The sequence below is a fragment of the Ranitomeya imitator genome, chromosome 5 (genome assembly GCF_032444005.1).
Source record: "Ranitomeya imitator isolate aRanImi1 chromosome 5, aRanImi1.pri, whole genome shotgun sequence".
In the NCBI taxonomy this organism is placed as follows: domain Eukaryota; kingdom Metazoa; phylum Chordata; class Amphibia; order Anura; family Dendrobatidae; genus Ranitomeya; species Ranitomeya imitator.
The window spans coordinates 601,208,226-601,352,404 of record NC_091286.1 but is presented as its reverse complement, the minus strand read 5'-3'; positions in this window follow the sequence as shown (position 1 = coordinate 601,352,404).

The following is a 144,179-nucleotide window of genomic DNA, read 5'->3' as shown; positions in this document are numbered from 1 at the left end:
GCTTGCTGTCTCATCTGCTGCAATATATTCTAATGGTACAAATTCCCTCTGCTTGCTGTATTATCTGCTGCAATGTATTCTAATGGTACAAATTCCCTCTGATTGCTGTCTCATCTGCTGCAATATATGCTAATGGTACAAATTCCCTCTACTTGCTGTCTCATCTGCTGCAATATATTCTAATGGTACAAATTCCCTCTGCTTGCTGTCTCATCTGCTGCAATATATTCTAATGGTACAAATTCCCTCTGCTTGCTGTCTCATCTGCTGCAATATATTCTAATGGTACAAATTCCCTCTGCTTGCTGTATTATCTGCTGCAATGTATTCTAATGGTACAAATTCCCTCTGATTGCTGTCTCATCTGCTGCAATATATGCTAATGGTACAAATTCCCTCTACTTGCTGTCTCATCTGCTGCAATATATTCTAATGGTACAAATTCCCTCTGCTTGCTGTCTCATCTGCTGCAATATATTCTAATGGTACAAATTCCCTCTGCTTGCTGTCTCATCTGCTGCAATATATTCTAATGGTACAAATTCCCTCTGCTTGCTGTATTATCTGCTGCAATGTATTCTAATGGTACAAATTCCCTCTGATTGCTGTCTGCTGTCTGTCATCTGTCTCTTTATCATCTAGAAACATATTTTAATGTGCCTGCTTAATCATTGGTATAATTATTATTATTATCTATTATTATTATTATTTATTTATATAGCACCATTAATTCCATGGTGCTGTACATGAGAAGGGGTTACATCAAAATACAAATATCACTTACAGTAAACAAAACTAACAATGACAGACAATGGTACAGAGGGAAAAGGACCCTGCCATTGCGGGCTTACATTATACAGGATTATGGGGAAGGAGACAGTAGGTCGAGGGTTGCAGTAGCTCCGATGGTGTTGAGGTGGCCGTGTGGTCATTACAGGCTGTAAGCTTCTTCGAAGAGGTGGGTTTTCAGGTTTCTTTTGAAGGATCCAAATGTGGTGGATAACCGAACGTGTTGGGGCACAGAATTCCAGAGGATGGGGATATTCGGGAGAAGTCTTGGAGGCGACTGGGTGAAGAGCGAATAAGCATGGAGGAAAGAAGGAGGTCTTGAGAGGACCGGAGATTACGTGAGGGAAGATATTGAGAGACTAGTTGAGATATTGAGAGACTAGTTCGGAAACATATGGAAGAGAAAGGTTATGGATGGCTTTGTAGGTCAGCACTAGTAGTTTAAACTGGATACACTGGAAAATTGGGAGCAAGTGAAGGGATTTGCAAAGAGAGGAAGCATGAGTATAGTGAGGAGAGAGATTAATTAGTCGGGCAGCAGAGTTAAGGATGGACTGGAGGGGTGCAAGAGTGTTAGAAGGTAGGCCACAGAGGAGGATGATGCAGTAGTCGAGGTGGGAGATGATTAGGGCATGCACAAGCATTTTGGTAGAGTGAGGGTTGAGGAAAGGATGGATTCTGGAAATATTTTTGAGCTGGAGGCGACAGGAGGTGGCGAGAGCTTGGATGTGTGGTTTGAAAGAAAGGGCAGAGTCAAGGGTTACTCTGAGGCAGCGGATTTTGGGGACAGGGGAAAGTGTGATTTCATTTATTTTGATAGATAGATCAGGTAGGGAAGATGTGCCAGATAGAGGAAAGATAATTAGTTCAGATTTGCCCACTTCGAGCTTGAGGAAGTGAGAGGAGAAGGATGATATGCCTGATAGACACTCTGGGATTCTGGACAGCAGAGAGGTGACATCTGGCCAGAGAGGTAGATCTGAGTGTCATCAACATATAGATGGTACTGGAAGCCATAGGACCTTATGAGTTGTCCCAGGTCAAGTGTATAGATTGAGAAGAGTAAGGGCCCAAGAACAGAGCCTTGAGGGACACCAACAAAGAAGGGGAGAGATGAAGAGGTAGTATGGGAGTAGGAAACGTTAAATGTGCGGTTGGTAAGGTATGAGGAGATCCAAGATAGGGCAAGGTCTTTGACACCAAAGGAAGAGTGGATTTGTAGTGGGAGGCAGAGGTCAACTGTGTCGAAGGCAGAGGGCAGGTCTAGAAGTAGGAGTATAGAGAATTGTCTGTTAACTTTGGCTGTAAGTCATTAGTAATTTTGGTCCGGGCAGTCTCAGTGGAATGGTGGTAATGGAAGCCAGATTGTAGGTTGTCGAAGAGAGAGTTAGATGCAAAGTGAGAGGAAAGTTCAGCATGGACGTGCTGCTCAAGGAGTTTGGAAGCAAAGGAGAGCAAAGATATGGGGTGATAGCTGGACATAGCGCTTGGGTCAAGGGATGGCTTTTTGAGGATAGGTGTGATTGTGGCATGTTTGAAAGCAGTGGGGAAGGTACCAAAAGTTAGTGATAGGTTGAAGAGATGGGTTAAGGATGGGATTTGTGTGGTGGTGAGGTTGGGGAGGAGGTGGGATGGGGTCAAGCACACAAGTGGTGAGGTGTGATTTGGAGAGAAGATGCGCAAGCTCCCCTTCAGTGATTTTGGAGAGGGAAGTTATGGGGTTTGGGCATTGGTCTGGCATACAAAGGGGTTGTGGTGGTTTGACAACAAAGACTTGCCTTGTTTGGTCTATCTTATTTTTGAAGTGCATGGCAAAGTCCTCGGGAATGATTAGGGAACTCGGAGGGGGCAGTGGTGGGCAGAGGAGGGAGTTAAAAGTGTTGAACAACTGTTTGGGGTTGTGCGATAAGGAAGATACGAGGGTTGTGAAGTAGGCCTGTTTAGCAGAGGTGAGAGCTGATTTGAATGAGTGTTGCTTGTATGAGTGCAGTGAAATCATCTTGCGAATGCGTTTTCTTCCAACGCTGTTCCGCAATTCTGGATACTTGCCGAAGCTTTTTAGTGGTGTTATTGTGCGAGGGTTGTTTATTGGTTTGTCGCACTCTGCTATGCATGACAGGGGCAACCGTGTCAATAGCTGATGCAAGAGTGGCATTGTAGAAAACAGTGGCAGTGTCTGTGTCGTGGAATGAGGATATGGATGCTTGTGGTAGGATAGAGTCAGAGAGTGTGTGGGTGTCTAGGTGTGTGAGTTTCCTGCGTGGGTTCGCATGTTGCTGGCCATGGATGACAGATGAGGAGGGCAGGGATGAGAAAATGAGTAGATGGTGGTCAGATAGAGGGAGAGGGAAGGTTGTGAAGTTAGATAGGGAGCAGAGACAAGTGAAGACCAGGTCTAATGTATGTCCATCTGTGTGGGTCGCTGAGGAGGACCACTGAGTAAGTCCAAAGGATGAAGCAAGGGACAGGAGTTTGGAGGCTGCTGACTGGTGGGTCTCAATGGGGATGTTGAAGTCCCCCATGATGATGGTGGGAATGTCAGCAGACAGAAAGTGAAGAAGCTAGGTGGAGAATTGGTCAATAAAGGCAGTGGATAGGTCTGGAGGCTGGTATATGACAGCCATTTGGAGGTTGTAGGTGGAGTAGATGCGGGCAGAGTGGACTTCAAAAGAGGGGAGGATAAGGGAGGGTAGAGGTGGGATTGGGTTAAAGGTACAGTTGGAAGAAAGGAGAAGGCCCACTCCTCCACCATGTTTGTTGCCAGGGCGAGGAGTGTGGGTGAAGTGGAGGCCACCGTAACATAGTGCAGCAGGGGAGGCTGTGTCAGAGGATGTCAGCCATGTTTTGGTGATGGCCAGAAAGAAAAGATTATGAGAGGTAAAGAGGTCATGAATCACGTTGAGTTTATTGCAGATGGAGCGGGCATTCCATAGTGATCCAGAGAGAGGGTGCAGGGGGGTGGGCGTCATGGGCACGGATTTGAGGTGGGCAAGATTTCGGGTGTTTATATTGGTTGGGAGCGATAGGAGGGGGTTATAATGGGAGGTATGAGCTGTGGGGGTCCAGGATTGGGAGATATGTCGCCAGCAGTGAGGGGTAGCTGAGAGAGAGAGAGCAGGTAGGAGAAGGAGAGTGGTCGGCTTGTTTTGTGTTTTATTAGGAGAGATCTGAAGTTGAGGAGCTGGTCAGCGGAAGAAGTCAGGTGGGGAGGCAGGAGGGAAGGAGAGATTATTACTTGGTTAGAGGGTGCTGGGGTTTGGGGATAGCGAAGGAGAGTGAGGAGTAATGGAGCCAAAACTGTTAGAGCGTATGTCAGCATGATGAGAGTAAGTGTGGTGGAAAGGGAAAGAAATTTAGTACATTTATTAACAGTGGTTAGTCTTACCTTCTGTTCACTTCTGGCTCATTTGCTGCATTGTACTTAATACTCACTGTTGCATATCCATGACTGGGATCAGTCTAGATGTTATCTGGTGGAAGATTCTATAGCAAATAGATGTAGCCAGGCCCAATGTCTTTGATCATCTAACCACCCCCTGGTGTGCTGGCCCCAGCTGCCAAATTATCCCAAACTAGCTTCCCACAATCCATCTCTCCTGAGCCTGTATTGTGGTCTATAAATTTAGAAACATCGTAAGGGGTGCACGCAGTGTGGGGTGCATGCAGGCATCCCCTCAGCAAAGCATCCCAGAAGATAAGCATCAAGATAAAGCAGTTATTCCATGGCAGTTAGTTAGGGCAGGAGTCAGATATCCCACACTTTGCTCTCCCTTCTATCCATGTGCTTTATTCCTATCCTCCTATGTTCCCTTGCCATCCACATTCATAGCCCCATCCCCCTTCATCACGACTCATATACATCAGCTCCTCTCTCCTTCCCTGTCCCATGTACAGCTCCCATGCACTTCTCACCTTTCTGAAAAACCTCAGCCCATCTTGCCCAAACACACTGCACAAAAAAACTTCGTACAATTCCAAAAACTACTTGCTCTTTATCTACTCCTACTGATTTCAGGGGACATCTCCCCCAACCTCAACCCCTACCCTACCTCACATTGAAACCTTGCTAACCTTATTAATATTAGTTGCATTCCTTCATCCTTCATTTCCTTCCTTTAATTGTGCTCTTTGGAATCCACGGTCTGTATGTAACAAGCTTCCTTTCCTACGCAATTGCTTTCCGAACAACTCTCTTAATCTGTTGGCCCTCACGGAAACCTGGATTCAGGATTCTGACACTGTTTCTCCTGCTGCCATTTCCCATGGTGACTTACAATTCTCACATTCCCTGAGACCCACAAACAGGCATAGTGGTGGAGTCGGCATACTCCTGTCCCCACAATGCACTTTCCAGGTCATCCCCCAGTTCCATCACTCTCATTCCCATCTTTTAAGGTCCACAACATCAGGCTCTTCTGTCCCCTCTCCCTCAGAGTAGCGGTTATATACCGTCCCCTCAGGCTCACCCACCCATTTCCTGGACCATTTCTCTGCCTGGCTGCCTCTGACCACAACATTCTCTCCTTCACACTCACAATTCCTCGCCTACCCCAGCACACTCCTACCTACCACACATTCAGAAATCTACATGCTATTAACCCTCATACACTTTCAGACTCCCTACACTCATCATTGTCCCCAATCTTCACTTTTTCCTGTCCTGGTCTGGTTGTACATCACTACAACGACACTCTTAGAAGCTCCCTTGACCAAGCAACTCCCCTCACCCTCAGAACCTCCAAACACAGAGTAAAACAGCCCTGGCTCATATCGCAAACCCGATTTCTCCAGCAATGCTCTAGCTGAATGCTAAGCTGAATGCTTATGGAGGAAAACTCGCACACCAGAAGACTGCATAAACTTCAAATTTATGTTAAGAACCTATAATTCTGCCTTTCACCTCGCCAAACAGACCTACTTCACCACCCTGATCTCCTCACTATCCAACAACCCCAATAAACCTTTTGACACATTTCACTCCCTCCTCAGGCCAAAAGCACAAGCCCCTATCACAGACATTTGTGCTGATGACCTGGCCACTCATTTTATAGAGAAAATAGATAATATCCATCAGGAAATCCGCTCCCAGCCCCAAAGTGCAGTGACACCCTGCATTTTCCCTTGCTCACTCTCCACATTCGATCCCATCACAGAAGGAGAAGTCTCCAAGCTCCTCTCTTCTTCTCATCTGACTACATGCACTACTGACCCCATTCCCTCTCACCTCCTCCAGTCTCTCTCTCCACTTGTCACAACTCACCTAACTACAATTTTGGCATATTTGGCATATTCCTCTCCTCCTTCAAACACTCTATCATTATTCCATTACTAAAGAAACCCGCCCTTGACCCATCCTGAATAGTCGACTACAGACTAGTCTCTAATCTCCACTTCATCTCTAAACTCTTGGAGCGCTTGATCTACTCCTGCCTTACCCGTTACCTCTCCACGCATTCCCTCCTAGACCCTTCACAGTCCGGTTTCAGCCCCCTGCATTCAACAGAAACTGCACTCAACAAGGTGACCAACGACCTTCTGACAGCAAAATGTAACGGTGACCACTCTCTGCTTGTTCTTCTCGACCTTTCTGCAGCTTTCAACACTGTTGACCATCCTCTCCTACTCTCTAGGCTCCAGTCACTTGGCATTATGGACACTGCTCTCTCCTGGTTCTCTTCCTATCTTTCTGACCGCTCCTTCTGTGTTCTGCTCTCTGGCTCCACTTCATTTCCTCTTCCTCTCATTGTTGGGGTATCTCAGGGCTCAATCCTTGGCCCCCTTCTCTTCTCCCTCTACACGTCCCCAATTGGACAGACCATCATCAGATTTGGCTTTCAGTACCATCTTTATGCTGATGACACAACTATACATGTCATCCCCTGACCTCACTCCCACAGTACTACAGAACACCAGTGACTGTCTGCCCGCAGTCTCCGACATCATGTCCGCTCTCTATCTGAAACTCAACCTCTCCAAAACTGAACTTCTTCTGCTCCTGCCATCTATTAACCTCCCTAAATCTGACATCTCCCTCTCTGTGGGTGGCACCATAATAATACCCCAGCAGCAGGCGCGCTGTCTGGGTGTTATGTTTGACTCCGATCTCTCCTTCACCTCCCATATACAATCTCTTGCCCACTCGTGCTGCTTACACCTAAAGAACATCTCTAGAATCCGCCCTTTTCTCACAATGGAAACAACAAAAACCCTCACTGTTGCTTTGATCCACTCCCGCCTGGGCAACTACAATGCACTATTAATTGGCCTCCACCATTACTTTCCCAGTCCGTCCTTAATGCAGCAGCCAGGGTTGTCCATCTAGCTAATCGGTATTCAGACGTGTCTGTCCTTCGCCAGTCGTTACACTGGTTGCCCATTCATTATAGAATCCAATTCAAAGTACTTGTTCTCACCCACAAAGCTCTCCACAGTGCGGCACCCCCTTACATCTCCTCCCTCATTTCTGTCTATCTGCTTAACCGACCACTGCGCTCTGCAAATGACTTTCGATTAACCTCTGCACTATTCTGTACCTCCCACTCCCGACTCCAAGACTTCTCCCGTGCTGCGCCAATACTCTAGAATGCTCTACCCCAAGATATTAGGACCATCCACAATTTGCATAGTTTTAGGCGCTCCCTCAAAACACATTTGTTCAGAGCGGCCTATCACGTTGACTATTCAAAGTCATTTTATGTTTGTGTGTGTGTGTAGCCCATTCTCTACTTCCATCTATCCCCCACACCCTGTAGATCGCTGGACCATCAAATACACACCTGTACTTTGTATTTCCCCCACCTCATTGTAGATTGTAAGCTCTCACGAGCAGGGTCGTCTTATTTTGCTTTAATTATTGTATTGTTAAAGTTGTTACTTATGACTGTTGTGTTTGAAACTGTTAATAATAATAATTTTTATTTATATAGCGCCAACATATTCCGCAGCGCTTTTCAATTATAGAGGGGATTTGTACAAACAATAGACATTACAGCATAACAGAAATCACAGTTCAAAATAGATACCAGGAGGAATGAGGGCCCTGCTCGCAAGCTTACAAACTATGAGGAAAAGGGGAGACACGAGAGGTGGATGGTAACAATTGCTTTAGTTATTCGGACCAGCCATAGTGTAAGGCTCAGGTGTTCATGTAAAGCTGCATGAACCAACTGTTCACCAAACTGTTAAACGCTGTAAAGCGCTGCGGAATATGTTGGCGCTATATAAATGAAGATTATTATTATTAATATTATTATTATCAGTAGCAAACTTCCAGACTTATTACAAATATGTATAAAACAATGTACTATATGCCTCAATATATCTCCTGTTGATTCTTATGCCTTTTTACTGTTCTATTCTTGCCTAGACCTTGTCTATTTTTATCTAATAAGATTATTTTTCTACTATCATCACAATTCTGGGCTTATTGCCATTGTTTTGTCTTTGTTTCCACTATGAATATGATGTGCCTCCATAGCTGTAAACATGGTTACCTAAGTTAGAAGCCCATTCAAATGTGTTTTGTTCTCCTTGGGCTGAACCTCTATGACTCGGCTATAATGTGCATAGAGTGGTGTCTAGTTTAGACAGTCTGGACTCCACACTGTTACATTATAATAAACAGAGAGGTATATGTAGCTGCCCTTGGTGTGATGATGATGCGGTTCTGTTAGCTCACATATTATTTCCTAGACCAGAGATCCACAACATTTTTGGTCCAAGGGCCACATTGCCATACTGAAACTAACCCACAAATTAAATTTTTTTAAAGGAATTGTTACATGAATATACCACCAGAACCATCATCAGTACATTAAAGAAGTTGTCCACTATTTTTTCATTGATGACCTATCCTTAGGATCATATGCGGAGCTGTTCTGTCTTCTGATAGTGGCCACTAAAGGGTGCTACATATCCTCCTATTCAAATCAAAAGGTGTCAAATGTGCAGTACCAAACTGCCGCCCTATCAGAAGATAAAGCAGCTTCCCAATTTAGTAACTCCAGCCGGCGGCTGCCACTGATATCTAGAGCAGCAGATCGGCGGGGGTGCCGGTGTCAAACCCTGACCGATAAGACATTGATGACCTAACTTAAGAAAAGGTCATCAATGAAAAAGTAGTGGACAACCTCTTTAATGCATCACAGGATCCACATTTTGAGTATTTGAGAAGGATTTGGAGAGATTCTGCTCAGTTTCTGCTATCCAAAAATCAGTGTGAACACACGCTAATTTAAAATGAGTTTTTTTGGAGCAGAAACTCGCCAAATCCTTCTCAATCTTAAATATCTAAGTTATGACACTTTTTCAGTTTTAAAATAACCATGAAACACATTATGGATTGCTACATGTGTACAAAATCAGAACCACTGTCAACACTTGAGTGCTACACCAGAACCACCATCATGACATGAATGCAGCCCTAGAACCACTATCAGTATGTAAATGTAGCACCAAAACTACCATCATTATATAAATACAGTGCCAGAACCACATTCAGTAAATGAATGCAGTGCCAGAACCAACGTGATTACATGAATATAACTCCAGAACCATCATCAGTACATGAAAGTAGCATTAGAACAACCAACATTACATGAATGCAGCACTAGAACCACCATCAGTACATGAATTCAGGCCAAAACCACAGTCATTACATGAATCCAGTGTCATAACCAGCGTCAATACATGAAAGCAGAACCAGAACCACGGTCAGCACATGAATGCAGTACCAGAACCACTGTCAGCACACAACATGAATACAGAGCTAAAACAACCATTCATACATAGCTACATAGTTACATAGTTATTAAGGTTGAAGGAAGACTTTAAGTCCATTTAGTTCAACCCATAGCCTAACCTAACATGCCCTAACATGTTGACCAGAGGAAGGCAAAAAAAAACCATGTGGCAATCAGACTAGTTCCCTGGATCAACGCCCTATCAAGGAATCTAGTATATATACCCTGTAACATTATACTTTTCCAGAAAGGTATCCAGTCCCCTCTTAAATTTAATTAACGAATCACTCATTACAACATCATACGGCAGAGAGTTCCATAGTCTCACTGCTCTTACAGTAAAGAATCCGCGTCTATTATTATGCTTAAACCTTCTTTCCTCCAGACGTAGAGGATGCCCCCTTGTCCCTGTCTCAGGTCTATGATTAAAAAGTTCATCAGAAAGGTCTTTGTACTGTCCCCTCATATATTTATACATTAAAATAAGATCACCCCTTAGTCTTCGTTTTTCCAAACTAAATAGCCCCAAGTGTAATAACCTATCTTGGTATTGCAGACCCCCCAGTCCTCTAATAACCTTGGCCACTCTTTGCACCCGCTCGAGTTCAGCTATGTCTTTCTTATACACCGGAGACCAGAACTGTGCACAGTATTCTAAGTGTGGTCGAACAAATGACTTGTATAGAGGTAAAATTATGTTCTCCTCATGAGCATCTATGCCTCTTTTATTGCATCCCATTATTTTATTTGCCTTAGTAGCAGCTGCCTGACACTGGCCACTGAATATGAGTTTGTCATCCACCCATACACCCAGGTTTTTTTCATTGACGGTTTTGCCCAGAGTTTTAGAATTAAGCACATAGTTATACATCTTATTACTTCTATCCAAGTGCATGACCTTACATTTATTCCCATTAAAGCTCATTTGCCATTTATCAGCCCAAGCTTCTAGTTTACATAAATCATCCTGTAATATAAACTTGTCCTCCCCTGTATTGATTACCCTGCAGAGTTTAGTGTCATCTGCAAATATTGAAATTCTACTCTGAATGCCCCCTACAAGGTCATTAATAAATATGTTAAAAAGAAGAGGGCCCAATACTGACCCCTTTGGTACCCCACTGCTAACCGCGACCCAGTCCGAGTGTGTTCCATTAATAACCACCCTTTGTTTCCTATCTCTGAGCCAGCTCTCAACCCACTTACACATATTGTCCCATATCCCCATTATTCTCATTTTATGTATCAACCTTTTGTGTGGCACCGTATCAAAAGCTTTTGAAAAGTCCATATACACTACATCCACTGGGTTCCCTTGGTCCAGTCCAGAACTTACCTCTTCATAGAAGCTGATCAAATTAGTCTGACATGAACGGTCTTTAGTAAACCCATGCTGATACTGGGTCATGAGGTTATTCCTCTTCAGATACTCCAGTATAGCATCCCTTAGAATGCCCTCCAGGATTTTACCCACAGTAGAGGTTAAGCTTACTGGCCTATAATTATCGAGTTCAGTTTTTGTCCCCTTTTTGAATATTGGCACCACATTTGCTATACGCCAGTCCTGTGGCACAGATCCTGTTATTATGGAGTCTTTAAAGATTAAAAATAATGGTCTATCAATGACTGTACTTAATTCCTGCAGTACTCGGGGGTGTATCCCATCCGGGCCCGGAGATTTGTCAATTTTAGTGATTTTTAGACGTTGCCGTACTTCCTGCTGGGTTAAGCAGGTGACACTTAATGTGGAATTTTTGTTATCACTGATCATATTGTCTGCCATGGGATTTTCTTTTGTAAATACTGATGAAAAAAAGTCATTTAGCATATTGGCTTTTTCCTCATCCTCATCCACTATTTCACCCAGACTATTTTTAAGGGGGCCAACACTATCATTTTTTAGTTTCTTACTAAAAATCCCTAGTTAGACCGCACATGGAGTACTGTGTCAAGTTTTGGGCACCGGTGCTCAGGAAGGATATAATGGAACTAGAGAGAGTACAAAGGAGGGCAACAAAATTAACAAAGAGGATGGGAGAACTACAATACCCAGATAGATTACCGAAATTAGGATTATTTAGTCTAGAAAAAAGACGACTGAGGGGAGATCTAATAACCATGTATAAGTATATAAGGGGACAATACAAATATCTCGCTGAGGATCTGTTTATACCAAGGAAGGTGATGGGCACAAGGGGGCATTCTTTGCGTCTGGAGGATAGAAGGTTTTTCCACCAACATAGAAGAGGATTCTTTACTGTTAGGGCGGTGAGAATCTGGAATTGCTTGCCTGAGGAGGTGGTGATGGTGAACTCAGTCAAGGGGTTCAAGAGAGGCCTGGATGTCTTCCTGGAGCAGAACAATATTGTATCATACAATTATTAGGTTCTGTAGAAGGACATAGATCTGGGGATTTATTATGATGGAATATAGGCTGAACTGGATGGACAAATGTCTTTTTTCCGCCTTACTAACTATGTTACTATGTTACTATGTTACTATTTACGTAGTTAAATAATATTTTGGGATTATTTTAACTCTCTCTGGCAATGAGTCTCTCTGTCTCAATCATTGCTGCCTTGATTTGCGTTTTACAAACTTTATTTAATTTTCTGTATTTATTTAATGCCTCATCACTGCCTACTTCCTTTAATTCTCTAAATGCTTTTTTTGTCACTTATTGCGCACCGTACAGATCTATTTAGCCATATTGGTTTCCTCCTATTTCTGGTATGTTTATTCCCATACAGTATATACTGTGCACAGGTCCTATCCAGGATGCTAATAAACGTCTCCCATTTTCTTTATGTATTTTTATGTCTCAGGATATCGTCCAAGTTAATTGCACCAAGATCATCTCTCATCCGTTGGAAATTTGCCCTCCTGAAGTTTAGTGTCCGTGTAACCCCTCTACTACACATCTTATTAAAGGATACATGAAAACTTATTATTTTGTGATCACTATTCCCCAAGTGACCCCCAACCCTTATATTTGATATGCGGTCTGGCCTGTTGGTTAATATTAGGTCTAGCAGTGCCTCCCTTCTTGTTGGGTCCTGAACCAGTTGTAAAAGGTAATTGTCTCTCATAGTTGTCAAAAACCGATTACCTTTGCTGGAACTGCAGGTTTCTGTTCCCCCATAGTAATGACTTCTCCTTGAGTCGCAGCTTCATCTATTTGCTTTACGAGGATATTCTCCATTGCTTCCATTATTTTTGGAGATTTATAACAAACCCCTATCAGTAATTTATTATTTTTTTCCCCTCCCCTTATCTCCACCCACAGGGACTCTACATTTTCATTAAATTCACCTATATTATCACGCCGGATGGGTTTTAAGGACGATTTTACATACAGACACACCCCTCCCCTTCGCTTATCCATTCGGTCATTTCTGAACAAACTATAACCCTGTAAGTTAACAGCCCAGTCATGGCTCTCATCCAGCCACGTTTCAAATATCCCCACCATGTCATAATTATGCTCCAACAACATTAATTCTAATTCTTCCATTTTGTTGGCGAGGCTTCTGGCTTCTGGCATTAGTATACATACATTTTATGTATCTCTCTGCACCTCTATTCTTTCTTAAATTATTAACTGTTCTAACCCCACCCCCCATGCCACCGCCACCCCCATCTTCCTTATTTGTGCCCAGTTCTCTATCTGCACTATCTTCCCCTCCTATGTACATGAGTGTAGCATCAGAACCACAGTCAGCACGATTGCAGTGCCAGAAATAGCATCCGTACATGAATGCAGCGCCAGAAACACTTTGAGCACATGAATACACTGAAAGAAACACCATCAGTGCAAGTATACCGCACCAAGCTCAGCACAACAATCAATTGTAATGTCAGGTCAGGCCCACATACATTTGTATTGCATTAACCTACAATTCCCAGTATGTCCTTAGAAATAGTAATGAGATGCTTGGAGTTGTTCTTGCCAGGCATCATCAGACTATACAAAAACCACAGCACTGACTATGTACAAGAACCACATACATTTGTTTTGCATTAACCTACAATTCCCAGTATGTCCTTAGAAATAGTAATGAGATGCTTGGAGTTGTTCTTGCAAGTCATCATCAGACTATACAAGAACCACAGCACTGATGAGACACAAGCAGGATCACAAGTAAACATTTGCATCCAGGTACCTTCTAAATTACATCTTTACTGATTAGAGTTGTTCTCATCTTTTATGTCTCAATGTAGCACAGACACCATGATGAGATTTCATGCCCAGAGCTAATTTCTCCAGATATCCCTATATTGCCCCATAAATAAAAATATCTCCTACGTTATGCCCATGAATAAAATGGCTGTCCAGCCCTGGGTCGGACTGGCCCACCGGAGAACCGGAGGTTTCTCCGGTGTGCTCAGGCACTGACACCTGCTGGGGCAGCTGCCTAGGGTCCCCGCTGCTCCAAGGGCCCCCAGCCAGTGGCGTTTCACTAATAACGGCACACCATGCAGCTGCAATGGGGCCCATGAGTCAGGGGGGCCGCCCAGTGCCAGCAGAAGAGCAGCAGAAGACAGAAGCCTATCCCCACTGCTAAAGAGAATGCAGCGGGGATAGGGGTGAATATTAATTTCACTATAATAGCTGGCAGTGTTAGCCGCAGGCTGCACCGGAGGTGGAGGGGCCCAGCAGGTGGTTAACACTGAAGGCAATCTGGCCTGTTTATCCAGCCCTGAGGCTCTGGGGCTCCTGGCTAGATTGCCCTCATTATTATTATTATTTATTTATTTATTTATATAACACCATTGAATCCATGGTGCTCTACATGAGAAGGGGTTATATACAAATTACAGATATCACTTACAGTAAACAAACTAACAATGACAGACTGATACAGAGGGGCGAGGACCCTGCCCTTGCTGGCTTACAAATTCTACAGGATTAAGGGGAAGGAGACAATAGGTTGAGGGTTGCAGGAGCTCCGGTGTTGGTGAGGCAGTATCTCCGGTATTGATGAGGAGGCAGCGGGGTCAGTGCAGTCTGTAGGCTTTCCTGAAGAGGGGAGTTTTCAGGTTCCGTCTGAAGGATCCGAATGTGGTTGATAGTCGGACGTGTTGGGGCAAAGAATTCTAGAGGATGGGGGATATTATGGAGAAGTCTTGGAGGCGGTTGGATGAGGAGCGAATAAGTGTGGAGGTTAGAAGGAGGTTTTGGGGGGACCAGAGATTACATGAGGGAAGATATCGGGAGATTAGTTCAGAGATATATGGAGGAGACAGGATATGGATGGCTTAAGGGTTATGGATCATGTGTGGTGGACAGGGATCGATGCCTGCAGCTCCGCTGCCTACATCAGAAAATGGCAGCGGAGCTGCAGGGATCCGTCCTGCGCTTCTCCGGTACAGCTGCCAGTGATGAAGATGCTGCTGAGGAATGGACAGAGAGATGAGTGGTGCTGTGTGTATGTCTGTGGGGGAACATGCAGAGAGGTTTGTGTCTGCATGTGTCTGCGTGGGAACGTGCAGAAAGGTGTGTGTAAGTGGTGGAGAGGGCAATGATGGGGGTGGTGGGGGAGGAGGCAATGATGGAGGTGGTGGAAAGGGCAATGATGGGGTAGTGGGGGAGAATGCAATGATGGAGGAGATGGAGAGGGCAATGATGGGAGTGGTGGGGGAGAAGGCAATGATGGAGGTGGTGGAATGGGGAATGATGTGGGTAGTAGGGGAGAAAACAATCATAGAGGTGGTGGAAAGGGCAATGATGGGGTGGTAGGGGAGAAGACAATGATGGAGGTGGTGAAAAAGGCAATGATGGGGTACTGGGAGAGAATGCAGTGATGGAGGAGATGGAGAGGGCAATGATGGGAGTGGTGGGGCAGAAAGCAACGATAGATGTGGTGGAAAGGGCAATGATGGGGATGTGGGGGAAAAGGCAATGATGGAGGTGGTGGAAAGGGCAATGATGGTGTAGTGGGGGAGAATGCAATGATGGAGGAGATGGAGAGGGCAATGATGGGAGTGGTGGGGGAGAAGGCAATGATGGAGGTGGTGGAATGGGGAATGATGTGGGTAGTGGGGGAGAAAACAATCATAGAGGTGGTGGAAAGGGCAATGATGGGGTGGTAGGGGAGAAGACAATGATGGAGGTGGTGAAAAGGGCAATGATGGGGTACTGGGAGAGAATGCAGTGATGGAGGAGATGGAGAGGGCAATGATGGGAGTGGTGGGGCAGAAAGCAATGATAGATGTGGTGGAAAGGGCAATGATGGGGATGTGGGGGAAAAGGCAATGATGGAGGTGGTGGAAAGGGCAATGATGGTGTAGTGGGGGAGAAGGCAATGATGGAGGTGGTAGAAATGGCAATGATGTGGGTGGTGGGGGAGAAGGCAATGATGGAGGTGGTGGAAATGGCAATGATGTGGGTGGTGGGGGAGAAAGCAATTATGGAGGTGGTGAAAAGGACAATGATGGGGTGGTGGGTGAGAAGGCAATGATGGAGGTGGTTGAATGGGCAACGATGTGGGTAGTGGAGGAGAAAACATTCATAGATGTGGTGGAAAGGGCCATGATGGGGTAGTGGGGGAGAAGGCAATGATGGAGGAGATGGAGAGGGCAATGATGGGAGTGGTGGGGTAGAAAGCAATGATAGATGTGGTGGAAAGGGCAATGATGGGTATGGTGGGGAAAAGGCAATGATGTAGGTGGTGGAAAGGGCAATCATAGGGGTAGTGGGGGAGAAGGCAATGATGGAGGTGATGGAAAGGGCAATGATGGGGTGGTGGATGAGAAGGCAATGATGGAGGTGGAGGAAAGGGCAATGATGGGATGGTGGGGGAGAAGGCAATGATGAAGGTGGTGGAAAGGACAATGATGGGGTGGTGGGTGAGAAGGCAATGATTGAGGTGGTGATGAGGACAATGATGGGGTGGAGGGGTGAACAATAATGGAGGTGGTGGAGAGGGTTGTGAGGGGGGCTATACTATATTCTATGAGGGGGCTGCATTATATTCTATGAGGGAGGTACTTTATATTCTATGAGGGGACTACCCCAACCCCTGCTACATGATTAAGACATGTACTACCTTATAATATACCCTGATATTAGCATGTTTTACTGCACAAATGGTGGTCTTGTATTTATTTCTATGTAGCTACATAGTGGGCCCCGAGAATGATTTTCTCTGGTGGGCCCAAGGTGTTCCACTCCGAGCTGGTCCAGCCTCTGTTTGAAGACTTCCATTGAAGGAGAACTAACCACTTCTCATGGTAAACTGTTACACTCATTAATCACCCTCACTGTCAAAAAGTTTTTTTCTAATATATAATCTGTACCTTCTCCCTTTCAGTTTCATTCCATTGTTTCTTGTGTTTCCATGTGCAAATGAGAATAAGGATGATCCCTCTACACTGTGACATCTCTTCAGATGTTTGTAGACAGCTATTAAGTCTCTTAGCCTTTTTTTGCAAGCTAAACATTCCCAGATCCTTTAATCGTTCCTCATAGATCATAGTTTGCTGTCCGCTCACTAACCTGGTGGCTCTTCTCTGCACTTACTCCAGTTTTTCAATGTCTTTTTTAAAATATGATGCTTAGAACTGGAGATAGTATTCCAGATGAGGCCTGACCAAGGAGGAGTAGAGGGGGATAATTACTTCACGAAATCTAGACTCTATGCTTCTCTTAATACATCCTAGAACATTGCCTTTTTTGCTGCTGCATCACACTGTTGACTGATGTGCAGTCTTTGACCTATTAGTATACCCAAGTCTTTTCCACACGTGCTGTTGCTTAGTTCTATTCCTCCCATTCTGTAAATGTAATTTTCTTTTTTCTTGCCCAGATGTAGAATCTTGCATTTCTCCATGCTAAACACCATTCTACCTGCCCATTGTTCAAGCTTATTTAGATCCTTCTGAATCCTTTGTCTTCTCTTGTGTTAAGGCCCCTTCACATTAAGCGACGCTGCAGCGATACCGACAACGATCCGGATCGCTGCAGCGTCGCTGTTTGGTCGCTGGAGAGCTGTCACACAGACCGCTCTCCAGCGACCAACGATGCCGGTAACCAGGGTAAACATCGGGTTACTAAGCGCAGGGCCGCGCTTAGTAACCCGATGTTTACCCTGGTTACCATCCTAAAAGTAAAAAAAACAAACAGTACATACTTACCTAACGCTGTCTGTCCTCCAGCACTGTGCTCTGCACTCCTCCTGTACTGGCTGTGAGCACAGCGGCCGGAAAGCAGAGCGGTGACGTCACCGCTCTGCTTTCCGGCTGACCGACGCTCACAGCCAGTGCAGGAGGAGTGCAGAGCTGAGCGCTGGAGGACAGACAGCGTTAGGTAAGTATGTACTGTTTGTTTTTTTTTACTTTTAGGATGGTAACCAGGGTAAACATTGGGTTACTAAGCGCGGCCCTGCGCTTAGTTACCCGATGTTTACCCTGGTTACCAGTGAAGACATCGCTGGATCGGTGTCACACACGCCGATCCAGCGGTGTCAGCAGGGAGTCCAGCGACGAAATAAAGTTCTGGACTTTCTTCAGCGACCAACGATCTCCCAGCAGGGGCCTGATCGTTGGTCGCTGTCACACATAACGATTTTATTAACGATATCGTTGCTACGTCACAAAAAGCAACGATATCGTTAACAATATCGTTATGTGTGAAGGTACCTTTAGCTACTCTCCTAGCTTTGCATCATCTGCAAATTTGATTAGTTTATCTTTAGTTCCCTCATCTAGATCATTTATAAAAATGCTGAACAACACTGGGGCCAGGACAGAGGCTTGTGGTACCCCACTTGAAACACTCTTCCAATTGGATGTGCAACCACTTATTACCACTCTTTGAGCATGATCACTGAGCCAGTTAATAATCCACCTAACCATAGCCTTGTTAATCACAATTTTTTCACAGTGTAGAGGGATCATCATTTCACATGGAAAGAGGAGAAGCTATAGAATGAAACTGAAAGGGAGAAGATATTATAAAAATTAGATTAGATATTAGAAAAAACTTTTTGACAGTGCAGGTGATCAATGAGTGGAGCAGGCTGCCATGACAGCTGGTAAGTTCTCCTTCAATGGAAGTCTTCAAACAAAGGCTGGACAGTCATCTGTCTGAGATGATTTAGTGAATCCTGTTTTCAGCAGGGAGTTGGACACAATGACCCTTGAGGTAATTTACAACTCTAACATTCTATCATTCTATGATTGTAATGCAAATTTGTTGGAAATCTTGTAAGGGTAATTTTTGTATATTAGCAACTCATGAAGGCAATTTTTACCAAACCTAAGTGTGAAGACACAACATTGTATCTTAATTAACCAGATGTCTATTTTTAGCAATTCAGAAAGAATAGGCTGTAATCTAAATGTTGACTTTTGAATTTAAGCATTTATTTCTGGCTGGTCAAGAAAACAGACTTTTGTTTGTGTAAGCCTGTAATATTGACTTGTAAGCTGATATTTCATATAACATTTTGTGCTCTTTTCCTTGATGACTAGTGACACTAATATGCTAATTATGCATTGTGTAGGCCAGGAAAAAACTATGCAAATGCTTTAAATAATCAAGTAATGCTACATGATCTCATCTCCATTCTTACTGAATAAAGAACACTTGTTAAGTAGAAAAATAGGTTACATGCCTATATATGGAGAGACAGAGAGAGAGAGAGAGAGACAGCCAGAGATTCTGCCAAGATATCCAAACATCCAGGGAACCCTGCAGGAATGCTGCCAATACATCATGACTCCATCACAAGGGACACAGATCAATCATTCTGCAGGAAATAACCTATGGAACCTTATCCCTGGTTGGAAGAATACAGATCTGCTTCATTGACCATTGCTGAACCATGGATATGTTTGGAGAAAGCCAGGATTGGGGCCCATCAGTCACCTGGCTCCATGTTTGGAGAAGCCAGGTTGTGACTCAGGGTTCAACTGGCCTTGTACCTGAATGGACTGTCATCTTCCTATGGTTGTCAGTACATGCTCTCTGTGTGCATGCCACAGGTGGGGTAGTCAACCCTGAGATCTCTGAACTAACAACTGCCATTATCCCGGTGAGTCAGCGGAAGGTAGAGACTCTGTAATGTGCACCATCTTGAGGTATTCTGCTGGTACTGTTCTTTGTGTTATCTGACGCTTTTGTGGTTCAATAAAGCATTGCAACACTGTTTTACCCTCACCCTGTGTTGTCTGAGTAGCATTATGCCCATGTTAAAGGGAGAGCGAGCATTTGGTAGGATGATCCCTGGTCCTTGTGGTTCTGGCTAGCGGACCTGGGTGCCCACCAACCCCCTGTGTCTCATTATGGTGGCAGCGGTGGAATACTACTCAGCCTGGCGGAACTGGGGAAGCTGCAACTGGTGTTCTCAGACACCGTCCAGGGCTCAACAACCAGGGAGGTGTACAGAAAGACCTAGCAGACCACTGATGAGGCATGCACAGTAGGTTTTGGACACTGCTATGTCCAACCCCACCAACTCGGCTTTGGGAAGAAGACCAAAGTGGATGTATAACCTCAACAAGAAACAGAAACTACAAGAGTTGTGCCATCTTCAATGGATTGAATTGGATTTAATTTAGGAACTACAGAATGCGGAGGAAGTCATGTGTGGACCCAATGGATACTAGTTGTTTCTCCTCAATTACGTGTGGAGTTTATTTTTGCAAGGTCACCTGGCCTTGTACCTGAATGGACTGTCATCTTTCTAAGCTTGTCTTTACCTCCTCTCTGTGTGTGTGCCACAGATGGGGTAGCCGGCCCTGGAAGCTCTGAAGTCACAGCTGCTCTTATCCTGGCTCCCGGCGAGTCAGTGGAAAGGTGAGACTCTGTAATTTTACACCATCTTAGGTATTGTGATGGGACTGTTCTATATGTTATTTGTGTGTTTTGGGGTTCAATTAAGTATTGCCACACTGTTTTACCCTCACCCTGTGTTGTCTGAGTAGCATTACACCCATGTTGAAAGGAGAGCGGGCGTTAGGTGAGATGATCCCTGGTCCATTTGGTTTCGGCTAGTGGAACAGGGCACCTGCTGACCCCCTTGTGTCTCCACAATCCACAATACATTTACTACACATATTAGTACCTATAAGATTCAATGGAGTTTCACGTTTTATATTACTCACACCATATAATACAATATAGTAAAACCATATTCTAACATGTCTTTAGGGGAGAGGCGTATGACAGCTTCTGTCACTCCCTTACACAGTTATACTTTCTCTGCAAGGAAACAAAAGTATTAGCTTCAAAATCTTGCCACTATAGGTTTTTGCAGATACAATATGAAAATGCAGTCTAATAATTAGCCAAAAAAACTGTAGATTACAACAGTGCAAAGAGGAAATATTACTGACTTGTTCAATTTCTGTTGTCACAATTGTGCTGTAAACAGACATACCGAAAAATTACCATTGACGATTTGCCCATCGTACACCATGGGAGAAAAATCCCAGTACACAGTGATGCTCCTGATTCCCCTATGTGTAGAGGCCAAATTCAGACAATCTCCCGCTCGATGTGCAATTAATGCTGTTGGATGCCAGATATGCAGCAAGTACATTACAGTTGGTGTTGCACAAAAGACACTATGAAGTGGGAAATGGCTGTGTAAGAGTTCTACAAGTGTTGTCATTTAAAGCATTTAACCCTTTAACTATCTCCAATACACATTAAAATGGAGGCCTTTAAGGGGCCTTACTCCCACATTGCCGTTTTTTAACGGCAATCAGGAATGAGGCTGTAGCGCCCCCAGAGTCGGGAAATATCATGTTAGAAGAGAGAGAAATTATTTTAACAGAGGGCACAATTTTGATCGATGTTATTCACTGAATAATGGTGATCATATGATCGGGGACCAGAAAATCCATCCCTGATCATGTTCTCCAGGGATTCAGCTACCAGTAGCTGAGTCTCTGGAGAACATGATCAGGGATGGATTTTCTGGTCCTCGATCAAGTGATCACCATTATTCAGTGAATAACATCGATCAAAATTGTGCCCTCTGCTAAAATAATTTCTCTCTCTTCTAACATGATATACATGTCAGAGGAGAAAGAAATGATGAGCCACGAGACCCCCTGATACCTCCGCCATCTCCGAGACCTCCTGATCCATCCCCCGGCCTGGCGTCATCTTCCTGGAGAAAAAAATGGCAGGCACATACGCAGTGCACCCACCGAGATCTGCCAGCAACAATAAAGAATTTTTCCTATTGGTTCCTTTTGATCACTGTGATAGACCCTATAACAATGATCAAAAGAAAAGAAAAAAGTAAATCAAATCCCCCTTTGTCACCCCCTTAGATAAAAATTATAAAATATATTGTTTAAATGTTTTCCATTCTTTGCAGTTGGGGTTAGGGCTGGGGTTAGGTGTTGGATTTAGGGTTGTATTAGGGTTGGGATTAGAGTTAGGGTTGTGTTAGGGTTGGGTTAGCATTGTGTTAGGGTTAAGGATGTGGTAGGGTTACAATTAGAATTGGTGCTTTTTTAAAAATAATAAAAATAACGATGACGATATGATGGCTAGTGTTGAGCGCAAGTGCATTGAGTGCTTGGGTATGCACAGAGTATCATGGATCCCCGCATTTTTTTTGGGTTTCTAACATCTCTAAAACATGCAGGGCGGGGACTTGAGCATGTCACTTGAGAACCCGCAATATTTGGTGCATATCAGAGCACCCAATGCAAACTAGAGTAGTGAGCACTTGCGCTCAACACTAATGATGACATTTCCAATATAGCAGCCTAACATGATCAAATTCTGTGTCACATCTGTTGGTTCAAAATCCTCACTATACTCCTGGATAAAATCTTTGAGGAGTGTGGTTTCCAAAATGGTGTCACTTGTGGGGGGTTTTCACTGTTTAGGCACATCAATGGATTTCCAAATGTGAAATGGCGTCTGAAATTATTTCAGCAAATTTTACATTCAAAAAGTCAAATGATGCTCCCTCCCTTCCGAGCCCTGCCATGCACCTAAACAGTAGATTTCCCCCACAAATGGGGTATCGGCGTACTCAGGTGAAATTGAACAACACATTTTGAGGTCCATTTTCTCCTGTTACTCTTGTGAAAACAAAAAAGTAAAGTTTTTGTGAAGAAAATAAAATTTTCATTTTTTCCTTTCACATTGTTTCAGTTCCTGCGAAGCAGCAGAAGAGTTAATAAACATCTTCAATGTGGTTTTGAGCACCTTGAGGGGTGCAGTTTTTAGAATGTGTCCCTTTTGGGTACGTTCTGTCATATAGACCCCTCAAAGTCAATTCAAATGTGTTGTGCTTCCTAAAAAAAAATTGGTTTTGGAAATTTTATTGGAAAAATTAGAAATCACTGGTCAACTTTTAACCCTTCTAAGTTCCTATAAAAAAAAATATGTTTCCAAAATTGTGCTGATGTAAAGTAGACATGTGGGAAATGCTATTTATTAACTATTTTGTGTGACATAACTCTCTGATTTAATGGCATAAAAAATAAAAATTGCAACATTTTCAAAATTATTGCCAATTTTTTTTTCCACAATTCAATGCAAGTCATATCGAAGACATTTTACCACTATCATGAAGTACAATATTTAGCTAAAAATAATCCCAGAATCAGTGTTCCAGACTTGTTTCCTTACAGTCAGAATTGTAAAATTTGTCTTGGTCTTTAAGGTCAAAGTTGACTCGGTAACTAAGGAGACCGGGGTACCCAGCACCGGACCAATGGGGTCTGTCTCTTGAGGGAGATGTCACGGGTGGCTTGACCCGGTGCTGTGGCCTCAGGCAATGCACAGTGTAAGGGGTATCATGAGGGAACAGGCACTTACTTGATCAGCAGCAGGTTCTCTCAGCGGTGATGATCCTGATCCTGGATAGATAGCTATTGTCCAAATGAAAGTCTGAGGCACTGAAACGTTTAACCAGTTTACTTCAACATAAAGGGATTTACAACCAGCCCTGTCACTGGAGTCTGTATGGGAACTCTGAGTTACTTTGACCCTGCCGGGGTCTTCGCCTCTTATTGTACGCAGTTTCTGTGTGGCCCTGCTGCTGTATGTGAACTGGCTGCCGGCCCAATCTGTCCCCTCCGGGTCCTGGTTCGACGGGCAACCCGAGTCCTTTTATCGGCTTACCCCCTCCAGGAGTACCGCTGAACTCTGTGTCTGTTGCTGCGTCTGGCCCTAGTGAAGCTGATATCACCTCACGTTTTTCCGGTTGCTGTATTATATATAATGAATACAGCCACGGATCCGGTATCCGTCTTTGCGCCTGTTCTGGGTAGTGATTAATGCTACCCGGTTCTCACAATGTCCTTTTTCTCTGTCCCTCTTCTCCTCAGGCCGGTGATTTGGGCCTGGAAACTGTCATAGGGCTGTTAGAGATTCAATTGTATGACCTCTCACTTTCAGCTCCTTAGCCCAACTGCCATTTCTTCTCTCAGACCAGAATGGATCAAGGGGAGTCTCTGGAGCTCCCCCTTCTGGCCGGAGGTGGTAGTGCAGTCTTGCTATTTTACTATTTGTATTTATTGTCAGTAACTATTTTTGTGGCAAATACCCCTAGGGGTGCCACACTTGTCTTGAGATGAACATGTATTTCTGTGCATTTCAAGGAGTGATAAAAATTGTTTTAATGGTTATGCCTCTATAAAAAATAAAGTTAACATGAATAGTGTGGTTTGAAACCCTCACAGTACCTGCAGGCCAGCCCCCTGCCACACCCCCTCATTTTCAGGGGGGCTGGCTGATATTAGAAGCTGGGAGCAGGCCATGCCCCCACCGCATCCAGTCATTATCAGGGGGTGGCTGCTATTAGTAGTCATGAGCAGGACATATCCCCTCATTATCAGGGGCCGGCTGATACTACAAGTCGTGAGCAGGCCATGCCCCTGCCATGCTCCCTTATTATCAGGGGGCTGGCTGATATTAGAAGCCAGGAGCAGGTCATGCCCCAACCACGTCCCGTCATTATCAGGGGGTGGCTGCTATTAGTAGTCATGAGCAGGACATATCCCCTCATTATCAGGGGCTGACTGATACTAGAAGTCGTGAGCAGGCCATGCCTCTGCCATGCTCCCTTATTATCAGGGGGCTGGCTGATATTAGAAGCCGGGAGCAGGCCATGCCCCCACCACATCCCATCATTATCAGGGGGTGGCTGCTATTAGTAGTCATGAGCAGGACATATCCCCTCATTATCAGGGGCCGACTGATACTAGAAGTCGTGAGCAGGTCATGCCTCTGCCACGCTCCCTCATTATCAGGGGGGCTGGCTGATATTAGAAGCCGGGAACAGGCCATGCCCCCACCACATCCTGTCATTATCAGGGGGTGGCTGCTATTAGTAGTCATGAGCAGGACATATCCCCTCATTATCAGGGGCCGACTGATACTAGAAGTCGTGAGCAGGCCATGCCCCTGCCATGCTCCCTTATTATCAGGGGGCTGGCTGATATTAGTAGTCATGAGCAGGACATATCCCCTCATTATCAGGGGCTGACTGATACTAGAAGTCGTGAGCAGGCCATGCCCCTGCCATGCTCCCTTATTATCAGGGGGCTGGCTGATATTAGAAGCCGGGAGCAGGACATATCCCCTCATTATCAGGGGCCGGCTGATACTAGAAGTCGTGAGCAGGCCATGCCCCTGCCATGCTCCCTCATTATCAGGGGGCTGGCTGATATTAGAAGCCGGGAGCAGGCCATGCCCCCACCACATCCCGTCATTATCAGGGGGTGGCTGCTATTAGTAGTCATGAGCAGGACATATCCCCTCATTATCAGGGGCCGACTGATACTAGAAGTCGTGAGCAGGCCATGCCCCTGCCATGCTCCCTCATTATCAGAGGGCTAGCCACTACTAAACGCCAGGAACAGTCCACGCCCCTGTCCCGCCCCCTCTTAATCAGAGGGCTGGCTACTACTAGAAGCCTGGAGCCGTCCATGCACCCTGATATGTGATGTAAAGTCCCAGAAGGGAAGGAAAGCAGTGAGGAGCAGGTATCTCGAAGATGACAATTACAAACAGCACGATTCATGTTAACTTTATTGTTTAAGAAAGCATGGCCATTAGAATAATTTTTTTTATCTCCCCAGTATATCCCTTTAAATGCTTCCTTATTCCGTTCGCTGTCTCTGATCAGGGATAGAAAACGGACTATGAGGCGTGTGCACATTGTTAATGTATTGTAGTTACGTTTACATTTTCAGTGTGATGGAGGTGAAAGACTCATGTGGTTGTTTAGTATTAGGAATACGAAAAACCTCCTTCTCGTGTTGCTTTATGGAATAAGTTAGAAACCACAACATTTAGGAAGTTGCCAATAATGAACCTACACGTCATTCTTTGCTACGAAAATGCTTTTTAAACATGGGTTGCATTTGCACTTTTGTCCACCTGGTGACAGTAGAACTACATTAGTATCAATAGAGGCTGCTGGTATCTTGTATCATTAGGCGGTTTCACAATAATTGGTAATAGTCCGCTGCTGCAATATTTCTACATTTGGCTATGCACTGTAGTGAAATACACGGAGGTAGTGGTCTCACAGCTACGATCCTAATACGGTTGTTCTGCTACCTATACGTGTCTTAATATATTAGGTAGCATTTCAACGTAATGATTGTCACAGTTTTGATCCTTTATAGATGAAGATGTTGTAGCCTTTCAAGTTAAGGTGATATTCTGATGGTCATCGGACATCTTATAGGGCCTTGCTGCATGACCTAGGATAAGAAGCCAAACAAGATGAGAAGGCCTTTTAACGGGTTGATATTTAATTTGAGGATTGCAAATCCCAATAAGTGGCGCTAGAGTTCCTGTCCTCTCAAAAGGCTATTTGCTATTTAAATTACTATAAGAACATTGCATGACATATACAGTAAAAGGGCTAAAGATAAAGATTACATATTTCCTTTGTAATTTAGGGAAAAAAAGGTGAAATGTTCCCCGTGCCATTGGCTGCAACACACCCTCAAAGCATGATTGATCCACCCCCATGCTTAATGGTTGGCGAGACGTTCTTTTCCTGAAATTCTGTGACATTATTTCTCTACACACACCCTGGATCATTATGGCCAAAGAGTTCTATTTTATCCTCATCGGTCCACAGGACTTGTTTCCAAAATGCATCAGGCTTGTTTAGATGTTCTTTTGCTTTCTCCTGACCCTGAATTTTATGGTGAGGATGCAGCGGAGGTTTTCTTCTGATGAATCTTCTAAGAAGGCCATATTTGTACAGGTGTCTCTAAACAGTAGAACAATGTTTCACAACTCCAGAGTCTACAAAATCTTTCTGAAGGTCTTTTGCAGACAAGCGGAGTGTTAGGGCTAGCGGAACGCACCAAATAATAAGACTGATAGTGTACGGTGCGTTCGTAGCCCGGGGTCCACCGTGCAGAGATGGAACCTGCTGCTGAGTAATGACGGACTATATGGCGGTACTCATAAGTATACTCGCGTGGGTTAAACTTCACCCAACGTGAAGGAAGCGATCCTGTTGCGTCACAGGATCGCGGTACCGCACATAGAAGGCGAGCAAGCAGTCAGCGAACTTAACCCCAACTAGGATTGAAGTCCGATTAGACCACTTGCTGACACAACACCGCAACAGGGTGTGTTAGGCAACTCTTATAATTAGAGCACCGAAGTGCGAACTGTGCCGTGCTGGCAGGCACCACTAAGCACCCAGACGTGGGTCAGGAAGCGCACTACTGGCGCGTGGCGCCGCACTGGCGGTCACAGCAATGGACGCTGATACGTGTGTGACACGTTGAGTGATTTGTCGGGCGCTAGATAGCAGCCATACTCCATACGCGAACAGTCATACAATAGGGTAGGGGTATTTAATGAACGACTTGCACTCACAACAAACACACGTATTCAATTGTACACTAGCGCATGGCCGTGCGGTCATGCGCAGTTTATATAATTGCAGGACAGGAAGTGGCCACAGAAACTTTGCCCTTCCAGGGCCTGCCAAGAGGACCAATGGAATTCACTGCAGAGCCAGAGCACATGACCCTCGATCTCCAACGGGAGATCTTGCTCTGGGCATGCTCAGTGTGCGCAAACAAGGACTTAGTCCCAGGGAAGTCCGCTCGCCGCTGACCAGCACTGACTTTAATGGCAGGAGCTGAAGAAGCAGCAGTAATTCAATGTACAGAGTGAGAGCGAGCAAGACACTGGGAGCGACGTCCCCGCTGAGCAGACTCCACTGCGGCTGGAGGAGAATGGAAGACCGCAGCGGAGACGGATCGAGATTCCCCCTGTGCAGCAGAGGAAACTCGACTCCTAACACGGTGGTTCTGATTTGCCTTTAAAGCAATCCTACGAGCAGGTGTCACTGAAAGTTTGCTTGGTCTTCCAGACCTTATCTTGACCTCCACTGCATTTTCTTAATTACTTTTCGAACTGAGGAATGGGCAACTTGAAAACACTTTGCTATTTTCTAACAGCCTTCACCTGCTTTGTGGGCCTCCACCATTTTCATTTTTGGGGTGCTAGGCAGCTGCTTAAAAGAACCCATGGCTGCTGTTTTTTGGCACAAGGTTAGAGGATGCTGGGTTTTTCTAAAGCTGGGAAATTTGCGTCACTTGGCCTTTCCTAACAATGATTGTGAACAAGCCACCACCCTATCAGGCTAATTAAGGTCTAAAACCTTGGTCAATGTTATCTGAACACCAAGGGTGCCCAAACTTTTGCATTGACCCATTTTCCTTTTTGCAATAATAAAAAAAAGGAAATGTGTCATCTTCAACTTTAGCCCGTTTAGAGATAATTTCATCTTCAACCTGCTTAACTGATCACAAAAAGTCATTTTGACCAGGGGTGCCCAAACTTTTACACGCTTCAGTAAATTGGATGAGACTTGCCCAATAAAGTCTATGGGTGGGTAAAAAAAATTCAGTAGGTAACTGTGAGGGTATGTGCACACATCTGGATTTTTAGCATTTTTTTTGCGGAATTTCGCCGTAAAAATGCTATAAATCCGCTAAAAAAATGCTAACATTATGCATCCTATCATTTAGATTGCATTCCGCATTTTTTGTGCAGATGTTAGCGTTTTTTTCCGCAAAAAAAACCCGCATACCGCAAAAAATCCGGACATGATCTATCTTTTTGCGGATTTTTTGCGGATTTCCTATCAAAAAGGACATTCCGGAAAATTAAAAAAAAAAAACGCAAAAAATTCGCAAAAAATCAGCGCAAAAAACGCGCAAATTCTGCGAGAAATCCGCGCGAAAAAAGCACGCGGATTTCTGGCAGAATTCTCAGGATTATGTCAGGAAAAAATCCTGACGTGTGCACATAGCCTAAATGCTCTTGTAAAGGACTGCATATGAACGACAAGTGAGAAAAAAAAATCGTCCCACTTTTCTGGATGAAACTTTGACTGATTTTTTTATAAGCTTGCGTGAATCTATCCTTAGAGGAACAAACTGTAATAGTGAAGTAACCGAGGGCAAGGTCGCCCATGTATATCCATGATCTGGCCCAGCAAAACTTCCACACTCAGATTCTATTTTAACAACCGTATCTTTACTGTTATACATTTTCCTTAACACGGCGGAACACAATAATAGACAGTACAAAATATGCCTATTCACGGAAATAACGTGTAATAACAAACTGTCCCTCACTTTCCCTATCCACACGTAACCAGTTCCTTTGCTCCAGGAGGTTATCTTCCCACGTCGCAGGCCTGTCTGTCACTGCAGGGGGACGCTCCAGCCGAGGAGAAAACAGGGATCAAACAAAACTCCGTCTCTCAGGTCCAGACTGTAGTCCTTGGGATTCAACAGGTAAGGGTGGAATGTTCGGCCTCTCAACAGAGGACCCGCTTACAGTTCATGGGCTCCAGGGTCTGTAAAGATGTCACCGTTGGGTACTCCGCAGTGTGGGAGCTGGGAACAATCTGGATGTCCGCTTCCAAGAGATAGCGGTCATCCAGGCAATCTTCTATATCGCCTCTACAGGAGGACGCCAGCACACACCGACCTCTCTCTGCACACACCAGTTTCCCGGGCTTTCTCTTTCCCTCCCCTTCCTGTTCACATGACATCACAGGGGGAAGTTCTGCCAATACAGTTTGTTTCTCCATAATCACATTCGGCATAGGTATAACTTCTGGCCACACGGGGGCAGTGTCTGTCACAGATTCTATGTCAATGATAATATAACAGTCACAGCTGGCCAGCTCACTACACTAGCAAGAAAGAAGACACTGAAGAAAGTGACAGAACTGGTTGAGAAAAGATTTAGGGAAGTTAAAGACAAAGAGAGAGACCACTGGTATTCCCCAAGGAAAGAGACACAGAGTAGGGGACGGTTCTGATGAGAGAAGTGAAGTCCAGAAGCCACTGTAGCTTGGAAAGAGGCCCGGTATGCTAGTGTACAATTGTAAGTTGTGACAATGGGGAATTTTTTCCATTCATTGGATCCACATTTCACTCGAATGCCCCTACATGCGCCTTCCCAGTTGGCAGCATATTATGGTATTGCACACTAATGACACCACGGTCACAGCAATTTTTAGAAATAATAATAATAATAATTTGTATTTATATAGCGCCAACAAATTCCGCAGCACTTTACAATTAAGCGGGGTCATGTACAAACAATAAATTCGGTACGAGTTAAGACAATTTAAACAGTGACATTAGGGGTGAGGGTCCCTGCAGGTAAGCTTACAAACTACAAGGAAATGGGGGGACACAATAGGTGAAAAGTGCTTGTTATTTCAGGTCTGGCAATTATAATAAATAGGGATTTTCATATAAAGCTGCATGATCCGGTCATCAGCCTGTGTGTTTAAGTGCAATAGTCAAGTATCAAGTACAGTTATCGTGTGCATGGAGGGTGTGGAGACAGATGAATAGTAGGGTGCAGATTCACATGCAGATAATATTTGGAAGGAGGGAACAGGACAAAGAAAGCAAACTAGTAACAGAACATTTTGTGCAATAATCTATGACTTTTTGTACATACAGTAAAGGTGTTGTTCACTACTCAAGCAGCCCTTTCTCAATTCCTGTTTCCCCCCAGTATAACAGTAGCACTTATACTCACCCCCGGTGTCAGAGCCATGCCAGTAACGTCAGCACTGGCTCAACCAGGGCTGCGGCCAATCAGTGCTGGTTTCCCTCTCCGCTCCTATGGACGAATCACATAAATCTGGAGGAACTGAGATCAGCAGCAGTTCTCCATTCCTCCGGATTCATGTGATTTGTCTGAAGACGGGAAAGGGGGAAACCAGCACTGACCAGCAGAAGGGATTGGGTAACATGACAATCTCACATGATCCCTGGGAGAAGTGTCGGCCCTGGAGGTGAGACTAGGTGTTATTATTTGAATTATAAAACTAGTATAACTTTGCGCTATGGTATCAATTCTATGTATCAAAATTACAAAACTGACCTAGAGATATGTGGCAAAAACGATCTTGCTCCACTCTGAAGATGAGATGTATTTCTAGGCAGTAAAGTCCTTGAATTCAATAGTGGTAGGTGATGATCACTAGAGATGTCCAGGAGCGCATGTTCAGCTCACCTTTCTGCATATAATGCCCCCAGCAAGGGAGGTTTAATGAGTTGCTCTAGTTCTTATCCCACTAAGTCAGAGATGCAAATTCATAAAATTCTGCTTCAGTCTATACAAGGAGCAATCCCATTTGAGAAAGCGTGTTGAAAATGAAAAATTAGAATCATAGTCGTAGTTTACACCACCAAATATCTGCAGAAGGAGGAGAATGTCCTTTGAATCATATACGATTGCAGACAAGTAGGGTTTTATTTTATTATTTTTGAAAAGCACACAGCTGGTAACGTCACTACAGCATAGGGCAGTGGATAGCCTGGATCAGTCAGACCGGCCGCCACGGTGTATTGGCACCACGATCTCGGAGCCTTTAAGCACGCTCTCTATCTCATCTTCAAACTGGAGCAGGATCGTTTTTGCCACATGTCTCCAGGTCAGTTTTGTAATTTTGACACCTAGATTCATATCAGTACCATAGCCCAAGGCTTTACAAGTTTTTGCATTCTTATAGTTTCTCAAGCAAAAGGGACAGATTGTGCCTTTAGCCGCAGCAGCATTGTTTTACCAATTAGATCCTTTTTTTGTAGGGGATGCACTGGGGTTTTTATTTTATTTATCAGATGTTAATATTTTACAGTCTGGAAACACAGGGATTGAGAAGAGGCTGTCTGATCAGTTAACAACCCCTTTTAAGACAAGACTTGACATGGCATATATTTTTAAAAACATCGACATGTACTGTAAATTGATGTGGAGCTACTATGAAATTTTCTAATCCAACAAATCTATAGAGTTCCATAGTTTCATCAATCATTGCCTATAGCAATAAGTCATACTGTTTTGCTCTGGCAAAAATTAAGAGACCTCTGCACAGTTTTATAAAAATCAGCTTCTCTACATGTCTCACAGCCATTCCTTTCCAGTAGGGTTGAGCGAAACGGGTCGAACATTTTCAAAAGTCGCCGACTTTTGGCTAAGTCGGGGTTTCATGAAACCCGATCCGACCCCTGTGCGGGGTCGGCCATGCGGTACGCGACTTTCGCGCCAAAGTCGCGTTTCAATGACGCGAAAAGCGCCATTTCTCAGCCAATGAAGGTAAACGCAGAGTGTGGGCAGCGTGATGACATAGGTCCTGGTCCCCACCATCTTAGAGAAGGGCATTGCAGTGATTGGCTTGCTGTCTGCGACGTCACAGGGGCTATAAAGAGGCGTTCCCGCTGACCGCCATCTTACTGCTGCTGATCTGAGCTTAGGGAGAGGTTGCTGCCGCTTTGTCAGAAGCAGGGATAGCGTTAGGCAGGGTCCATTAACCACAAAACCGCTTGTGCTGCAGCGATTTGCACTGTCCAACACCACCCTCGGTGTGCAGGGACAGTGGAAGTTTTTTTTTTTTTTTTTTTCCCCTCAGCGCTGTAGCTCATTGGGCTGCCCTAGAAGGCTCCCTGATAGCTGCATTGCTGTGTGTACGCCGCTGTGCAAACCAACTGCTTTTTTCAAAGCACAAATCCTCTTGTTCCTTCCTTTCTGCACAGCTATCTTTTTTGTTTGTCCACACTTTTTATTTCATTTGTGCATCAGTCCACTCCTTATTGCTGCCTGCCATACCTGGCTGAGATTACTGCAGGCAGGGAGATAGTAGCTGCCTGCCATACCTGGCTGAGATTACTGCAGGCAGGGAGATAGTAATTGTAGGACATTCCCTGTTTTTTTTTTTTGTTTTTTTTTTGGTGGGAGATTAAGATTGGCAATTTGGCATTTCTGCTAGAGTGCCATCCCTGTGTGTGCCATCTCTCTCACATAGTGGGCCATAGAAAGCCTTTTCATTTTTCTGTATTTTTTTTTGTGGGGTGTATAAATTCTCCCTGATAAAAATACAGTGGGAGATTAATATTGGCCTTTGGGCTTGTGTGCCAGTCCTGAGTGTGCCATCTCTCTCACAAATAGTGGGCCATAGAAAGCCTATTTTATTTTTTTTGGGGTTTTATAAATTCTCCCTGAAAAAAAGGGAGATTAATATTGGCCTCTGGGCTTGTGTGCCAGTCCTGAGCGTGCCATCTGTGCCAGCCCTGAGCGTGCCATCTCTCTCACAAATAGTGGGCCATAGAAAGCCTATTTATTTTTTTTTTTGGTTTTATAAATTCTCCCTGAAAAAAAGGGAGATTAATATTGGCCTCTGGGCTTGTGTGCCAGTCCTGAGCGTGCCATCTGTGCCAGCCCTGAGCGTGCCATCTCTCTCACAAATAGTGGGCCATAGAAAGCCTATTTAATTTTTTTTTTTGTTTTATAAATTTTCCCTGAAAAAAGGGAGATTAATATTGGCCTCTGGGCTTGTGTGCCAGTTGTGAGCGTGCCATCTGTGCCAGTCCTGAGCGTGCCATCTCTCTCACAAATAGTGGGCCATAGAAAGCCTATTTAATTTTTTTTTTGGTTTTATAAATTTTCCCTGAAAAAAAGGAGATTAATATTGGCCTCTGGGCTTGTGTGCCAGTTGTGAGCGTGCCATCTGTGCCAGTCCTGAGCGTGCCATCTCTCTCACAAATAGTGGGCCATAGAAAGCCTATTTAAATATTTTTTTGGTTTTATAAATTCTCCCAGAAAAAAAGGGAGATTAATATTGGCCTCTGGGCTTCTGTGCCAGTCCTGAGCGTGCCATCTGTGCCAGTCCTGAGCGTCCCATCTCTCTCACAAATAGTGGGCCATAGAAAGCCTATTTTTTTTTTTTTTTGGGTTTTAGAAATTCTCCCTGGAAAAAAAAAGGGAGATTAATATTGCCCTTTGGGCTTGTGTGCCAGTACTAAGCGTTCCATCTCTCTCTCTCTCTCAGTCAGTGGGCCATAGAACGCCTATTTTTGGTTTTATTTGTTTTCTAAATTCTCCCTGAAAAAATCATTTTATTTTATTTGGTTTCTAAATTCTTCCTGATAAAATCATATTTTTTTTATTATTTTTTTTTCTAAAGTCTCCCTGAAAAAAAAAAAAAAAAAACAGTGGGAGATTAATATTGGCCTTTCTGCTTGTGTGCCAGTCTTGACTCCTGGGTGCGTCATCTCTCAGTCAGTGGGCCATAGAACGCCTATTTTTGGTTTTATTTGTTTTCTAAATTCTCCCTGAAAAAATCATTTTATTTTATTTGGTTTCTAAATTCTTCCTGATAAAATCATATTTTTTTTATTATTTTTTTTTCTAAAGTCTCCCTGAAAAAAAAAAAAAAAAAACAACCAAAAAAAACAGTGGGAGATTAATATTGGCCTTTCTGCTTGTGTGCCAGTCTTGACTCCTGGGTGTGCCATCTCTCTCTCTCTCTCTCTCTCTCTCTCTCTCTCTCTCTCTCTCTCTCTCCAATTGTGGTCCATAGAAAGCCTATATTTTTTTTCCTTGATTTGGGTTCTAAAATCTACCAGAGAAAATAACTACATCAATCATTGGTAGAAAAATATTGGCCTCTGGGTTTGTGTGCCACTCCTGACTCCTGTGTGCGTCATCTCTCAGTCAGTGGGCCATAGAACGCCTATTTTTGTTTTTATTTGTTTTATAAATTCTCCCTGAAAAAATCATTTTATTTTATTTGGTTTCTAAATTCTTCCTGATAAAATCATATTTTTTTTATTATTTTTTTTTCTAAAGTCTCCCTGAAAAAAAAAAAAAAAAAACAAACAAAAAAAACAGTGGGAGATTAATATTGGCCTTTCTGCTTGTGTGCCAGTCTTGACTCCTGGGTGTGCCATCTCTCTCTCTCTCTCTCTCTCTCTCCAATTGTGGTCCATAGAAAGCCTATATTTTTTTTCCTTGATTTGGGTTCCAAAATCTACCAGAGAAAATAACTACATCAATCATTGGTAGAAAAATATTGGCCTCTGGGCTTGTGTGCCACTCCTGACTCCTGTGTGCGTCATCTCTCAGTCAGTGGGCCATAGAACGCCTATTTTTGTTTTTATTTGTTTTATAAATTCTCCCTGAAAAAATCATTTTATTTTATTTGGTTTCTAAATTCTTCCTGATAAAATCATATTTTTTTTATTATTTTTTTTTCTAAAGTCTCCCTGAAAAAAAAAAAAAACAAAAAAAAAAAACAAAACCCCCCAAAAAATGGGAGATTAATATTGGCCTTTCTGCTTGTGTGCCAGTCTTGACTCCTGGGTGTGCCATCTCTCTCTCTCTCTCTCTCTCTCTCCAATTGTGGTCCATAGAAAGCCTACATTTTTTTTCCTTGATTTGGGTTCCAAAATCTACCAGAGAAAATAACTCCATCAATCATTGGTAGAAAAATATTGGCCTCTGGGCTTGTGTGCCACTCCTGATTCCTGTGTGCGTCATCTCTCACTCAGTGGCCCATAGAAAGCATATAGTTTGTTACATTTGTTTTCTAAATTCTCCCTGCAAAAATCTATTTTTTTTTTTTGGGGGGGTTTCTAAAGTGTTCCTGAAAAAAAAAAAAAAAAAAAAAAAAATAATAGTGTGACATTAATATTAACATTTGTGCTTCAGTGACAGTCCTGCGTGTGGGGCATCTCTCTAATTTGCAGCCACCAAAAAAAGAGTGTGTAACATTGGGCCTGATTTTCGCTGTGGTCTCACCAACCTGTAAAGGGGTAGCTAAATCATACTGAAGTTATAGCTCACCGTGTAAGTTGTGTGACTGCAACAAATAACGTTAGTTTGGTTACGTTTTTAAAACAATGAGGAAGTCTAGTGGAAGAGGTCGTGGCCGGGGGCGTTCATTGTCAGCTGGTAATGAGGGTAGTGTTAGTGGTGGAGCATCAGGTGGTCGTGGGGAAAAAAATATTGCACCTAAGTCTGGAGCTGTGGAGCCAGGTTCGTCGTCCGGCTACACAAGGCCTCGAACGCTCCCTTTTCTGGGATTAGGAAAACCGCTTTTAAAGCCGGAGCAGCAAGAGCAAGTTTTGGCTTATCTTGCTGACTCAGCCTCTAGCTCTTTTGCCTCATCTCGTGAAACTGGTAAAAGTAAAAGCAGCGCGTCGTTAGTGGATGTTCACGGTCAGGGACAAGTCACTTCCTTGTCCTCTTCAGCAAAAACAACAACAGAGAAGAATGCAGCAGGCGACACAACGGGTTACTCCATGGAGCTCTTTACACATACCGTCCCTGGCTTAGAAAGTGAAGCAGTTAACAGTCCATGCCCATTACAAATTGAATCTGACATGGAGTGCACTGACGCACAGCCACAGCCAGACTACTATGCTGGTCCTTTGACTCAGACCACAACATTGCCCTCGCAGGGTGCTGATCAAGAATCAGACCCTGATGAGACTATGTTGCCCCATCACGAACGCTATACCACCGAACGACACGGTGACACAGACGAAGTTGCGCAGGAGGTACAAGAAGAGTTATTAGATGACCCAGTTCTTGACCCCGATTGGCAGCCATTGGGGGAACAGGGTGCAGGCGGCAGCAGTTCTGAAGCAGAGGAGGAGGAGGGGCCGCAGCAGGCATCAACATCGCCACAGGTTCCATCTGCCGGGCCCGTATCTTGCCCAAAACGCGTGGCAAAGCCAAAACCTGGTGGAGGACAGCGTGGCCATCCGGTTAAAGCTCAGTCTGCAATGCCTGAAAAGGTATCCGATGCTAGAAAGAGTGCAGTCTGGCATTTTTTTAAACAACATCCAATTGATCAGCGCAAAGTCATCTGTCAAAAATGTTCTACTTCCTTAAGCAGAGGTCAGAATCTGAAAAGTCTCAATACTAGTTGCATGCATAGACATTTAACCACCATGCATTTGAAAGCTTGGACTAACTACCAAACGTCCCTTAAGGTTGTTGCACCCTCGGCCAATGAAGCTAGTCATCAACGCAACATCCCTTCCGGCAGTGTAGGACCACCATTTAGCGCACCACCTGCTGTATCTGTGCAGGTATCTTTGCCAGGCCAAAGCAGTCAGGGTCAGGGAATCACCAGTTTCGTAGTAGGAAACACTGCATCTAGGGCACCGGCGGCAACAATACCATCTCCCACCGTCTCTCAGTCTGCCATGTCCACCGGCACCCCCGCTAGTTCCACGATCTCCAGCTCTCCAGTCCAGCTCACCCTACATGAGACTATGGTTAGAAAAAGGAAATACTTAGCCTCGCATCCGCGTACACAGGGTTTGAACGCCCACATAGCTAGACTAATCTCGTTAGAGATGATGCCCTACCGGTTAGTTGAAAGCGAAGCTTTCAAAGACCTGATGGACTACGCTGTACCACGCTACGAGCTACCCAGTCGACACTTTTTTTCCAGAAAAGCCATCCCAGCCCTCCACCAGCATGTTAAAGAGCGCATCGTCCATGCACTCAGGCAATCTGTGAGCACAAAGGTGCACCTGACAACAGATGCATGGACCAGTAGGCATGGCCAGGGACGTTACGTGTCCATCACGGCACACTGGGTAAATGTGGTGGATTCAGGGTCCACAGGGGACAGCAAGTTTGGGACAGTTCTGCCTAGCCCACGGTCTAGTAAACAGTTGTCTGTAGCCGTTCGCACCCCCTCCTCCTCCTCCTCCTCCTCCTCGTCCTCCTGCAGAAGCAAGAGCTCGTCCACAGACCGCAGTCGCACAAACACTCCATCCGCACCTGCCACTGTTGCACACCAGGTCTCCCATTATGGGGCAGCTACTGGCATACGTCAGCAGGCTGTATTGGCTATGAAGTGTTTGGGCGACAATAGACACACCGCGGAAGTTCTGTCCGAGTTCTTGCAGCAAGAAACGCAGTCGTGGCTGGGCACTGTAGATCTTGAGGCAGGCAAGGAAGTGAGTGATAACGGAAGGAATTTCATGGCTGCCATCTCCCTTTCCCAACTGAAACACATTCCTTGCCTGGCTCACACCTTAAACCTGGTGGTGCAGTGCTTCCTGAAAAGTTATCCGGGGTTATCCGACCTGCTCCTCAAAGTGCGTGGACTTTGCGCACATATCCGCCGTTCGCCTGTACACTCCAGCCGTATGCAGACCTATCAGCGTTCTTTGAACCTTCCCCAGCATCGCCTAATCATAGACGTTGCAACAAGGTGGAACTCAACACTGCACATGCTTCAGAGACTGTGCGAACAGAGGCGGGCTGTTATGTTTTTGTGGGAGGATACACATACACGGGCAGGCAGTAGGATGGCAGACATGGAGTTGTCAGGTGTGCAGTGGTCGAAGATTCAAGACATGTGTCAAGTCCTTCAGTGTTTTGAGGAATGCACACGGCTGGTTAGTGCAGACAACGCCATAATAAGCATGAGCATCCCCCTAATGCGTCTGCTGATGCAAAGTTTGACGCACATAAAGGATCAGGCGTCTGCACCAGAGGAAGAGGAAAGCCTTGATGACAGTCAGCGATTGTCTGGTCAGGGCAGTGTACATGACGAGGTACCGGGCGAAGAGGAGGTGGAGGATGAGGAGGATGATGGGGATGAGTATATTTTTAATGAGGAAGCTTTCCCGGGGGCACGGGAAATTGGTGGCGTGGCAAGGCCGGGTTCTGGTTTTTTGAGGGACACAAGTGACGTAGATTTGCCTGCAACTGCCCCTCAACCAAGCACAACCGCAGATTTGACAACGGGAACTTTGGCCCACATGGCGGATTATGCCTTGCGTATCCTCAAAAGGGACACACGCATTACAAAAATGATGAACGATGACGATTACTGGTTGGCCTGCCTCCTTGATCCTCGCTATAAAGGCAAATTGCAAAATATTATGCCACATGAGAACTTGGAACTAATATTAGCAACAAAACAATCAACTCTTGTTGACCGTTTGCTTCTGGCATTCCCTGCACACAGCGCCCGTGATCGTTCTCACACGAGCTCCAGGGGCCAGCAGACCAGAGGTGTTAGAGGGGCAGAAATCAGAAGTGGCGTTGGCCAGAGGGGTTTTCTGACCAGGTTGTGGAGTGATTTTTCTATGACCGCAGACAGGACAGGTACTGCAGCATCAATTCAAAGTGACAGGAGACAACATTTGTCCAGTATGGTTACAAACTATTTTTCATCCCTTATCGACGTTCTCCCTCAACCGTCATTCCCATTTGATTACTGGGCATCCAAATTAGACACCTGGCCAGAATTGGCAGAATATGCATTGCAGGAGCTTGCTTGCCCGGCAGCTAGTGTCCTATCAGAAAGAGTATTCAGTGCTGCAGGTTCAATACTAACAGAAAAAAGGACTCGTCTGGCTACCCAAAATGTAGATGATCTAACCTTCATTAAAATGAACCACAACTGGATTTCAAAATCTTTTGCCCCACCCTGCCCGGCTGACACCTAGCTTTCCTATGAAAAGGTCTTGCCTGTGGACTATTCTGAATGACTTTTCCAATCTCGTAATTTTCTTCACCTGATTGTCCAGCATACGACATGTTTCCACCTCACGAAATGGCCAAACTCCCCACACGGGGCCGTGCTATCGCCACTTTGCGCTTGGACCCTTGAGAGTGCTGTTTGTCTGAAGAGGTGGGTGTGGCTGCTTTTGGTCGACGGCACTGCCACTGGGTCCCTCATAGTACAATAAAGTGTCTCTGGCGGTGGTGGTGCGCACCCAACGTCAGACACACCGTTGTAATATGAGGGGCCCTGTGCCTGTACCGCCGGCCACAAGACAGTTCCCCCCCCCAGCTCAAACAGTGCTCTACCACTAGCAAAATTATCTCTCACAGCTTCACCAATGTGTAGTCTAGGCGCTGACATCCTTCAATGCCTGGCACTGACAATACCATTGTTTTGACATTTTTGTTATGTTAGGCCTTCGAAGCCTGTCTGCGGTCCCTTCTTTCTACAACTACTACACTGACCAGGCCACTGCTGGCCGTGTTACCCTGGAACCAATTTAAAAGTGCCTACAGTCAGCCCAATTTTGTTATGTTAGGCCTTCGAAGCCTGTCTGCGGTCACTCCTTCCACTAGACTTCCACTGACCAGACCACTGCTGCCCGTGTACCCCTGCAACCAATTTAAAAGTGCCTACAGCCAGCCCAAGTTTGTTATGTTAGGCCTTGGAAGCCTGTCTGCGGTCAGTCCTTCCACTAGACTTCCACTGACCAGACCACTGCTGCCCGTGTACCCCTGGAACCAATTTAAAAGTGCCTACAGCCAGCCCAAGTTTGTTATGTTAGGCCTTGGAAGCCTGTCTGCGGTCACTCCTTCCACTAGACTTCCACTGACCAGACCACTGCTGCCCGTGTACCCCTGGAACCAATTTAAAAGTGCCTACAGCCAGCCCAAGTTTGTTATGTTAGGCCTTGGAAGCCTGTCTGCGGTCACTCCTTCCACTAGACTTCCACTGACCAGACCACTGCTGCCCGTGTACCCCTGGAACCAATTTAAAAGTGCCTACAGCCAGCCCAAGTTTGTTATGTTAGGCCTTGGAAGCCTGTCTGCGGTCACTCCTTCCACTAGACTTCCACTGACCATACACTGCTGCCCATGTACCCCTGGAACAAATTTAAAAGTGCCTACAGCCAGCCCAAGTTTGTTATGTTAGGCCTTCGAAGCCTGTCTGCGTCCCGTTCTTTCAACTACAACTACACTGACCAGGCCACTGATGGCCGTGTTCCCCTGGAACCAATTTTAACTTGCCTACAGCCAGCCCAATGTTAGGCCTTTGATGCCTGTCTGCCGTCACTCCTTCCACTAGGCCTCCACTGACCTGTCTATTGCTGCCCGTGTACCCCTTGAACCAACATCATTAAATATAAAAAAAATTAATTTGATTATAAAAAATAAGATCGTGTTGAGATCTCAAATGCAGACATTTTAACAATCAAAACAAACACACAACAAATATCTGGAACTGTACTACAAAGGTCCAACAGCTACAATTTCTTTCTCCTGCAAGAAGTTAACTGAAAGTTTTTTGGAGTTGTTAACACAGATATGGCATCCACCGAGTGTTGTCCTGTCGCGTCTCCTTTAAATTATTTCCAATAAGATGTTAAACTATTAATTTAATAAAATCAATAATTAAAAAAATAATTGAGTAAGTCAAAAGCACATTGCAAATAAACATTAATTACAAATCAAGAAGCATGGCGCGTCCGAGGGTGAGTAGATACCGAATAAGAATATAATCACCCTCGGACGCGCAATGCTTATTTACAACAGCCTTCCTTCCTAAGAATCAGCCCTTCCGTGGTGTAGAGAGAGGTTGTGTTACACTCCAAGGTGTTCCCCAGGTTGCCTTTCCTGAGCTTCGATCTTCCGGCTCTCGTTTAGTAGCTGTTGGAAACTACGCTGCATTAGGCCTACTAATTGTGTATGGGTGAAACAGTGGCGCATCTGCGGTCCCTCCTTCCACTAGGCCTCCACTGACCTGTCTACTGCGGCCCGTGTACCCCTTGAACCAACATCATTAAATATAAAAAAAATTAATTTGATTATAAAAAATAAGATCGTGTTGAGATCTCAAATGCAGACATTTTAACAATCAAAACAAACACACAACAAATATCTGGAACTGTACTACAAAGGTCCAACAGCTACAATTTCTTTCTCCTGCAAGAAGTTAACTGAAAGTTTTTTGGAGTTGTTAACACAGATATGGCATCCACCGAGTGTTGTCCTGTCGCGTCTCCTTTAAATTATTTCCAATAAGATGTTAAACTATTAATTTAATAAAATCAATAATTAAAAAAATAATTGAGTAAGTCAAAAGCACATTGCAAATAAACATTAATTACAAATCAAGAAGCATGGCGCGTCCGAGGGTGAGTAGATACCGAATAAGAATATAATCACCCTCGGACGCGCAATGCTTATTTACAACAGCCTTCCTTCCTAAGAATCAGCCCTTTCGTGGTGTAGAGAGAGGTTGTGTTACACTCCAAGGTGTTCCCCGGGTTGCCTTTCATGAGCTTCGATTTCCCGGCTCTCGTTTAGTAGTTGGTGGAAAAGTACACAGCATTAGGCCTACAAAATGGGTATGGGGTGGAGAGAGATGGTGTGTTACACTCCAAGGTGTTCCCCAGGTTGCCTTTCCTGAGCTTCGATCTTCATGCTCTCGTTTAGTAGGTGTCGGAAAGTAGGCTGCATTAGGCCTACAAATTGGGTATGGGGTGGAGAGAGATGGTGTGTTACACTCCAAGGTGTTCCCCAGGTTTCCTTGCCATTGCTTCGGTCTTCCGACTCTCGTTTAGTAGTTGTAGAAAAGTACACAGCATTAGGCCTACAAAATGGGTATGGGGTGGAGAGAGATGGTGTGTTACACTCCAAGGTGTTCCCCAGGTTGCCTTTCCTGAGCTTCGATCTTCATGCTCTCGTTTAGTAGGTGTCGGAAAGTAGGCTGCATTAGGCCTAAAAAATGGGGAATGGGGTGGAGAGAGATGGTGTGTTACACTCCAAGGTGTTCCCCAGGTTTCCTTGCCATTGCTTCGGTCTTCCGACTCTCGTTTAGTAGTTGTAGAAAAGTACACTGCATTAGGCCTAAAAAATGGGTATGGGGTGGAGAGAGATGGTGTGTTACACTCCAAGGTGTTCCCCAGGTTGCCTTTCCTGAGCTTCGATCTTCATGCTCTCGTTTAGTAGGTGTCGGAAAGTAGGCTGCATTAGGCCTACAAATTGGGTATGGGGTGGAGAGAGATGGTGTGTTACACTCCAAGGTGTTCCCCAGGTTTCCTTGCCATTGCTTCGGTCTTCCGACTCTCGTTTAGTAGTTGTAGAAAAGTACACAGCATTAGGCCTACAAAATGGGTATGGGGTGGAGAGAGATGGTGTGTTACACTCCAAGGTGTTCCCCAGGTTGCCTTTCCTGAGCTTCTATCTTCAGGCTCTCATTAAATTGTGGTTAAATGGAACAACTGCATTTGGCGTACTAGTTGGTTTGGGGCCTACTATCGGTGTCTGCCACTCCTTGCTGTTCTCCTGGTTTCCTGTCCTGAAATACCATTTTCAGCCTCTCGTTAAGTAGTTGTTAATGTTAGACTGCATTTGGCCTACTAGTTGGGTTGGGGCCTACTATCGGTGTCTGCCACTCCTTGCTGTTCTCCTCCACTGAACAAAGCTGTGCCGCCTGTTTACTACGGTTGCCAATTTTGAACTGCATTTCGACTACTTACTGATTTGGCCCTACTCTCTGTGTCAGCCTCTCATTCCAGTTGTCCTCCACTGCAATGCCCCCTGGTTATTCCTGTGTTACCAATTTTGAACTGCATTTAGCCCACTTTCTTCTTTGGGCCTATATCTGTGTTTCCACTTCATCGTGCCCATTGCCCAGCCAGTGATAGATGAGTCTGCTGGTACATTGACCCATAACGCAACATTCCCCGTGCACGCTACACAACAACATTGTGACCCTGCTGAAAGTCAGGTTGCTCTTCCCGCATACCATACCACCTTACACGGGGACAAAGAGGAAGGTGCAGATGAAAGTGCAGGTTCCTTCATCAGGTGGGGGGAGGAATACTAGTTGGCGACGTCACTGGCACAGGGCCTCTCATAGTACGCAAAAGTGTTGCTGCCGGTGGGAGGCGCCCCCGCCGTGCAAACACACCGCTGTACTTTGAGGGGCCCTGTGCCAGTGCCAATGCCAACGAGTGGGCCCCCCCTGCTTGCTCAGGTTCACAGCACTTGCAAAGTTGAAATACTTACCTCTCCCTGCTCCACTGCCGTGACGTGGTCCAGATTTCCTGGGCCCACTAATTACTTGAACCAGCCCTACCCCCCACAACTTTAGCCAAATGACCCCCAATTTCAAATGCCTTCCAATTATTATAAGGTAAATTACGCTTGACAAGCTTCATTAAGAAGAATGGATGGTTTTGACATTAAAATGGGCACTCTAGGTGTTTTCCTGGCCCCCACTCACTGCCGACTATGCTGCCCCATTGACTTGCATTGGGTTTCGTGTTTCGGTCGATCCCGACTTTACGTCATAATCGGCCGATTTCACTCGACCCGACTTTGGACATAGTCGGGTTTCGCAAAACCCGGCTCGACTCTAAAAAGGTCAAGGTCGCTCAACTCTACTTTCCAGTGTCAGTTGAATTCCAACCAGAGTACACCTCATTCTACTTAATGTGCTTCTGAACCAAATCTTATTTAATGAAGGAAAGTATAAAAAAACTCTGCTGTGGTGTTCGCATCCCTCTTGCAATAGGACAAGCTGGATGGCAAAACAAATGCTAGTAATATCCCAAAAGTAATAGGAGTGAAAAAATAACTTTTAACCATGCCAAAGGAGTTGAAAAGAAAAGTCTTGAGTGAGGAAAAGAAGGGCTCAATTCTGGCTTTACTAGCAGAGGGACACAGTGACCGTCATGTTGCCTCCATCCTTAAAATTTCTAATACGGCAGTCCATTACAACACGGTCAAGCATCAGACATTGGGGACAACAAAGCTACAGACCGGCAGAGGGCGACAACGACTCTCCACTCACCAGGATGACCATCACCTTATTCAACTATCACTCAGCAACCGCAGGATGATATAAGGGACCTACAAAAGGAATGGCAAATGGCAGCTGGGGTGAAATGCACGGCAAGAACAGTTCGCAACAGGCTCCTAGAGGCAGGGCTCAAGTAATGTAAAGCTAGAAAAAAGTCTCTCATCAATGAGAAGCAAAGGAGAGCCAGGATGAAGTTTGCCAAAGACCATAAGGATTGGACCATAGAGGACTGGAGTAAGGTGATCTTCTCTGATGAGTCTAATTTTCAGCTTTGCCCAACACCTGGTCGTCTAATGGTTAGACGGAGACCTGGAGAGGCGTACAAGCCACAATGTTATGCACTCACTGTGAAATTTGGTGGCAGATCAGTGATGATCTGGGGATGCTTCATCAAGGCTGGAATTGGGCAGGTTAATCTTTGCGAAGGACAATCAAGCCGCATACAAGGTTATCCTGGAAAAAGAGTTGATTTCTTCTGCTCAGGCAATTTTCCCCAACTCTGAGGACTGTTTTTTCCAGCAGAACAATGCACCATGCCACTCAGCTAGGTCAATCAATGTGTGGATGAATGACCAACACATCAAATCCCTGTCATTGGCAGCCCAATCTCCAGACCTGAACCCCATTGAAAACTTTTGGAATGTAGTCAAGAGGAAGATGCATAGTCACAAGCCATCAAACAAAGAAGAGCTGCTTAAAGTTTTGTACCAGGAGTGACATTAGGTCACCCAAAAGCAGTGTGAAAGACTGGTGGAAAGCATGCCAAGACGCATTAAAACTGTGATTAAAAATCATGGTTATTTCACAAAATATTGATTTCTGAGCTCTTCCTGAGTTAAAACATTAGTATTGTTGTTTCTAAAAGATTATGAACTTGTTTTCTTAGCATTATTTGAGGTCTGCAAGAACTGCTTTTTTGTTATTTTGACCATTTCTCATTTTTTGAAAATAAATACAAAATGTATTGCTTGGAAAATCGAAGACATGTTGTCAGTAGTTTATAGAATAAAAGAACAATTTACATTTTACTCAATATATACCTATAAAGAGAAAACTCAGACAAACTGAACATTTAGCAGTGGTCTCTTAATTTTTTGCCAGAGCTGTATAGTAAGGGACACACTCTGCAATAACCATCCCTCTCTGACCTTGGTGAAAACCAGAGATAATTCATAACACAGTGTCGTGGAAACCCCTTTTTCCTTGAAGAGATAATTTGGAGTGATCTCCAGTTCTGCCATTGTTGATGTAATTAAAAACTATGCATCCGAGGCAACAACACACATAGCCAGTGTCTGACAGTGTACAATTCTTGTCTGCCCTAAGATCCCAACAACAAGTATTTTATTATACCCACAGAAGAAAGTGGAATGGGTAAGCACACTACCTAATGAAAAAGATATGTAAGTTGGGAAAAACAAAGTTGTAAATGATGGATTCTGCTGAATTCCTTTAAAATGGTTTTATTCAGTTTCTTATGTCTTCTGTAACAAAGATAACACAAAGACACCTCAATATCAAAGACAATGTCCTGTGTTTTTATGAATAACACTAAAAAAGCTAATGCAAACACACAAGAATGTCAAAGATGTATAGATATAGATATACAAATTGCCTAAATGATAATTAAAGCAAAATATAAAATATTCACCATAATGCCAGCAACTTGAATTATTTGCAATTCATATGCAGGCAATAGGATGTCAAAGTTTGCATTTATCAAAAGGAACCCTGCCTTACATGCTTTATATAGAGGTGGAGATGCAGCAATAAAATAGTTAAACAGAAGGCTATCAGTTGCAGGCGCTCATCTGAGGAGCAGCGCTGGGTATAAGGAGACATACAGAAATCTATATTTCATTTCAGATTAAAGTAGAATAGTGTGACCGTTGTTCTGTGTCTTATCATTACGTGTTGTTTTTTTTCATCTGCTCTAAGGTAATCACACTTTTTTTCTCATGCTGAAATAAAAAATAACATTGGCGAGGTGTCAGGGGAGTGATATATTTTCGCTTGCGTTCAAAGCTTGTTTAAGCTCTGTCTCATTAGCCGATATTGACAGAGGACCTGATATATTTCTTATTTCTTTACAAACTTTATAAAACTCTCTAATCCGAAGATGGCAGGAAATCACCTCAAGGTCAACAATGAGATTTCAAGGTTGTTACTTCTTGTGATTTGCCTCAAGCCTTATTGTCATTTCTCTCTGCTGTGCTATGGATTTGTCCATCTGATGTTCTCTTAAGTACACACTCCTTGCTATTTACCATCCATCTTTTCCTCCATTCTGTGGGTTTACTGGGTAAACAATAGATAATGTTGCCCGCTTTTTTTCAGTAAATATAGTTAAGCTGCTTGGGGGCATTGTAGAAAAAAAATACTAAGGTTACAATGATATCCTAATCATTTTATTAGATTAGATAGCAACTTATGCTCAGAGGGTGAAAATTAATCAAGATCCAGCCTCTTGGGGAAAAAACAAGTAGAGACCCAATACAAGAGCAAATATTAGGCTACGTTCACATTAGCATTGCGCGCCGGTGCGTTGGCGACGCAACGGCGACGCAACACGCGACGCACCAAAAACGCGCGCAAAAACGCTGCGTTTTGCGACGCGTGCGTCGTTTTTTGATGAAAATCGGACGCACGAAAAATGCAACTTGTTGCATTTTCGTGCGTCCGACGCTAGCGTCGAAAACGACGCACATGTCGAAAAACGCTAACAAAAAACGCACGCGTCCCCTATGTTAAACATAGGGGCGCGTCGCCGCTGTGTCGCCGCTGCGTCGCCGACGCAACAGCGACGCACATTAGCGTAACGCTAATGTGAACGTAGCCTACAGAGATATCTGAGAAATTTGTGGAAAAATTGTAATTTTTATATTTTATAGGTGATTTTCTTATGAGAACACGATAAATACATTGAACACTAGATGGACAATGTGGAATTTTGTACTATCAATCTTCTGTTTCTGTAAATTTTAAAAAACCTACTACTGGTTGTGTACATGACTGAAAAAATTAGACAAGTGCAATCTGTCGTTTTGACGGATAGCACTTCTCCTCATGTTATTCTATCGGGCTGTGTATGTGTCTGATTTTTTTCCTTGGACTGAGTTGTTCCGAGGAAAAAATTGCTGTATTCACGAGTTGCTGCCGATAATCAGATGGCACTCGCCCATTATAGAATCATAGAATCAAAGAATGTTAAGAGTTGGAAAAGACCCCCAGGGTCATCATGTCCAACACATTGCTCAGTGCAGGATTCACTAAACCACCTAAGACAGATGTCTGTCTAGCCTATGTTTGAAGACTTCTGTTGAAAAAGAACTCACCACCTCTTCGTGGCAGCCTGTTCCACTCTTTGATTACCCTCACAGTGTTTCCATGTGCAAATGAGAATAAAGATGATCCCTTCAGATATTTGTAGACAGCTATTAAGTCTCCTGTTAGCTTTCTTTTTTGCAAGCTAAATATTCCCAGATTTCTTAACCGTTCCTTGTAGGACATACTTTGCAGTCCGCTCACCATCCTGGTAGCTTTTCTATGAAATTGCTCCAGTCTTTCAATCTCTTTTTTAAAATGTGGTGCACAGAACTGGACACAGTATTCCAGATGAGATCTGACCAAGGAGGAGTAGAGGGGGATAATTACTTTGTGATATCTAGACTCAATGCTTATCTTAATACATCCTAGAACTGTGTTTGCCTTTTTTGCTGCTGCATCACACTGTTGACTCATGTGCAGCCTATCTTCTATTAGTACATCCAAGTGTTTTTCACATGTGCTGTTGCTTAGTTCTATTCCTCACTTTATATAGACTTAATTTTCTTTTTTTCTTGCCCAGATGTAGAATCTTGCATTTCTCCTTGTTAAATACCATTCTGTTAGTCGCTGCCCATTGTTGAAGATTATCTTGATGCAATATTCTGCAATATTGCTATAGGAAAATTTTCAGTAAAAAGAAAGTGTATATGAGCCCAACTGCAGCGTCAATGTGCACCTTATAGTTAGGTCCCTGTCTTAGTAACATAGTAACATAGTTAGTAAGGCCGAAAAAAGACATTTGTCCATCCAGTTCAGCCTATATTCCATCATAATAAATCCCCAGATCTACGTCCTTCTACAGAACCTAATTGTATGATACAATATTGTTCTGCTCCAGGAAGACATCCAGGCCTCTCTTGATAGTAACATAGTTAGTAAGGCCGAAAAAAGATATCTTCCCTCTTCCCTCTCCTAGTGTATCCTCACCCACCCCCTGCAGACTGTGAGCCCTCGCGGGCAGGGTCCTCCCTCCTTATGTACTCGTGTGCCTTGTTATCTGCTCATGTTTAATGTATTTGTCTATATTTGCCCCGTATTCACATGTAAAGCGCCATGGAATAAATGGCGCTATAAAAATGTAAAATAATAATATCTCTCTTGGACTAAAAAGCCCACAATTTATGGGGCAGGAAGGAACCAGTTAGTGCACTCTGGATTGTTTGGAATGGTAAATATAGAAAATTGTGACTGCCTTATTGCCATAGAAAATAGGTAAGTGCAATATTATGTACATTCCTATGAAATATATATATGAAGTTCAAACTGAAGAGGAAGAAGGAGCACCTACCCAAATAGTCCACCGTAGCATGTTGCATCCTTGCCTGTCACGGGATCCCGAAGAAGAGGAGAGCCAGATGCCACCGAAACACTCACTCCCATGGCACCTGAGTGTGATGAGGAAGAACCACTTGCCCCACTGTCAGACTTGGACAGTTCACCGCCCTCCAGTCAAAGGGAAGTGCGTAGGCCTGAAACTCCAGATATGGTTGATTCAGTAGACCCGGAACGTGCCCCAGTCTTCTACCCCTCAACCTAACTCTACCACTCAACCTGAACCACGCTGTACTGAGCGGACGACAGCTGCAAAATCTCCCACTCGTTATGAACAAGATCAGTTTATTTGGCAGGGAATTGTTCGAGAAATGGAAGAGTGTGTGTGATGAAGGAACTCTCGCCCGTGGAATGGCAAGTTAAAGGAGAGGGTGAATGTATGGATAAAGACCGGGTTGTGGGTACCTGCATTGATCATTGGTCCGGAACTGTGAAGGCTGCATCCCATGTTGCCTGGGGGAAGGAATAGGGGACTGGACAGGTCCCATGACCCGGGAAGAGGGGGTGTGTTTAAGCAGCAGGAAGGGGAGCTGAAAGCGTGCAAAGTGGCAGAGAGTTTCCCATCATCAGGGAGAGTGCAGCAGGGTGAGCGGCACACTCCGCATCAAGCGCAGTGGAACCGAGACGTGCCGCGACCAGGCTTACCCGCACGTTCCAGGGGGATTGTCACTGAGGAGAGCACCGTGTCCCAGATAAACATTGGGCAGCGCGCATCAGCGCGCATCAGCCCACGCTTGTTACAGAGATTCCTGTAGCTTCCCTCACTTTGTTTGCTCAGTCTTATGGACTAGCGGCTCAGCAGGAAAAACCGAGACCACTCATTGCTGCCAGAAGTTGGACCGTTGACAGAGGACCCTGTCTGAGGACACTACGCTGGCCGTTGCTGGTACTACAACCCTTATTGGACTATATATCAGAGAGGACCAGCGGGAGTCACAATAAGTGTTGTTTAAGTCTCAGACTGTCGCATCAATTCTTACTATTCCTTTAATTCTTGTTAACTGTTTATTAACTCCCTGCGAAGAGATTACTTTCATCTTTACTGTTAAATTAAATAATATTGTTACATGGCATTGCTCTGCAATCCCTGCGTACTGCATTTCAGCACCTACATCTTCTTTTTATTTATTCTGTGCCTGATGAAGAGACCTGCATAATCTCAAAAGGTTGCAATTCGTTACCGTCTTTTCAGTTAGCCCTTAAAAGGTATCAACCACAGGGGATCTACTATATAATTGTCTAAGGGTCACTTCTGTCTGTCTGTCTTTCTGTCTGTCTGTCTGTCACGGATATTCATTGGTCGCGGCCTCTGTCTGTCATGGAAATCCAAGTCGCTGATTGGTCACGGCTAAACAGCCACGACCAATCAGCGACGGGCACAGTCCAGAAGAAAATGGCCGCTCCTTACTCCCCGCAGTCAGTGCCCAGTGCCCGCATACTCCTCTCCGGTCCCCGCTCACACAGGGTTAATGCCGGCAGTAACGGACCGCGTTATGCCATGGGTAACGTACTCCGTAGCCGCTGCTATTAACACTGTGTGTCCCCAACTTTTTACTATTGATGCTGCCTATGCGGCATCAATAGTAAAAAAATGTAATGTTAAAAATAATTAAAAAAAAAAATAACCTGCTATTATTACTCTCCGTTGTCCGACGATCCACTCGCGCTGGCCGCCATCTTCCGTTCCCAGCGATGCATTGCGAAATTACCCAGAACACTTAGCGGTCTCGTGAGACTGCTAAGTCATCTGGGTAATTTCGCAATGCATCCTGGGAACGGAAGATGGCAGCAGCCGCGTGCATATCACCGGAGCTTCGGTGGATCCCAGGGGGTGAGTATATAATTATTTTTTATTTTAATTATTTTTTAAACAGGGATATGCTGCCCACACTGCTGTATACTACGTGGGCTGTGTTACATACAGCGTGGCTGCTATATACTACATAGGCAGTGTTATATACTATGTGGGCTGTGTGATACACTCCATGGGCTGTGCTATATATTACGGGGCCAGTGTTATATACTGCGTGGGCAGTGTTATATACTACGTGACTGGGCAATAAGCTACGAGACTGGCAATATACTACGTGGCTGGGCAATATTCTACGTGGCTCTGTGCTGTATACTACGTGGCTCTGTGCTGTATACTACATGACTGGGCAATATACTACGTGACTGGGCAATATACTACGTGACTGGGCAATATACTAAACGGCTGGGCAATATACTACATAGCTGGGCAATATACTACGTGACTGGGCAATATACTACGTGGACATGCATATTCTAGAATACCCGATGCGTTAGAATCGGGCCACCATCTAGTTTTTAATATTTTTCTATCTACTGTCTAACACGGTACAAAGACATATATTTTTCCCATATGACATGATGGATAGTTATCTTTGGAGTCCCCTGTATGTTGTCCACATGAAGGGTATAAGGGATAAGGGTGTCTTAAAAGAACTGTAAATGCAGAAAGAGTAAGAAAAATATAAAAATATCCTAGCAATTCCTCCCCTAGTCTCCTGCTTTCTTTTTATCCTATTTTGTCTCATATTACAATTAAAAGTGAGAAACATATAAATAAATCTATGTGTCTCTGGAGCTCAGTCATGTTGCTGTATGAGAACTGGCTGCAGCAGAAACTTCTCCCTTTTATGTTGACTGTAGAAGATCACTATGCTCCACTTTTATAGCAGAGGTCCTGCTCTGAATCCAAAGATTAACCCCTGTGGTGTCTTGAATTTCTACACGACTGATGGTTTAAGAACTTATGCTGCTAACAGAAAGTGAGAACAATTATATTTCATTTTTTTCAATATTTATTTTTAGATTCAGTGCTCCTTTAAGGAAAAAAACCCTTCTAATGTTGGATTGCTGTACACTTAACAGTTGCTCCTTAGTAGTCACATTCTCCTTCAGTGTCGCATCTTGCAGAAAACCTGAGGTTTCCCTGAACATCGAAAGATGCTGAGAAGTTGATTGGGAGCTGAGGTTTTACAGGAAGCAAGGACCGGGCAGACAGAGAGCGGTCTGTGGTTTCTCGTTGCTGTCACGTTCTGTGTTTTATTGCTTCTGTAGAAATATTTGGTTGTGACATTGATTTTACAGATTGGCCGAGAAGGGCAGGCCTGAAGGGTGAATAGCCAGGGAAATGACACTACAACTGGAAGCTCACAGGGAACTTGTGTTGAGGGTGAGGCACGTGACATTCATAGTGTTCTTGCTTAAAATCCATTAATTCTAGTGCTCAACCAAGTCATGAATGTTGGGTCATGTCAGGCAGCAGAAAGAAAGGTTGGATGGAAGATGGCAGCTTGGAAACTGACAGACAAATACAGAAGGGGTGAATGTGCAAGAACAATATATAGGCCCTTTGCAATCTATTAGCTCCTCATAATACGTAATTTCCCCTGCTTTAAAGGTGGTAGTGGTCGTCTTATCTCTTGCACCCCTGTGCGTCTGCACATATTACACCAATGATATGTACACCCCTGAACCTAGACAACATTCTTTTCCAAGATGCATCGTAAACTTTTATGAAATTACTATTTTCAGTTCAATTTCACATGTTTGATACAAGGTCACAGTGAGTAATGAGCAACTTTGACAACGTTTCGATTGCCAAAAGTAAATACTACTGTAGCTTTTCTCCCTATACACAGGCATGTTGGGCTTAACTCCTTTGTGAACAAGTAATTTTGACTTTAATGACCAAGCCAAATTTTTCAATTCTGACCAGTGTCACTTTATGTGGTAATAACTTTGGAACACTTCTGATCCCACTGATCCCACTGATCACTGATCCCACTGATTTTGAGATTGTTTTTTTTTCATGAGATATTGTACTTTATGATAGTGGTAACATTTCTTTGATGTGACCTGTGTTTATTTACTAAATAAATGGCAATTTGGTAAAAATTTTGAAAATTGTGCAATTTTCAATCTTTTAATTTTTCTGCCCTTAAATCAGAGAGTTATGGCACACAAAATAGTTCATACATAACATTTCCAACATGTCTAATTTACATCAGCACAATTTTGGATACATCATTTTTTTTGTTAGGAAGTTAGAAGGGTTAAAAGTTGACCAGTGATTTTTTGCTTTTTTTCCAACCATTTCCAAAATCATCTTTTTAGGGACCAAATCACATTTGAAGTAACTGTGGGGTACCTATATGACAGCAAATACCCAAAAGTGACACTATTCGCCTCGCCTGAGGAAAAACGCTGCTTACATTTTCCTACAGCTTCTACCTATAGAAAAAACTCAGTGGGCATGTTGGCTTCTATAAAGTGCTATGTGCACGTAACCGTATGGAATGACAGAATCTGTGTTACTCTTCTCCACTTTTGGCTGGGATATACAGGATAAATGAGAGATATAGAACCAATCGTCTCCTGTTTGGTGTCCAACCCATCAGACATTTATGACACATATTGTATTGATATTCCAGTAATGTCACTAATTTTCCAATTGATTCAAAATGACATTAATCAATTTTAAATTTGTATTTATTTATATTTTTAATTAAGGATTGAAGGAAAGGATGTAGAAATGTTCTTGAAGAGGCCTTCAGCTGTTGGAGATGCTACTTTCCAGTCAGAAGGCCACAGGTACAGTGCAGACCAAAAGTTTGGACACACCTTCTCATTTAAAGATTTTTCTGTATTTTCATGACTATGAAAATTGTACATTCACACTGGCATCAAAACTATGAATTAACACATGTGGAATTATATACTTAACAAAAAAGTATAAAACAACTGAAATTATGTCTTATATTCTAGGTACTTCAAAGTAGCCACCTTTTGCTTTGATGGCTGCTTTGCATACTCTCGGCATTCTCTTGATCAGCTTCAAGAGGTAGTCACCGGGTATGGTTTTCACTTCACAGGTGTGCCCTGTCAGGTTTAATAAGTGGGACCTTTTGCCTTATAAATGGGGTTGGGACCATCAGTTGTGTTGTGCAGAAGTTTGGTGGATACACAGCTGAATAGACTGTTAGAAAAACAAGTGGCCATCTTACTTTAAGAAATGAAGGTCAGTCAGCCCAAAAAATTGGGAAAACTTTGAAAGTGTCCCCAAGTGCAGTGGCAAAAACCATCAAGCGCTACAAAGAAACTGGCTCACATGAGGACCACCCCAGGAAAGGAAGACCAAGAGTCACTTCTGCTTCTGAGGATAAGTTTATCCGAGTCACCAGCCTCAGAAATCACAGGTTAACAGCAGCTCAGATTAGAGACCAGGTCAATGCCACACAGAGTTCTAGCAGCAGACACATCTCTACAGCAACTGTTAAGAGGAGACTTTGTGCAGCAGGCCTTCATGGTAAAATAGCTGCTAGGAAACCACTGCTAAGGACAGGCAACAAGCAGAAGAGACTTGTTTGGGCTAAAGAACACAAGGAATGGACATTAGACCAGTGGAAATCTGTGCTTTGGTCTGATAAGTCCAAATTTGAGATTTTTGGTTCCAACCACGGTGTCTTTGTGCCGTACTAGTACTGTACATGTCCGGCGCTGAGCCCACATCAAAGCTGCGACATGTCAGCTGTTTTGTACAGCTGACATGTACGTGCAATAGCAGCAAGTGGAATCGTGATCCACCTGCTGCTATTAACTAGTTAAATGCCATTGTCAAACGCTGACAGCGGCATTTAACTAGCGGTTCTGGCCATCGGGCCGGAAATGCGCTCATCGCTGACCCCGTCACATGATCGGGGGTCAGCAATGTGTCGGCATAACAACCAGAGGTCTCCTTGAGACCTCTATGGTTGTTGATGCCAGATTGCTATGAGCGCCACCCTGTGGTCGGCGCTCATAGCAATGCAGAAACAGCTACATAGGAGCGATCTGAGCATCGCTTCTATGTAGCTGAGCCGATCGAGTTGTGCCAGCAAAAAATATAAAAGTTTAAATCACCCCCCTTTCTCCCCATTCAAAATCAAACAATAAAAAAAACTAAGGCCGGTTTCACATTTGCGTTGTGTCCGCAGCGTTTCTTCTGCAATTTTCCGCATGCGTTGTGTATTCCTATATTTAACATTAGAGACGCATGTGTCTGCGATTGGTTGCATTTTGCTGGGTTTGACGACGCATGCGTCGTTTCGTCATCTGCAGTTTGGCGCGCTAAACGCTACATCTAGTAATTTTAGAGGTGTCAATTGCCGCCTAGAAACGTATGCGGTTGTTAACGGATGGAATGTGGCAAAAAAACGCATTGCTGTCTATGTGAACGCATTCGGCCGCAAGCACATGCATTTGCTTATGTTTGTGAACGCATGCGTTGCACCACAGGAAAACATGTCTAGACACTGATTAGCCACCCCCCACATACAAAGTAATAAAGGGAGGGAGTGGACATTTGCAGGTCACTACTCAGCAAACAGAGAAGCTTTCCAGACGCAGAAGAGCAGACACAGGAAGGAATCTACACTCGAAACAACGTGAGTATATCCTAGCCAATGTCTTTATTTTCTATTTTCTGTCTCTTTATGTCCTAATTTCTGCCATTTCTTTCTTTCTGCATGCATCAGAATGTAATCTTCTTCTGATGAGGAGCAACGTCCTGGGCCTGTACAAGCCGAACATGTCAGTGAAGTGAGTACTCACCTCCTCAGATTGGTAAGTATTCACTGTCACATCTACACATATGACAATTTTTTTTCCCTTTTTTTAGAGCACTTCTTCCACTGCTGCAGAGGGTGAGCAGGAGCAGCGGGGTCACGGTCGGGTGGCTAGGCGGCAGCGTGTACATATACGTGGCTTAGTGTTTATTGTATCCTCACTTTACTATTCTTGAATCTTCATTTATTTACTTTCCTTTTTCTTTACAGTTTTCTTCTGGACTCCTTTTTTTTCTTGACTTTCAATATTCATGCCATTTCTCTGCCTCAGTTTTCTTTCTTTTCCTTATGTTAGTGTCTCCAACATTAATGTCGTTATTTATTTTTTAGGTTCCAGAATGGGATGAAGACCTCATTGAAAATTACCTCCTTATCTCCCTGGTCCATGAGCGAGTCCCGTTGTGGGACACCCGGGTTCCGCAGCACTCGGACAACGTGACGATCCGGCGGCTATGGAGTGAGGTGGCCAAAGCGATGTGGGATGGCTGGGACAACGCCCCGACTCGGGTCCGAAATGCATTTTGTAAGTATTGCAATGCGGTGTGCTGCAGCAGTGACCTTGGCCGGGATCACACAACTGTGTGTGATGAGAGAAACTCTCAGGAGTTTCTCTCATCATACACAGTTGTGTGATCACGGTCAAAAATGCATTGTCTAACCATTATTTTTTGTTTTTTTAAGAGTGCTCAAAGTCAAAACACGTTGGCGTTCGATGAAGGACCGCTTCAACAAGGACCTTTATCAAGAGAGCCGTGTTCCTAGTGGTTCTGGAGCAAGGATCTGAAAATATAAATACTACATCATTCTGGCATTTTTGAGACCGGTCCTTGCCCAGAGAACGTAAGTATTTTTTTGGTGTATTAGGTTGTGTTGTATTGCCATAATCTGCATGTTTCTATTCCACAGGAGTTGGCGTTTTGTAAATGTTTTGTATTAATTTTTTTTCTTTTTTCACAGCACATGGAGCAGCACTCTTTACCCTGGTTCTGGAACGGTCCTTCATTAGACAGCCACGGATCTGTCCCAGCCATCCAGCAGCGCTGCAGCAAGTGGGCCTGCCACACTAACTGGAGACCAGGAAGCTGGTCCATCAGGTGTTCCCCTTTCCCAGTCCTCTGCCTCTGTCCCTTTTTTGGGGGGCTCTTCCCGGCAGTGGCAGAGGGCCTCGGACTGGTCACTCATGTCCGAGTTTTTGCACTTGAGCTCGGTTTTTCACAATGGACTCAAGGCGATGGGTGACTGCCTGGATACTGCCATTAGCCATATGAATACACGTATCCAGGAGGTCACCAAAAGCCTTGGCCAAGTTAAAGCCGACCTCCAGAGGCCAGCACATCATTTTTTAAATCAAATTGAACAGGGCATGTCGGAACACCTTACTCCTGATCTCCAGCTTAATGTCATGCAGGCCTGCAATGCTGCTTACGTGCAGGCTATGCAGCAGAGTCGGTATTTTCAGCAGACAGTGACGGCATATCCACCTGTGCCTACACTGTCACGCTTGACCTCAATGCCGAGCTCTGCTGCATACCACTGCATGGCCACCTCCATTCCAACCACTGCCGGACACCACTACAGCACCACCACCATGCCGAGTGCTGTTGGACAGCCCACCGCCACCACCATGACAACTGCTGCTCCTGCTTGGACCTCCACTGACACCACCATGCAGCAGCAGGACCCTGGCATGGCCATCCGCTCCACCACCACAATGCAGCAGGACCCAGGCATGGCCTTCCGCTCCACCATGCAGCAGCAGCAGCAGGACCCTGGCGTGGCCTTCCATCCTCCAACCGCAACCATGCAGCAGCGGCACAAAGACCCTGACAGTTCGGCCACTATGACCAAGCCGCAAGAAATGAGCCTGCCGGATGGCTCCTTGGACATGACCAAGCAAATCCCGAAAAGAGTCTTGCGACATCCTGGTATATTCCGAGAATTTGTCCGGGTTTGCATTAAGCTCACCATATATCCACGGCTCTCATGGAGTTCGATAATGGGGTGTCGCCAAAAACGCCTACGCCGTGTCCTTCTCCGTCTTTCGTGATTTCTGTGTTGCTCCCAAGCAAACGCACAGGCAAGAAACAGCTTGATGCATAAATCCAGGTTGAAATAAAAGCTATCCATGCGAACATCCATCATGACCCAGAATACAGTAGCACACTGTTAAGATTTCAGCAGTCCTAGAGTCTATATATAGAGATCCCATAATACACGCCCTCTGTAGTCCCATTGGCGGTGTCTGGTTATCTAGATTTTTCTCCTGTAAAATTTTCCACCATGCACACAAAAAACGCAAACGCCTGAAAAAACGCATGGAAAAGCGTGAAAACGCGGCATATTATAAACCGCATGCATTCCCGCATGCGTCTAAAAAATGCTGCATTTGTATGTGTTTCTATGCTTTTTTTCCGGTTGCGGATTAAACGCTGCGGATTCTAATGCAAATGTGAAACTAGCCTAATATACACATATTTGGTATCGCCGCGTTCAGAATCGCCCGATCTATCAATAAAAAAGGATTAACCTGATTGCTAAACGGCATAGCGAGAAAAAAATTCAAAACACCAGAATTATGTTTTTTGATCGCTGCCACATTGTATTAAGTTGCAATAACGGGCGATCAAAAGAATGAATCTGCACCACAATGGTATCATTAAAAATGTCAGCTCAGCGCGCAAAAAATAAGCCCTCACTCTACCCTATATCACAAAAAATGGAGACGCTACGGGTATCGGAAAAGTGCGCAATTTTTTTAAAAACATTTTTTAGTAAAGTTTGGAATTTTTTTTTCACCACTTAGATAAAAAAGAACCTAGACATGTTTGGTGTCTATGAACTCATAATGACCTGGATAATCACAATGGCAGGTCAGTTTTAGCATTTACTGATCCTAGAAAAAAGGCTAAACAAAAAAAAAACAGTGTGGGATTGCACTTTTTTTGCAATTTCACCACACTTGGAATTTTTCTCCCATTTTCTAGTACAAGACATGGTAAAACCAATGGTGTTGTTCAAAAGTACAATTTATCCTGCAAAAAACAAGCCATCACATGGCCATATTGATGGAAAAATAAAGCTATGGCTCTGGGAAGGAGGGGAGCGAAAAGCGAAAACGCAAAAACAAAAAAGGGCTGTGGCTTGGAGAGGTTAACATGACATTACTTGCAGCAATCCACAGTGATATTATATACTGTATATACTCGAGTATAAGCCGACCCGAGTATAAGCCGAGGCACCTAATTTTGCCACGGAAAACTGAGTAAGCTTATTGACTCGAGTATAAGCCGGGTATGCATTGTCCCCTCATCCTTGTCCTGCTCTGTGTGGCTCCCCCGGTCCCCTTATTGTATGCGTGGCTCCCCCATCCTCCCCCATCATATGCGTGGCTCCCCCATCATATGTGTGGCTCCCCCTTCCTCCCCATCAAATGCTTGGTTCCCCCTTCCTCCCCGTCATATGATTGGCTACCCCTTCCCCGTCATATGCGCGGCTCCCCCGTCTTCCCCCGTCATATATGTGGCTCCCCCTTCCTCCCGTCATATGCGTGGCTCCCCTGTCCTCCCCCATAATATGCGTGGCTCCCCCGTCATATGCGTGGCTCTCTCGGTCCCCTCGTTGTATGCGTGACTCCCCTGTCCACCCCCGTCGTATGCGTGGCTCTCACATCCTCCCCCATCATACTCACCCTCCTCGGTCTGTTGCTGCACGCCCCTGCATCTCCGTTGTCCTGGTGTGGCACTGGCAGCTCTCCTGTGCTGAGCGGTCACGTGGTACTGTTCATTAAGACAATGAATATGTGCTCCACGCCTGTGGGAGTGGAGACGGGTACATATTCATTACCTTAATGAGGGGCTATACGCAAGTATATACGGTAATCAGTTAGATATAATGTCAGTGTAACTTTAAAGAGGACTCATCACCAGGTCAAAAGTGTCCTGGATTCACTCTTACTTTATTCCCACTGATATCCTGAGAATTAAGCTTTTTGTTTTGCTAAAATCTCCCATAGGGCTCTAGAGATATGGGCCTTTTTATTTAGTGATGAGTTTTATGGTCTTTACCATGGGTGCGTAGCTCACAGGTAATTATTGCAGAACAGCCTGAAAATGCCCCCCAGAGAATCCTGTTAGCCACGCCCCCTTGGTAAAGACCATAAAAGTTATTATTAAATAAAAAGTCCCCCATCTCTGGAACCGTATGGGGGATTTTAACAATACAAAAAACGGAATACTGAGAGGGACAGTGGGAGTAAAGAAAGTAATTTTCTGGGCCTTCATGTCCTGATTAATATTTCACTTTTGTTTTATAGGGTATAGTAGGATGGCCTATAAATCTGTACATACCTGACAATGAGGACGAGGATGACTCGCTGTTTTTTGTAGTAAAATACTGACTGTTCTCATCAGTTTTGGACGAAGAAGATTCTTTCTGCCTGTTTGGTAGAAAAAAAGACAAGTAAACTACAAGTAAAAAACATAGAAAAATGGAAGAACACCTGTCTGTAAGCCCAATTACGACACCATGAAGGGGATTTCCTGCTGAAGACCCCATTATACCAACAAGAATGGAGTCTAGTAATACTGGCCTGTAATGAACTGGGAATGAATAGATGGTGACATTGATTAGATGTTACTGCACTGTTATCACAAGCCAGACTCAGAAATCAGTTATCATGGGGAAGTGGATGCTGGACTTATATTTATTTTACGCTTGTCTTGTATTTGGATCTGGACATATATCAGAACTGAATCTCATAATAATGATAATAATAATCTACTCACATGTCTGAGCTTTTTTCCTTTTTCTCTGGGACACAGCCTGGAGGTGATATATATAGCTAAAACAAACAAAAAAACATAAAATAGAAATATTTTTAAACTTTTTTTTAATTATAGGGTTTATGCATGTTATTGGCCACAGTTCATACAGGTGCCATTACTACAGGTAATGAGTGGAGGAAAGAGGAGTTTCTTAAAGAAGAAGTTACAGGTCTGTGAGAGCCAGAAATCTTGCATGTTTTCAGGTGACCAAATACTTATTTTCCACCATAATTTGCAAAATAAATCTTGCAAAATCAGACAGGGTGATTTTCTGGATTTGTTTTCTCATTTTGACTCTCACAGTTGTGGTCTACCTATGATGTCAATTACAGGCCTCTCTCATCTTTTTAAGAGGGAGAACTTGCACAATTGGTGGCTGACTAAATACTTTTTTCCCGACTGTATAAGGCAGAAAGGAGTAATACTGGATTTGCATGATAATTTCAGCATAGGACGGACTATACACGGTCGCTCCCTTCTGTAAATCCACATTAATATATAAGGGACTTGTATATACATGTGCACTTGCGCTAATTGAGATAGTCGGGTTATTAACCATATAAGACAATATAATGACAGGATTGCATGTACAGTGGCTTAAAAAGTTTGAGCAATCCTGCACAAAATTACTGTTATTGTGAACGGTTAAGCGTGTTGAAGATGAAATGATCTCTAAAAGGCCTATAGTTGAAGATGACACATATATTTTGTATTTTAGGCACAAAATATATTTTATATTTTCATATTTTACATTTTTCATTACCATCGTTAGGAAAGGCCAGGTGAAGGAAATTTCCCAGCTTTATAAAAACCCGACTTCTTTTAACCTTGTGCCAAAAAACAGCAGCTATTGGTTCTTCTAAGCAGCTGCCTACCACTCTGAAAATGAAAGTAGTGGAAGCCTACAAAGCAGAAGAAGGCTATAAGAAGAGAGCAAAGCATTTTAAAGCTGTCATTTCCTCAGTTCGAAATGTAATTAAGAAATGGTAGTTAACAGGAATAGTGGAGGTCAAGATAAGGTCTGGAAAACCAAGTAAAATTTCAGCGAGAGCTGCTAGTAGGATTTCTAGAGAGGCAAATCAGATCCCCTGCTTGACTGCAAAAGACTTTCAGAAAGATTTAGCAGACTCTGGAGTTATGGTATATTGTTCTACTGCTCATATACAACTGCCCAAATAAGGCCTTCATGGAAGAGTCATAAGAAGAAAACCTCTCTAGCGTCCTCACCATACAATTCAGCATTGGAAGTATGCAAAAGAATATCTGAACCAGCTTGATGCATTTTGGAAACAAGTCCTGTAGACCGATTAGATTAAAATTGAACTCTTTGGCCATAATGATCAAAGGTATGTGAAAAAAATGCACAAAATTTCAGCAAAAGAACAACTCGCCAACCACGAAGCATGGGGTGGATCAATCATGCTTTGTGGTTGTGTTGCAGCCAATGGCACGGGGAACATTTCACGGTAGACAGAAGAGTGGATTCAATAAAATTTCAACAAATTCTTGATGGAAACATAACACCATCTGTAAAAAAGCTAAAGCTGAAAAGAGGATGGCTTCTACAAATGGATAAGAATCCTAAACTCACGCCAAAATCCACAATAGACTACCTCAAAAGTCGCATGCTGAAGGTTTTACAATAGCTCTCACAGTCCCCTGATCTGAACATCATTGAAAATCTGTGGCTAGACCTCAAAATAGTAGTGTCTGCAAGACGACCCAGGAATCTCACAGAAGCTCACTGAACTGGAAAAATTTTGCAAGGAAGAATGGATGAAAATCCCTCAAACACAAATTGAAAGACTCTTGGTTGGCTACAAAAGACTTTACAAGCTGTGATACTATCAAAAAGGGATGTTACTAAGTACTGACATAGCAGGGTACCCAAAATTTTATATTGGAAAATTTTCCTTTTTGTAATTATTAAAATGTAAAAGATGAAATTTTATATAAATATATATATAAATATCTATATATATAATTGCCTAAGGGTTTTTCCGTCTGTCTGTCTGTCTGTCTGTCCTGGAAATCCCGGCTCTCTGATTGGTCGAGGCCGCCAGGCCTCGACCAATCAGCAACGGGCACAGCGACGATGATGTCATAAAGGACGTAGACATCCCGCGTCTGATTGGTCGAGGCCGCCAGGCCTCGACCAATCAGCAACGGGCACAGTATCGATGTAGATGTCATAATGGTTGCCATGGCGACGATGATGTCATAAAGGTTGCCTCGACCAATCAGCGATGGGCACAGTCTGCCGCGAGTTCTGGAATCATCATTGTCCATATACTACGGGGACATGCATATTCTAGAATACCCGATGCGTTGCTATTTGTTGCTATTTTTTCTGTCCAGCTTGTCTATTTGTTTTGCTGGAAGCTCTGGGACGCAAAGGGTGTACCTCCGTGCCGTTAGTTCGGTACGGAGGGTCTTTTTGCCCCTTAGCGTGGTTTTCTTTAGGGTTTTGTGTAGACCGCAAAGTTATCTTTCCTATCCTCATTCTGTCTAGAATATCGGGCCTCACTTTGCTGAATCTATTTCATCCCTACGTTTGTCTTTTCATCTTACTCACAGTCATTATATGTGGGGGGCTGCCTTTTCCTTTGGGGTATTTCTCTGAGGCAAGGTAGGCTTATTTTTCTATCTTCAGGCTAGTTAGTTTCTCAGGCTGTGCCGAGTTGCATAGGGAGCGTTAGGCGCAATCCACGGCTGCCTCTAGTTGTGTTTGGAGAGGATCAGGGATTGCGGTCTGCAGAGTTCCCACGTCTCAGAGCTCGTTCTGTTATTTTGGGTTATTGTCAGATCACTGTGTGTGCTCTGACCTCCATGTCCATTGTTATACTGAATTGCCTTTCATAACAGTACAGGAAGCCAAAAGTACTAATGATTCTCAATAGAGGGAAAAAAGAAGTTCTGAGACCATTTTTTCTTCTTGGCATTGTGTTTTGTCTTTTTTTTCCCCTAGACATTTGGGTGGTTCAGTACACAGGTGTAGCGATGGACATTAGAAGTCTGTCTTCATTTGTGGATCAGCTCTCGGCAAGAGTACAAAAGATTCAAGACACTATTGATCAGAAATCTATGTTAGAACCAAGAATTCCTATTCCTGATTTGTTTTTTGGAGATAGAACTAAGTTTCTGAGTTTCAAAAATAACTGTAAGTTATTTCTGGCCTTGAAACCTCGTTCCTCTGGTGATCCAGTTCAACAGGTTTTGATTATTATTTCTTTTTTGCGCGGCGACCCTCAGGACTGGGCATTTTCTCTTGCGCCAGGAGATCCTGCATTAAGTAATATCAATGCGTTTTTCCTGGCGCTCGGATTGCTGTACGATGAGCCTAATTCAGTGGATCAGGCAGAAAAGAATTTGCTGGCTCTTTGTCAGGGTCAGGATGAGATAGAGGTATATTGCCAGAAATTTAGAAAATGGTCAGTGCTCACTCAATGGAATGAATATGCGCTGGCAGCTATGTTCAGAAAGGGTCTCTCTGAAGCCCTTAAGGATGTCATGGTGGGATTTCCTATGCCTGCTGGTTTGAATGAGTCTATGTCTTTGGCTATTCAGATCGGTCAACGCTTGCGTGAGCGTAAATCTGTGCACCATTTGGCGGTATTACCTGAGCTTAAACCTGAGCCTATGCAGTGCGATAGGACTTTGACCAGAGTTGAACGGCAAGAACACAGACGTCTGAATGGGCTGTGTTTCTACTGTGGTGATTCCACTCATGCTATCTCTGATTGTCCTAAGTGCACTAAGCGGTTCGCTAGGTCTGCCACCATTGGTACGGTACAGTCAAAATTTCTTCTGTCCGTTACCTTGATCTGCTCTTTGTCATCATATTCTGTCATGGCGTTTGTGGATTCAGGCGCTGCTCTGAATTTGATGGACTTGGAATATGCTAAGCGTTGTGGGTTTTTCTTGGAGCCCTTGCAGTGTCCTATTCCATTGAGAGGAATTGATGCTACGCCTTTGGCCAAGAATAAGCCTCAATACTGGACCCAGCTGACCATGTGCATGGCTCCTGCACATCAGGAGGTTATTCGCTTTCTGGTGTTGCATAATCTGCATGATGTGGTCGTGTTGGGGTTGCCATGGCTACAAGCCCATAATCCAGTATTGGATTGGAAATCCATGTCGGTGTCCAGCTGGGGTTGTCAGGGGGTACATGGTGATGTTCCATTTTTGTCAATTTCGTCATCCACCCCTTCTGAGGTTCCAGAGTTCTTGTCTGATTACCGGGATGTATTTGATGAGCCCAAGTCCGATGCCCTACCTCCGCATAGGGATTGTGATTGTGCTATCAATTTGATTCCTGGTGGTAAATTCCCAAAAGGTCGACTGTTTAATTTATCCGTGCCTGAGCACACCGCTATGCGCAGTTATGTGAAGGAATCCCTGGAGAAGGGGCATATTCGCCCGTCATCGTCGCCATTAAGAGCAGGGTTCTTTTTTGTAGCCAAAAAGGATGGTTCGCTGAAACCTTGTATAGATTATCGCCTTCTTAATAAGATCACTGTTAAATTTCAGTATCCCTTGCCTTTGTTGTCTGATTTGTTTGCTCGGATTAAGGGGGCTAGTTGGTTCACCAAGATTGATCTTCGTGGTGCGTATAATCTGGTGCGAATCAGGCGAGGCGATGAATGGAAAACTGCATTTAATGCGCCCGAGGGTCATTTTGAGTATCTAGTGATGCCATTCGGACTTGCCAATGCTCCATCAGTGTTTCAGTCCTTTATGCATGACATCTTCCGAGAGTACCTGGATAAATTCCTGATTGTGTACTTGGATGACATTTTGATCTTCTCGGATGATTGGGAGTCTCATGTGAAACAGGTCAGAACGGTTTTACAGGTCCTGTGTGCTAATTCTTTGTTTGTGAAGGGATCAAAGTGTCTCTTTGGTGTGCAGAAGGTTTCATTTTTGGGGTTCATCTTTTCCCCTTCTACTATCGAGATGGATCCTGTTAAGGTCCACGCCATCCATGATTGGACTCAGCCGACATCTCTGAAAAGTCTGCAAAAGTTCCTGGGCTTTGCTAATTTTTATCGTCGCTTCATCTGCAATTTTTCTAGTATTGCCAAACCATTGACCGATTTTACCAAGAAGGGTGCTGATTTGGTCAATTGGTCTTCTGCTGCTGTGGAAGCTTTTCAAGAGTTGAAGCGTCGTTTTTCTTCTGCCCCTGTGTTGTGTCAACCAGATGTTTCTCTTCCGTTCCAGGTCGAGGTTGATGCTTCTGAGATTGGAGCAGGGGCTGTTTTGTCGCAGAGAGGTTCTGATTGTTCAGTGATGAAACCATGCGCTTTTTTTTCCAGGAAGTTTTCGCCTGCTGAGCGGAATTATGATGTGGGCAACCGAGAGTTGCTGGCCATGAAGTGGGCATTCGAGGAGTGGCGTCATTGGCTTGAAGGAGCTAAGCATCGCGTGGTGGTATTGACTGATCATAAGAACCTGACTTATCTCGAGTCTGCTAAGCGTTTGAATCCTAGACAGGCTCGTTGGTCGCTGTTTTTCGCCCGTTTTGACTTTGTGATTTCGTACCTTCCGGGCTCTAAAAATGTGAAGGCGGATGCTCTGTCTAGGAGTTTTGTGCCCGACTCTCCGGGTTTATCTGAGCCGGCGGGTATCCTCAAGGAAGGAGTAATTGTGTCTGCCATCTCCCCTGATTTGCGGCGGGTGCTGCAAAAATTTCAGGCTAATAAACCTGATCGTTGTCCAGCGGAGAAACTGTTTGTCCCGGATAGGTGGACAAATAAAGTGATCTCTGAGGTTCATTGTTCGGTGTTGGCTGGTCATCCTGGAATCTTTGGTACCAGAGAGTTAGTGGCTAGATCCTTTTGGTGGCCATCTCTGTCGCGGGATGTGCGTTCTTTTGTGCAGTCCTGTGGGATTTGTGCTCGGGCTAAGCCCTGCTGTTCTCGTGCCAGTGGGTTGCTTTTGCCCTTGCCGGTCCCGAAGAGACCTTGGACACATATCTCTATGGATTTTATTTCAGATCTTCCCGTCTCTCAAAGGATGTCAGTCATTTGGGTGGTCTGTGATTGCTTTTCTAAGATGGTCCATCTGGTACCCTTGTCCAAGTTGCCTTCCTCCTCTGATTTGGTGCCATTGTTCTTCCAGCATGTGGTTCGTTTGCATGGCATTCCAGAGAATATCGTTTCTGACAGAGGTTCCCAGTTTGTTTCGAGGTTTTGGCGAGCCTTTTGTGGTAGGATGGGCATTGACTTGTCTTTTTCCTCGGCTTTTCATCCTCAGACTAATAGCCAGACCGAACGAACCAATCAGACCTTGGAAACCTATCTGAGATGCTTTGTTTCTGCCGATCAGGATGACTGGGTGTCATTTTTGCCTTTGGCTGAGTTCGCCCTTAATAATCGGGCCAACTCGGCTACCTTGGTTTCGCCATTTTTCTGCAATTCTGGGCTCCATCCTCGTTTCTCTTCAGGACAGGTTGAGTCTTCGGACTGTCCTGGTGTGGATACTGTGGTGGACAGGTTGCAGCAGATTTGGACTCATGTAGTGGACAATTTGACCTTGTCCCAGGAGAAGGCTCAACGTTTCGCTAATCGCAGACGCCGTGTGGGTCCCCGACTTCGTGTTGGGGATCTGGTTTGGTTATCTTCTCGTCATATTCCTATGAAGGTTTCCTCTCCGAAGTTTAAACCTCGTTTCATTGGTCCTTATAGGATTTCTGAGGTTATTAATCCTGTGTCTTTTCGTCTGACCCTCCCAGATTCTTTTTTCATACATAACGTCTTCCATAGGTCATTGTTGCGGAGATACGTGGCACCTATGGTTCCATCTGTTGACCCTCCTGCCCCGGTTTTGGTGGAGGGGGAATTGGAGTATATTGTGGAGAAGATTTTGGATTCTCGTGTTTCAAGACGGAAACTCCAGTATCTGGTTAAATGGAAGGGTTATGCTCAGGAGGATAATTCCTGGGTTTTTGCCTCTGATGTCCATGCTCCCGATCTTGTTCGTGCCTTTCATGTGGCTCATCCTGGTCGGCCTGGGGGCTCTGGTGAGGGTTCGGTGACCCCTCCTCAAGGGGGGGGTACTGTTGTGAATTCTGTGGCAGAGCTCCCTCCTGTGGTCACAAGTGGTACTTCGGCTGATTCTCTCTGGGAGCTTCCGTTTGTGGAGGAAACTGGTACTGCTGCTTCTGAGTTTCCTCCCTCAGGTGATCTGGTGAGGTCGTTAGGTGCTTCTCTACTTAACCCCACCTAATGCTTTGATTCTTGCTTCCTGTCAATGTTCCAGTGTTGGACTTGTGTTTCTCTGGATCATTCCTGTGGCCTGCTGCTCTGCATAGCTAAGTGCTTCTTTGCTATTTGTTGCTATTTTTTCTGTCCAGCTTGTCTATTTGTTTTGCTGGAAGCTCTGGGACGCAAAGGGTGTACCTCCGTGCCGTTAGTTCGGTACGGAGGGTCTTTTTGCCCCTTTGCGTGGTTTTCTTTAGGGTTTTGTGTAGACCGCAAAGTTATCTTTCCAATCCTCGTTCTGTCTAGAATATCGGGCCTCACTTTGCTGAATCTATTTCATCCCTACGTTTGTCTTTTCATCTTACTCACAGTCATTATATGTGGGGGGCTGCCTTTTCCTTTGGGGTATTTCTCTGAGGCAAGGTAGGCTTATTTTTCTATCTTCAGGCTAGTTAGTTTCTCAGGCTGTGCCGAGTTGCATAGGGAGCGTTAGGCGCAATCCACGGCTGCCTCTAGTTGTGTTTGGAGAGGATCAGGGATTGCGGTCTGCAGAGTTCCCACGTCTCAGAGCTCGTTCTGTTATTTTGGGTTATTGTCAGATCACTGTGTGTGCTCTGACCTCCATGTCCATTGTTATACTGAATTGCCTTTCATAACACTCGACCAATCAGCAACGGGCACAGCGACGATGATGTCATAATGGTTGCCATGGCGACGATGATGTCATAAAGGTTGCCTCGACCAATCAGCAACGGGCACAGTCTGCCGCGAATTCTGGAATCATCATTGTCCATATATTACAGGGACATGCATATTCTAGAATACCCGATGCGTTAGAATCGGGCCATAATCTAGTATATATATATATATATATATATATATATATATATAAACAAAAAGAGGACAGCACCAGAAAAAATACCTTAACCCCTTTCTGACCTCGTATGGGATAGTACGTCCGAGGTCAGAAGCCCCGCTTTGATGCAGGGCTCCGTGGTGAGCCCACACCAAAGCCAGGACATGGCAGCTGTTTTGAACAGCTGACATGTGCCCGTAATAGGCGCGGGCAGAATCGCGATCTGCCCGCACCTATTAACTAGTTAAATGCCGCTGTCAAACGCAGACAGCGGCATTTAATTACCGCATCCGGCCGGGCGGCCGGAAATGACGTCATCGCCGACCCCCGTCATATGATCGGGGGTCGGCGATGCGTCTCCATTGTAACCATAGAGGTCCTTGAGACCTCTATGGTTACTGATCGCCGGTGGCTGTGAGCGCCACCCCGTGGTCGGCGCTCACAGCACACCTGCATTTCTGCTACATAGCAGCGATCAGCAGATCGCTGCTATGTAGCAGAGGCGATCGAGTTGTGCCTGCTTCTAGCTTCCCATGGAGGCTATTGAAGCATGGCAAAAGTGAAAAAAAAAAGTTGAAAAAAATGTTAAAAAAATAAAAAAAATATAAAAGTTTAAATCACCCCCCTTTCACCCCAATTAAAATAAATCCATAAAAAAATATCAAATCTACACATACAGTGGGGCAAAAAAGTATTTAGTCAGTCAGCAATAATGCAAGTTCCACCACTTAAAAAGATGAGAGGCGTCTGTAATTTACATCATAGGTAGACCTCAACTATGGGAGACAAACTGAGAAAAAAATATCCAGAAAATCACATTGTCTGTTTTTTTAACATTTTATTTGCATATTATGGTGGAAAATAAGTATTTGGTCAGAAACAAAATTTCATCTCAATACTTTGTAATATATCCTTTGTTGGCAATGACAGAGGTCAAACGTTTTCTGTAAGTCTTCACAAGGTTGCCACACACTGTTGTTGGTATGTTGGCCAATTCCTCCATGCAGATCTCCTCTAGAGCAGTGATGTTTTTGGCTTTTCGCTTGGCAACACGGACTTTCCACTCCCTCCAAAGGTTTTCTATAGGGTTGAGATCTGGAGACTGGCTAGGCCACTCCAGGACCTTGAAATGCTTCTTACGAAGCCACTCCTTCGTTGCCCTGGTGGTGTGCTTTGGATCATTGTCATGTTGAAAGACCCAGCCACGTTTCATCTTCAATGCCCTTGCTGATGGAAGGAGGTTTGCACTCAAAATCTCACGATACATGGCCCCATTCATTCTTTCATGTACCCGGATCAGTCGTCCTGGCCCCTTTGCAGAGAAACAGCCCCAAAGCATGATGTTTCCACCACCATGCTTTACAGTAGGTATGGTGTTTGATGGATGCAACTCAGTATTCTTTTTCCTCCAAACACGACAAGTTGTGTTTCTACCAAACAGTTCCAGTTTGGTTTCATCAGACCATAGGACATTCTCCCAAAACTCCTCTGGATCATCCAAATGCTCTCTAGCAAACTTCAGACGGGCCTGGACATGTACTGACTTAAGCAGTGGGACACGTCTGGCACTGCAGGATCTGAGTCCATGGTGGCGTAGTGTGTTACTTATGGTAGGCCTTGTTACATTGGTCCCAGCTCTCTGCAGTTCATTCACTAGGTCCCCCCGCGTGGTTCTGGGATTTTTGCTCACCGTTCTTGTGATCATTCTGACCCCACGGGGTGGGATTTTGCGTGGAGCCCCAGATCGAGGGAGATTATCAGTGGTCTTGTATGTCTTCCATTTTCTAATTATTGCTCCCACTGTTGATTTCTTCACTCCAAGCTGGTTGGCTATTGCAGATTCAGTCTTCCCAGCCTGGTACAGGGCTACAATTTTGTTTCTGGTGTCCTTTGACAGCTCTTTGGTCTTCACCATAGTGGAGTTTGGAGTCAGACTGTTTGAGGGTGTGCACAGGTGTCTTTTTATACTGATAACAAGTTTAAACAGGTGCCATTACTACAGGTAATGAGTGGAGGAAAGAGGAGACTCTTAAAGAAGAAGTTACAGGTCTGTGAGAGCCAGAAATCTTGATTGTTTGTTTCTGACCAAATACTTATTTTCCACCATAATATGCAAATAAAATGTTAAAAAAACAGACAATGTGATTTTCTGGATTTTTTTTTCTCAGTTTGTCTCCCATAGTTGAGGTCTACCTATGATGTAAATTACAGACGCCTCTCATCTTTTTAAGTGGTGGAACTTGCACTATTGCTGACTGACTAAATACTTTTTTGCCCCACTGTATTTGGTATCGCCGCGCTCAGAATCGCCCGATCTATCAATTAAAAAAAAGCATTAACCTGATCGCTAAACAGCGTAGCGGGAAAAAAATTCGAAATGTCAGAATTACGTTTTTTTGGTCACCGCGACATTGCTTTAAAATGCAATAACAGGCGATCAAAAGAACGTATCTGCACCTAAATGCTATCATTAAAAACTTCATCTCGGCACGCAAAAAATAAGCCCTCAACTGACCCCAGATCACGAAAAATGGAGACGCTACGAGTATCAGAAAATGGCGCAATTTTTTTATTTATTTTTTTTTTTTTAGCAAAGTTTGGAACTTTTTTTCACCACTTAGATAAAAAATAACCTAGTGATGTTAGGTGTCTATGAACTCGAAATGACCTGGAGAATCATAATGGCAGGTCAGTTTTAGCATTTAGTGAACCTAGCAAAAAAGCCAAACAAAAAACAAGTGTGGGACTGCACTTTTTTTGCAATTTCACCGCACTTGGAATTTTTTTCCCGTTTTCTAGTACACGACATGCTAAAACCTATGATGTCGTTCAAAAGTACAACTTGTCCCGCAAAAAATAAGCCCTCACATGGCCAAATGGCTCTGGGAAGGAGGGGAGCGAAAAACAAAAAATCCCAAGGTCATGAAGGGGTTAAAGTGTGAACGCTTCCCTGACCAGCATTCCAATTGCCTTGCAGACAGTAAACAAAAAGGGAAACAGCACAAAAAGATATAAAAAAAGGACTTTAATGCCCTGTGGTGTGGCAACGTTTTGGATAAAACAAATCCTTCCTCAAGGATTGTTGCCTAAAATGCAAAGGAAATATATCATCTTTAACTTTAGGCCTTTTGAAGATCATTTAATCTTCAACTTGCTTAACTGTTCACAATAACAGTAATTTTAACCAGGGGTGCCAAACTTTTACATGACGCTGTGTATTTGAAATTGCATAACACTGAAACCATGGGTATAGGGAGAGACCATAGACTCTCAATAACTATGGAATTCCTGACTAAATAGATCTTACATCCTATATGACAGTTCTCGTTTTCTCTTTCTGTTCGTGTAATTGCAGTAATTTTCTGGGAGATATACTTGCATTGTCACTTTCTGTGACAATTTCAAGAGTGCTAAGACCATAACTGTAGGTGGCAACTGTTCGAATCAGCCGCATCTGAATATTATTTGTATAAATAATTGTTTGCATCATATACGTGTAGTTTATCTACAATACACCTGGAATTCTGTCATTATACTGTATTATATGGCTAATGCTAATAAACCCATCTATCTCAATTAGCACAAGTGCTCATATTTAGCTTCATTCTGATTTATAACCATCGACCGTTGGATTTGTCGCATTATTTGCTGCTTGTGCAGTCGGCAGTTTTTGCCGCCATTGTGGACATGTATAATAATCTGAAGAAGATCAGACAATGACATGAGATATAGAAGATGATGGCTCCTTACTAGTGGTGATCGAGTGTACTCGTTGCTCGAGTTTTCCCGAGCACGCTTGGGTGACCTCCGAGTATTTGTTAGTGTTTGGAGATTTGGTTTTCGTTGCCTCAGCAGAATGATTTACGGCTACTTCCCAGCCTGAGTACATGTGGGGGCTGCCTGGTTGCTAGGGAATCCCCACATGTGTTCAAGCTGTCTAGTAGCCACAAATCATGCTGCTGAGGCAATGAAAACTTAATCTCCGAGCAGTTACAAATACTCGGAGACCACCCGAGCATGCTTGGGAAAACCCGAGCAACTAGGGTTGAGCGACTTTTCCTTTTTTGAGGTCGAGTCGGGTTTCGCGAAACCCGACTTTCTCTAGAGTCGAGTTGAGTGAAATCGGCCGATTATCTTGAAAAGTTGGGGTCGGGGGATCGGCCGAAACACGAAACCCAATGCAGGTCAATGGGAAATCTCTATATATTTATATTTACTTCAGCGCGATATAGCAGAAAAGCCGGTAATTCAATTGCCATCTTTTCATTTCTCCTTCCTAAACCCGACATGATATGAGACATGGTTTACATACAGTAAACCATGTCATATTCCCATTTTTTTGCATATTCCACACTACTAATGTTAGTAGTATGTATGTGCAAAATTTGGGCGCTGTAGATATTAAATTTAAGGGTTAAATCACGGAAAAAATTGGCGTGGGCTCCCGGCAATTTTCTCCGCCGGAGTGGTAAAGCCAGTGACTGAGGGCAGATATTAATAGCCTGGAGAGGGTCCACGGTTATTGCCCCCCCTGGCTAAAAACATCTGCCCCCAGCCACCGCATAAAAGGCACATCGGGAAGATGCGCCTATTCTGGCCAATTTTTTCCACAATTTAACCCTTAAATTTAATAGCTACAGCGCCCAAATTTTGCACATACACACTACTAACATTAAATGGGGATATGACATGGTTTACTGTATGTAAACCATGTCTCATATCATGTCGGGTTAAGGAAGGAAAAATGAAAAGCCGGCAATTGAATTACCAGCTTTTCTGCTATATCGCGCTGAAGTAAATATAAATATATATATATATATATATGTGTCTCAATGACATATATATATATATAAAAACGAAACCCGACTTTGGAGCGAAGATCGCTGACCTCCGACCCGATCCCACAGTGGGATCGGGTCGGGTTTCACGAAACTGGCCGGTCCGTTTCGATCAACCCTATGAGCAACGAGTATAATCGCTCATCACTAATCCTTACCAGACGCTCCGGTGAGTGGGTCGGATACTCCAGTACGAGCAGAACATTTTGGCCAGGTGTTTAATAAAGGCCAATTCTCCACTGCGGGATTTTTTTTCAGCCTATAGAGATGAGAATAAACAAGAAAGGAAAATCATGAGAGAAAATGCAGAATGGAGGAGGCCATTTTTGTCACCATGTTACTCCTGCTATCAGCACTACAAGTACTACATGACCGCTGACGAGGGAATCGGTCGCCTGTAAACCTTTAAGGGTATACGCCCACAATCAGGAATTGTTGCAGTTTTGATGCTGTGTATTTATGCAGCAGCAAAATCGCAGAGGCCAGATGTTACAGCATAGTAGATGGGATTTCTAGAAATTGCATGTCCACTTTGCATGCAGTCGCCAGGGGATCATCCGCAGACACTGATATGTGGCGCGTCTTTCAGGATTGCAGAATGTCAATATCTCAATTTCCACAACAGAAATTTTATACAATAGAATGCTGCGTTTTGGACGCAGAGAAAATACGCTGCATCCAAAGCGATGATAGTTTTGGGATTATGGGAACGTAGCCTATATCTCCACGTCCTCCCTCTGTACCCAGTGTGTGGAAATAACACACATGGCTGACTAGGATGTGTGTAAAATGGCCGCAGCAGCCCCCCAACTCAAAACATGAGGTGACTTCAACAATGGCGACCGATCCCGCAATCATATATACTGTATATATATATATATATATATATATATATATATATACAGTGGGGCAAAAAAGTATTTAGTCAGTCAGCAATAGTGCAAGTTCCACCACTTAAAAAGATGAGAGGCGTCTGTAATTTACATCATAGGTAGACCTCAACTATGGGAGACAAACTGAGAAAATAAAATCCAGAAAATCACATTGTCTGTTTTTTTAACATTTTATTTGCATATTATGGTGGAAAATAAGTATTTGGTCAGAAACAAAATTTCATCTCAATACTTTGTAATATATCCTTTATTGGCAATGACAGAGGTCAAACGTTTTCTGTAAGTCTTGACAAGGTTGCCACACACTGTTGTTGGTATGTTGGCCCATTCCTCCATGCAGATCTCCTCTAGAGCAGTGATGTTTTTGGCTTTTCGCTTGGCAACACGGACTTTCAACTCCCTCCAAAGGTTTTCTATAGGGTAGAGATCTGGAGACTGGCTAGGCCACTCCAGGACCTTGAAATGCTTCTTACGAAGCCACTCCTTCGTTGCCCTGACGGTGTGCTTTGGATCATTGTCATGTTGAAAGACCCAGCCACGTTTCATCTTCAATGCCCTTGCTGATGGAAGGAGGTTTGCACTCAAAATCTCACGATACATGGCCCCATTCATTCTTTCATGTACCTGGATCAGTCGTCCTGGCCCCTTTGCAGAGAAACAGCCCCAAAGCATGATGTTTCCACCACTATGCTTTACAGTAGGTATGGTGTTTGATGGATGCAACTCAGTATTCTTTTTCCTCCAAACACGACAAGTTGTGTTTCTACCAAACAGTTCCAGTTTGGTTTAATCAGACCATTGGACATTCTCCCAAAACTCCTCTGGATCATCCAAATGCTCTCTAGCAAACTTCAGACGGGCCCGGACATGTACTGGCTTAAGCAGTGGGACACGTCTGGCACTGCAGGATCTGAGTCCATGGTGGCGTAGTGTGTTACTTATGGTAGGCCTTGTTACATTGGTCCCAGCTCTCTGCAGTTCATTCACTAGGTCCCCCCGCGTGGTTCTGGGATTTTTGCTCACCGTTCTTGTGATCATTCTGACCCCACGGGGTGGGATTTTGCGTGGAGCCCCAGATCGAGGGAGATTATCAGTGGTCTTGTATGTCTTCCATTTTCTAATTATTGCTCCCACTGTTGATTTCTTCACTCCAAGCTGGTTGGCTATTGCAGATTCAGTCTTCCCAGCCTGGTGCAGGGCTACAATTTTGTTTCTGGTGTCCTTTGACAGCTCTTTGGTCTTCACCATAGTGGAGTTTGGAGTCAGACTGTTTGAGGGTGTGCACAGGTGTCTTTTTATACTGATAACAAGTTTAAACAGGTGCCATTACTACAGGTAATGAGTGGAGGAAAGAGGAGACTCTTAAAGAAGAAGTTACAGGTCCGTGAGAGCCAGAAATCTTGATTGTTTGTTTCTGACCAAATACTTATTTTCCACCATAATATGCAAAAAAAATGATAAAAAAACAGACAATGTGATTTTCTGGAATTTTTTTTCTCAGTTTGTCTCCCATTGTTGAGGTCTACCTATGATATAAATTACAGACGCCTCTCATCTTTTTAAGTGGTGGAACTTGCACTATTGCTGACTGACTAAATACTTTTTTGCCCCACTGTATACATATACATATATATACTAGATGGTGGCCTGATTCTAATGCATTGGGTATTCTAGAATATGTATGTATGTACGTCGCGCTTAGCACAGCCACGTAGTATATAGCACAGCCACGTAGTATATAACACAGCCATGTAGTATATAACACAGCCACATGGTATATAACACAGACAGCCACATAGTATATAGCACAGCCACATAGTATATAACACATCCACATAGTATATAGCACAGCCATGTAGTATATAGCAGCCACATAGTATATAGCAGCCACATAGTATATAGCACAGCCCATGAAACACAAACAGCCACGTAGTATATAGTACAGCCACGTAGTATATAGCAGCCACGTAGTGTATAACACAGCCCACGTAATATATAGCACAGCCCACGTAATATATAGCACACCCCATGCAGTATATACCACAGGCCATGGAGCATATAACAAAGGCCGCGCAGTATAGAACACTGCCCACGTAGTATAGAGCAGCCAGGCAGTATATAACACAGCCCACGTAATATGTAGCACAGCCCACGTAGTATATAGCACAGCCCACGTAGTATATAACACAAGCCACACAGTATATAACACAGCCCATGCAGTATGTAACAGCCCACACAGTATATAACACAGCCCACGTAGTATATAGCAATGTGGGCACCTTATCCCTGTTAAAAAAACAACAACAAAAATTAAAATAAAACATAGTTATATACTCACCCTCCGGCGTCCACTGAAGCTGCCCCGATGCGTGCGATGCTACCGCCAGCTTCCATTCCCAGTGATGCATTGCGAAATTACCCAGATGACTTAGTGGTTAGGTTAGGGCTAGGGTTAGGGCTAGTGCTAGGGAAAGGGTTAGCGTTAGGACAAGGGTTGGGCTAGGGTTAGGGTTAGGGTTGGGGCTAGGGTTAGGGTTGGGGCTAGGGTTAGGGTTTCAGTTAGAATTGGGGGTTTCCACTGTTTAGGCACATCAGGGGCTTTCCAAACGCGACATGGTGTCCGATCTCACTTCCAGCCAATTCTGCGTTGAAAAAGTAAAACGGTGCTCCTTCCCTTCCGAGCTTTCCCGTGCGCCCAAACAGGGGTTTACAACAACATATGGGGTATCAACGAACTCAGGGAAAATTGGACAACAACTTTTGGGGTCCAATTTCTCTTGTTACCCTTGGGAAAATAAACATTTTGTGGGCTAAAAAAAATGTGGGAAAAAAAAAGCATTTTTTATTTTCACGGCTCTGCGTTATAAACTGTAGTGAAAAACTTGGGGGTTCAAAGTTCTCACAACACATCTAGATTAGTTCCTTGGCGGGTCTAGTTTCCAATATGGGGTCACTTGTGGGGGGTTTCTACTGTTTAGTTACATCAGTGGCTCTGCAAATGCAACGTGACGCCTGCAGACCAATCCATCTAAGTCTGCATTCCAAATGGTGCTCCTTCCCTTCCGAGCTCTGCCATGCCCCCAAACGGTGGTTGCCCCGCACATATTGGTTATCAGCGTACTCAGGACAAATTGGATAACAACTTTTGCATCCAATTTCTCCTGTTACCCTTGGGAAAATACAAAACTGGGGGCTAAAAAATAATTTTTGTGGAGAAAAAATGATTTTTTATTTTCACGGCTCAGAGTTATAAACTGTAGTGAAACACTTGGGGGTTCAAAGTTCTCACAATATATCTAGATAAGTTCCTTGGGGGGTTTGGTTCTAATATGGGGTCACTTGTGGGGGTTTTCTACTGTTTAGGTACATTAGGAGCTCTGCAAACGCAATGTGAAATGTGCAGACCAATCCATCTAAGTCTGCATTCCAAATGGCGCTCCTTCCCTTCCGAGCTCTGCCATGCGCCCAAACGATGGTCCCCCACATATGGGGTATCAGCGTACTCAGGATAAATTGGACAACAATTTTTGGAGTCCAATTTCTCCTATTACTCTTGGGAAAATACAAAACTGGGGGCTAAAAAATAATTTTTGTGGGAAAAAAATAATTTTTATTTTCACGGCTCTGTGTTATAAACTGTAGTGAAACACTTGGGGGTTTAAAGCTCTCACAACACATCTAGATAAGTTCCTTAGGGGGTCTTCTTTCCAAAATGGTGTCCCTTTTGAAGGGTTTCAATGTTTAGGCACATCAGTGACTCTCCAAACGCAACATGGCGTCCAATCTCAATTCCAGTCAATTTTGCATTGAAAAGTCAAACGGCGCTCCTTCCCTTCCGAGTTTTGCCATGCACCCAAACAGTGGTTTACCCCCACATATGGGGTATCAGCATTCTCAGGACAAATTGCACAACAACTTTTGGGGTCCAATTTCTTCTCTTACCCTTGGGAAAATAAAAAATTGGGGGCGAAAAATCATTTTTGTGAAAAGATATGATTTTTTATTTTAGCGGCTCTGCATTATAAACTTCTGTGAAGCACTTGGTAGGTCAAAGTGCTCAACACACATCTAGATAAGTTCCTTAGGGGTCTACTTTCCAAAATGGTGTCACTTGTGGGGGGTTTCAATGTTTAGGTACATCAGTGGCTCTCCAAACGCAACATGGCTTCCCATCTCAATTCCTGTCAATTTTGCTTTGAAAAGTCAAACGGCGCTCCTTCACTTCCGAGCTCTGCCATGCGCCCAAACAGTGGTTTACCCCCACATATGGGGTATCAGCATACTCAGGACAAATTGCACAACAACTTTTCGGGTCCAATTTCTTCTCTTACCCTTGAGAAAATAAAAATTTTGGGGCGAAAAATCATTTTTGTGAAAAAATATGATTTTTTTATTTTTACGGCTCTGCATTATAATCTTCTGTGAAGCACTTGGTGGGTCAAAGTGCTCACCACACATCTAGATAAGTTCCTTAGGGGGTCTACTTTCCAAAATGGTGTCACTTGTGGGGGGTTTCAATGTTTAGGCACATCAGTGGCTCTTCAAACGTGACATGGTGTCCCATCTCAATTCCAGTCAATTTTGCATTGAAAAGTCAAACGGCGCTCCTTGCCTTCCGAGCTCTGTGATGCACCCAAGCAGTGGTTTACCTTCACATATGGGGTATCACCGTACTCAGGACAAATTGCACAACAAATTTTGGGGTCCAATTTCTTCTGTTACCCTTGGGAAAATAAGAAATTGGGAGCGAAAAGAGTGGTTTACCCCCACATATGGGATATCAGCATACGCAGAACAAATTGTACAACTTTTGGGGTCCAATTTCTCCTGTTACCCTTGGTAAAATAAAACAAATTGGAGCTGAATTAAATTTTTTGTGAAAAAAAAGTTAAATGTTAGTTTTTTTTTTAAACATTCCAAAACTTCCTGTGAAATACCTGAAGGGTTAATAAACTTCTTGAATGTGGTTTTGAGCACTCTGAGGGGTGCAGTTTTTAGAATAGTGTCACATTTGGGTATTTTCTATCATATAGACCCTTCAATGTGACTTCAAATGTGATGTAGTCCCTAAATAAAAATGGTGTTGTAGAAATGAGAAATTGCTGGTCAACTTTTAACCCTTATAACTCCCTAACAAAAAAAAATTTTCGTTCCAAAATTGTGCTGATGTAAAGTAGACATGTGGGAAATGTTACTAATTAAGTATTTTGTGTGACATATCTCTGTGATTTAATCCCTTCACCCTGAAGCCTGTTTTCAACTTCCTGACCAGGCCATTTTTTTCAATTCTGACAACCGTCACTTTATGAGGTCATAACTCTGAAACGCTTCAACGGATCCTAGTGATTCTGAGAACGTTTTCTCGTGACATATTGCAATTTATGATAGTGGTAAAATTTCTTCGATTTAGCTTGCATTTATTTGTGAAAGAAATGGAAATTTGGCAAAAATTTAGAAATTTTAGCAATTTTTGAACTTTGAATTTTTATGCCCTTAAAATCAGAGAGATATGTCACAAAAATTAGTTCATAAGTAACATTTCCCACATGTGTACTATACATCAGCACAATTTTGGAACCAAAATATTTTTTGGTCAGGAAGTTATAAGGGTTAAAAAATGACCTGCGATTTTTCATTTTTTCAATAATATTTGGGAAACCATTTTTTTTAGGGACCACCTCACACTTGAAGTTACTTTGAGGGGTCTATATAACAGAAAATACCCAAAAGTGACACCATTCCAAAAACTGCACCCCTCAAGGTACTCAAAACCACATTCAAGAAGTTTGTTAACTCTTTGGGTGCTTCACAAGAGCTGAAGCAATGTGGAAGAAAAAAATGAACATTTAACTTTTTAGTCACAAAAATGATCATTCGGCAACAATTTGTTTATTTTCACAAGGGTAAAAGGAGAAAATGATCCACTAAAGTGGGTGAGCAATTTTTTCTGAATACGCCGATACCCTATATGTGGGGTAAAACCACTGTTTTGGTGCACAGCAGGGCTCAGAAGGGAAGGAGCGCCTTTTGACTTTTTAAGTGCAAAATTGGCTGGAATTGAGAGTGGGCGCCATGTTGCGTTTGAAGAGCCCCTAATGTGCCTAAACATTGGAAAACCCCCACAAGTGACCCCATTTTGGAAACTAGACCCTTTAACAAACTTATGTAACTGTGTGGTAAGCACTTTGAACCCCCGGTGCTTCACATAAGTTTATAATGTAGAGCTATGAAAAAAAAATCACATTTTTTCCACAAAAATGATCTTTTGGCAATGATTTTTTTATTTTCACAAGTGTAAAAGGAGAAAATGGTCCACTGAAATTGTTGTGCAATTTCTCCTGAATATGCCGATACCCCATATGTGGGGGAAAACCACTGTTTGGGCGCACAGCAGGGCTCAGAAGGGAAGGAGTACCTTTTGACTTTTTGAGCGCAAAATTGGCTGGAATTGAGAGTGGACGCTATGTTGCATTTGTAGAGCCCCTGATGTGCCTAAACATTGGAAAACCCCCACAAGTGATCCCATTTTGGAAACTAGACCCTTTAATGAACTTATGTAGCTATGTGGTGAGCACTTTGAACCCCAAGTGCTTCACAGAAGTTTATAAAGTAGAGCCGTGAAATAAAAATCAAATTTTTTCCTCAAAAATGATCTTTTAGCCCCAATTTTTTTGTTTTCACAAAGGCAACAGGTAAAAATAAACCACTAAAGTTGTTGCACATTTTCTCCTGAATACGCCGATACCCCAAATGTGGGGGAAAACCACTGTTTGTGTGCACGGCAAGGCTCAGAATGGAAGGAGTGCCGTTTTGGATTGCAGACTTTGATGGAATCGTCTTGTAATCCAAGATACAATCTGGCTTTCGGACTTGTGCTGTGGTCCCACGAACAGTGACAAGGGTGCTGTTGTCACGGTGTATGGTGGTCAGGATAAGGACAGTCCTTTTGTTCTTATACTTGACCACTAGTATGTTGTCGCTGCACTGGGCTCTGCTTTCCACTTTTCTCAGCATTTGCCCAATTAGCGGCTTAGGGAGGCCTCGCTGATTTTTTCGCACGGTGCCACATGCAGCTGTACCTCTGGCAGAGAGGGCCTTGAAGAGTGGGATGCTGGTTTAAAAGTTATCAATGTAGAGGTGATAACCCTTATCCAGCAGTGGGTGCAGCAATTCCCACACAATTTACTCACTCACCCCCAGGGCTTGGGGGGGGGGGCATTCAGTGGGTTTAATTTGGTGGGGCATTCAGGGGGGTTAATTTGGGTGTCCTTCCTCTCGTAGACCCTAAATCTGTGGGTGTACCCTGAGGTACTCTTGCACAGTTTGTACAGCTTTATTCCATACCTGGACCTCTTACTGGGCAGGTATTGTCGGAATTTTAGCATCCCTTTGAAATGAACGAGAGATTCCTCAATAGCGATGTCCCTCTGGGGTATGTACGCTTCAGCATATTTTCTGCTGAAGTGTTCAACCACTGGCCAAATTTTATATAGACGATGAAAGTTAGGATTGTCTCGGGGAGGACACTGCACATTATCACTATAATGCAAAAATCTTTGGATCCCTTCAAATCGTGTCCTTTTCATGGCCATATGGAATACTGGTGTACTGTCGAGAATATCAGTACTCCAGTACTATCCAATCTCTGTTTTTTTGTATTATGCCCATATGCAGCACAATTCCCGAAAATTTCATCATCTCTGCTGCATTTACGGGGGTCCATCTGGCGTATGATGACGTGGGATTTTGGGTAAAAAATTGCTGAGCATACAGGTTTGTCTGGGCCACCATAAGATATATTATTTCCTCACTGAAAAAGAATTTGAAGAAGTCAATTTCAGTGAGGCCAGTGGCGTCAAACTGGATTCCTGAACTGTTGCTGAAATCCCGAATGACAGGCTGAAAATTTTCAGGGTGTGCAATCCATACGGGATCGATTGCTGCAGGAGTTGCTTGGGTCCTAGGGCGCCTTGTTGGGGGTCCTTCCTCACTAGATGAGGAGGATGAGGAGGTTGAGATGGAGGAATAGAGGAATGTGGGATCTTCCTCACTGGCTGAATCCGTGTTGGACGCAAGGATGGCGTAAGCCTCCTCTGGTGAATAGCGCCTTGTTGATGAATGGGCCATTTTTATTTTTTCCCAAACCCTGGGGATGTGTGTGTAAGTGGTGCTTTTACACATGTAATGTGTGGGGCTTGTGTAGAGGGTACTCTTTATTATAAAAAAACAGAAACAAAAGAAGTAGAGAGGTAAAATGTAGAAGAAAAATGTAAAGAAAAATCAGATTTTAAATAAAAGTTTGTATAAAAAACAGACGTTCACTACACTAATGCCCTCCCTATAAATTTATCCGACGCAAATTCTTTTTTACAAATGAAAAACGGACGTCACCAACAATGTGATGTACGCTCCCCATATGCACTTTTTATGCAAGAAAAAAAAAAGCTACGTCCCTACCTATAAAACTACTCTGTACTTTTTTTTCTAAAACAAGATCGGTCGTCACTAACGGTGTGACGCCTGCTCTACTAACACGCTACCACTGAAACTACGCTGTATAATTTTTTTTCTCTAAAAGAAGATCGGTCGTCACTAACGATGTGACACCGGCTACGCTACCTTGCTATGTCTAAAACTATGCTGTACTAACTACTATTATTTTTTTCTAAAAAAAACATGGACGTCGCTTAGACTGCGAAGTCAGCTACATTAACTATCTAAAAATAATAATTCCCGTGGCGCAGTCTCTGATCAGCAGCGATACTGATGAAAGCGCTGCAGACACAGGAAGAGCACGAATGCTCTGCGCGGGACGATGCACACAGGAAAAAATGCGCAAAAAAAGTGTGCTAAAAATTCAATTGGACGGGGGGACGTCACCAAACACTGACGCCGGCTACGCTACTGTGCTACGTCTAAAACTACACTATAGTAACTACGATTATTTTTTTCTAAAACACTTGGACGTCGCTTAGACTGCGAAGTACGCTACACTGACTAGCTAAAAAAGAAAAATTCCTGTGGCGCAGTCTCTGATCAGCAGCGATACTGATGAAAGCGCTGCGGACACAGGAAGAGCACGAATGCTCTGCGCGGGACGATGTGCACAGGAAAAAAAGCGCAAAAAGAAGTGCGCTAAAAATTCAATTGGACAGGGGGACGTCACCAAACACTGACTCCGGCTACGCTACTGTGCTACGTCTAAAACTACACTATACTGACTAGGATTATTTTTTTTCTAAAAAACTTGGACGTCGCTTAGACTGCGAAGTCCGCTACACTATCTAGCTAAAAAAGAAAAATTCCTGTGGTGCAGTCTCTGATCAGCAGTGATACTGATGAAAGCGCTGCGGACACAGTAAGAGCCCGAATGCTCTGCGCGGGACGCCGCGCACAGGAAGAAAAGCACAAAAAAGTGTGCAAAAAATTCAATTGGAGGGAGGAGGGGAGGAGGAGGAGGGTACTGGAACAGGGATGGGGGGATGGGAAAAGGGTGGGGAAGTGCTGCTACTGCTGCTGTGATCACAGGCCTCAGACAGCAGGCAGATGGCAGCAGAGAGCAGGCAGATCACAGGAGACTTCAGTGAAGAAGCAGCACTTGGAGGCAGGGGATCGCCGGGTTGATCACACTGGCCAACAATGGATTCTCTATCTCAGGTAACACAGAGGGGCTTAGACCACCGCTCTGCACACCAAATCTGAGGTAAAGATGGCGTGCAGGGTGGTGATCGCTATTTTAAATTAGCCCCTTTAGCCAATCAGTGCCATAGGGGTTAATCAGGTGAGGTGACGTGGCGATCACCCCACCTACTGTGACGGCTGTGATTGGTGCTACGTCACAGGGCACCAATCACAGCCTGTCACATGCTTTTTTTTTCCGAACTTTATTGTCAACTTTGCTGTGATTGGCTGGTGATAGGTGAAGGGCATAAAAATTAAAAGTTGGAAAATTGCAAAATTTTCTAAATTTTTGCCAAATTTCCATTTTTTCACAAATAAACGCAGGGAATATCAAATACATTTTACCACTATCATGAAGTACAATATGTCACGAGAAAACAGTGTCAGAATCATCAGTTTCTATTGAAGCGTTCCAGAGTTATAACCTCATAAAGGGACAGTGGTCAGAATTGTGAAAATTGGCCCGGTCATTAACGTGCAAACCACCCTCGGGGCTTAATTTGCATAAAAAAGGAGACAAAAAAAAAGCACTGCAAGAACCCAATACGTGAACATAGCCTTACAATTCCATGACTTTTCCTTACACAGACTGAACAGCTGCAAGGAAAGCTGTGTGATTTTGCAGTGACGGGCATTAATTGTTAATAAATTAGTGGACCAAGATATCTCAGAAGCATTTAGATAAAAGACGTCACAAAAAAGGTCAGATTTTTTATTCTATTTTAGAGAAATGTCCTTGAATGTTTCCTGCCATCTGTGGATTGTTTTAAATCACATTCCAGAACCTCCAAGTACAAATTACAAGAAACGACATCTGCAAGTCGTAAAGTGATATAAGCCACAGTAGGAAAGCAAATGCTTAGTGCTCCCAGCCTGCGCAGGTATAATACCCTGTCCATGGTCCTGAAAGGAGACGCTGGAAATACACACAGAATCAGGAGATTTTATGGGATTTTTTATGCTCATGCTATTTTTGTCTAAAGAAAAATATTTTTTTTATTATATCTTTTGGACTATTTAGTTGAAAATCATCTCCATATCCTTGAAGATCATAACAGAATGCAGATCTTTTTGTCTGAGAAAAAAATGAAAATTATGTGAACCTTGAGCATAGATCTCATGGATGGCAACTGCATGAATATTGGGGTATCTAAACACACACATTCATAAAGAACAGTTTGTGGCCCTGCTCTATATGTTTCCAGAAGTCTTGTTACCAGGAGAACAGTAGCTAGTTTTTGCTCTTATTTTATTGCCACTGCTCCCCTTAGTGTTCTGGATTTTGTAAAATCCTTCATACGGTTCCAGAGATCTGGTCTTTTTATTTAGTGCTACTTTTTATTCTCTTCACCAGGGAGGTAGTGCTCATAGGATAATAATGCAGAGCAGCTTTAAAAAACATGCCCCCAAAGAGCCCAGTGAGCCATGCCCCCTTGTAAAAACCACAAAGATTAGCAAATCTTATAAAAGAAAACCCATATCTTTGGAACTGTAAGGTGGATTTACAAAAAAAACAAAAAAAAAATGAGTTCTCAGTTCAACAGCGGGAATAAAATAAGAGCAAAAACATTTGACCTTTCAACGGGTCCTCGTTAAGCCCAAATCAAAAAGCTAACTAATTTATAGAGCTTTGGTTCCTCAGCTCCGAGGCCGATTAGCAATATAAAGTGTGTTATAATGTGCTTTTAATGTTAGTTATTAGTGAACTGATCAGAACTATTGATTAATACTGATTTCATTTCGGAATCTTGAGGTGCCACGTGCCTCAATTATATTAATTTTCCACACTAAGTTATTATGTAACTTGTCTCAGTTGTTCAATGTCTCAGTTAAAATCTAACAAAACTCAGGAATGTTTTTAAATAATTTTGATTATGTGGGTCTGGGTTATTTGACCCTTCAACAATCGCTCAAACCACACAACAGAAGAGCTAATCTGATTTGTGAGCATGCGTACGCAAGACCAATAAATCGGGCCCAATTCATTAATTTTCTCACCAGTCTTGATGAAGATATTGGAGTTAGATGCTGTTGATTCAATAAGGGGAAATGCATCTTAATGAATCAGGAGCAACTGAAAAGTGGCGGGTCCCTCCATATCAGAAATCTTACTCCATTTTCCTGATTAGGGAATGTCACAGCTCATAATAAGTGGCAGCATACCTTGCTGCACCCATGTCTTGCCCCAGATCCACCCATTTTGGTGGCAAAACATCAAAAACTTCAAAAACCATAACATTTCTACGCAACTTGAATTTCCAATCTTTCAAAGCAATTCTGATTTATGATGAATTGGGGCCATAGACTTTCTCTACACTGCTTTTGCACTTGATCATTCATAAGCTACATGCTTCTACTTTTGGTCTGAGCAATGGATAGGTGATCTGATTCTGTATCCCTGGGCATCAACAGTGATTTACAAGGGTACAATATACCATATTTTTCGGCTATATGATGCATTTTTTCCCAAAAATTTGAGAGGAATATTGGGGGTGGTTCTTATAGTCCGAATGTAGCTTATCAGTAAACAGGCAGCCGTGCAACAAGATCACAGGAGACAGGGTCGCCGCTGCAGTAAGCCAGCGGCAGCATGAGTTGAGCAATCCTGTAAGCTCTGTGCTGAGAGGAAGTGGTGTTCTGGCTGTGCGAGGCAAGAACTATTGATATCCTTACGGACAGCTTCAGTAAAATGGCCGCCGGTGTCCTTGCATGGGCAGTTTTAGATCCCGGCTCAAGGAGGTGCAGAGATCTCAATCTGTAAGTGCATCCCTTCAGCAGCCATTTTACTGAAGCCCACCGTTGGGAGATCAATGTGCAGAGAAGAGACTCCGTTCCTGTCTCGAACCACCATCATTTTTGCAGTCCAGCACCAGGAAATCAATGGCTTCTGCCTTGCACAGCAGGGACACCCTCTCCTCCAAGCTCAGGACCCACAGCTTCGCCCTACTGCTGCTGTCACTGGCTTCCTGCAGTCACCAGCTCTCTGCAGTGGCAACCCTGCCTCCTGTGACTCCGCTCAACCGCCGCCCCTCCGGTAACCTAAACTCAGACTATAAGATAGACCCCCATTTTGACATAACCATTTTTTTCCCATTTTCCTTGTCTAAATTTGGGGTGCATCTTATGCTCCGGTGTATCTTATAGTTCTAAAATACGATTCCAAAATATTTTTAAAGTTTTTTTTACACTTCAGGTCCTCAAACTGTTTTTTTAAAACCTGAAGATTACAGGTGCCCAATAGTGAGGAAGAATGAGGGGTGTTTCCAGCAATTCCATTCAGTTTAAGTAAAATTAATTTTTTTAGAACATTTTAAAAACCAAGAGTAAGATTGAGAGAGAGACTCTCAGCCATAGGTGCCCTTTAATATATCTCAATTTTATTAACTTAATGTCAGTGAAACATAACTTCATTACTGCCATATGATGATTTTAACTACATCATATTTTGCAGACAACACATTTAGAGGGAACATGCCACTATTTTTTGTATTAAAACCAGATAGCAAAACAAGTTTTTTTTATAATTGGATTTTGTTTCAAAATTGTAGAATTTTTTATTAGATTTTTAATACAAAATTTGATGGTGGACATTTAGCCTGGACTTATTTTGAGAAAGATGCCTTATGGCAGCCACAAGAAACCAGAACTGAAGATGCTCAGTGACTTCTACGGAAGAGTTTTTTAGGCAAGCTCTGTGATTGGTGCAGAGATCATTATGCATGGGAGGGGGAGGAGATGACCTATACCCATCACCTATTGTGATTTGTAGAGCCTGTGTTCTCTAAATATAAGTGATACCTTTCATTGTAATCCTATCTGTGCTGATAATGAACAGTGATTTCTATAGAACAGGAAGTGTCAGTATTTTTTTGTAAATATAAATGACAAAAAATGCCACAAAACATACAATACTACACCGGTATAGTTGACCCTTGCTACATCTGTAGGTGAGTACCGGGATTGACAACTGTTTAGGTCAGAGCTGGGAAATGTGCGGCCCACGATACACACCCAGCCCTCTGGCTGCTCCAGTCCAGCCCATGACATTGAGGGACTGAAAACAGTGGCCCACCGGCTGCACCACATCCTTGCCATCCGTCTGTCCAATACTACCTGCTTTCACCGCTATGCACATCCTCTGGATGCAGACAGTGGTGAATACATTCATGGTGGAAGGGGCCGCTGCATATGGTATTGCCTATATGTATATAGGAAGCTATGTGGGGCTGACACTGTATATAAGGGACTATGTGGGGGTTCTTACTGTATATAGGAAGCTATGTGGGGGCTCATGCTGTGTATAAGGGGCTATATGGGGGTTTCTGCAGTAATTAGGAGGCTATGTAGGGGCTTACACTGTATATAGGAGGCTGTGTGGGTACGAACACTGAATATAGGAGGCTTTGTGGGGGCTCATACTTTGTATAGGAGGCTAGGTGGGGACTTCCACTGAATATAGGGGTCTGAATGGTTGCTTATGCTATATATTTGAGTCTATTTAGGGCTGATACTCTATATAGGAGTCTATGTGGGGGATCATCCTGTATATAGAGTGTTATGTGGGGTCTTACACTGTATATAGGTTGCTATATTGGGACTCATACAGTATATAGTGCTATGTTGGGGCTCATGCTGTATATTGGAGGCTATGTGCGGGCTCACACTGTATATAGGGGCTTTGCGGGGACTAATACTGTATAAAAGGGGCTATATGAGGGCTCATGCTGTATTTAGGAGGCTATGTGGGGGCTCACACTATGTAGGAGGCTACATGGGGACTCACACAGTATATAAAAGGCTATGTGAGGTCTCATACTGTGTATAGGAGGCTAGGTGGGGACTCCTACTGAATAAACAGTAGTGCTAAAATGTTTACATACCCTGGCAGAATTTTTCCTTTCTTGGCCTTTTTTTTCAGAGATTATGAATGATAACACCAAAACTTTTTCTTCACTCATGGTTAGTGGTTGGGTGAAGCCATTTATTGTCAAACTACTGTGTTTTCTCTTTTTAAATCATAGTGACAACCCAAAACATCCAAATGACCGTGATCAAAAGTTTACGTACCCTGGTGATTTTGTCCTGAAGTGCACAAAAGTTGACACAAATGGGTTTGAATGGCTACTAAATGTGACATCCTCACCTGTGACCTGTTTGCTTGTAATCAGTGTGTGTGCATAAAAGCTGAGTGAGTTTCTCGGGTCCAGACAGACTCTTGCATCTTTCATCCAGCCACTGATGTTTCTGGATTCTGAGTCATGGGGAAAGCAAAAGAATTGTCAACAGATCTACCTGAAAAGGTAGTTGAACTGTATAAAACAGGAAAGGGATACAAAAAGATATAAAAGGAATTGATAATGCCGGTCAGCAGCATTCAAACAGTGATTAACAAATGGAAAATCAGGGGCTCTGTAAAAATGGCGTACCGAACCAATAAACTGTTGCGGAGTTTATTGGTTCGGTACTCCTCAACAGTCAGAGTCTCTCATGTGGCTCCTCCGGAAAAGTATTTGCCCACCCCTGGCTTAGGTGAATGTCTATGAATGTATTTCTAGTGAGTGCACATATTTCTGTAATTTTAGGAAATATTAAATTATCACTTCATATCATTACATAGGAGCAGCTATAAACATATCTGGTTAAAAATATCAGGTAACTGTAATTTCCGATAAAACATTTATAGCTTTAACTGTCAGTAAAGAACATTTTAGTCATGGGAATACAGAAAACTCCAAACTTGTATATTCTGCTATTTATCATTGGCAAAATAGCTTAATAGATAAACTTCTGCAGATTTTACGGTCACAGGAATGAAACCTATTTATAAAAGAAGTGGAAATTGCCATTATGGACAGAGCAGATCAGGAGGGAGAACTTCAACAGCAATTATTGGAATGAAAAGTATATAGATTAAGAGCCACGGATACAACTAATGAGTATTAAAGGAAATCACAAAACATATTAGACTTCTATTAATGAATTCCTGAAACAATGTTTATTTAGTAATGTACATAGCCCCTAATGCAAAAACCCAGGAGATGCCGCTAGCAGAGTACTGCCTGAGTTAACTCTTTCAACATTGTACAATTTATAACACTGTATTTTATTCTCTAAAAATCGAGACAAAAAAATCTTGAAATAATCATATGATCACTGGAAGGAAAAAAAATATCACATTAAAATCCATATAAGACAGACAAAAATAAAAGAATGGAATGGAACATCCCCTTAAGAAAGAGTGAACATTCTTCATTGAAAAACCCTCCCCTTTCATTCCCAAATCACAAAAAAGCCTAAGCTATATAAGTCACATATATATAGTATATCAATTAACTATAGAATTAACACTAATGACAGGCGAAATGAATAACACCGATTATCACCTGCCATGGGGTGGAATATATTAAGCGACAAGAAAACAGTCAGTTCCAATAGTCAATGCGTTGGAAGCAGAAGAAAATAGGCTAAGGAAATGATCTATGGAACTTTGACGAGAGTCAAATTTTGGTGTTTAGGCAACAAGATCAGATCATTTCCAAAATGGCAGGTCTTGTAGGGTTTTCTTGGTATATAGTAGTTAGTACCTACCAAGAGTTGGCCAAGAAAGGACAACTTGTAAACCAGTGACATAGTTATGAGCAGGGCCGCCATCAGGGCATGACAGCCATCACTACAGTATGGGGCCCGGTGGTCAGAGGCAAAAGGGGGGGCCCGAACACGCTGGCAGGTCAATCCGCTCGGGCTCGGGCCCCCTCCTCTTTGTTTCTGTTCATCGGGCCCCTGGGCATTTTAATCTGTGTTCTGCTTCTGCCGAACGCCCGATGCATAACAACACTGTGGCATTTAAAGATACACCTACAGTGTTGTTTAATGCATCGGGCGGACGAAAATGGGTGCTGTACCTTTAAGTTGAGACCGGCGGTGCATCATGGTCCTGAAGTCACGCTGCTCTGCTCGCATTTCCTCATTCATTCTGAGCACTGAGCAGAGCAGCGTGCGGTGTGCCAGATGTCGTCGGATAAAGTAGGAGGAGGAGGGGGAGGCAGCGGGCTGTCAGGCAGGCAGAGTGCACTGCGGCCAGTCTCTCTGAGTCTCATGAGCAGATGAGGCTTCAGGTGGCTGCGCCTGGCAGTGGGTGGCTGATGAGGGAAGGCGAGTGGGGGCTGCATCCTACAGGGTTCAGTGGGAGAATAGTGGGGAGTGGGACTGTCAGCCCCCACTAGCCTCCCCCCTGGGCCCTGCATCCCCCACTAGCCTCCCCCCTGGGCCCTGCATCCCCCACTAGCCTCCCCCCTGGGCCCTGCAGCCCCCAGTCCCCACCAGTCTCCCCTCAGGGCCCTGCAGCCCCCACTAGCCTCCCCCCTGGGCCCTGCAGCCCCCAGTCCCCACCAGTCTCCTCTCAGGGCCCTGCAGCCCCCACTAGCCTCCCCCCTGGGTCCAGCAGCCCCCAGTCCCCACCAGTCTCCCCTCAGGGCCCTGCAGCCCCCACTAACCTCCCCCTGGGCCCTGCAGCCCCCAGTCCCCACCAGTCTCCCCTCAGGGCCCTGCAGCCCCCACTAGCCTCCCCCCTGGGCCCTGCAGCCCCCAGTCCCCACCAGTCTCCCCTCAGGGCCCTGCAGCCCCCACTAGCCTCCCCCTGGGCCCTGCAGCCCCCAGTCCCCACCAGTCTCCCCTCAGGGCCCTGCAGCCCCCACTAGCCTCCCCCCTGGACCATGCAACCTCCAGTCCCCACCAGCCTCCCCTCTGGGCCCTGCAGCCCCCACTAGCCTCCCCCTGGACCATGCAACCTCCAGTCCCCACTAGCCTCCCCTCTGGGCCCTGCAGCCCCCACTAGCCTCCCCCCTGGGCCCAGCAGCCCCCAGTCCCCACCAGTCTCCCCTCAGGGCCCTGCAGCCCCCACTAGCCTCCCCCTGGGCCCTGCAGCCCCCAGTCCCCACCAGTCTCCCCTCAGGGCCCTGCAGCCCCCACTAGCCTCCCCCTGGGCCCTGCAGCCCCCAGTCCCCACCAGTCTCCTCTCAGGGCCCTGCAGCCCCCATTAGCCTCCCCCCTGGGCCCTGCAGCCCCCAGTCCCCACCAGTCTCCTCTCAGGGCCCTGCAGCCCCCACTAGCCTCCCCCCTGGGCCCTGCAGCCCCCAGTCCCCACCAGTCTCCCCTCAGGGCCCTGCAGCCCCCACTAGCCTCCCCCCTGGACCATGCAACCTCCAGTCCCCACCAGCCTCCCCTCTGGGCCCTGCAGCCCCCAGTCCCCACCAGTCTCCCCTCAGGGCCCTGCAGCCCCCACTAGCCTCCCCCCTGGGCCCTGCAGCCCCCACTAGCCGCTGCCTCCCCCTGGACCATGCAACCTCCAGTCCCCACCAGCCTCCCCTCTGGGCCCTGCAGCCCCCAGTCCCACTAGCCTCCCCCTGGACCATGCAGCCCCCTGCCCCCACCAGTCTCCCCTCGGGGTCCTGCAGCCCCCACTAGCCTCCCCACTGGGCCCTGCAGCCCCCACTAGCCGCTGCCTCCCCCTGGACCATGCAACCTCTAGTCCCCACCAGCCTCCCCTCTGGGCCCTGCAGCCCCCAGTCCCACTAGCCTCCCCCTGGACCATGCAGCCCTCTGCCCCCACCAGTCTCCCCTCGGGGTTCTGCAGCCCCCACTAGCCTCCCCACTGGGCCCTGCAGCCCCCACTAGCCACTGCCTCCCCCTGGACCCTGCAGCCCCCACTAGCCACTGCCTCCCCCTGGACCCTGCAGCCCGCCAGTTCCCACTAGCCTCCCCCTGGACCATGCAGTCCCACAGTCCCCACTATCCTCCCCCTTTGCCCTGCAGCCCTCTAGCCTTCCCTGGGCCCTGTTGGATGTGGCAGCCAGTCATGGACTGGAGCCACATCCAACAGGGGCCAGGGCGAGGCTAGTGGAAACTGGGGGCCACGTCCAACAGAGTGAGGGGAGGCTAGTAGGGTAAGGGTGCTAAGGGGAGTGTGCATCCAGCAGGTGGAGATTGCTAGGGGGAGTCTGCGTCCTGCAGGGGGAATCTGTTGCGGGGAGTCTGCGTCCCATTGGTGGAGGCTGCTAGGGTGAATCTGCATTCCGCAGGAGGAATCTGCTGTGGGGAGGCTGTGGAGATGGCGAGGACAGCCAGGGCTAGTCGACGATGCATTTCAAGAGGGTGCCAACCTCTGCGAACAGGTAGCAAACAAGAATAGTTGACAATTGTAAAGAGTTGTGGAATTAATGGTGCTATAAAAGTAAGTAAAATAAATAATAATAATTTTATTTATATAGCACCAACGTATTCCGCAGCGCTTTACAAATTATAGAGGGGACTTGTACAGACAATAGACATAATACAGTTCAAAACAGATACCAGGAGGAATGAGGGCCCTGCTGCTCGCAAGCTTACAAACTATGAGGAAAAGGGGAGACACGAGAGGTGGATGGTAACAATTGCTATAGTTATTCGGACCGGCCATAGTGTAAGGATCGGGTGTTCATGTAAAGCTGCATGAACCAGTTATCAGCCTAAATATGTAGCAGTACAGACACAGAGGGCTATTAACTGCATAAAGTGTATGAGAACATGATGCGAGGAACCTGATTATGGTTTGTTTTTTGAATGGGCCACACAGGGATAGTTGGGTTAATGCGTTGAGGCGGTAGGCCAGTCTGAACAAATGTGTTTTTTAGGGCACGCTTAAAACTGTGGGGATTGGGGATTAATCGTATTAACCTGGGTAGTAAATAAATGGGGTGATCTCCCCTTTACTGTTGACTACTTTTTATTTTTTATACGATCACTTTGAGTTAAGTTTTGAGGTGTATTTATGTTCTACGCTTTATAGATTTTTAATAAATACCAATAAAGATATTTTTTAGTTTTGCATAATAAGTGATTATATATGCAATAATATACACTGTTTCCATTTATTTGGTGGGCAGGCTGAGGCGGCAGCGGTGAGCAGGCTGAGGCGACCATTAGATTCTTCTTGACTGGGTGGTGCGCGCTGTGGCAACATCGGCTGTGTGAGTAAATAACAAGTCCATGTATTCGTTTGTCCACCATTTCAGTATGTGATTGTATGATACAATCATTCCTTTCCCCTCCCACTCCCCAACAGCAATGTATATTTGTTACTGGATGATCCTGACCTGCTGCAAAACCTAATGACCAATTACAATATCAGGCAGCAGCTCAGGATCATCCAGTAACTTATAACTTTTGGTTGGGAAGTGGGGTGGAGAATAATTCATGCAAGTGAGTATATATGATTGGGAAGCATCTTTATTATTATGGCAGCGTAATGTTCGAAAGGGGAAAATCGGTCTGCGCTCACACAGCAGTGCATGGATCGGGCGCCGATGTCCTGACCAGCATCCTCATACATGCTGTGAGGCTGCTGAGCTCAGGTCAGGAGACCCGCGGCCTGTCCCAAGTGCAGACCGATATTCACCAACGGTTCCACTAGTCAGATTCCTCTAGTTAGATCAAGAGTCTACCTTGTCGTGGTCGTGGCGGCTTAAAAACATCTTTTGGTCAAAACAAAAGCTGATGGCTATGTATATGATATGGTGTTAATGTGTGATTGGTGAGGACGTGGTGCAGAAGTGGAGTTTTCCCAAGAGTGGGCGGAGGGACTGTGGAAGGTTCGATGGGTGGAGGTGGAACTAGGGGTGGAGCCTGGGCGGAGTTTGAGGGGGGGCCCCGAAATTTTGACAGTATGGGGCCCTGAAATCCCTAGTGGCAGCCCTGGTTATGAGCAGCAAAGGTTCATTGATGAGTTAGAGGACCAAAACTATCGCAGAAATAGCCTACAATGGGCATCAGTGCTGAAACATAAAGCAAAGGAGGAAGAAAGCCAGGTTTGATTAATTTTGTTTTCTTTTATATAATATGGACAGCTGAGTGCATATACATTACTTACCTGGGGAGGAGATGGCACCACCAGGATGCACGAAGAGAAGAAGGCAAGCTAGCGGAGGCAGTGGAATGCTCTTGGTAATATTTTGCAGGGAAACTTTGAGTCCTGGCATTCGTGTGGATGTTATTTTGATGCCTCCTAGTTATATAGAACAATATTGATGAACTACATGAACCTACTTGTTCTGATACACTGAGACAAAGTGATCTCATTTTTTTTAAATATAAATTCTCGGTCTCAGAAAAAGAGAATTCATCTCTGGGCTCATGTCAGACAGCTGAGTTACTTGATATATTGTGTAAAAACAAAAGAGAGTGTCAGACTGCACAAGTCTACCAACTAAACGACTCTAATACCAATTAGACACACAATACAGAGGGTTTGTCAATTACTGACCCCTATGCCCATCCGGAGATATGTAACGAGTCCCATGCACCGGACACATATAACCTATACTGATTCATGCTCAAAGGAACTCCACATAAAAAGTTAATTAGTAAATTTTATTGAAAAAACAACATAAAAAAATACCATAGATAGTATGAATAGTGAGGTACTAATACAAACACTAGACACCACAGACCAAAAGGCAGTTGTAGAAAAATTTAAATCACCTAACTTTTTATGTGGAGTTCCTTTATGCAACTAAACGACTCTGCCTGATATCAAACAAAAACCTTCTAAAAATACTAAAATAACAAAGTACACCCCAATCTTCTCCATGTGGTAGCTGAAGAAAAGAGTTTCAACTTCTGTCAATGTACATTACACAAGCACTCTTCCCATCAAAGTTTTTATCCTCTTAATATATTGCAGTTATATTATATAGCACTGTGTACTTACAATTTCTCATTTTGCCTTTCTACCCAGTTAAGTCTTCTCTGTTTTTCCTCTGCTCGCTGTAAAAACAGGAAGTCTGATTTCCCTGCATGGGTCATGCCCCTCTTCAACTCCTAATCCAGCTGTTCCACCCCAATCCCCCCCACCCCCTCTGCCAGGGACTTTTGCAGTGATGACTCATACAGGGAAAATTGACCTCATGTTTCTACATAGAGCTTAACCAGGATTCAGGTAGTCAGTGTTTAATCATGTTATGCCACAGGCCTAATGGAAAAGAGAATTAACTGGGTAGAAAGGCAAAATGAGCAATTGTAAGTGCACAGTGCTATATAATATGATGATAGCAATATATTAAGAAGATAAAAACTGTGATGAGAGTTCTTCTTTAACCCCTTCCCGACCCATGACGCCACGTAGGCGTCATGAAAGTCGGTGCCATTCCGACCCATGACGCCTATGTGGCGTCATGGAAAGATCGCGTCCCTGCAGGCCGGGTGAAAGGGTTAACTCCAATTTCACCCGATCTGCAGGGACAGGGGGAGTGGTAGTTTAGCCCAGGGGGGGTGGCTTCACCCCCTCGTGGCTACGATCGCTCTGATTGGCTGTTGAAAGTGAAACTGCCAATCAGAGCGATTTGTAATATTTCACCTATTATAACGGGTGAAATATTACAATCCAGCCATGGCCGATGCTGAAATATCATCGGCCATGGCTGGAAATACTAATGTGCCCCCACCCCACCGATCGCCCCCCCAGCCCCCCGATCTGGCCGGTACACTGCTCCGGCTCCCCTCCGTCCAGTGCTCCGCTCCCCCCCGTGCTCTTGTCCGCTCCCCCCGTGCTCCAATCACCCCCCCGTGCTCCGATCACCCCCCCTGCACTCCGATCCACCCCCCCGGTGCTCCGTTCCAGCCCCCCCGTGCTCCGTTCCAGCCCCCCGTGCTCCGTTCCACGCCCCCCGTGCTCCGTTCCACGCCTCCCGTGCTCCGATTCCCCCCCCGGTGCTCCGATCCCCCCCCCGTGGTCCCCCCCACCCCATCATACTTACCGATCCAGCCGGGGTCCCGTCCGTCTTCTCCCTGGGCGCCGCCATCTTCCAAAATGGCGGGCGCATGCGCAGTGCGCCCGCCGAATCTGCCGGCCGGCAGATTCGTTCCAAAGTGCATTTTGATCACTGAGATAGATTATATCTCAGTGATCAAAATAAAAAAAATAATAAATGACCCCCCCCCTTTGTCACCCCCATAGGTAGGGACAATAAAAAAATAAAGAAATTTTTTTTTTTCCACTAATGTTAGAATAGGGTTAGGGTTAGGGGTAGGGTTAGGGTTAGGGGTAGGGTTAGGGCTAGGGTTAGGTTTAGGGCTAGGGGTAGGGTTAGGGGTAGGGTTAGGGTTAGGGGTAGGGGTAGGGGTAGGGTTAGGGCTAGGGCTAGGGTTAGGGTTTCGGTATGTGCACACGTATTCTGTTCCTCTGCGGATTTTTCCGCTGCGGATTTGATAAATCCGCAGTGCTAAACCGCTGCGGATTTATGGCGGATTTACCGCGTTTTTTTCTGCGCATTTCACTGCGGTTTTACAACTGCGATTTTCTATTGGAGCAGTTGTAAAACCGCTGCGGAATCCGCACAAAGAAGTGACATGCTGCGGAATGTAAACCGCTGCGTTTCCGTGCAGTTTTTCCGCAGCATGTGTACAGCGATTTTTGTTTCCCATAGGTCTACATTGAACTGTAAACTCATGGGAAACTGCTGCGGATCTGCAGCGTTTTCCGCAGTGTGCACATACCTTTAGAATTAGGCTATGTGCACACGGTGCGGATTTGGCTGCGGATTGGCCGCTGCGGATTCGCAGCAGTATTCCATCAGGTTTACAGTACCATGTAAACATGTGAAAAACCAAATCCGCTGTGCCCATGGTGCGGAAAATACCGCGCGGAAACGCTGCGTTGTATTTTCCGCAGCATGTCAATTCTTTGTGCGGATTCCGCAACGTTTTACACCTGTTCCTCAATAGGAATCCGCAGGTGAAATCCGCACAAAAAACACTGGAAATCCGCGGAAAATCCGCAGGTAAAACGCAGTGCCTTTTACCCATGGATTTTTCAAAAATGGTGCGGAAATATCTCACACGAATCCGCAACGTGGGCACATAGCCTTAGGGTTAGGGTTGGAATTAGGGTTGTGGTTAGGGGTGTGTTGTGGTTAGGGTTAGGGGTGTGTTGGGGTTAGGGTTGTGGTTAGGGGTGTGTTGCGGTTAGGGTTGTGATTAGGGTTATGGCTACAGTTGGGATTAGAGTTAGGGGTGTGTTGGGGTTAGTGTTGGAGGTAGAATTGAGGGGTTACCACTGTTTAGGCACATCAGGGGTCTCCAAACGCAACATGGCGCCACCATTGATTCCAGCCAATCTCGTATTCAAAAAGTCAAATGGTGCTCCCTCACTTCCGAGCCCTGACGTGTGCCCAAACAGTGGTTTACCCCCACATATGGGGTACCAGCATACTCAGGACAAACTGCGCAACAATTACTGGGGTCCAATTTCTCCTGTTACCCTTGTGAATCTAAAAAAATGCTTGCTAAAACATAATTTTTGAGGAAAGAAAAATGATTTTTTATTTTCACGGCTCTGCGTTGTAAATGTCTGTGAAGCACTTGGGGGTTCAAAGTGCTCACCACATATCTAGATAAGTTCCTTGGGGGGTCTAGTTTCTAAAATGGGGTCACTTGTGGGGGTTTCTACTGTTCAGGCACACCAGGGGCTCTGCAAACGCAACGTGACACCCGCAGACCATTCCATCAAAGTCTGCATTTCAAAAGTCACTACTTCCCTTCTGAGCCCCGACGTGTGCCCAAACAGTAGTTTACCCCCACATATGGGGTATCACCGTACTCAGGAGAAACTGGACAACAAATATTGGGGTCAAATTTCTCCTGTTACCCTTGGGAAAATAAAAAATTCTGGGCTAAATAATTATTTTTGAGGAAAGAAAACGTATTTATTATTTTCACGGCTCTGCATTATAAACTTCTATGAAGCGCTTGGGGGTTCAAAGTGCTCACCACACATCTAGATAAGTTCCTTTCGGGGTCTAGTTTCCAAAATGGGGTCACTTGTGGGGGGTTTCTACTGTTAAGCCACATCAGGGGCTCTGCAATCGCAACGTGACGCCCACAGAGCATTCCATCAAAGTCTGCATTTCAAAACGTCACTACTTCACTTCCGAGCCTCGGCATGTGCCCAAACAGTGGTTTACCCCCACATATGGGGTATCAGCGTACTCAGGAGAAACTGGACAACAACTTTTGGGGTCAAATTTCTCCTGTTACCCTTGGGAAAATAAAAAATTGCAGGCTAAAATATCATTTTTGAGAAAATAATTTTTTATTTTTATTTTCATGGCTCTGCGTTATAAACTTCTGTGAAGCACTTGGGGGTTCAAAGTCCTCACCACACATCTAGATTAGTTCCTTTGGGGGTCTAGTTTCCAAAATGGTGTCATTTCTGGGGGATCTCCAATGTTTAAGCACACAGGGGCTCTCCAAACGTGACATGGTGTCCGCTAATGATTGGAGCTAATTTTCCATTTAAAAAGCCAAATGGCGTGCCATCCCTTCCGAGCCCTGCCATGCGCCCAAACAGTGGTTTACCCCCACATATGGGGTATCAGCGTACTCAGGACAAACTGGACAACAATATTTGGGGTCCAATTTCTCCCATTATCCTTGGCAAAATAGGAAATTCCAGGCTAAAAAATCATTTTTGAGGAAAGAAAAATTATTTTTTATTTTCATGGCTCTGCGTTATAAACTTCTGTGAAGCACCTGGGGGTTTAAAGTGCTCAATATGCATCTAGATAAGTTCCTTGGGGGGGTCTAGTTTCCAAAATGGGGTCACTTGTGGGGGAGCTCCAATGTTTAGGCACACAGGGGCTCTCCAAACGCGACATGGTGTCCGCTAACAATTGGAGCTAATTTTCCATTCAAAAAGTCAAATGGCGCGCCTTCCCTTCCGAGCCCTGCCGTGTGCCCAAACAGTGGTTTACCCCCACATATGAGGTATCGGCGTACTCGGGAGAAATTGCCCAACAAATTTTATGATCCATTTTATCCTACTGCCCATTTGAAAATGAAAAAATTGAGGCGAAAAGAATTTTTTTGTGAAAAAAAAGTACTTTTTCTTTTTTACAGATCAATTTGTGAAGCACCTGAGGGTTTAAAGTGCTCACTAGGCATCTAAATAAGTTCCTTGGGGGGTCTAGTTTCCAAAATGGGGTCACTTGTGGGGGAGCGCCAATGTTTAGGCACACAGGAGCTATCCAAACGCGACATGGTGTCCGCTAACGATGGAAATAATTTTTCATTCAAAAAGTCAAATGGCGCTCCTTCCCTTCCGAGCCTTACCATGTGCCCAAACAGTGGTTTACCCCCACATGTGAGGTATTGGTGTACTCAGGAGAAATTGCCCAACACATTTTATGATCCATTTTATCCTGTTGCCCATGTGAAAATGAAAAAATTGAGGCTAAAAGAATTTTTTTGTGAAAAAAAAGTACTTTTTCATTTTTACGGATCAATTTGTGAAGCACCTGGGGGTTCAAAGTGCTCACTATGCATCTAGATAAGTTCCTTGGGGCGTCTAGTTTCCAAAATGGGGTCACTTGTGGGGGAGCTCCAATTTTTAGGCACACGGGGGCTCTCCAAACGTGACATGGTGTCCGCTAAAGAGTGGAGCCAATTTTTGATTCAAAAAGTCAAATGGCGCTCCTTCCCTTCCAAGCCCTGCCGTGCGCCCAAACAGTGGTTTACCCCCACATATGAGGTATCAGCGTACTCAGGACAAATTGGACAACAACTTTCGTGGTTCAGTTTCTCCTTTTACCATTGGGAAAATAAAAAAATTGTTGCTAAAAGATATTTTTTGTGACTAAAAAGTTAAATGTTCATTTTTTCCTTCCATGTTGCTTCTGCTGCTGTGAAGCACCTGAAGGGTTAATAAACTTCTTGAATGTGGTTTTGAGTACCTTGAGGGGTGCAGTTTTTAGAATGGTGTCACTTTTGGGTATTTTCAGCCATATAGACCCCTCAAACTGACTTCAAATGTGAGGTGGTCCCTAAAAAAAATGGTTTTGTAAATTTCGTTGTAAAAATGACAAATCGCTGGTCAAATTTTAACCCTTATAACTTCCTAACAAAAAAAAATTTTGTTTCCAAAATTGTGCTCATGTAAAGTAAACATGTGGGAAATGTTATTTAGTAACTATTTTGTGTCACATATCTCTCTGGTTTAACAGAATAAAAATTCAAAATGTGAAAATTGCGAAATTTTCAAAATTTTCGCCAAATTTCCGTTTTTATCACAAATAAACGCAGAATTTATTGACCTAAATTTACCACTAACATGAAGCCCAATATGTCATGAAAAAACAGTCTCAGAACCGCTAGGATCCGTTGAAGCGTTCCTGAGTTATTACCTCATAAAGGGACACTGGTCAGAATTGCAAAAAACGGCAAGGTCTTTAAGGTCAAAATAGGCTGGGTCATGAAGGGGTTAAACAAAAGCTAACATGTATTTTTGAAAAATGGGACCATGGAGGTGCTAAGATGACAAAATCTCACTTTGGGAACCCTGCTGCTCCTCTATACTCCTGCTGGGGTCCCTGACAATTTACTGGTTTAGTTTTCAGATAGAGGCTTCTTCAATTGAATACTGCAGTCAGTCAAAAGCCTTTGGTTGGTTTCAGTGGCCATATTCCATAGGAGCCAGAAGAAAAGAGACTGCTTCATACTTTTCACACAGAGGCCTCTGATTGACTGCAGTGGTCACAACTTACACTTTGCCAGAAGAAACAGCGATACACAGATGTGTTGGGGTTGCGATATGTGAATGTTTTTAATTGCAGAACAGTCACGGCCCCATTATTTCAGTATTTCAGTAGTCAACAACTCCTTTTCTCTGGAGATGAAAAGCTGTGTAACAATTAATTTCTCCAGTGGTGGCGCTGTAGAAAAATTGAGGACTTGTGGCTGTTTGATTCCTTCACAGATAACAGCTGATCACCGAGAGGTCCCTGCAGTAGGACACACTATCATCAGCTTATTATCAAGGGATAAGCATATTTTCCAATGCAGATAAAGTCTTTAATTTATTTTTTTATTTCATGATGTAAATATGTTAATTACTATCATAAACCAAAATCTCTTCAAGCCGAGCTGAAACTTCTACAGTGTCCAAGCTGCCTTAATATGCAGCATATACCTCCAAATTATCTGCTCTAATTTTTCTTGCGAAAGGTTGTTATATACCAAATATTGATCAAACTTATAAAATTGCAAGGACGCTAGATGGAAATGATTTATTAGTTACGGAAAATAGAAGGAAATTAGACGGGATAATAAAATGAGATTTATTACTCCTTTTTTGTCATCAGTTTTATAGGTCATGAGAGAAGGATTTGGGTAACATTAGGATTCCTTTAAAGTAATCTATATTTAAAACATGTGTCATTGATGATTAATACAAAAGGTGAGAATGAGACATTCATCAAAACCATCCCTTATAGTGAGAAATTCTCTTCAGCTCTGTAAGAAAAGAAAATATTGTATAGAAATAATGGAAATATTCTCCTATAAGTGCACCATGTGCCGGCAGATAAGACAATGAAACCGCAAAAGCAATTCCTTGCAGCGGTCCAAAAGAGAAAACTTGTCGGAATTAGATCTTAAAGAGAACCTGTCACCTGAATTTGGCGGGACAGGTTTGCGGTCATATGGGCGGGGTTTTCAAGTGTTTGATTCACCCTTTCCTTACCCGCTGGCTGCATGCTGGCCGCAATATTGGGTTGAAGTTCATGCTGTGTCCTCTGAAGTACACACCTGCGCAAGGCAATTTTAGGGGAATCGGGGAATCCCTGGAAGGAATAAGTGAAGACACAGGGAAAGTAAAGGATGTGAACGCCGTACTCTGTGTTGATGCTGTAACTGATGTGGACGTGCTGCAATTGAAACCAAGTAAAGTTCTTCATTTACAGTTTGGATTGGACTCTGTCTCTTTGTGCTCCACAACACCAGCAGCTGAACTTCAGCAGCCCCGATGGCACCCTGATGGTGCAAAGGGTGCAGCAGAAGGTATGCAAAGAAAGGGACATTGTTTACATGTGACGGGAGACCAGGACACATGTGAACTCAGCCATGACTATGGCCCTGGCTCTGCCTCTCACACTTGTTTACTCATCATTTGAAGTTTTCTTCTAGTGATATTTCAGTGTACAGAGGCTGGACTTTGGGTAGGGTCTTCTCCTCCTGCTCTGACCCCTCCAGCTGCCTCTGGTGGTTCAATGGCAGGTCACTGTATGAAATTTTATGCTGCTGCCATCATTGGCGTGAGTGGTGCATGCGCAGTTTGACTTCATGGCTATTCTTCTAGTCTTCAATAAAATGGTGCCTGTGCTGCGCATGTGCAGATTGAGATTTTGTCTCAATGACGACCCGAGAGCTCAATCTGGGCATGCGCTTCCACTGTCACCATGTTACTGAAGACTCCCATGAAGTCAATCTGCGCATGCGCCTGCACCTGCACATTTTACTGAAACCCACTGTAACATCAATCTGCGCGAGCACCGCCCGCTGTTTCAATGGTACCAGCACCAACTTTAAAAGAAGAGTAATATACAGCCACCAGAGCCTGGTGGAGGGGCCGGGACAAGAGCCGAAGACTCTGTTCACAGTGTCACCTCTATGCCCGAGTGCTTATTACACCCAGACTTTAAAAGTTGATTAAATAACAACCAGGATACGGATTTCTTGAATGTGTATAACAGCGCCATTATGGCTCTGCCTTTACTTTAACATGCATAATCGTGAAGACAAATTCTCTTTAGTCTCGCTGATGCTATCTCTCTCCTACCACCTGTTGTGAATTCTGTGGCAGAGCTCCCTCCTGTGGTCACAAGTGGTACTTCGGCTGATTCTCTCTGTGAGCTTCCGTTGGTGGAGGAGAGTGGTACTGCGGCTTCTGAGTTTCCTTCCTCAGGTGATGTGGTGAAGTCGTTAGGTGCTGCTCTATTTAACTCCACCTAGTTCTTTGATCCTGGCCTCCAGTCAATGTTCTAGTATTGGACCTGTTTCCTCCTGGATCGTTCCTGTGGCCTGCTGCTCTGCATAGCTAAGTTCCGCTTTGCTATTTTGTTTTGCTGTTTTTTCTGTCCAGCTTGTCTATTTGTTTTTTCTTGCTTGCTGGAAGCTCTGGGACGCAGAGGGTGTACCTCTGTGCAGTTAGTTCGGTACGGAGGGTCTTTTTGCCCCCTTTGCGTGGTTTTTGTAGGGTTTTGTGTTGACCGCAAAGTTACCTTTCCTATCCTCGCTCTGTTCAGAAAGTCGGGCCTCACTTTGCTAAATCTATTTCATCTCTACGTTTGTCTTTTCATCTCTACTCACAGTCAATATATGTGGGGGCTGCCTTTTCCTTTGGGGTATTTCTCTGAGGCAAGGTAGGCTTATTTTCTATCTTCAGGCTAGCTAGTTTCTCAGGCTGTGCCGAGTTGCATAGGGAGCGTTAGGCGCAATCCACGGCTGCCTCTAGTGTGGTTGGAGAGGATTAGGGATTGCGGTCAGCAGAGTTTCAACGTCTCAGAGCTCGTTCTATGTTTTTGGGTTATTGTCAGGTCACTGTATGTGCTCTGACCTCTATGTCCATTGTGGTACTGAATTACCTTATCATAACAACCACCCATACATGTGCACATTCGATTCAGCAGAGCGTGCATGTGTTCTATCTAGGTAGAAGGGAGTAAGGTATCTGGAAGTGAGTGGCTTCTTTCTCTCAACAGAAGTATTGGGTTATTGAAATTCAATATGCTCAACCTTTATTTCTTCCCAGGATCTGATGTCAGGTACAGTTAGGGGACCCATTACCTTTTAGATGGTTAGCTAACACTGGTAAAACGGATTGGTTAAACCATCATTGATCTAATGTGTATGGCCAACTTTAGCCCCAGTTAATGATATGTTCCCCTTGTAATATCCATGTTAGTAGGCTGTACTGAAAATAACTCACAGTTAATGAAAGGGGACCCAAAGTGAACTCCATCCATTAGCCAGAGATCCCATTAAAAGCTGGTAAATACTGGGCCTTTTGCCTAATTACCCAATCTGGAAAGTCAGGCAGCTTGTTAAATGCCCATAAGATGCATGTAAAGAAAATGTGATCGGGACCACAGGCAATATTGGGTCATTGTCATGTAGACATTTTTATACTGATATGTATAAATTTGAAAATTAGCATGTACTAAATTTTGTTAGTTCATTTAGGAGCAAAGTGTTTTCTAAGGAGACCTGATCGACTCTTGGTCTAACCTCTACAATGTTATTACTCTATGGGTGCTTTTTCTATCTCACTAGCATCTACAAAACTGTGACAGACGCACTAGCCAGTGCAGTGTATAGCGTGTAAGTTCAGGATATAGGATCTATATGAATCATGACTAGTGTTGAGCGATACCGTCCGATACTTGAAAGTATCGGTATCGGATAGTATCGGCCGATACCCGAAAAATATCGGATATCGCCGATACCGATATCCGATACCAATACAAGTCAATGGGACATCAAGTATCGGAAGGTATTCTCATGGTTCCCAGGGTCTGAAGGAGAGGAAACTCTCCTTCAGGCCCTGGGATCCATAGAAATGTGTAAAATAAAGAATTAAAATAAAAAATATTGATATGCTCACCTCTCCGGCGGCCCCTGGACATCACGCTGCTAACCGGGAGGCTTCTTTGTTTAAAATGCGCGCCTTTAGGACCTGCGAATGACGTCCCGGCTTCTGATTGGTCGCGTGCCGCCCATGTGACTGGCACGCGACCAATCAGAAGCCGCAACGTCATTCGCAGGTCCTCAATTCCTAGAATTAGGAGTTTTTGTGAATGAGAATGACGTCACGGCTTCTGATTGGTCGCGTGCCGGTCACATGGGCGGCACGCGACCAATCAGAAGCCGGGACGTCATTCGCAGGTCCTAAAGGCGCGCATTTTAAACAAAGAAGCCTCCCGGTTAGCAGCGTGATGTCCAGGGGCCGCCGGAGAGGTGAGCATATCAATATTTTTTATTTTAATTCTTTATTTTACACATTTCTATTGATCCGATACCGATACCCGATATCACAAAAATATCGGATCTCGGTATCGGAATTCCGATACCGCAAGTATCGGCCGATACCCGATACTTGCGATATCGGAATGCTCAACACTAATCATGTCTGTACTAGTATAGAAATAATTTAGAGTACAGGTATCCGCTACCTATCCCTATGTATAAAGCTCATTACTGCTGAGTCTTATGCTTTATTCTGCAAATAAAAGGCTCTTTAATGAGATGGTTATTGCCTCTTTCACATCTCGACTATATGTGTTTCTCCAGGATGTATTGATCTGACTTTTCTGGATCAAAGACAATTGTGAGGGATCAAAACATCAAAGTGTTTATCAGAATACGACTAAGAGGGGGAATATCAAACCATGATGCATTCACTTCAATTACAAAGGAAAATATGTGCATTTTTTCTCCCCCTGAATCGCTCCTTTGTTTATACCTTGCTCCTCTATAATCTTTAGTATTACAAATTACCGGTAATTTATTTTTATTTCTTTTGAAAGGGGACAATAGCCACTTGATGGTTGGACACAGTGGTATATACAACAAGAGAAAACCTGTGTAATTCTTGTTTCCAGATTTCAAAGCACAGTGTTGTGGTGCACGGGCCTTACATGCAATTTACCTGTCTTATTTCCCATAACCATAATCAATAGTTCTCAGATTCTTTTTCCAGCATGCAGTATAAAATCCTGAAAGCTTTCTTATAAGCAAAGAAATATAGAAACAAGGTTTAAAGACATAGTATTCCACAAGATGACAATAATAATTGTTTCCAGTATTATCATTAAAAAAAAGAAAAATTTAAAGCGCACCTGTCCTTTCATCTAAAACCATTGATGAAATTGCTACCATCATCCTCTACTACAAGTTTAAACGATTTTCAGTGCAGATGCCAGTCTAATATGTCCATGAACTTTCATCATTTTTGGCTGCTGTTTTGGCAGTTGGCATTTTGTCATTGCTCTCACCCTAGAGGTACAGTAGCATGAGCCTACAACCCACAAAAGTTGCTCAGGTAGTGCAGCTCATCCAGGATGGCACATCAATGCCAGCTGTGGCAAGAAGGGTAGCTGTGCCTGTCAGTACAGTGTCTAGAGCATAGTGCAGATACGAGGAGACAGGCCAGTACACCAGGAGATGTGGAAGGGGCCATAGGAGGGCAACAACCCAGCAGCAGAACCGCTACCTTTTCCTTTGTGCAAGGATGAACAGGAGGAACACATGATAGATAGACATGTTAATGATATGCAAATGAATAAAATATGAAAACAACATTTTCAAAACATGTATATTTATTCAGTATGAAGTATGAGTGCCACATGCAGAAATCCCCACATTTACACTCCTTGGTTGCTATTAGAGAGGTTATTAAAAGGGTTGCTTGGTCCAAATTGACACTGTGTGATGGCAGGCTTATGAAACCACGCAGTGCACGCACTGTGCACTGCGGGTATTCACCAGTTTCTGAGCCAGAGGTACTGCAGACACTCATGGTTGTCTGAGGAATGTTCTGCTGCGCTGAATACACTTGGGCAAATCATCAAGATCCATTGCTGGCAGGTCATTTGCAATTACTGACCAATGAAGTCAGAGATCTGATCGATGGGAGACAAGTCTGGAGACGTTGTGGCCACGGAGGCACATTTGTGCCATGCAGGATGCTCACAGTAGCACGAGCAACAGGCAGAAGGCGTCTTGTTGAAAAACAGCTATGTTCAGTGGTCCCATTAGGAATGAATGGAGTGGCAGTGCACCCGATCGATCAATGCAAAATTTGCATCCAGCTCTTCAGAGACAAAGTTCTTGGGAGCGGTGAGGGCCCAGAGGTCAGACACTCAGAGATCGGGAAGTTGTCTCCTATCCTGTGGGAAATAACTTCTAAACATGAGAATACCTTTTTAAGGAGAAGGCATGTGTTTAGTTTTCATACTATGATTAAGAACTACTTTAATGGCTAAAAACTAGTACGCAGAAATGTGGTTTCCATCATAATGACACTTTAATAATTTTTTATTAAATGTGGGAAAAACTATCTGGGACATATTGATAAATGAGCACCGTCGATGTTGCCCATGTACCAAAGTGGTCAATTCACTAGAAGTAGCAGCTGATGATATAATCTTTTTCTACCCATGATCACTTGTGCTCTATGTACTAGAACATGTGCTTGACACCAATTTTAAAACTTGGTTTTTTTTGTTTTAGAAACAGCACCACAACCTGTGCACAGGTTGTGGGTGGCATTGCAACTCCATGAAGTTAAAAGAGCTGAATTGCAACGTCGCTTTGTAGCAGTCAGCAGTGTTTTGAAGATAATTGATGATGTCTTCTAATAACCATGAGAATTTATAGAGAATGTAGAGATAAATGTGATAGTGTGTATACATCCCCGATGTCGCTAATTACCAGCATGTTGCTATATAGCAGAGATCATGTATTAGTCCTCACCAGTACACATATGGCTGTCAGTGTGTGACTGGGACACAACACCCCCAAGCTGTTGTATTCACCTTTTTTTCCCTTTTATCAATGTACCCAATATGTCATCACAACTGACAAAGCTTCATTGCTCCCAATAAACCCTTCACAGTTTTGTAATCCTCGCCCATTTATCCTCTAAATCCATAGAGATCTTTCCCAGGATTCTTCAAAGAAAATGAAGGATTAGAGGTCTCTCTGGGCTCTGATGAGACTGATCAGGCTTTCAGCTCTTCTGCCACTCATCCTTGAGCCCATTCTAGCGTGGATTAGAATCATACAACACAATGGTAGGCAATTTCATCAGGTAGTCAGGTGTTGTACATAGTGGAGAAGGGAGTCGATGTTAACTCTTCATAGATATGATACCTTTGTCTCACCTGCATGTCTGATGTTTTTCGGACAGCATTAACCTCTTAGGCTAAGCTTACACAATCATATTTTAAGTCTGATTGCTGTCAGTGGAAAAACTAATATCATACGGGCAGCACTTAGACATGCATCTATATGTGAAAAAAAATCACAGAAGGCTCTATACTCTTCCATGTCATATGAGACTTGCCCATTTAAGTCTATGGTTATGCCCCCAAAAATCATATCCCATTACAGATCATCCCTACAGCATCTGCTTTTTTCAGATATAGTGCCACTATTAACCTAGGAAACTGTAATTGATCATGTACATTTTAAACTGTTGATGTACAATAAAGCATGTCACAAGGAAGTAAAAAAAAATAATACACACATGGCACACGGATTGCACATGAATGACAAAATGGATGAAAATCAACAACCAAAGGGACCTCAATTCCTGCGCCACCTATTTGATGTAACAATCCTATAGTCAGTATCATTAGTGGCGTATCTAGGGGGTGCAAGGTGGACGATGGTCTAAGGTATCTCTGAGGTGGCTGCATTTTCTCCTCAGCGTGGGATTCTGGCATTCTCTGAGCCACCTGTCAAACTAGGCAAGGGGAAATGTGTGAAGAGACAGTATAGGGAGAGGATGAAGAAATGTGTGATGAGACAGTATGGCGATAGGGTGGAGAAATGCAGGAGGAGACAGTATGGATATGGTTAGGGGAATGTGTGAAGAAACAGTAGGTAGAGAAATGTGTGAGGGGTCTGGTGCCCACTGAGTTTTGACATAACAAAAAGAGACAAAAACACAATAAAACGTGATAAAAATGCATTTATAAAATGCACTGGAAGACAATGAAAAAAAAGCAAGTAAATTAACTTCGCTAGTAGGTGCATAAATGATGCAGAAAATCCACAACATCAAATACTCGACAAAAGCTCGCCTTGGGTATGTAGCCTAACGTTTTTTGTTTTTATTGTGCCTCACGCAGTAGTTTTAAGAGCCATCCACTACCTTGATATCATATTTTCCATCTGTAGGTTTCCCCCTTATAAAATAATAACATTTATACTCACCTTTGGTGGCAAAATCTAAAATCTGTGGGTTGACCTGAAGAGGACGCTGTCCACAGGAGATACCCTTACAATCTGACAGATTCAGTGTTACTGCAGGGAAGTGTGGGCAAAGATTGTTGATTATAGATGTGTCGTGCAGATAAACTACTCAAAAAGACTGAGTGCTGTCATAAATTCTAAGGGTACTTCATTATGCAAATTGCCACTCAGAGAACAAGAGGACTTGATCTCTAGTGCCACCTATCGGAAGTAGCTATCTTGCCATTTTTTTTTATTTAATAAAATCTTTATTATCATACATTGTCAAAAGGGTAACAGCGTACTGAGCCGCAGCCCAGTACACACATAATTCTGCATCATTCGTACATAGATTAATGCAATTTGTCATATGTAGGTGAGGGACACCTCCAACATTACTGATAGAACGACACTTCCAGAGATATTCAATAGTCAAGGTATTTTTTAAATAGTCTAAAGTTTATTTATTATAGCAATACGTAAAAAGTTGGATAAAAAAAACAAGCATAAAGGTATGGCTGTAAGCAGCCCAGAGATATACTGATTCTGATGAGTATAACACTAGTAGTTCAGAAGACATAGTAAAACAGCAATTTTTATTTTACAATTTCATGATTTTGTTATTTAATAAAGTGCAAGTAGTGCTAAAAATAAAACATTTTGCTGCCACGGGTGTGTCAGTCATCATGGATCCAGCTGTAGAAGGTCTTTGCGTTTAGCTCAAGCACCTTCTTGATTTTTGCATCTCTGTTATGGAGCGATATCCATCTCCCTCTAGGACCCAATGGTTACCTCCACCTTCTGCTGCTAATCACACACCTGTGTTGAAGGTTTAAATACATTCAGTTGTGGCAGTATGGTGTGGGTGTTAACTCACACTTGCCTTAGTCTTGTTGGAAGCTCTTGCAGTCGGTAAGTGTCTTCCTGAGGACCCTTGGAGGATTGCTGGTGTGATATCTCAGTTGTCTTCTCTTCAGTTTTAGTGGAGACTGACTAGTGCACACCGTATCCCCTCCCTTTGTAGGGCCTATCGCTAAAGTCAGGCAGGGATTAGGTTCCTGCTCGGCGATAGGTGCATAACCTATATAGGAATGTTTAGGGTAGACAGGTTGAATTTAGATCTGCCTAGGGATCTCCACTCCCCTCTTTCCTAGTGTTTGGGCTCCCCCTTCCCTCTTTCTGTAGTTGTGCACTTACTTATACTTCACTCAGCATGACACTTGATGTACTCTGATATAGGTTCTATTGCTCAAATAGCAAAAAATAATAAGTTTGTGCTATATATAAAGGTAAATACCATATGCGGCATATGGACAGGAATTAATATTGGCAATATCGGGCATAGGTAGGATAGTGGAGGGAGGAAACACAAGATGTTCAGTTGTTGACAGATTCACTTTTAGATAGAGGGATAATATAATGTTAGAGACATCGGAAAGATAATTACTGGTATTTTTAATAACGCAGGCGTGATGTCAGGAGACCATGTGTATAATTGGGTGTCATCAGCATATACATGATACTGAAAACCAAATCTATTGATTGTTTTTTCAATAGGGACAGTGTACAATGAGGAAAGGAGGGGGCCTTGGACGGAACTTTGAGGATCCCTGACAGTAAAGGGAACATGAGAAGAAGAGGAGACAGCAAAAGATACAGTGAAGGAGCGGTCTTGGAGGTAGGAGGAGAATCAGGAGAGAACAGTGCCCTTGAGGCTGATAGTGAACATAGTGAGGAGGAGCTGATGATCCACAGTGTCAAATGCTGCAGAGAGATCCAGGAGAATCAGAAGGGAGTAGTGACCATTAGAGTTAGCTGTTAGTAATTCATTAGAGACTCTAATGAGGGCAGTTTCAGTAGAGTGTAAAGAGAGGAAACCAGATTGTTAAAGGGAACCTGTAACCCCCAAAATCGATGGTGAGGTAAGCTCACCGTCATCAGGGGCTTATCTACAGCATTCTGTAATGCTGTAGATAAGCCGCTGATGTTACCTGAAAGAGGAGAAAAAAAGGTTAGATTATGCTCACCTAGGGGCGGTCCCGCTGCGGTCTGGTCAAATGGGTGTCTCAGGTCCGCTCCGGCGCCTCCCATCTTCATTCCATGACGTCCTCTTCTGGTCTTCACGCTGCTGCTCCGCTGCAGGCGTACTTTGTCTGACCTGTTGAGGGCAGAGCAAAGTACTGCAGTGCGCAGGCTCCGGAAAGGTCAGAGAGGCCCGGCCTCTCAGGACTGCAGAAAGTGTCCTGCCTGGGAAATTATATATGCAAATTGCCTCTTCAGAGAGGAAGAGGACTTCAACTGTTCAACAAATTAGTTTGAAGGTGTGCATATTTATGCAACCATATTATTTTAATTCTTTAGTTTTGTTTTTTTTTCACCTGAAAATATTTCAGTTTCTATTTTGTGAATTGTACACATTATTGGTGACAATAAAGCTGGAAAAACTTCTGAAATTATTATTCTTGGTATGATTATTTTACATGACAATATACCTGCATTTTAACAGAGACTTTTTATATCCACTGTCATAGCAGCTTGCACATTTGCTTCATTCTTCTTTTTTTAGATAGAGATGTTCTCCATATTTGAGAACTCCTTCCATCAGTCTAAAGCCAGGTTCAGATGACCATACTTGAAATCGAGCCAGTCTCAAGCATAAATTGTGGACGTGTCTGGCTCCGTGCGCAGCACCATGTGGTCAACTGCATTGAGGTTGGTTACAGGAGTTGCCTTTACAATGCCTGCATTATTCTAGTCTGTAAAATAAACCAAAGTACTGCATGCGAAAAAATTGGCCTGCATGGAAAATCGCCCATGCACTGGCACATGGGCTATAATGGGTCTATGTGCTCTTGGTGTGCAGTCTGTGGCACAAACTGACAGCACACTGAGCCAATTATATGTTTGTTTGAACTTCCGTTTTGGTTGTTTTTAATTAGAGATGGATCCTATTTCAGGTAACCTTGATTACAACTGAGTGACGCACCCTAATAGTGGAGGAGAACCTCAGCAGATGACCTCGATGTTGCTGAAAATAATCTCTACACGAAGACCAACATGGATATTACCGCCATATGGTCAGAGGTAGATACCAGTCCTACAGAACATAAGTGATCACTTCACAGTTACAGATGTCTTACCGCTTCTTTCTGATGGAATCTTTAATTTTTCATGTCTTTTCCATCTGGCGCAGACTAATATGACAACTTCTTCCATCTACGACTCAGCTGAAGAGAATTCAACAAAGACACAATTCACTTCTCATATTCCAGCCCCCATCACCATCTATTCCCAACCTGCACAAACTCCTCATCCTGCTGATACCCCAATACTGAGCCGCTGCTGCCGTATGTGTCCCTATTACTGCACCTGATACCCCAATACTGAGCCGCTGCTGCCGTATGTGTCCCTATTACTGCACCTGATACCCCAATACTGAGCCGCTGCTGCCGTATGTTACCCTATTACTGCCCCTGATACCTCAATACTGAGCCGCTGCTGCCGTATGTGTCCCTATTACTGCACCTGATACCCCAATACTGAGCCGCTGCGGCCGTATGTGTCCCTATTATTGCCCCTGATTCCCCAATACTGAGACGCTGCTGCCGTATGTGTCCCTATTACTGCACCTGATACCCCAATACTGAGCCGCTGCGGCCGTATGTGTCCCTATTACTGCCCCTGATACCCCAATACTAAGCCGCTGCTGCCTTATGTGTCCCTATTACTGCACCTGATACCCCAATACTGAGCCGCTGCTGCCGTATGTGTCCCTATTACTGCCCCTGATACCCCAATACTAAGCCGCTGCTGCCTTATGTGTCCCTATTACTGCACCTGATGCCCCAATACTGAGCCGCTACTGCCTTATGTGTCCCTATTACTGCACCTGATACCCCAATACTGAGCCGCTGCGGCCGTATGTGTCCCTATTACTGCCCCTGATACCCCAATACTGAGCCGCTGCTGCCTTATGTGTCCCTATTACTGCACCTGATACCCCAATACTGAGCCGCTGCTGCTGTATGTGACCCTATTACTGCCCCTGATACCTCAAAACTGAGCCGCTGCTGCCGTATGTGACCCTATTACTGCACCTGATACCCCAATACTGAGCAACTGCTGCCATGTGTCCCTATTACTGCACCTGATACCTCAATACTGAGCCGCTGCTGCCGTATGTGACCTTATTACTGCACCTGATACCCCAATACTGAGCCGCTGCTGCCTTATGTGTCCCTATTACTGCACCTGATACCCCAATACTGAGCCGCCCCTGCCGTATGTGTCCTTATTACTGCCTCTGCAGTGTTGTTCTCTGTGCCTTCTAAATTCTAAAGCAACTCTCTAGAATATAGTAATGCCGAGTGCAAGTGCCCTTGGAGCGCCCCCAGACACAGGGCCACGCGTTCTCGTTACCGGGCCTCTCTGGTTCGGTTCTGATGCTGTCACGGTGGCTATACGTGGTCCGTGACCCTGCTAAGGGGCGTCCAATAAAGATGGTACAGTCTGTCAGGGATTTGTGACGCCACCTGTGGTGTTCGGTCAGGGTGACCGATGCTGCTGTGGGGTCCGCTGGGGTGATGGAATGGCAGCTAGATGGTAGACCTTCCCACAGGTGAAGTATGTCCCCAGGGCTTCCCAGTAAGGTGGATAGTGATGGTGTGAGGTGCAGTCAATAACGAGGACACAGGGTTGCAGTCTCTTTACCTCTTTACTGAAGGCTTCAGGCTCCTCAATCCAGAGCACGCTTAGCAGGGCTATCTGAGACCGGCCGGTCCGATGGGCACTTCCAGAATTCACTTTGCAGGTGGAAATCAGTGCCTACCAATAGCGCCTGTGTGTTGTAGTGCCACCCTGCTGAGCATTCGGAATAGTCCTCACAACTGCTGCTCTCGTTTCGTTCGTTTTTTACAGCTCTCTCTCTCTTATGTTCCAGATGTTTCTAGTTCAACGTCCCCCAGATATGTTATGGCTAGGACGCACCCGTATGACGGGAAGGGCTGGAGGTCTTCCAGGACCCTAGAGATGCCCCTCTCCCACTGTTGCCCCCTATGTCTTCGTAGGTGTTTAGGTTAGACAGCAAACCTATAATTAACTGTCCTGAGGAGTTTGGAGTAAGGCGTAGAGTTGGTTACTCCCTCGGTGTTCCAGCCACCGGCTACGCGTCTCAGTAGGATGTTGCCTCGGTCTCACGGCACGACTCCTACTGGCTCTCCTTTGTGCTTGATCTCGTTTCTCACTGTCTCACAATATCCTTCGCTTCGTATCTCTTTCTTAGGATACCACCGCGGGGTGTGCAGGCGCGGTTCCGTAACGTTCTGTTCTGGTCGCTAGGTGCCTGCCAGGTTCCCACGCCTGACAGGGACCCCCCTGTGTCTTCTCCCTGCAACACCCCCTGCCACGGGATGTTGCCTGAATCCAACCCAGTCAGCTTCTGACTAACTTTCTATCCAACCCCTAGTTTTACCAGTGTGAGGAGGGGCCCAATAAATAAAGCCTTTTGCTCCCCCTAGTGGCAGGAGTGTGAAGTGTAATGTGTGCTGGTGATACCTGGTCAGTAGAATTCCTTCAGTGCCATCAGACGTACCATCACCCCCCCTTATTGGCAGAGTGTCATACTGCAACGACCAGATCTCTGGGGCGCTGCACCCTAGAAAACATTGCCCATATTTTGCCCCCTAGAAAGTAATAATGCCCTCTGTGTGCCCCTTTGATAGTCACAGTAACCTGATTTCCAATATAACAATAAGGGCCCACTTTATATTTAACCACTTAATCCCATATGAAGTACTATCCCGTCGAGGTGACATGGGACTTAATTACCAGTGACGGGATAGTACGTCATATGCGATTGGCCGCGCTCACGGGGGGAGTTCGGCCGATTGCAGCCGGGTGTCAGCTGACTATCGCAGCTGACATCCGGCATTATGTGCCAGGAGTGGTCACGGACCACCCCTGGCACATTAACCCCCGGGACACTGCGATCATACATGATTCCTGCGTGCTTCCCTGAGACCCACAGTACAAGGCAATGTGCTCACCTTTTACCAAGCGTCTACTCCCTGCAGGCACCGGATCCAAAATGGTCGCGGGGGCACATCCGGGTCCTGCAAGGAGGTGGCTTACCAGAGCCTGCTCAGAGCAAGTGCTGGTAAGCCTGCAGCCCTGCATGTCAGATCGCTGATCTGACACAGTGCTGTGCAAAGTGTCAGATCAGCGATCTGACCCTATAACATGATGCCCCCCCTGGGGCAATGTTATAAAGTAAAAAAAAATATTCACATGTGTAAAAAAAAAAAAAAAGAAAAATCCTTAATAAAGAAAAAAATAAAAATAAAGTACACATATTTAGTATCGCCGCGTCCGTAACGACCCCACCTATAAAACTGTCCCGCTAGTTAACCCCTTCAGTGAATGCGGTAAAAAAAAAAAACGAGGCAAAAAACAACGCTTTATTATCATACCGCCGAACAAAAAGTGGAATAACACAGATATAAAGACAGATATAAATAACCATGGTAATGCTAAAAACTTCATCTTGTCCTGCAAAAAACGAGCTGCAATACAGCATCATCAGCGAAAAAATAAAAAATTTATAGTCTTTAGAATAAAGCAATGGAAAAATAATTATTCTCTCTATAAAAGTTTTTATCGTATAAAAGCGCCAAAACATAAAAAAAATATAAATGAGGTATCGCTGTAATCGTATTGACCCGAAGAATAAAACTGCTTTATCAATTTTACCAAACGTGGAATGGTATAGACGCCCCCCCCAAAAAAAAAAGAAATTCATGAATAGCTGGTTTTTGGTCATTCTGCCTCCCAAAAATTGGAATAAAAAGCGATAAAAAAAGTCACATGCCCAAAAATGTTACCAATAAAATCGTCAACTTGTCCCGCATTATAGCTCTCAAAATGTGGAGACGCAAAAACTATTTTTTTCAGTAAAAAGCGTCTTTTAGTCTGTGAAGGCCTGGCTGTCAATCGTAAAAGTCCGCTAAAAAATCTACTATAAATTGTAAATCAAACCCCCCTTCCTCACCCCCTTAGATAGGGGAAAATAATACAATTTAAAAAATGTATTTATTTCCACTTTCCCATTAGGTTTAAGGCTAGGGTTAGGGCTAGGGCTAGGGTTAGAGCTAGGGTTAGGGCTAGGGTTAGGGCTAGGTTTAGGGCTAGGGATAGGGTTAGGGCAAGGGTTAGGGGTAGGGTTAGGGGCAGGGTTAAGGCTAGGGTTAGGGCTAGGGTAAGGGCTAGGGTAAGGGTTGGGGCTAGGGTTAGGGTTTCAGTTAGAATAGGGGATTTCCACTGTTTAGGCACATCAGGGGCTCTCCAAACGCAACATGGCGTCCGATCTCAATTCCAACCAATTCTGCATTGAAAAAGTAAAACAGTGCTCCTTCCCTTCCGAGCTCTCCCGTGCACCCAAACAGAGGTTAACCCCAACATATGGAGTATCAGCGTACTCAGAACAAATTGGACAACAACTTTTGTGGTCCAATTTCTCTTGTTACCCTTGGGAAAATATAAATTTGGGGGGTTAAAAAACCACTTTTGTGGGAAAAAATTATTTATTATTTTCACGGCTCTGCGTTATAAACTCTAGTGAAACCCTTGGGGGTTCAAAGTTCTCACAACACATCTAGATAAGTTCCTTGGGGGGGTCTAGTTTCCAATATGGGGTCACTTGTGGGAGGTTTCTACTGTTTAGTTACATCAGGGGCTCTGCAAATGCAACGTGACGCCCATAGACCAATTCATCTAAGTCTGCATTCCAAATGACGCTCCTTCCCTTCCGAGCTCTGCCATGCACCCAAACAGTGGTTCCCCCCACATATGGGGTATCAGCGTACTCAGGACAAATTGGACAACAACTTTTGGGGTCCAATTCCTCCTGTTATCCTTGGAAAATACAAAACTGGGGGCTAAAAATTAATTTTTGTGGGAAAAAAATAAATTTTATTTTCACTGCTCTGCGTTACTGTAGGGAAACACTTGGGGATTCAAATCTCTCACAACACATCTAGATAAGTTCCTTAGGGGGTCTACTTTCCAAAATTGTGTCACTTTTGGGGGGTTTAAATGTTTAGGCACATCAGTGGCTCTCCAAACGCAACATGGCGTTCCATCTCAATTCCTGTCAATTTTCCTTGAAAAGTCAAACGGCGCTCCTTCCCTTCCGAGCTCTGCCATGCACCCAAACAGTGGTTTACCCCCACATATGGGGTATCAACGTACTCAGGACAAATTGCACAACAACTTTTGGGGTGCAATTTCTTTTCTTACCCTTGTGAAAATAAAAAATTGGGGGCGAAAAGATCATTTTTGTGAAAAAATATGATTTTTTTATTTTTATGGCTCTGCATTATAAACTTCTGTGAAGCACTTGGTGGGTCAAAGTGCTCACCACACATCTAGATAAGTTCCTTAGGGGGTCTACTTTCCAAATAGTGTCACTTGTGGGGGGTTTCAATGTTTAGGCACATCAGGGGCTCTACAAATGCAACATGGCGTCCCATCTCAATTCCAGTCAATTTTGCATTGAAAAGTCAAAAAGCGCTCCTTCCCTTTCGAGCTCTGCCATGCGCCCAAACAGTGGTTTACCCCCACATATGGGGTATCGGCATATTCAGGACAAATTGTGCAACAATTTTTGGGGTTAATTTTCTTCTGTTACCCTTGGTAAAATAAAATAAATTGGAGCTGAAGTAAGTTTTGTGTGAAAAAAAGTTAAATCTTCATATTTATTTAAACATTCCAGAAATTTCTGTGAAACACCTGAAGGGTTAATAAACTTCTTGAATGTGGTTTTGAGCACAAAAAAAAGTTTAGCTCCAAAATTGTGGTGATGTAAAGTAGACAAGTGTGAAATGTTACTTATTAAGTATTTTGTGTGACATATCTCTGTGATTTAAGGACATAAAAATTCAAAGTTGGAAAATTGTGAAATTTTCAAAATTTTTGCCAAATTTCTGTTTTTTTCACATAGGTAATTAATATCAAAGAAATGTTACCATAATCATGAAGTACAATATGTCACGAGTAAACAATGTCAAAATCATCAGGATCCGTTGAAGCGTTCCAGAGTTATGACCTCATAAATGGACAGTGGTCAGAATTGTAAAAATTGTGCAAAGCATCTCAAATATTTTCCTAATGTTCTAAAGCCATTTTGCTATTCATATTTCATGTATTTCATATTAGACATGCTTTGGCACGATAGAGTGCAACATTTTTTGTATATTGTGTATGAAGGGAGCTGCTCCTGGTATGCACCTATTCACACTAGTTTGGATGTGCCAGTCGCTTTTCTGTCATTTCTATGCTAGCTTACTGACTGAGCACTCCTCCCGTCACCATGTGGTTTTTAATTACATCTAATCACACTTGGTTCCAGCCAAACCATATGTAAGCTATGCTGACAGAGGTGTCCACATTCACCCAGGCATACAGACATTGGCCTTCGGTAAGTGTTCACATTTGGACAGGGAGGTCAGGGACCCATCAGATTAATGAGACCACCTTGACGATGGTTGATGGGCTCACACTATTTGATCAAATTCTGTGCAATGCGTCTCTCAAATATTTTCCTAATGTACAAAAGCCATTTTGCTATTCATATTTCATGTATTTCATATTAGACATGCTTTGGCACAATAGAGTGCAACCTTTTTTGTATATTGTGTATGGAGGTAGCTGCTCCTGGTATGCACCTATTCACACTAGTTTGGATGTGCCAGTCGTTTTTCTGTCATTTCTATGCTAGCTTTTTGACTGAGCACTCCTCCCGTCACCATGTGGTTTTTTATTACATCTAATCACACTTGGTTCCGACCAACCCATATGTAGGCTATTCTGACAGAGGTGTCCACATTCACCCAGGCATACAGACTTTGGCCTTCGGTAAGTGTTCACATTTGGACAGGGAGGTCAGGGACCCATCAGATTAATGAGACCACCTTGACGATGGTTGATGGGCTCACACTATTTGATCAAATTCTGTGCAAAGCGTCTCTCAAATATTTTCCTATGTTCAAAAGCCATTTTGCTATTCATATTTCATGTATTTCATATTAGACATGCTTTGGCATGATAGAGTGCAACCTTTTTTGTATATTGTGTATGGAGGTAGCTGCTCCTGGTATGCACTTATTCTCACTAGTTTGGATGTGCCAGTCGTTTTTCTGTCATTTCCATATAGGATAATGCACATCCCATAGGTCTACTCTATATTGTATAAAGCACCCCCAGGCAGACTCTATAGTATAAGGCAGCCCCCATAGGCAGACCCTATAGCATATGTCAGCCCCCATTGGCAGACTCTGTAGCATAAGACAGATCCCATAGGCAGACTCTATAGCATAAGGCAGACCCATAGGCATACCCTATAGCAATAGGAAGGAAGCACCCATAGTCAGACTCTGTAGTATAAGGCAACCCCCATAGGCAGACCCTGCAGTATAAGGCAGCACCCCATAGGCAGACTCTGTAGTATAAGGAAGCCCCCATAGGCAGACCCTATAGTATAAGGCAGCACCCTATAGGCAGACTCTGTAGTATAAGGAATAAAAAGGGAGAAGCCAGCGCTGCTTATGGTCCGAACACAATAAAAAAAGTGCACATGCACATATTAATTTCTAACTGTATATCAAAATGAGACATTTAGCAAACAATTGATCAATTCTTTGAGCCACCCCGCCACGCCAAGGCATTCTCATAATGGGGCAGTCCTACGCTACGATTTTTATATTCGCTGTGCCATTACAGCCTCCTAAATGTGTTGGAAGCAAGACCACATTAATCCCACTTTACCTTTTTTATATTCGCTGTGCCATTACAGCCTCCTAAATGTATTAAAAGCGGGACCATATTGAATGCAAACTGTACCTGTAGCATTTCAGAATCACTACCATGGCGCCAGAAAGGGTATGCGCAGATAAAGGTCGACCAGGTCCAAACATAGACATTTCAGATCTGACCTCCACACTGCCTGATCAGCACCACAGATAAAGAGTGAGACAGTTAGAAATGAATATGTGCATGTGCACTTTTGTATTGCGTTCTGACCACAAGCAGCTCTGGCTTCTCCCCTTTTATATTAGTATAAGAAATCCCCCTCCATAGGCAGACTCTGTAGTATAAGGCAGCCCCCATAAAAAATAAATACTCACCTATCTTCCTCCTGGTTCCTCCGCTGCTCTGAACTCATGTCCGGACTGCGGGCATCGGGTAGTGATGTTATCACGACCCATGTCAATGTCGGTGTCGATGATGTCAGACGTTGACAGGGGGATGATGGGAGGAGCATAACGCTCCTCTCATCAATGCGATCAGCTGTATCGGCATCTAGCCGATACAGCTGATCTTGCAATAACAGCTGAGGGGCCCATAGCGCCAGAGCAGGGAGATTGATTCTCCCTGCTCTGCCACAGAATGTAACTGTATCCGCACGCTGTGCGCATGCCGATACAGTTAGTGTAGCTCCGGGTTGACCCCCTCAGAGCACGGGGCTCAGAGCGATGGCCCCCTCTGTCCCCCGGTAGCTACGCTACTGACAACACACAATGTTGAGCGAGCCACAACAATGGGGAAGATCAACCTTATCCCGATATCAAGTTTATTCGGTATTGTCCTATCGATGCTTTCCATCATGTTTTTTTTTATCTCTTGCTCTTACCTCGTCATGGCTGGTAGGCACATTGTCCCATTTGTGCTCTATGGACTTCGACACACAAAGGCTAGCAGGCCATAACAAGGAGGAACATCATCCTCACACACTCTCACAAATCAAAATTTTTCAGGTTCTCTACTATTTGCGCTTTCCATTTTGTTTGTTTATCACTTGCTTCTACCTTGTCATAGCAGGTGGGCACATACAAATTAATTTGTGCTCTAAGGACCTCAATTTTATAAGTATAGTCTATATGGCAGTAATGCCGTTTACAATTCAAATATCCAATGTTTGCATATATTGTACCTTGGCTCACACAGTGTGCTACTGCACTCGTCATCTCTATCTATCCATCCATCTATCTTAGGACAATATTCCCAATTTTGCTTTATCCACCATAAATATCCCCCATTATCTGACCTTTTCTGAGCCTCCTTCTCTGTAGGGTGATGTATAAATGCCTCGGTGATAGGAGAAGGAGGTTCCTATTTGTGCTGTTTCTGCCATAGATATTTAAATGTAATAAGCCGCAGATGAGATAAGATTGAACGGGGCAGTAACTCAGTGTTTCCCGGTGTAACTTGCACTGAAGAGCTGTTTATCTGTTTTGCATTTTTATAGTATCCAATTTCTCATTCGAGAGCGGTAATTTGCAATCTCTGACCTTTCAGTTTTGTTGAAGCAGGAGTATAAAACCCACAAAGCGACACTAAGGAAGTGAACAAGCCCAACGCAGACTAAGCTGTTTAGGAGGCAAAGCGAAATATGCACCAAGAAAGGGATTGATTTTTCTACCTGTCACTTTCTCGACATGCAAATTTCAAAGTGAGATGAAGAGAGAGATCTCATTTGTAAGCAATGAATGATGCTCAGCTGGCTGGATACACTTAAATATTTCAGGCCATTTCTTCTTCTGCCTTTCCAATGGAGACTTGTTATAAAGCTATCCCAGGACTCACACGTATTGCTATGTTTAAGGTGTAAGTTACCGCTGGGAAATATGTCATTCTGAGCTGCAAAAATGGGCATTCTGGAGAATATTAAAAGTATTCAGCATAGTGACTTACATGATGGAACTAGTAGTTTGATGGTGGTTGCAATACACTGCATAATTTATATTTTATGTGGCGGAATTGTTTGTGCTCCTGTGCAGACATGTGCAGATAATCATATCATACTGCGCCTTACATTATGGGGGCCTAAATAACCATAAAGCACCTTAGAGTATGAGGCTCAAATCACCATACCATACAGTGCCATGCAGCATGATGCCTAAATTAATTAACCATACCATACAGTGCAGTGCCATGCAGTATGGTGCCAAAATAACCGTACCATACAGTGCCATGCAGCATGATGCCTAAATCACTGTACCATACAGTCTTGCAAGTACTAGGATTTCATCAGCTCACCCAACCAGACGTATTAGGCTACTTTCACACATCAGGTTTTCGCCGTCAGGCTCAATCTGGCTAATTTTCGAATGTTGCTGCCGGATCAGTTTTTTTCCCATAGACTTGTAGTAGCGCCGGATTGCCCCGGATGACCTTGCGTTTCGTCCGGTTTTCACCGGATTTGGCAAATCTGCCATTTCCAGTTTCTGGAAAAACGTCCATAGTAGCGTTTTTTGTCTCCGGTGAAAAAGTCGTATTGTATTCTTACAATTTTTATTAGCAATATTGTATATAGACTTATTGGCTATAACATTTGTATAACACTCAGGATGGGCAAGGTGTGTGTCTTTGTCCAATGGCTATTCAGGTGTTTGATATATGGTTAATTGATATGTATTGTGATTGGTTGTAGCCTTTTGTTATATGCCTTTATATATTGTGTTGTAATCTGTTTTTATTATGCTTTGACTAAGGGCAGTACTGCCTGAAATGTGCCAGCTTGTTTTTCTTATGCACCAATAAAGGACAAGATTTTTATTTTATTTTCATCTCCTCCATTTAATATTTGCATGAGCTGGACAACTGAGTGATACCATACAGTGCCATGCAGTATGGTGCCAAATATCCATACCATACAGTGCCTTACAATATGCCTAAATAACCATACCATACAGTGCCATACAGTACGATGCCTTAAATAACCATACCATACAGTGCCATACAGTACGATGCCTTAAATAACCATACCATACAGTGCCATGCAGTACGGTGCCAAATAACCATACCATACAGCGCCTTACAATATGCCTAAATAACCATACCATACAGTGCCATGCAGTACGGTGCCTAAATAACCATACCATACAGTGCCATGCAGTACGGTCCCTAAATAACCATACCATACCATACAGTGTCATGCAGTATGGTGCCTAAATAACCATACCATACAGTGCCTTACAATATGCCTAAATAAACATACCATACAGTGCCATGCAGTATGATGACTAAATAACCATACCATACAGTGCCATGCAGTATGGTGCCAAATAACCATACCATACAGTGCCATGCAGTATGATGCCAAAGTAACCATACCATACAGTGCCATGGAGTATGGTGCCAAATAACCATACCATACAGTGCCTTAGGCTACTTTCACACTTCCGCTTTTTTTAATCCGTCACTCACAATGCGTCAGCGCGACGTATCGACGGATGTGTCAAAAATAGTGAAAAACGTATGTAACGCATCCAGTATTTCGACAAATCCGCTAGACGGTTCCGTCAAAAAACTGGATCCGTTGCATACGTTTTGTCCGTTTTTACCATCTGTTTCATCTGTTTTTTTGACGGATCCGTTTTCCATGCCTAAAAATGGGAGTCTCCCAAATGTGATTGGCTACTGGAAAATAGGGAAACCTATATATTGACTGGCTGGCTGTCTTCAGGCTGGCAGGAGTCTTGCTGGCACATTTGGGGGTGACGCCCCAGGCCAGGTTTATATAGATTTGGGGCCTGTCTGGCCAATTGGCTACAAATTCCTGATCCTGAGCATGCTCAGTGTAAAAAAAAAAACAGATTCCAGCGCTGGATTCCGTCATACGACGTGTCACGACTAGTGTTGAGCATTCCGATACCGCAAGTATCGGGTATCGGCCGATATTTGCGGTATCGGAATTCCGATACCGAATTCCGATACTTCCCGCGTATCGGATACCGGAATCGGAAGTTCCCAGAATTCAAACTGAACGCAGCAGCCAATGAGGAATGATTGGAAGTGTGGGCACATCCTGTTTAGCATGGTGGGCATGTAAGTACTGGCAAGGCTTGGATTGGCTGCTGAAATGATGTCACTCTGCACTATAAAAAACGCTGCCGCCATTTTGCGCTCACTCTGCTGTGATTTCAGTTAGGGACAGGACGCTGTGTTCTAACTGAGGGCCAGTCGAGCTAGCTAATTGCTTTATTTTCCTTTCCAAAGGCTAATTTAGCAAAACGCTGTGTGTTCTTCACTGTTCACCTTGCTCTTGCCTTGCAGCGCTGTTTTAACAGCGTTCTGCAAGGTCTCTGTGTGTGTGTGTGTGTGCAGCTCACTCTGTAGTCTGTGTGCAGCCATATACCCGGTTGTATTCAGCTCAGGGGGGGTTCACACTGCCTCACACAGTTGTCCTTTTTTGCTCTTAGTGCAGCCTGCTGCACATTTTTTCTCAAATTTCCTATTAGTGTTTTTCCACCAGTCTCCAGCTCTATTGTGGAAAAACACTACATAGGATAACCTAGAGGGGGGTTTTTGGGCCTTGCAGCGCCGTTTACGGCTGTCTGCACGGTCTCCGTGTGAGCCCAGCTCGCCCTGTAGTCTGTGTGCAGCCATAGCCGGTTGGATTCAGCTCAGGGTTCGTTACTGGCTCATACCTTGAGAAAAATTTTACTTTTTTTCAAATAGTGCAGCCTGTTTAAAATTTGAAAAAAAAAAATTCCTATTAGTGTCTTTCCACTCGTATCCAGCTAAATAGTGGAAAAACACTATATAGGATAACCTAGAGGAGGGTTTTTTGGCCTTGCAGCGCCGTTTACGGCTGTCTGCACGGTCTCCGTGTGAGCCCAGCTCGCCCTGTAGTCTGTGTGCAGCCATAGCCGGTTGGATTCAGCTCAGGGTTCGTTACTGGCTCATACCTAGAGAAAAATTTTACTTTTTTTCAAATAGTGCAGCCTGTTTAAAATTTGAAAAACAAATATTCCTATTAGTGTCTTTCCACTCGTATCCAGCTAAATAGTGGAAAAACACTATATAGGATAACCTAGAGGAGGGTTTTTTGGCCTTGCAGCGCCGTTTACGGCTGTCTGCACGGTCTCTGTGTGAGCGCAGCTCGCCCTGTAGTCTGTGTGCAGCCATAGCCGGTTGGATTCAGCTCAGGGTGCGTTACTGCCTCATACCTTGAAAAACAATTTCCTTTTTTTCAAATAGTGCAGCCAGTTTAAAATTTGAAAAAAAAAATTCCTATTAGTGTCTTTCCACTCGTATCCAGCTAAATAGTGGAAAAACACTATATAGGATAACCTAGAGGAGGTTTTTTTGGCCTTGCAGCGCCGTTTACGGCTGTCTGCACGGTCTCCGTGTGAGCCCAGCTCGCCCTGTAGTCTGTGTGCAGCCATAGCCGGTTGGATTCAGCTCAGGGTTCGTTACTGCCTCATACCTTGAGAAAAATTTTACTTTTTTTCAAATAGTGCAGCCTGTTTAAAATTTGAAAAAAAAAATTCCTATTAGTGTCTTTCCACTCGTATCCAGCTAAATAGTGGAAAAACACTATATAGGATAACCGAGAGGAGGGTTTTTTGGCCTTGCAGCGCCGTTTACGGCTGTCTGCACGGTCTCCGTGTGATTTAAACTAGCTCTGTAGCCCGATCTGCACCAAAAAAAAAGTTAAGTTCACCAAACACAACTTAACACTTGTGTAGGCCACATTTGAAAAATAATAAAGTTTAGTCCACAATTTACAACATTAGTGTTTCTTACACCTGTTAGGAGGAGCATTTCAGGAATAAGCACACTAAGGCCTTAGTACTTTTCTGCTTATCTTTATCTGTCAACCAAGATGAAGAGGGCAGGGAGTAAGGCACGTGGGCGTGGGCGCGGAGCAGGAAGAGGAGCAGGGAGAGGACGTGGTGATTCTGTGCCTGCTGCGGGCGCCGGTGACTCGTCGTCACTCAGTTTCAGCAGGGAACAGTCCTTCATGCGCAGCTTTGTCGGAGAGCGCCGTGCACCGCTGCTACGTGAAGACCAAATTGAAGCCGTTGTCGGGTGGATGGCAGCTAACGCCTCGGCATCGACTTCAGTTAGTGCCACATCCTCTCAGGCACAGAGCACTGGAGAGCAGCCATCTGTCTCTTCACCACCTGCCAAATTGGCCAGGCAGTCAGAGAGCCCAGGACAGGAGCCGTCTCTACTTCTGTTCTCTGAATCTCTTGGCTTGGAAACAGGGGGCCAGCCAAGCAGCATTGGAGAAATGGAAGAAGAGGCAGTGTGCAGTGATGCCCAAAAGCTTTATCTCTCTGACTCTGAAGAGGCAGGTGGGCCAGTGCCTCCGGTGACCACAGCGCAGTACGCATCTGATGATGAAACTCAGGTGCCGCTTTCTGATGCGTACTGTGCTGCCGAGACTACCCAGGAGGAGCAGTTGGTGGCAGAGGGTAGTGGAGATGATGAGGTCCTTGACCCATCGTGGCGGGAGGAACAGGAAGGTGGTGGGAGCAGCTCTGAGGAAGAGCTTCCCCTTACGGGCCAAAGAGGGAGAGGGAGGGGGAAGACTGCGGAGCCTGTAGCCTCCACTTTGGCACCCGTTAGGAGCCTGTCTCTTTCCAAAGCCAAAAAGGGCGCTCCCAAGACTTGCAGTGCCTGGTCCTTTTTTGACACAGTTGCAGATGACATTTGTTTTGTCAAATGCAAGCTGTGTCATCAGAAAGTAAAAAGAGGTAAAAGTGTCAGCAACCTCAATACCACAAATATGTGGAAACATGTGCGGAACAGGCACGCGGTGGAGTTACAGAAACACAGTGAAGACGTAGGCCAACCAACAGCGGCAGCTACCACCTCTTCATCTCGTGTTGCCTCTTCCTCCACTGTTGTCCAGAGACCTAGTGTAATCCCACCCACAGCACCACCTTCCCAGTCATCCTAACACTCCCAGTCTACTCTACAGCCATCGGTAGTCCAGGCATGGGAGAAAAGGCGGGCATTCTCGGCCAACCACCCCCGAGCACAGGCTCTGAATGCAAGCATTGCCAAACTGTTGTCCCTGGAAATGCTCTCGTTCAGGCTGGTGGAGACTGACAGCTTCCGTGACTTGATGGCATTGGCAGTCCCACAGTACAAGGTGCCCAGCCGCTTTTACTTCAGCAGGCAGGCTGTCCCTGCCCTGCACAGGCATGTTGAGGCAAACATAAAACATGCGCTACTGAACGCCGTCAGTAGCAAGGTCCACCTCACCACCGATGCGTGGACCAGTCAGCATGGACAGGGGCGATATGTTTCCCTCACTGCCCATTGGGTTAATGTTGTTGAGCCAGGTACAGATCGTGCGAGTGGCGCAGGACGTGTCCTGCCCACTCCAAGGATTGCAGGAATCCAGTCTGTACGCATCGACTCCTCCTCTTACACCAGTTCCTCTGATTCCTCTCTGCAGGATCCGTCACAGTCCACCTCCACATGGACCCGTGAACGTTTACCTATGACCGACATGAGCACAGCCGTGGCCAAACGTCAGCAGGCCGTCTTGAAACTAGTTTCATTGGGGCATCGAAGCCACACAGCGCAGGAGCTCTGGAATGCCATCAAGCAGGAGAGCGATGTGTGGTTACTGCGAGCGAATCTCCAGCCAGGCATGGTAGTGTGTGACAATGGCCGAAATCTGGTGGCAGCTTTGGCCCTTGGCAACCTCACTCACATCCCATGTCTGGCACATGTGCTCAATTTGGTTGTGCAGAGTTTTCTGAGGGACTATCCGGATCTTGATGCCCTGCTGCACAAGGTCCGCCTAGAGTGTGCTCACTTGCGGCGTTCCAGCTTGGCCAGATCCCGCATTGCTGCTCTGCAGCGCCGATTCCGCCTTCCGGAACACCGCATCATATGTGACCTACCTACCCGGTGGAATTCCACGTTACATATGTTGGAGCGGTTGTGTGAGCAGCAGCAAGCAGTTATGGAGTACCAGCTGCATCAGGCGCAAAGAAGTCGCAGTCAGCGCCGATCAGACTTCACAACCACAGAGTGGGCCACTATGAAGGACGTCTGCCAGGTTTTGCGTCCTTTTGATTATTCCATGCGGATGGCAAGTGCAGATGATGCACTAGTCAGCATGACTGTCCCCCTTATCTGCCTGCTTCAGCAAACTTTGCAAGGGTTAAGGGATGATGTGGTGGAAGAGGTGGAGGATGAGGAGTCACCTTTTCCATCTGCTTCTGGAGAGTCAGCGCCACGTGGTTCCTCACAAAGGGGTACGCAGGGGCCAATTTGTGAGGAGGATGAGGAGGAGTCAATGGAGGAGGAAGAGCTCCGTCCAGAGGAGGGAGCGACACAATTGTCCAGTGGTCAGTGTGTACAGCGAGGGTGGGGTGATGACGAGCGGGCAGAGATCATGTCTCAAGCAGGGGACAGCGTTTCTGGGCCAGTTGGCACTCTGCAGCACATGGTGGATTTCATGCTGCAGTGCCTGAGAAACGACCGCCGCATCGACCACATTCTCAACATGCCTGATTATTGGGTGTTCACCCTCCTCGATCCTCGCTACCGGGACAACGTCCAAAACCTCATCCCTGCGTTGACCCGGGAGCGTAAATTGCGGGAGTACCACGACACACTGGTGAATTCCATCATCTTCTCCTGTCCAACTGAGAGGAGTGCTGCTAGTGCTTTACAAAGCAGCTCAGTGCGTCGAGGCAGTGGGGGAGGCTCTGCCCAAAGAGGGAGCAGAAGCAGTGCCTCTGCCCAAGGCAAGCCCAGTATGGCACAACTCTGGCACACTTTTGTGTGCCCGCCCCAAATGTCTACACCATCACCGGCGGCTCCAGTCAGCAGGAGGCAACGGTTCCGTCAGATGGTGACAGACTACATGGCTTGCCCTCTTACTGTACTCCCAGACGGCTCTTCCCCGTTCAAGTTTTGGGTCTCTAAGCTGGATACATGGCCAGAGCTAAGCCAGTATGCATTGGAGGTGCTGGCTTGCCCTGCGGCTAGTGTCTTATCGGAACGTGTCTTTAGTGCCGCAGGTGGTGTACTAACAGACCGTCGCATGCGACTATCCTCCGATAACGTTGACCGGCTTACTTTCCTGAAAATGAACCAGGCCTGGATCTCGCAGGAATTTGCCACTCCTCTGCCTGATTAAGTAATTGGGTGTCATCCAGGTCTCCTGCTGTGTTCATCTTTCTACCACCTGAACTGCTATTCCTGGGCTCCAACACCGCCAGTTGCGGCTCAGAAGTGCAGGCTGCACAGTAAAAACATACGACCCAGTGTTATTGGGTTTCAGTAACGTCAGCTGATCCCCAGCTGTGTAGCCGGCAATGTGTCCTGCGACCGCCACGCTGGCACAACAACCTAAATGTAAGGGAACCTGTCCCCCCCCCCCCCGTCGTTTGTTACTGAAAGAGCCATCTTGTGCAGCAGTAATGCTGCACAAGGAAAAGGTAGCTCTTTTTTTTAGCTCTTTGCACACGCAGAACTTAACACTTATAAAATGTGTTCACTGATACCGTTATACCGTCCCGGAGCTGGGACTTTCCTTCGTAATGTGACGCAGCACAGCCGTCATTCCTACCCCCTTGGTGCCATGCGCTGCCTCCTCAGCGTTGTTTTAAGCTGTCACGGAGCCTGCGCTGTTCTGTTATCCCTTGGGCATGCCCTATTTGCGCTGCCTGTCTTCTGACATAATTTGGTGTCAGGCTGGCTGCGCCTGTGCGGCCGCGCTGCCCGAGATCCTGCCTCACAGTGTCTTCTGATTGAGTCACACTGCGGGCCTGGGATCCATGGGCATGCGCAGTGCATATCTTCCCCTCGGGCTCTCGCTCATTTCCCTCCGCCTTCTTTAGACTGTGCGCCGTCAGCTGATCCCTAGCATGCCACGGCCGTGACACCGCACAGTCTGAAGAAGAGGGAAGGAGGGGAGTGAGAGTCGAGGTTATGCACTGTGCATGCCCATGGTTCCAAGGCCCGCAGTGGGATTACGTTAGACGAGACTGCGAGGTGGGATCTGGAGCAGCGTGGACGCACAGGCACTGACAGCCTGAGACCAAATTATGTCAGAAGACAGGCAGCGCTAATTGGGCATGGCCAAGGGCTAACAGAACAGCGCAGGCTCCGTGACAGCTTAAAACAACGCTGAGGAGGCAGCGCACGGCATCAAGGGGATAGGAATGACAGCTGTGCTGTGTCCCATTACGAAGGAAATTCGCACCTCCGGAATGGTTTAACGGTATAAAGGGACACATTTTTAGTGTTTACTTCGGTGTTTGCAAGGAGCATAATTAAAAGAGCAACCTTTTCCTTTTGCATCCTTAGTGCTGCACAAGATGGCTCTTTCAGCTACAAACGTCTTGGGGGGGGGGGGGGGATTAAAGGTTTCCTTTCAACTTGCTCCAATCAGGCTTCGGCCTACACTCTGTTCCTCTGCTCCTCCTGCTGTCCCTTGGCTCTAACACCGCCAGTTGGTGCCTGGAAGTGCTGTGTGCACAGTCAACAGTCGCTCCTCTGTTATTGGGGTTCAGTAACGTCAGCTGATCCCCAGCTGTGTGTGCGGCAATACCTCCAATCTGCTCCTCCTGCTGTCCCTGGGCTCTAACACCGCCAGTTGGTGCCTGGAAGTGCTGTGTGCACAGTCAACAGTCGCTCCTCTGTTATTGGGGTTCAGTAACGTCAGCTGATCCCCAGCTGTGTGTGCGGCAATACCTCCAATCTGCTCCTCCTGCTGTCCCTGGGCTCTAACACCGCCAGTTGGTGCCTGGAAGTGCTGTGTGCACAGTCAACAGTCGCTCCTCTGTTATTGGGGTTCAGTAACGTCAGCTGATCCCCAGCTGTGTGTGCGGCAATACCTCCAATCTGCTCCTCCTGCTGTCCCTGGGCTCTAACACCGCCAGTTGGTGCCTGGAAGTGCTGTGTGCACAGTCAACAGTCGCTCCTCTGTTATTGGGGTTCAGTAACGTCAGCTGATCCCCAGCTGTGTATCCGGCAACTTGTCATGCGACCGCCACGCTGGCACAACTAAAATGTAAGGGGACCTGTCCCCCCTCCCCCCTAGGCGTTTGTTACTGAAAGAGCCACCATGTGCAACACTAATACTGCACAAGGGAAAGGTCGCTCTTGAAATTATGCTCCTTGCAAACGCTGAACTACACACTCATGTAATGTGTCCCCTCACACCGTCCAACCGTCCCGGAGGTGGGACTTTCCTTTGTAATGTGACGCAGCACAGCCGTCATTGCTACCCCCTTGGCACCGTGCGCTGCCTCCTTAGCGTTGTTTGATTCCGTCATGGACCCTGCGCTGTTATGTTATCCCTTGGCCATGCACAGTTTGTGCTGCCCGTCCTCTGACATCATTTGTTGTCGTCCTGGCTGCGCCTGTGCGTCCACGCTGCCCGAAATCACACCTCGCAGTGTCGTCTAATGTGATCCCACAGTGGGCCTGGTATCCATGGCCATGCGCAGTGCATATACTAGCCTCTCACTCCCCTTCTTCACGCTTCTTCAGACTAGGCGGCGTCAGCTGATCCCTAATAGCATGCCACGGCCGTGACGCCGCACAGTCTGAAGAAGCAGGAAAGAGGTGAGTGAGAGGCGATGATATGCACTGCGCATGCCCATGGATCCCTGGCCCGCAGTGGGACTACATTAGATGACACTGCAAGGTTGGATCTCGGGCAGCTTGGACGCACAGGCACTGCCAGCCTGACACCTACATGATGTCAGAAGACGGGCACCGCTAACTGTGCATGGCCAAGGGATAACATTACAGCGCGGGCTCCGTGACAGAACCAAACAACGTTGAGGAGGTGGCGCCCGGCACCAAGGGGGTTGGAATGACGGCTGTGCTGTGTCACATTACAAAGGAAAGTCCCACTTCCGGGATGGTTTGACGGTGTGAGGGGACACATTATATGAGTGTGTACTTCAGCGTTTGCAAGGAGCATAATTTTCGGAGCCACCATTTTCCATGTGCAGTATTACTGCTGTACAAGATGGCTCTTTCAGCAACAAATGCCTGGGGGGGGTTAAAGGTTCCCTTTCAACTTGCTCCACTGCAGGCTTCGGCCTACACTCTGCTCCTCTTTGATTCCCTGGGTTTCAACACTGTCAGTTGCCACCTGGAAGTGTTGTCTACACAGAAAAAACACTAGGTGATGTGTCAGTGAGGTTCAGCACCGCCAGCTGTTCCCCTGCTGTGTAGTCGGCAACGTGTCCAGCACAAGCCACGCTGCCACAACAGAACAAAAGCTGCCACCAGTGCAGGCTTCGGCCTACACTCTGCTCCTCTCCTCCTCCTGCTGACCCTGGGCTCAAACACCGCTAGTTTTTGCCCGGAAGTGCTAGCTGCACAGAGAAAAACACCAGCCAATGTGTTAGTGGGGTTCAGCAACGCCAGCTGTTCCCTGCTGTGTAGCCGGCAACGTGACCTGCAAACGCCACGCAGGCACATGAACTGAAATTAAAGGGAACCTGGCCCCACCCCCCCAGGTGTTTCTATGTATAACAGCCACCTAGTACAGCAGTACTGCTGCATTTGTACAAGGTGGCTGACTTTTTCTCCTTGCCCACGTGGAACTCAACACGTACAAAATGTGTCTCATTGAGACCATTCCACTGTCCCTGAGGTGTGACTTTCCTTTCTAATGATACGCAGCACCCCCCTTGGTAGCGTTTCCCGTCTTTTGTCATCATGGTTAGCTGGCTGCGCCTGTGCATCCGCCCTGCTAGAAACAACGCCCCTCGTTGTCATATTTATTTTGTCAGCGAGGTTGTGGTTTATGGGCACGAGCAGTGCATATGTTCGCCTGTCTTAACTCATCTCCTTCCGCCTTCTTTAGACTGTGCGGCCTCCTGGCCGTGGTAGGCGATAAGGGATCAGCTGAGGCCGCCCAGTCTGGAGCAGGTGTAAGGACATGTGTAAGCGGCAAACCTATTTACTGCACAAGGCCACGAATCCCAGCCACGCAGTGTGATTTTTTGAAAACACACTGTGGGTCTGGGATTCATGTCCATCGCTAACCGCAACGGCCGAAATGAAATGAGGTCAGAAGACAGGAAGCGCTTACAGCGCATGGCCAAGGGATCACAATAGCGCAGACTCCTGTACAGCAAATAACAACGCTCAGGAATCTGCGCCCAGTACCTAGGTGCAAATTTTGACACCTGTGCTGCGTCTCCTTAAAAAGACAAGTCACGCCTCCACAACTGTTTGACAGTATAATGGGCTAAATAGTGTACGTGTTTTAGTCAGCGTGTGCAAGGAGCAAAACAAATAGAGCAACCTTTTACTTGTGCAGCATTAATGCTGCACAAGGTGTGGCTCTTGTACCTTGCAACACCTGAGGGGGGTTAAAGGTAACCTTTGAAATTGGTTCAACTAGGCTTCGGCCTACACTCTGCTCCTCTCCTGCTGACCCTGGGCTCAAACACTGCTAGTTTTTGCCCGGAACTGCTAGCTGCACAGAGAAAAATACCAGTCAATGTGTTAGTGAGGTTCAGCACCGCCAGCTGTTCCCCTGCTGTGTAGTCGGCATCGTGTCCAGCACAAGCCACGCTGGCACAACTGACCAAAAGCTGCCACCAGTGCAGGCTTCGGCCTACACTCTGCTCCTCTCCTCCTCCTGCTGACCCTGGGCTCAAACACCGCCAGTTTCTGCCCGGAAGTGCTAGCTGCACAGAGAAAAACACCAGCCAATGTGTTAGTGGGGTTCAGCACCGCCAGCTGTTCCCCCGCTGTGTAGCCGGCATCGTGTCCAGCACAAGCCACGCTGGCACAACTGACCAAAAGCTGCCACCAGTGCAGGCTTCGGCCTACACATTGCTCCTCTCCTCCTCCTGCTGACCCTGGGCTCTAACACCGCCAGTTTTTGCCCGGACATGCGAGCTGCACAGAGAAAAACACCAGTCAATGTGTCAGTGGGGTTCAGCACCGCCAGCTGTTCCCCTGCTGTGTAGCTTGCAACGTGACCTGCAAACGCCACGCAGGCACATGAACTGAAATTGAAGGGAGCCTGCCCCCCACCCCCAGGTGTTTCTATGTAAAACAGCCACCTTGTACAGCAGTACTGCTCCATTTGTACAAGGTGGCTGACTTTTTCTCCTTGCCCACGTGGAACTCAACACGTACAAAATGTGTCTCATTGAGACCATTCCACTGTCTCTGAGGTGTGACTTTCCTTTCTAATGATACGCAGCACCACCCTTGTTAGCGCTGCCCGTCTTTTGACATCATTGGTTAGCTGGCTGCGCCTGTGTGTCTGCCCTGCTCGAAACAACGCCCCTCGGTGTCTTATTTTTTTGAACAGCGAGGGTGTGATTGATGGGCATGTGCAGTGCATATGTTTGCCTGTGTTCACTCATCTCCTTCCGCCTTCTTCAGACTGGGTGTCCTCATGGCCGCGGCAGGCGATAAGGGATCAGATGAGGCCGCCCAGTCTGAAGCAGGTGTAAGGACATGTGTGAGTGTCAAACATATTTACTGAACAAGGCCACGAATCCCAGCCACGCAGTGTGATTTTTTGAAAACACACTGTGGGTCTGGGATTCATGTCCATCGCTAACCGTGACGGCCGACATTAAATGAGGTCAGAAGACAGGAAGCGCTCACAGCGCATGGCCAAGGGATCCCAATAGCGCAGACTCCTGTACAGCAAATAACAATGCTCAGGAATCTGCGCACAGCAGCTAGGTGTAAATTTTGACACCTGTGCTGCATCTCCTTAAAAAGACTAGTAGTCACGCCTCCACTACTGTTTGACAGTATAATGGGCTAAATAGTGTACGTGTTTTATTCAGCGTGTGCAAGGAGCAAAATTAAATAGAGCAACCTTTGACTTGTGCATCATTAATGCTGTTCAAGGTGTGGCTCTTGTACCTTGCAACACCTGAGGGGGGGGTTAAAGGTAACCTTTGAAATTGGTTCAACTAGGCTTCGGCCTACACTCTGCTCCTCTCCTCCTCCTGCTGACCCTGGGCTCAAACACCGCTAGTTTCTGCCCGGAACTGCTAGCTGCACAGAGAAAAACACCAGTCAATGTGTTCGTGGGGTTCAGCACCGCCAGCTGTTCCCCTGCTGTGTAGTTGGCATCGTGTCCAGCACAAGCCACGCTGGCACAACCGACCAAAAGCTGCCACCAGTGCAGGCTTCGGCCTACACTCTGCTCCTCTCCTCCTCCTGCTGACCCCGGGCTCAAACACCGCCAGTTTCTGCCCGGACATGCTAGCTGCACAGAGAGAAACACCAGCCAATGTGTTAGTGGAGTTCAGCACCGCCAGCTGTTCCCCTGCTGTGTAGTCGGCATCGTGTCCAGCACAAGCCACGCTGGCACAACTGACCAAAAGCTGCCACCAGTGCAGGCTTCGGCCTACACTTTGCTCCTCTCCTCCTCCTGCTGACCCTGGGCTCAAACAACGCCAGTTTCTGCCCGGACATGCTAGCTGCACAGAGAAAAACACCAGCCAATGTGTTAGTGGGGTTCAGCACCGCCAGTTGTTCCCCTGCTGTGTAGCTGGCAACGTGTCCTGCAAACGCCACGCAGGCACATGAACTGAAACTGAAGGGAGCCTGCCCCCCACCCCCCCAGGTGTTTCTATGTATAACAGCCACCTTGTACAGCAGTACTGCTGCATTTGTACAAGGTGGCTGACTTTTTCTCCTTGCACACGTGGAACTCAACAAGTACAAAATGTGTCTCATTACAGACCATTACAATGTCCCTGAGGTGTGACTTTCCTTTTTAATGACACGCAGCACCCCCATTGTTAGCGCTGCCTGTCTCCTGACATCATTGGTTGGCTGGCTGTGCCTGTGCGTCCCCCCTGCCCGACACAACGCCCCCCGTTGTCTCATATATTTTGACTGCGAGGGTGTGATTGATGGGCACGAGCAGTGCATATGTTCCCCTGTCTTCACTCCCCTCCTTCCGCCTTCTTCTGACTGTGCGGCCTCATGGCCGCGGCATGTGATAAGGGATCAGCTGAGGCCGCCCAGTCTGAAGCAGGTGTAAGGACATGTGTGAGCTTCGACCATATTTACTGCACAAGGCCACGAATCCCAGCACCGCAGTGTGACTTTAGGAAAAGCCACTGTGGGTCTGGGATTTATGGCCATCGTTAACCGCACCGGCCAACATGAAATGAGGTCATGAGACGGCCTGCACTAACAGGGTATTGCCAAGGGATAACACAAGAGCGCAGTTTCCTGTACTGCAAATAACAACGGTAAGGAATCTGCGCACAGCACCTAGGTGTAAATTTGTACACCTGTGCTGCGTCTCCTTAAAAAGACTAGTAGTCATGCCTCCACTACTGTTTGACAGTATAATGGGCTAAATAGTGTACGTGTTTAATTCAGCGTGTGCAAGGAGCAAAATTAAATAGAGCAACCTTTGACTTGTGCATCATTAATGCTGTTCAAGGTGTGGCTATTGTACCTTGCAACACCTGAGGGGGGGGGTTAAAGGTAACCTTTGAAATTGGTTCAACTAGGCTTCGGCCTACACTCTGCTCCTCTACTCCTCCTGCTGACCCTGGGCTCAAACACCGCTAGTTTTTGCCCGGAACTGCTAGCTGCACAGAGAAAAACACCAGTCAATGTGTTAGTGGGGTTCAGCAACGCCAGCTGTTCCCCTGCTATGTAGTCGGCAACGTGTCCAGCACAAGCCACGCTGGCACAACAGAACAAAAGCTGCCACCAGTGCAGGCTTCGGCCTACACTTTGCTCCTCTCCTCCTCCTGCTGACCCTGGGCTCAAACAACGCCAGTTTCTGCCCGGACATGCTAGCTGCACAGAGAAAAACACCAGCCAATGTGTTAGTGGGGTTCAGCACCGCCAGCTGTTCCCCTGCTGTGTAGCTGGCAACGTGTCCTGCAAACGCCACGCAGGCACATGAACTGAAATTGAAGGGAGCCTGCCCCCCACCCCCAGGTGTTTCTATGTATAACAGCCACCTTGTACAGCAGTACTGCTGCATTTGTACAAGGTGGCTGACTTTTTGTCCTTGCCCACGTGGAACTCAAAACGTACAAAATGTGTCTCATTGAGACCATTCCACTGTCCCTGAGGTGTGACTTTCCTTTCTAATGATACGCAGCACCCCCCTTGGTAGCGCTTCCCGTCTTCTGACATCATTGGTTGGCTTGTTGCGCCTGTGCGTCCGCCCTGCCTGAAACAATGCTCCTCGTTGTCTTATTTTGACTGCGAGGGTGTGATTGATGGGCACGAGCAGTGCATATCTTCACCTGTCTTAACTCATCTCCTTCCGCCTTCTTCAGACTATGCAGCCTCATGGCCGCGGCATGCGAGAAGGGATCAGCAGAGGCCGCCCAGTCTGAAGCAGGTGTAAGGACGTGTGTGAGCGGCCAAAATATTTACTGCTCAAGGCCACGAATCACAGCACCGCAGTGTGACTTTATGAAAAGGCACTGTGGGTCTGGGATTTATGGCCATCGTTAACCGCACCGGCCAACATGAAATGAGGTCATAAGACGGGCAGCTCTAACAGGGCATTGCCAAGGGATAACACAAGAGCGCAGACTCCTGTACAGCAAATAACAACGCTCAGGAAGCTGCGCCAAGCACCAAGGCGTTATTTGGGACACCTGTGCTGCGTCTCCTTAAAAAGCCAAGTCACGCATCCACTACAGTTTGACTGTAGAATGGGCTAAATTGTGTACGTCTTTCATTCAGCGTGTGCAAGTAGACAAATTAATAGAGCAACCTTTCACTTGTGCAGCATTAATACTGCACAAGGTGTGTCTCTTGTACTTTGTAACACCTGAGGGGGGGTTAAAGGTTTCCTTTGAAATTGGTTCAAATAGGCTTCGGCCTACACTCTGCTCCTCTCCTCCTCCTCCTGCTTCAACACGGGCTCTAACATCGCTAGTTTTTGACCGCAAGTGCTAGCTGCACAGAGAAAAACACACGCCATTGTGTTAGTGGGGTTCAGCAACGCCAGCTGTTCCCCCACTGTGTAGCCGGCAAAGTGTCCTGCAAACGCAACGCAGACACAAAGCTGCCTCCAGTGCAGGCTTCGGCCCCCTGCTTACCCTTAGCTCCAACACCGCTAGTTGGGGCTCTAGGAAGACAATCTTTAATAGGCAACGCATCTGGGTTCCAGCACCGCCAGCTGGTTCTCGGCAGTGTTCTTGTCACAGGTATTCCCTCGTGCCAAGCCTGGTTTCAGCACCGTCAGCTGTTTCCGGGTTGTGTCAAGCTCCCCCTGTAGGACTGTTGGGGTTCGGTAACTGCGGCTGCCTCGCGGCCTAGCTGTTCTCTCCTCTCCTGTGGGCCTTGGGGTCCACCACCTGGTTCCAGCACCGTCAGCTGGTTCCAGGCCGAGCCTTTGGCTTAGGTGCCTCCTCCTGGGTATCCGAGTTCCGCCAACGTCAGGCGGTCCTTGGTAGTGCTTTTAAGCGCGGGCACCTACAGCTTAGTAACCGGGTTCCAGCACCGCCAGCTGGTCCTCGGTCGTGCCATTGGCTCTTGCACACTGGGGCAACGCATCTGGGTTCCAGCACCGCCAGCTGGTTCTCGGCAGTGTTCTTGTCACAGGTACTCCCTCGTGCCAAGCCTGGTTTCAGCACCGTCAGCTGTTTCCGGGTTGTGTCAAGCTCGCTGAGACGCCTATGCTTGCCCCGTCGTGGTGCGGTCGGGTTAGCCAACTCCAGGGTGCCTCCAGTTTAGGAGCTTCCTATGTGGGCTGCGTGAACTGGTAGTCAAGGCTGGTTCTGTAGTGCCAGTAGGCCCAGCTCCCCCTGTAGGACTGTTGGGGTTCGGTAACTGCGGCTGCCTCGCGGCCTAGCTGTTCTCTCCTCTCCTGTGGGCCTTGGGGTCCACCACCTGGTTCCAGCACCGTCAGCTGGTTCCAGGCCGAGCCTTTGGCTTAGGTGCCTCCTCCTGGGTATCCGAGTTCCGCCAACGTCAGGCGGTCCTTGGTAGTGCTTTTAAGCGCGGGCACCTACAGCTTAGTAACCGGGTTCCAGCACCGCCAGCTGGTCCTCGGTCGTGCCATTGGCTCTTGCACACTGGGGCAACGCATCTGGGTTCCAGCACCGCCAGCTGGTTCTCGGCAGTGTTCTTGTCACAGGTACTCCCTCGTGCCAAGCCTGGTTTCAGCACCGTCAGCTGTTTCCGGGTTGTGTCAAGCTCGCTGAGACGCCTATGCTTGCCCCGTCGTGGTGCGGTCGGGTTAGCCAACTCCAGGGTGCCTCCAGTTTATGAGCTTCCTATGTGGGCTGCGTGAACTGGTAGTCAAGGCTGGTTCTGTAGTGCCAGTAGGCCCAGCTCCCCCTGTAGGACTGTTGGGGTTCGGTAACTGCGGCTGCCTCGCGGCCTAGCTGTTCTCTCCTCTCCTGTGGGCCTTGGGGTCCACCACCTGGTTCCAGCACCGTCAGCTGGTTCCAGGCCGAGCCTTTGGCTTAGGTGCCTCCTCCTGGGTATCCGAGTTCCGCCAACGTCAGGCGGTCCTTGGTAGTGCTTTTAAGCGCGGGCACCTACAGCTTAGTAACCGGGTTCCAGCACCGCCAGCTGGTCCTCGGTCGTGCCATTGGCTTTTGCACACTGGGGCAACGCATCTGGGTTCCAGCACCGCCAGCTGGTTCTCGGCAGTGTTCTTGTCACAGGTACTCCCTCGTGCCAAGCCTGGTTTCAGCACCGTCAGCTGTTTCCGGGTTGTGTCAAGCTCGCTGAGACGCCTATGCTTGCCCCGTCGTGGTGCGGTCGGGTTAGCCAACTCCAGGGTGCCTCCAGTTTAGGAGCTTCCTATGTGGGCTGCGTGAACTGGTAGTCAAGGCTGGTTCTGTAGTGCCAGTAGGCCCAGATCCCCCTGTAGGACTGTTGGGGTTCGGTAACTGCGGCTGCCTCGCGGCCTAGCTGTTCTCTCCTCTCCTGTGGGCCTTGGGGTCCACCACCTGGTTCCAGCACCGTCAGCTGGTTCCAGGCCGAGCCTTTGGCTTAGGTGCCTCCTCCTGGGTATCCGAGTTCCGCCAACGTCAGGCGGTCCTTGGTAGTGCTTTTAAGCGCGGGCACCTACAGCTTAGTAACCGGGTTCCAGCACCGCCAGCTGGTCCTCGGTCGTGCCATTGGCTCTTGCACACTGGGGCAACGCATCTGGGTTCCAGCACCGCCAGCTGGTTCTCGGCAGTGTTCTTGTCACAGGTACTCCCTCGTGCCAAGCCTGGTTTCAGCACCGTCAGCTGTTTCCGGGTTGTGTCAAGCTCGCTGAGACGCCTATGCTTGCCCCGTCATGGTGCGGTCGGGTTAGCCAACTCCAGGGTGCCTCCAGTTTAGGAGCTTCCTATGTGGGCTGCGTGAACTGGTAGTCAAGGCTGGTTCTGTAGTGCCAGTAGGCCCAGCTCCCCCTGTAGGACTGTTGGGGTTCGGTAACTGCGGCTGCCTCGCGGCCTAGCTGTTCTCTCCTCTCCTGTGGGCCTTGGGGTCCACCACCTGGTTCCAGCACCGTCAGCTGGTTCCAGGCCGAGCCTTTGGCTTAGGTGCCTCCTCCTGGGTATCCGAGTTCCGCCAACGTCAGGCGGTCCTTGGTAGTGCTTTTAAGCGCGGGCACCTACAGCTTAGTAACCGGGTTCCAGCACCGCCAGCTGGTCCTCGGTCGTGCCATTGGCTCTTGCACACTGGGGCAACGCATCTGGGTTCCAGCACCGCCAGCTGGTTCTCGGCAGTGTTTTTGTCACAGGTACTCCCTCGTGCCAAACCTGGTTTCAGCACCGTCAGCTGTTTCCGGGGTGTGTCAAACTCGCTGAGACGCCTATGTTTGCCCCGTCGTGTTGCAGTCGGGTTAGCCAACTCCAGGGTGCCTCCAGTTTAGGAGCTTCCTATGTGGGCTGCGTGAACTGGTAGTCAAGGCTGGTTCTGTAGTGCCAGTAGGCCCAGCTCCCCCTGTAGGACTGTTGGGGTTCGGTAACTGCGGCTGCCTCGCGGCCTAGCTGTTCTCTCCTCTCCTGTGGGCCTTCGGGTCCACCACCTGGTTCCAGCACCGTCAGCTGGTTCTCGGCAGTGTCTTTTGCTCTTGTACCTTCTGCTCCCCATCCTGGTTCCAGTACCGTCAGCTGGTTCCGGGCAGAGCCTTTGGCTTAGGTGCCTCCTTCTGGGTATCCAAGTTCCACCAACGTCAGGTGGTCCTTGGTAGTGCTTTCAGGCACGGGTACCTCCTGCTTAGTAACCGGGTTCCAGTAACGTCAGCTGGTCCTCGGTAGTTCCATTGGCTCTTGGACCTTCGGCTACCCATCCGGGTTCCAGTACCGTCAGCTGGTTCTCGGCAGTGTCTTTTGCTCTTGTACCTTCTGCTCCCCATCCTGGTTCCAGTAACGTCAGCTGGTTCCGGGCAGAGCCTTTGGCTTAGGTGCCTCCTTCTGGGTATCCGAGTTCCGCCAACGCCAGGCGGTCCTTGGTAGTGCTTTTTAGCACGGGTACCTCCTGCTTAGTAACCGGGTTCCAGTAACATCAGCTTGTCCTCGGTAGTTCCATAGGCTCTTGAACCTTCGGGTAGCCATCCGAGTTCCAGTTCCATCAGCTGGTTCTTGGCATTTTCTCAGCCTTCTTGTACCTTCTGCTACATTTCCAAGTTTAAGACCCTAAAGTCGACGACCCGGAAGACCACCCCGATGACGACGACCCGGAAGACCACCCCGATGACGACGACGACGACCCGGAAGACCACCCCGATGACGACGGCGGAGACGACGACGGCGGAGACGACGACGGCTGAGACGACGACGGCGGAGATGACGACACTGGAGACGACGACCCTGGAGACGACGACATGGAAGACCGAGAAGCAGAAGAACAAGAGGCTGCAGAACAAAGAGCAGAAGAACATTAAGCATAAGACTTAATATCAGAGCAAAAGATATTATCTAAATTATATGCAGAAGAAGACTAAGCAGTGTATGGGGGTGAGTCCGTTCCTCCTCGTGGTGCCCCTGGATAAAACCTGATGCTGCAGGCCAAACTGAACGCGGACAAATGTAACTTTTGTGACTGGCAGAACGGAAGGTGTAATCTTCCAACTTTTATAGATAACAACTACGGGAATGCCTGTCACAAATGAGAATATGATGAAGAAGTAGAATAGGAAGAATAATAACAGTGGAATAAAAAGAATATGTAGAATAGGAAGAATAATAATAGTTGAATAAAATGAATATGAAGAATGTAATAAAAAAAAAAAATAGGTAGAAGATGAAGAAGAAGATGAATAAGGTGAAGAAGAAGTTGATGTCAAAGATGCTGATGATGATGAAGATGAAAGTGTGGGAAAAGTAAAAAAAAAAAAGAAAAAAAAGAAGGGGAAGGGTGTGGAATAGTGAAACATCAATATCTGACAAAATAAAAAAAAATTTACATACTCAATATCTTTTTCACTCCGAACGTCTTTAAAAAAAAAAAAAACATGCTATTCTATTTGATTGGGCTAAACCTCATTGCCTTTAATGTCTCCGCCACCTCCCACAATACATCCTACATTATTCTTAGTTGTTTTCCTTGATGTAGAATGAACCTACAAGGAAAGAAAGGGTTTATTTTAATTCCGATATTTTGGTCCCATTGACTTGCATTGGGATCGGGTATCGGTATCGGCGATATCCGATATTTTTTTATGAATATCGGCCGATCCCAACCGATACCGATACTTTCCGATATCGGAAGGTATCGCTCAACACTAGTCACGACGGATGCTGCGTCCATAGGCTTCCATTCTAGTCAACGACGTATGCCGCAGGATCCGTCGCAACACGTTTTCCCGATGCAGACAAAAAACGTTACATTGAACATTTTTTCCAGACGACGGTCTGCCAAAACACGACGGATCCGTCGCACGATGCGACGTGTGGCCATCCGTCGCTAATACAAGTCTATGGGAAAAAAACGGATCCTGCGGGCACATTTGCAGGATCTGTTTTTTTCCCAAAACGACGCATTGCAATGGATCGGAAAAGACGGAAGTGTGAAAGAGGCCTTACAATATGCCTAAATAACCATACCATACAGTGCCATGCAGTATGGTACCAAAGTAACCATACCATACAGTGCCATGGAGTATGGTGCCAAATAACCATACCATACAGTGCCTTACAATATGCCTAAATAACCATCCATACAGTGCCATGCAGTATGGTACCAAAGTAACCATACCATACCGTGCCTTACAATATGCCTAAATAACCATCCATACAGTGCCATGCAGTATGGTACCAAAGTAACCATACCATACAGTGCCATGGAGTATGGTGCCAAATAACCATACCATACAGTGCCTTACAATATGCCTAAATAACCATCCATACAGTGCCATGCAGTATGGTACCAAAGTAACCATACCATACAGTGCCATGCAGTATGGTGCCAAAATAACCATACCATACAGTGCCATGCAGTATGATGCCAAAAAAACCATACCATACAGTGACTTACAATATGACTAGATAGTCATACCATACAGTGTCTTACACTATGGTGTCTAAGTAACTATACCATACAGTACCTAACAGTATGATGCTCAAATGACGAAACCATACAGTGCCCTATAGTGCAGTACCTAAATAACC